Raw genomic sequence first — 144179 nt, forward strand, 5'->3', positions numbered from 1 at the left:
CGGTGTTTATTCTTAAATGGGTCGCGCGAGAAAGGAGAGAAGTGTCCTCCCTTGTAGTTACTGTACAGTACATATATGACAAGTCAATTTTAAGCAACAATACGAGCTCCAGTGGTGTAGACGTCATACAAGTTAAATTCTAGAGCTACACGTTTCAGCAGGATTTACACAATCTAGTTTACCTGAAGGCAAAATCAGCTCCATATTTCGCAAGGATACTAATACATTCAGAGTGTCCACACCAATGTAATGGAGTGTTATCATTCTTATCCCTAGCGCTAATATCAGCACCGTGCTCAATCAGCATACGGACAACATTCTCGTTCCCACGACAGGCCGCGACATGGAGGGCTGTCCTACCCGAGGAGTCTGCTTCGTTTATATCGTAACTTTCTGACTCTAACAGGTTTTTTGCCACCCCCACATTTTCATTTAGAACAGCTTCGAGTAAAGCATGACCACTTTCCATCATATCAAGAGAAATTAGATCCATATACACATCGATATTTACTGCTATGGATTGACCGCATCCCTTCGCGCAGAGACATTCCGACTATAGGTTTATACCAAAACCCATAACCGAGATGAAAAACGCGGAACGAATATATAAATAAATACAATATGCGAATTGTATGTATGTATGTATGTATGTATGTATGTATGTATACACTGCGTGGATCAATACAACTTTATACGGTAAATATTGAAAAAAAATAACACGTTTACAAAGTAGTTATGGAAGCCAATTTATATATGTATGATTTCATTAAAATAATTACTTTTATCTAAAGCCTTGAATATTGGAAGTCCAAATATGTTAGATATTTTTTTTAATTTCTTTAGCGCGAACTTAAGTTGGTTGTATTTGTGATTGCCTGAGAGTGATTGAAGACGTAAAGATCATAGATGCTAATATAAGTTATTTTCTGTTTTGACTGTACAGTGAAGGGAGAGAAGCAAACATTTAAACTGGTTCAGAAATTGAATCTTATGATGAGAATAGTTGTGTCTTGTTAATTGGAAGGAAGAATGCTGCACATTATTTATCCTTTAGTGAAAAGCGCACAAACATATAATATTTCATGCCAAGTGTACGTGACAAGTATACGATAGACGTTTTTAGTTGATGTGCATCCACATAAATCATTGTGTACAATAATAGCAGCAGAGAGGATGAACCCACCAATTTTTAGAAGGTCCTTTTTATTTAAAAAAGAAAACTAAGGCCTTCTACGAAACCAAAGGGGGGGGGGGGTCAACGACGTGAAACCGAAGCCTCTAACCAACCGAGAGTCACTCTTGACCGGGTTAGCTTTTATGTCGTCGTCGTTTTTTTTAAAAAGTATGCGCGCGTGTTTACTCACCGTGACGTTTTATTGAACTTGCACACCCGCTCTGCTGATGTAATTAAATCATTGTTATATCAATAATGTCACCAGCGTTAGAGTCTTGTACAGCTAGATTAGCTCGAGAGATTAGAAGCAATAAAGAAATTTTTGTCCAGTCCGTGATTCTGTCAGGCAAAAACTACAATAACGTCAAGAATCTCAGGTCGAATTTTCAGAAGGCACAGACCAATTATTTAGACCTGTTAAAAAAGTTACTGAAAGAGTTGCAGAGGCTACTGAAGGTCTTCTTCAATCAGTAAGACAAATTGCTGAGCAAACTGAAAAAATAGCAAAAAAACTAAACAAACAAAAAAAGAGTTTACGAGATCTTCCAACCAATAGATGCTGCTCAACCTCCTCTCATGGAGGAAGAAATACTTGAAGGTATTGACAAAGCTCGTACTGAAGTCGCCGACGTGAAAAAAGATTTTACGACTAAATCTGAAGTAAAAATAAATATTGAATTGATTGAAAAATTTAACGAAGGTGTTATTGAAAACCTTAAGGGATTTAATGAGAAATATTTATTTCGTGAGACACTGAATGGTATTTTTTTTATAGGCCCAAGTATACCTGATATTAGCGTAACTAACGATAATTTTATTAATGGACGTACCGTATATATTACAACAAAAAACAAGCCAGAGATGATGATCTTAGATATAGAGTGTTTGAGGAAAAAGTATTTTCTTTTAAAACTGTATGAGGCACTAAAAAAAAACAACAACAGCAAAAACCTTCCTATCAACTTTCTCCACCACAGCAACAACAACAACAAAAACCTTCATATCAACTTCCTCCACCATAGCAACAACAACAACAACGCAAATCACAATATCGTAAGAAAGACGAAGAGAGGATTTTTTTTTTTTTTTTTTTTTTTTTTGCTGCAGAACTTGACATACTTGCTGGTTTTGTTGGAAGTGAGTTTTCTACTCGAGGAAGTGACCTTGTTACTCCATGTCCCAATAACATTCTCGTTGACGTAGAACGACTAGAAATCCTTGGCGGGGGGTGGGGTGTACGCGCTGGAAATAATTCCCCAGAAATTATTAATGAAGCAGCTGATATTTGTCGAAGATTATTTACAGGTGGTATTATGGACATCGGTGTTTATCGAAAACTCATCGATGAAATCGTTGATGGTTATTACAGTGATTAGATAAATAAATAATAAATAAGATGATCGTACATGATACTCAGCGTGGATCTGTAATGGTCAGGGTGACGAATTCTCGATTACCTACGTATGAAGTGATTTACGGTGATGGGATCGGCGATGTTGTTCAGTGTCTATTCAGAAGGATAGCCCCAGAAGCAATACCGATTGCAAAACAACTATCAATGAAAGCTATTGACGTTGTTCGTGATATAGGTATTGGAGCTTTTGGTGATTTTGCCGGTAAAGCATTCTCAGCAACCAAGGGTAGACTAGCACAATTAATACGACGAAAACCACAGCCACCAGTGAAACTGGCCAGCACTGAAGTTATGCCTGCAAATATCAGTAAAGTAATAAATCAAGCCGCAAATCAAAAGCTAGCAGAGCTGGCTGGTGTGCCACCATCAGAAAAAGAGAAAGAAAAATATAGAACCGCAAGTCTGATAGCAGGAAGTGGTCTTCGTGTTAGACTATACCAATTCTAATAAAATGTTCAAACGTGTATCTGATGCAGCACTTGACATGGACGCACCAGTTCTCAAAGATGAGTCTGTGCGTGATTATCAGTATTATTCTTATGATGCACGTGTACCTAACGCACGTGGAAGAATCGAATTACACTTTCAGAATACGAGTAGATATTTTTTACCTGCTGAAGCATTTATCGAAGTATCAGGTAGACTTTTGAAAGCAGATAATACAGCGTACGGAATTGGTGACCGTGTGGGTTTTGTTACCAATGGCGTTATGGCGTTATTTAACAGTGCTATATACATGATTGACGGAACAAATATTGAAACATGTCTCAAAAATGTTGACGTTGCCACAACAATACATGGTCTTGCGCGATACAGCGATGATTATACAAAATCGGCCGGCAAACGTTACAAATGATCATCCAGAAAACAGAAACGTACATATTGGTTATGTGCGAAACGCAGCACGGGGTGCAGAAACACCTGCAGTAATATCAATGAATTAAAATTTCAACTTAGGATTTTCCTCACGCCGAGGAATGCTAGGTGATGATGAAGAGTTTTCGTTCGCAGTTCCACTGTCTCATATTGTTGGATTTTGCAGAAATGTTAGAAAGGTTGTATTTGGCATTAAACAAACCGTGGTACTTGTTAGAAAAGCCACTGACAATGATGCAATATGGCTTCTTTGAAATTAAAGGCGACGAGAATACTCCATTCTTAGGCCCTGAGTGGCCGAGTAGTCTAAAGCGCTCTCCGTTACGGATCACTGCCATCTCACCTCTGTCTGCGTGGGTTCGAGTCTCGGATTCGTCCAATGTGGGTATGTGAGAAAGCTTGCCAGTAGCTTCTCGTGGGTCGATGGTTCTTTCCGGGGTTTTCCCTGGTTCTTCCTCCACCATTATTACTAGCCTTCATGTATAGCCTATCCTGTGCTGAAAAATGGGTTATAATCCAGAACAACAACAACAACAACAATAATCCATTCCTTGACTAAAGTTTACTTGCGCAAAGCCTGAATACTGCAGGCTTATATTCAATATGATGCAGACGTAAATACTTTCAGCAGTGTATTTCATCTACTGTCATAACAGCTGCTCCTCGTGAAAACTTTGCTTGGGGCGCTCGCAGGTTACAATCACACAAACGCGCGTTTGAAAATTCCCAAGTGGAAAAAAGTCTTTGGGGATATTAGAAGGGATTTTTGGGATTTAGAACTGTGATAATCCTATTGTTCTTCTATTGCTATTGTGCCACTGCTTAAACATATATACAAAGGCAAGTCATTGTAGCTTTAAAAGGTTATGGATTGTTAAGCAAGTCATTGTAGTTCCAGAAGGTTGGCACCCACTCGACGGTAACCCATTTCAAAGCCCAGACCCCATTTACCTTGGGTCCAATTCAGCTTAATCCGCCACGTCAGTTTTGAGTTGTTCTCAAAGTAAAATGTCTTCTTGACCATATATAAAATGAAACTATTCGACTTTATCGAAAAATGGGAAAACAACCTCTAAAAGATATTTAACAAATCAATGTACAATACACGCAGAGAAAGTACATGTAACAGAAGTAATGCATAATCTGAAATTACATGTAGAAATTGAAATATGCGTGGCTAAAGAGTTATCGAAAACAACATGCATTATATACGGATTGGAACATATAATTATGCAGATGACATCAATGACGATTTTAAGGACAATGGTGCGTGAAATCATGCTACACCAAATAGTTCGAAACGTACATTCAGTATAATAAGATAACCTGAAAAATAGAATTATTGGCCCCGAATGTTTCATTCTTTAATGCCACCCTTGCTTCCCAGTAGAGCAAAACATATCTCCCTTAAAACCGAAACAAATATTTGCTTCCAAATTTCAAACTGTAACTATAACTCAACACCATGGAACCGTAGCTCACTTCAAACTTGGAAATGTATTTTAGCTGTGGCCATGGGCTAAACAAAACACACATGAACACACACTGGAGCTGATAATTGACGATAAGCAAATATTATTGTAGGTTTATCTGTGGGTCAATCCCCCAAGACTTCTCCAAGGACAGCTTTTAAGGTAAATTCTTGATAGAGAAATTACATAAAGACAAAACCAAAATATAAAATATTTAGTAAAACATAGACTTTACAATAGATCCAGAGGGCATGATTTACGAAAGGGAAATCCACGTGAGTTTTTTAAGTCCAAAACGTCCCAGATATTATTGGAATGATTGATGTGATTTTTATGAACATTTTTAAAATATCGCAACAGTGTTGACATAAATGTATGCTGGTCAGTTAGGACAGAGAATACATACAAACACTAGTCAGTTACTAAAATCAATCAAATACAAAGTGACTGGGAAAAATGTTAACAATAATATCTACTTAAAGCTCAGTGCAGGTATGTGTAAAATACGTAAATCCACTCTCAGGCAATTTCTCTTGTTCACTAGGGCTTCTTGAAAGTGACATCCTCTCTCTCCCTCTCTCTCTCTCTCTCCATTATTAATTTCTCTTTTTATTAATGATATGGAAACTACATTACTATGAAATATATATATGGGTATGATTGCAGAAGACATTTCTTTACATCTTTGATTGCTTGTTCTTTGCGGATATTACGGCGACTGCTTCAGAGACTCAAGGTGAACCGAAATCATCCATAGTTACACGCATGTTGTATTACATGGAATGCATTTGTAAATATTGATAAAAGAAAGGTTGTTGTTTCTGACAAACGAGTTGCCAGACTAGACATTTTTTTATAGAGTACGAAGAATTGTTGCTAGACATAATGGATGCGTGGATAACATGAATTATTTAGGACTTATTCTTCCAGCAGAGGTTCGTTTCAAAGTCACACACACACACACACACACACACACACACACACACACAGGTTTTGCTATACTTTTGAGTAATACTAACAATATACAATGTCCAGCGAACATAATGTCTAATTATTTATAAAAATATTGTAAGCGGTTATTCTAATGTAAAACTATCTACGAATAATTTCTTTGTGTATGTAGAGTGTGGATGATATCCACTTGAAGTAAAAAGATATGTGCGTATCACTGAATATTTGTTGAAGACAGAAAATTGTATTCTTCACAAAGTATATCATTTATTGCTTACCTGCGATGAAAATAATTATTTATACTTTGTTTTAATGTGAAAAAGATAACATTAATCTCAGCTAGATATATTCCATTTTAATCCTTTTTAATCAAAGACTAAATGACACGTTTTATTCTGGTAGTGGTTCTGCAGTTGCTTGAAACATGTCATATTTGTATATATTCAAAACCGCTTCTTTATCTTAGATTAATTGCTAATGCCAACGGCAGAAAACTTGTTGGATTTGAGGAATTCATTGAAATATTGAACTTGCAATATTTATATAAATTGACACAAAATAAAATGGATTCAGGGAAAGCGAGCTGAGGATAGTATCATTTTTATACAGAAAACAAGCACATGTAACATAAGATAATGGGATTTAAAACTTAGACTTAAATCAAAGAGTAGCTAAAACAGTAAAGCACCGGTGCTCCTATCACAACCAAAGACAACGCCTGAACATATAAAAACAAAGCCGTTTGAAACTTAATTGTAAGGCAGGTTTTTCAGCATTTTAGTTTCCAACCCAAGAACACACGAGACAAAGACTTTGAAAGCTTAAAATATATCTTTCTTTTTTTTTGGAGGGTGTTTTATCCGGTTGATCTTTACAGACCATTTGGAGAGGCCCTCCTGCCCTACTTGTAGGTGTTTGCTATATTGTATCAATTTTTACAACGGTAATGGTTTGCTGTATTTATTTGATTTATAGAATAAGATGATTTATTAAACTTGTAAGTGTTTGTTTTTGTTGTGTTTTCCATTATATATGATTTTTTTCCTTTTTTTCTTTTATTTTTTTGATTTTTTTTAAAATTGTCTTTTTTTTTCTTTTTTTTTGAATTGTCAATTTTTTTTTCTAATCTAGAAATTCATCTAATGCTAAGAAATATTCTTCTGCCTCTTCTTGATCTCTTTTTTGTCTTCTCAATTCTTTTCTTCTTATCCTATCTCTCTCCTTTCTTTGGTCTGGAGTTATCCTATCTCTCTCCTTTCTTTGGTCTGGAGTTATCCTATCTCTCTCCTTTCTTTGGTCTGGAGTTATCCTATCTCTCTCCTTTCTTTGGTCTGGAGTTTCTGCCGTTGATATTGACATGGGAGGCTTGGGTAACTGATTTCGTTGTGGTGTTGAGATAACTGGTGTTTTGGCTTGTAAAGTTTTTCCTTCTTGTTGCTGTTGGTACTGTTGATATTGTTGCTTGGTGTCCTGTTGACTTTGTTGTTGTTGTCCTATTTGTCTTAGATTTGTACCCATTTTCCTTTTTTTGCTCATCTTGTTGTTGGTTTGGTTGCTGTTGTTGTAGTTGTTTCTGTTTTGTATTAATTGCTATGTCTTTATCCTCTTTCTCTTGTCCTGCCGAGATTGTTTTTGTTGATCCATTTGTCGTTGTTGTTGCTGTTGTTATTGTTACTAGGGCCCGTGTTTTCTGATCAGCAATTGTTTTCTTTTGTATTTTATTTCTCTGCTGTTCTTGTTCTTGGTGTTCTTGTTTCTTCATTTGTCCACCATGTTGCTTTTGGTTTCCTTGTGGTTGTTGCTGTGCAAACCGTGATTGTTCCTTCTGCGGCTGCATGGTAGTTAATTTTCCTTGTTCTTGTTCTGGTTGTTGTTGTCTTCCAGATTGTTGTTGGTTTGCTTTATTTGATGTCTGTATTTCATTTGGGTCCTGTTTTGTTGTTGTTGTTGTTGATTTATCCTAGCTAGTGTTTGTCTGGCTATTATTTCCCCTTCTTGTGCTTCCTGGGTTATTCGGACATTTGTGAGGTGTGTGACCTGTCTGTTCGCATTTATTGCATTTCCGATGGTAGATACACCCTTTATACCATGTCTTTGCCAAAAAGCCGTGTAAAAAAGGGCTCGTTTTACCTCTGGTAGTTTGCTTCTTTCTACTTCCAAGATTCTCGTTCCATTGTTAATTGTCGTCATGGGGATGGTTTCTAGTCTTGACGATATTAATTTAATTTTCAGTTTCGACTCCAACTTCTCAACTGTAGCTTCCAATGGTATCTCTAGTGGTATATCTGAAATGTGTAGCTCTCGAGTTTGTTTTTTGATTTTGCGTAGGATTGGTGTGGGCTCTTTGATTATAGCTGTTACTCCCACAATATTGAAATCTCCATACGGTAGTATAGGCTGGGTTCCTTTTGGGCGTACGATATAGCCTTCGTCCCCTTTCCTGTTTATTGAGTAAACTCGTTGCAAACTTTCCGGAATCTGCACTTTAATTGCAACCATTACTGACGTTATCCCTGGAATCTTTTCTCTCGATATTTTGGTCATATCTATTACCTGTGCACCTTTCTTATATGTACATTCCAAGTAGGATTCTCCTTGTCTTTCTATCCGTCTTGTATGGAAGTATTTCTCCAGTTCTCTAACCGGCTTGTTTGCTCTGATAGTCGCCATTTTTTCTCGTGGATCCAGTGCTGCTAAAGCAGCGTGTTTAGTACTCATTCCTTGTAGTCTCTAGTTAGTTCATTTAGTAATAATCTGCTAGTTATCCGTTTGTAAGTTTCCTTATATTTGTAGCATAATTCTTTGGTGATTCTTAATCCATTTTATGTTTGCTCTGTAGGTGCCATTGCTACGAGTAAGGATTGCTCCCACTAACTTGCTTAGCGGCATTGTACTGTGCTGTGCTGTGCTGTACTGTACTTAAAATATATCGTGCTATGACATTTAAGTCATGTATCAGTCTCTGTCTTGGTATTGTATGTTACAATTGTAAATGCAACGATAGGTGCTCACTTCGTCCTCTCTACATTTACAAAACGGCTATCAGCACGAAAATTTGAAAATAAATCATTATTTACATCGCTGCAGTTGTTTCATATCATATTATAAATAAATGATGATTTCCTGTTACCAGTATAATAATATAGTGGGACATAATTAGGTGTAGGTAAAATTTTAGGTTTAAACATTAAATAATGTGTTTTATGTTTTACTGGATCAGGTAGAGTGTTCCGGATCTGGTAGAGTGTTCCGGATCTCAGGAGATTTCTAGTCTAGTATGTATTTGCCGGAAGAATTTTTTTTTCAAACTATTTTGTTTGTCCAACTAACGGACTTACAAAATCTTGGAGGTAAGTTGGAGAAGAATCATTTACGATTTTGTCAAATGTACATAGTTTATGAAATTTTCTTCCTTCCGATAATGAGATCCAATCGGTTTCTTGGTGAATATTGTTAATAGAAGCGCTACGGGAAAATCCAGTTAATTGTTCTCGCCTGAAGTTGTAGTCTTGCGAGTCTAAATAAATCATTTGCAGAGTAATTATTCCATATGATATCGATGGGCGAATATAGGATAGATGAATTCATTGTAACGTTTTCCGACCAAGACTATACTTAATGGACCTATTCATAGGTTTCGAAAAGCTACCAGAGTTAGTCAATGTCAGACCAAGGTGATAATGGCTATCAGAGTTAGTCAATGTCAGACCAAGGTGATAATTGCTACCAGAGTTAGTCAATGTCAGACCAAGGTGATAATAGCTACCAGAGTTAGTCGATGTCAGACCAAGGTGATAATGGCTACCAGAGTTAGTCAATGTCAGACCAAGGTGATAATGACGCTCAACAAAATGTTGAAGCTGACTTTGAAACCCATGCTCGGGAAAAAAAACTGGGTCTGGAGAAAAACATCGGTTTTTAAAGCAATACTTACTAGCCATTGTTCTATAGTTTTAATATCATACTTAAGCACATAATTGAATTCATTGGTATTAAATGAGGAATAAGGTAGTGAACTATCATCAGCAAAACGTCTTGTGACACTCATTAGACTATCAGCAATATCACTTATATATACATTCTTCCTGATGTTTACACTCTGTCTCTCTCGTATATGTTGTTCCTTTTCTTCTGTCATATATTCAATATCAGGGTCGGGGTCTATAGGAACTCTCTGGTGGTGTGTATCACCTTCCCATCAAATCTTTCCACAACATTTCACTTTCTCTAATCTATCCACTCCTAATTGCATATATTATTTCTACAAAATGAGCCACAGATGAAACAATCAAGAAGAGTCATCTAAAATGTCTGCCGTGGATATTATAAAAGCTACAAAGGCCACAGTGGAACAAGTGGCAGCGCCTAATTGATAAGGAGAAGCACCTGGTCCAGTTTGTAAGTTAGGCAAACTTACAAAAGTTTGAAAACAAGCAACTGCAGACACTCTCATGCGTTTGCCACAGACGATCAAGACAGTCAAAGAAGATGTTGATGATAGTGGAGAATCAGCAAAGGGTATCCGTGCATTTGATGTGTAGGTTAGACAGGCAGTTCCTAGGATACTAGACGTGCCACCCGAATAAAAGTCACAGATGTGAATACCGTCTCGATTCTTTAGCGAAACTCGACAGGCGATCTTTACAAATTCTGTACTCGTTGTATTCAACAGACCTTTCGACTGGAAAGAGCACATTTGAAAAATGCCATCAAAGACGCACAATAAATATATGGCGAGGGAATGTCCTAAGGTGGTATCCAAAGAGTTTATTGGAAAGAAACAAGTTCCGGCCAAACCTGTAGTGAGCAAACAATACAGGTCCGAGGTGCTCCGCGCAAAAATCTCATCAAATTCATCCCATGTTCAGCGTCACACCAAGTACAATGAATATCTCCAAGACCATGAGCGTGAATGCCACGAAATATCATCAAGTTACAGTTGTCACAGACCATTTTAGGAACATGTGCATATCGTTGATTCAAATGAATCTCATCGGTGTTTTTGTGTCGACCTCGTGAAATATTTGTGTAGTATTGACTTTATTATCAAGCGTTACATAATCATACACGACAGGATTGATTTTGTTTGCCTCCAGAGGGTCAATAGAAGATGCTTTGTCAATGATGGGAAAGAAATCGACGGAAGTTCCACTTCTCCTGGTAACACGACCGCTTCTCATAGATCTTTTATAACTTCGCGCTTTTTGACAATATTTTTAAACATCATTACACGGTTGATCATCAGCTGATGGTGCAATCACGTACAACCGCATAGGCGTTCAAGTTTGCGGCGGTGAAATCACGGCTGCATTAAACATTAACAAAGTTACCAGGGACACCATGGGATAAATTGGAATAAATACCATGGTGAATAATACATTCTAGTTACAATTCACGTGGGCCTAGTACGTGGCTAGATATTCGACTTGATTCTAGCACCTAACCAAAGCCTGGTGAGGAACATATCAACCGCGTCGATAATGCATGTAACAACATGACCTTGCTTTTAAAGTATCAAATGATATCCGTTCCCACCAAAGATCCGGCGTAGATCTCATCCGTGACTTGAATTTGATTACTCCAACAAAGGGGGAAAGAATCACAATATGGCCGCTAAAGAAGGTATGAAAGACAGGACTGCACTCGGTGGACAAGACACTATGGACAAATTTAATAGCACACTTATAGAACGGTATTAGGTCATCATTATCTGCAGGGTATTGTTGATGAGTGGTATCCGTAATGGGTTACATGACCTCTAGCTGTAGCAGCACTGACAAATGAAGCCACATCCACGACTGGATTTAAACCAGCCAATGCGATTTGACAAAAGACTGTCAACAGAGGCTCTACTCTGATCATAAAATGCTTTCAGAACTAGTACCGTTACAACCACTGATTATCACTGGCCGGATATAACGCCAATAAAAACTCCTATTCGAAACAGCGATTATCATTTTAAAAAAATGCGTTTATAACTGACATTGGTGCGACTCACGCTGGTATAGCTATGGAACTGGATCCATCAAACGGTTGATACGGTCAAAGATGTACATGTACCTCAAATTGGCCATATATTTCGAGAGTCCATCCCAATCCTGCACTGGTGTATTTTTGTAGCGTTTTGAGAATCTTTTCAATGCCTCTGCCAGTTTCATCCCTGATGGCGCTGTCGTTCTTGCGGTTCAAGATTACTCAGGCACCTTTCTGAATCCACGGTGTAGTAGTTTTAAATCCGTCGTTGTCTAGTGGGATAACCAGATACGCTAAAAACAATGTGAGCTTTAACATCAGTGTGATCAAAGTTTTTAACACCACACACATTCCAGAAATCGTATTTATTAATAGGCGCATAGCGTCTTTGCCTGGTTTGTAAGAGGATGGGATAATTGTCACGTGATTTTTAATTCACTTCTACGTTTTTGAAATTTGAACTCAGGTACATGTAATTGCTGTGTTTATGCATGAACATACTCATCCGCTTCAATAGCAATAGCAGATCCAAGAGGACGATGACGGTTTCCTTGTACCGACCTAATATCACAATGAGGTCAGATTTTGCTGCACCTCTTGGTATTCGGATAATATGTTAACGTGAAATCCTTTTAGTGATATTATCGTTGTTGTATTAGAAACTCCTGCTGTTGTTGGTGCAGGGGCAACCGGCGGAGGTGGTGGATTCAGTATAATGATGAGTCTCAGTAATTCAAGTATGTCATCCTTTCTCATACGACTTGATATATATTCCATGCTGCCTTGCGACCTGTTTCAGCTATGGTACGTTAGACATGATGATAGAAGGGCCTATAATTAAGAAATACGTCAATGACTTATTTTAATTGTTGTATTTTATTAACACCAGAAACTGAAATAACTTCAGTCATAGTTATTATTTATTTTGTTTCTGTTTTATTGTTTTTTGTAACTGTTTGTGCAGCTGCGTGTGTTGGTGCAGCCACATATGTTTATGGGGTCGGCTTTGTGTATTGGTTTGTTTTGCGCTGATAGTATTCACTAGCAGATCCACAGGCTCAGCAAAGTTGATTATATCACCTGACTTCAGTGCCACACTTAAGACATGGCCGGGCGCCCCGGTCCATGATTTATGACCATCGTATGTGTTTTACAGTATTCGTAATGACATGTTCTGCTGCAGAGTTCGTATTTTCCAAGGCACTTATTAGGTGACTATGACACAGTTCGTTATATACATACATGCAAGCGCTTATCTAATTGGTAAAAACACGGTTCAGGTGTGCCCGTCTACGCTTTGTCATCTCATTCTCTGCATTAGATTGAATACTGATTTTAAAGATCGGTGGATAGTGACTCGCAGAGTCCATTACGTGACTATGGTAACTCGAAATTTGAAATTAGGTTTGCTCAGATAAAGAACTCGTTATATTCAGTATCATAAGAATCAATTGCAAGCATGAATAAATTAAATTCCAGTGCCTCATTAGCCCAAATGAGCTCCAATGACCCATCAGGACAAAATATTCAGACATCCTGAGATAGACTACGCTATGTGCGTTGGAATTCGATGACATCGAATTTCTTAGGTAGCGTCTTAAAATTGCTGTCGTTTTTTGCGTTGCTGTCCTTCTACGTCGTTATAATAATTTCCTTATAACCTCTGAAGAGTAGCGAGTTCGGATGCCATACCAATATTATTTATTTAATTAGTCCGCTCTTGGATATCCTGATGATTACAGCTAGAAGAAGTCTCACTAATATCATCAACAAGTTCAGACTCATTGGGCGAAAGTAGTGAATGGGGCCACTATAGGGACAATGGGACTTACCATTAAAAACACCCCTGGGCCACTATAGGGACTATGTAAATTTAACATGGGGAAAATTGCTGGGCCACTATAGGGACAAAGGAATTTAACATGGGAATAGATTTTGGGCTTGCCTAGGGACAATGGGAATTTAACATGGGGAATAGAGTTTGGGCTTGTCTAGGGACAATGAGAATTTAACATGGGGAATAGAGTTTGGGCCTGTCTAGGGACCAGGGGAATTGAATATGGGGAATAGATCGTGGGCCTGTCTAGGGACAATGGGAAATTTAACATTACGAAAACCCCTGGGCCACTTTAGCGTCAATGGGAAATTAGCATGGGGAATAGAGTTTGGGTCTGTTGAGCGACAAAATGGAACAGGGTCGGGACCCTATTTTAATAAGGTCCCGACCTGAGGGGTCTATGGAAAGGGAACAGGGGAGAGGGATAGAACACACACACACACACACACACACACATTTTAAATAAAAAAGGGGTAGGCAATTGAAAGTCGATCTCTTTTCGAGAAATGTGGGTGGCCCTGAAAAGGGCCTTTGGTTTTCTTCTTCTAATTTCTTCTATTTCTCCACCAGCTTCTTATTTTCTGTCCTACACTTTTTCTCTTCTTTTCTTTCTTTTCTTCCTCCTTTTTCTTCTTTTTCTCATCTTTCTGCTTCTCCACCTCTTCTTTCTTCCTCTTCTCATTTTCTTCTTCTTTTTCAATTTTTTCGTTCCATTCTCTCATCCTTATCCTTTCCTCTTCATCCTCCTTCTCCTCCTTTATTTCTTTCATCAGAGCATTGATCATGTCCTTTACTTTTCTTAAATTGTTGATCTCCATCTTCACTCGATGGGGACTATAAGAATAGTGATCCTCGTTTAGCCTAACTAACATTTGCTCCATCATACCCAAATTGTCCAGGACGTCTTGCAATGTTTTCATTTTATCAAGTTGGTTTGAAGCCATCTTCTTTTTTATTCTCTGTAGAATGGTTTGAACGACGAATACTGTGGGTTCTTATACGAAAAGCGCGGACGTGATGGAAAACATCCCCCTAAAGCCCAAAAGTTATATTACCTAGATCATCACTTAAAACGTGCGGACGTGAAGGAAAATATCCCCTACTTTTCTCATTTCATATGATCTACTATCCACATAAGTGAAGCAGCTATTAACAAACCCCAAATCTACTATCCACGCACGCAAAGCATTATAATGAAACCCAATAATCTACTATCCACACAAACGTACGTGAGCGCTTACACACACACACACACACACATACACACACAAGGAAAAAAGAGTCAGTGTTTATATTCACACTACTCTACATACACACACTGGCAAATCGACTACTATTTCTTTTCTAAAGGTTTGGGTAGCCCTGAAAAGGGCTGTTTGTTTTTAACTCCAGATGCACCTATCTAATGCTGGCACCTTCCTGGCCTGGCACCACACAAACATCTTCTTCCCCAGTCTCTTTTCACTCTTTTTTGGGGGAGAGCAGAGGCGGGATAAGTGGCTTCAGAATCCCAATTTTCTGTTTCTTTGGATTCTGAAATTTCCTCTCTCCTTTTCCTCCTCTTCTTTTTTTCTTCTTTCCTCCTCCTCTTTCATCCTTCCCTCTTAGACAATGGCCTCCGCGGCCAGTTCATTTAGTATGCGCCTGGCATATTCCAGGTGCATCTGGAGTTCTAGAAGCTTTACAATTCTGGTGTTCATTCTCTTGATCAATCAACAAGGGTAGCTAGACTGCCGAGCGATTTTCAATTTATACTAAAAGCGCGGACGTGATGGAAAACATCCCCTAAAACAAAATTGATCTTACCTAGATCATGACCAAACAACGCGCGGACTTAAAAGAAACACTCACTGACTTTTTCTACTACCCATCACTATTCTAAAAAATTTTATTAAACAAATAATATACTATCCACATACGCAAAGCAATCCAATCAAACCCCAAATCTACTCTCCCCACACCTCAAACAGCAAAAAACATGATCTTAATCTACTATCCACACAAACGTACGTGAGCACTTACAAACACACAATCCTATACACAAACACATACACTCACACCACAAAAGAGTCAGTGTTTATATTCACAATATTCTACCTACACACATTGGCAAATCGATTACTATTTCTTTTCTAGAGTATTGGGTAGCCCTGAAAAGGGCTGTTTTTTTGTTTCCTATGGCAATCATTTAGTTTCTAAGAATGCGATGTCCTCTGACGATAGACTTTCTTGCGGTAGGTCTGCTTCTTCGGAAAGAGAAGAAGAATTCTTTGGTGTCGATACGACAATCGACAAAGCCTCTGTCAGGTTCAGGTTGCTGTTGTTGCTGCTGTTGCTGCTCTCTCTGCTGTTTCTGAAGTCTGTACTTCTCTGTCCATTCTTCTTTCTCCCTGTTCACTTCTGCTCTGAAGAGCTCTTCTATCAGGTCTTCAGTGACTTTTAACATTCTCACATTCTCTATCTCTTCTGGCTTCGGTATCAGACTGTGTCTGACCCTGTGCAAATTCACGTAGGCTTCGTTTAGCTTAGCTAGTTTGGAGCACATCTTCGTAGGAGGATGAGTCGACAATGAATGGTTAGACTGGAGGCTACCCCGGTTTTTAAAGTCAAAGCGCGGACGTGAAGGAAAACATCCCTCCACGGTTTTCGAGCCGGAACGTTCAATGAGTGCCATGAGAAGGATAGTAAGAAGTCAAAGAACATGAATCAAAATTCTTATAGCGAAACAAAAGACAAAGGCATTTTTTTCAAAACACAACATTTTTTTATTCAAAATCACTTAACACTAACAAACAACTCTAATATTTTTTAACAATAACTCAACAATATAACATCAAACATTTTTTCAATTAACACTCTACTTTAAACAGGGCTGACAACGTTGTGAATGAAATTGTGATTTCCACTGTTGGAAGTCATTAGGCCATTGATGGACACTACGTTTCCTAGCTTGAGACAAAAGATAAGCATAATGGTCACAAAACCATTAACCTACTTTCACATCATTTCTAGAAGAAGAACGAGGATCAAAATGAGTCACTAAATGTTCTAAGGAATAGCCCAGGCTGCGATGATGCAGAAAACACACACAATATTGTCCACACACCAAGGAATCTGTGCCTTGTAATTTCACATTATTGAATCGGGTGGTCTGAGCATTTCTTTTCATAAAGTCGATGATATCGTCTTCTAAAGGGGACATTCCGTACGAATCGAAATATTCCACACATCCTTCTTGAGGAAAGTAAACGGCTACCCAGTGGGTTCCTGGGAGATGACTGTCGTCCGTGTTGATCACATAAGCTAGATGGTCTTGAGGTTTGCGATGAGGGAGTTCATCTTTAGCACAGACGACAGGATTCCAAGAAGCCGTATACGAACTGTGGTTCAAAAGGTAATAAGTTCCCAGGTATCCATTGATTTGTGTGGTTTTCTTCTTCACAGGTAATGATAAGTGACCAATTCGATCCTGACTTTTTGCTTGAAAATGTCTGACAAGTAAAAGGCGTTTAGCTTCGTCTCCCCACTCTGATTCAGGAGAGCTTCGATACGATGGATCTCTTGAGTGGTTAATGGTGGACAAGAATGTTCACGCAAGTCTTTATACCGCTGATGCAACACGACTTCGTCCGAGATGAGACTCCAAGCTTCGTCCAGATACTCGTTCAATTTTTCTTCTTCACTCAGCATTAGGCTTTTATCGTGTTGAATTTGACTGGGATGATCGTTATGACATCAATAGCAATCTTTCTTGACCAATTCCGTCAGTTTTTCGACCAAGTGTTTGGCAAAACAGGAGATTAAATGGGCTTCTTGTTCTGGCCATCTTGACTTCATCATGATCACTTCTTCGTCTTTGTCTTGAGATTCTTCTTCCCCGGTCTCCTCACATTCCATCTTCAAAATTTCTCCACTAGGCAAAGAGGATAACAGTCTTCCATGGCTTCTAATAGTCTAGAATGACTCCTCTCAAACTGTTGATTTCTAGGGTATTGTCAAATTCTGCATACAGGAGGACGTTCACTGTGTGATCTGGAGGTGGATTTGCAAACTGAAGTTCCACACGAATCTGACCAGATTTTATAGGGTGGAGATGTCCCTTGTCGCTGCCTTGGTCTGGAGTGAAATCAAAACCCCACAAAGCATAGCCTCCTGCATAATCGTCGTACGAAATACCGTGACTGGTGCTGGTTCCTAACTGTCCGGTGGCTTCGTACAGGGACAAGTACGATCTCAAATAATTCTTCGCGACACCAAAGTTGGGCTCAAAGGGTCGGGTACACAAGGTCATGCCGTCGCGACTGACTTCGATCTTGGACACATTGTAATGTTGAAACTCAAAAGGATTTTGATCGTGGGTTCCGTTGAAGGCTGAATTCCTGATGATACCAACAATCAAACGTTTGGGTAACTGTCCTTGGAACAGATGATCTTCGATCATGGATCGCTGTCCAGCAGGAATAGTGAAAGTTTTCACTTCCACACGTCGGATCGGATACTTGGCGGTCGTTCTGCTCAACGTCTGACTGTTGTCGTTTCCCACTTTGGATAACACTTCCACGCGTCGTACGTAGAGTCTGGCTTCTTGGATTCTGCTTTTGTAATCGTCAGTATCAGCCATTAAATGGAAAGCGGTACTGCTACGATTCAGTCTCAGTATGGATAAGTATCCATGCTGCTCCTGACCAGTTTGTTATTCAAGTACAAGTCCACTTCGCTGAACAAGGAATGCATGAAATTGTTGACAGGAGCTACTCTAGCATCGCCTCCTGGATTGGTGTTGTCCGTTTTGATCACTTTGACTTTCAAGTACAGGTAACTGCTATTCAGATCGATGTAATCTTCGGGCTGTCCTTTGATTTCAAACTCGATAGGAGCGGAATCCGTCAAAGAAGAGACGGGATGAAATTCCACCCATTGGGATTCTTGCATCGTCATTATGGTGGGGGGCATGGCAAACAGATCCAGTTCCGACTTGGAACAAGCGCAAGACTCTCGGTGCATCATTTTTTTTTTTCTTTCTCAATAATCGAAAACGTCTAAGTCTCGAACGGTTCTTCTTTTCTTTGCCTTTCTAGCTTCAGACCTGTGAAGTCTGGTGAAAGGGTTTTTACTTCGTCGTCTCTTTCTGCCTTGTCCTTACTGAATGCCTGACTCGGTAGCGTGCAGGGCATTTATAGGTGTGTCTCGTCGGCCCAAAAGGTCTTTACCCGTTTGCAGCAAGACATTTTTGCCTGCCCTCATGAAGGCTTCTTTAGGATTTTGTTTGTCGATGATGACATTTTGGAGAAATTCTTTGCCTTGTGTCAGTGCCGCATCTTTCAAGGCGTGCAATCCGCGTGTCACCATCGGTTTCAACACCGGGGCCACCGAACGAATGGCCGATTTTAACATATCTCCTAAACCGTGTCCTCGCTGTCGAGCAACCCCTCGGTACACTGGATACATGACTTACGAGTCGTGAGAGAACCGTTTTCGAAAATGGAGTTTCACCGTGACTTTTCCTTTGGTGAATGAAATATTTTGTCCCAGATCTCCTTTTATAGCAATGTTGACCGTGTCTAAATACGACTTGCTGACAGGCAAATAGTGAGGATGTACAAATTCGCGGTGAACGTGGTAAGTGTTTCCACCTTCCTCCTCAGCGGCCGTAGCAGAATCCACTTTGAAAGGAATGACACGCAGTAACGGTACGGAGGTGTGTCCCACCACGTTATACTCCACCACATCGGAGTACACAAACATCAAATTCAGTCCTTGGTTCAGTTCTACCGGGGCACGAAATAACTTGCTCAAAGACTTGTTGTCGTAAACGATTGGTAATTCGTTTTTCTTGGGCATGGCGTTTCTCATGTCCATGTCTCCGCCCAACATGTCAAACAATTCAGGACAAAATAAAATGGACAGGATTTTACTCCCGTCAAATTTCATCAAGAAGCGACGAGCTGCTTTGTGGTATTCCATGGTGACACTTTTTTTGACACTTTCCAAAGCTTTCAGAAACACGACATTAAACCTGGAGGCTATGGTGCTCACCAAATGTTGACCACTAAAATAATAGCCTGGGGGAACGAACAAGTGTTAGGTGGTGTACTTTTGATTTTTTGTGCCAGGGGTTTTCTTGTCATATTTGCCATGGGTATCCAAGTACTGTTGCAATTGTTCGTCATGAACTTCCACATGAAAAAAAAGTTTGATTGGGAAGGACATTGAGGACTTGGGTCGGGTGAATGATTTCTACTAAAGCCACTTCCCAATGGGATTTGTGATCTAATGCGATGGTCTGAGGTAATTTGGCCGTGTAACAGCACAACGTGTTCTTGGGAAACACCTCCATGGAACTGTTACTGGGTAAGGTTAAGTGAAATTGGTTTTGGTGACTCATAATTCCAGAGTTCTGTGGCTGTCCGAGGGGTTACTGGACGTCAGAGGCGTGTCTCCGCCCAAAATAGGGTTGTTGTTGTTATTGGAGTGGTGACTGACACTGGCACTGGACACAAGGTTCCCCAGGTTCCCGTTGGAAGAGAATTTCAGGGAGGGATTGGGAAGCAGGTAACCGATGCAACTGCTCAATAAAATGGTCCACAATTGTTTGTCTCCTTGTTGAAAACTCAAATTGGCGATGGCTGCTCCGATGACACAATACACCACGAAGATTTGGCAGAAAAAGACGATTTGCGTTTTAGGTACACGTTCCCCACACCACACCCACAAGGGTTGCTTTTGTAAATCTTGCAGAGAAGAACCAGGTGAAGGAGTGGTTGACGTAGCTGCGTCTGTGTTAAAGGGCATGATGGTCACTTCTTTTTATAGTCGATGACTTGCGAAGCGTCGATCCAAGAATCAAAACTGGGTGGATATCCTTTCCAATGTACTTTGACTTCTTTGACACGTCGTTTGCCCACTTTACGGGTTCTGCGTTCGAGAATGCTTTCGATGTCGTACACGTCGTCTTCTTTTTTGGTGACACGTTGTAACTCAGGTAAGTAAAACGTTCCTTTGAGCACTTCTCCGTTCATGTCTTCCAATTTATAGACGGCAGGATGACGGCCATGCACTCGTTCAGTGACACGAAACAATTCGGTCGTCCAGTTAGGTAAGTAACCTTTGTCGAAAGTGCGTTTGGTTTTGCCAATGCGTACCCAATCTCCTACGGTCAACACTCCACTTTTCTCGGGGGCAGCCCTCGTCGGGGACGTACCAAACAGGCGCTCAAACACCAGCACTTCGTTCTCGGGAGTCACTTCTTGCGGGGCACGTCCGATGCTTCGATGGTAAGATTGGTTGTACGCTTGCACCAGGTGCGGTAAGATGTCGACGTACTTCAGAGTGTGGTGATGCGTAAAATATTTCCACATACGTTCTTTCAAAGTGTGTTGAAAACGTTCCACGATGCTGGCTTTGGTTTCGGGATTTTCGGTGGTAAAAAAATGAATGTCACGTTTCTTTAATTCTTTTTCGAAAGCTTGGTTCAAAATTCGTTCCCTTTGTCCGTTTGCCATCGAAGCGGGTGACGACCGCTTTGTTTCAACACTCGTTGCAGGGCTCGCACTAACTCGCTGCTCGATTTGGAAGTCAAGGGTACGACCCAGGCAAATTTGGAAAAGACGTCGATGACACAAAACAAATATTTGTAGCCACGATTGTAGCTGGCCAAATGAGAGACATCTGCTAAATCGGCTTGCCATTGATGATCGATGCCTTCCACTCGGGTGCGACTTCTGGCAAACTTGCGTCGAATAGGTTTGTGTAAAGTGTAGGTAGCTTCTTCTTGTAACCATCGTTGCACGTGAGGTAAACGGAGACTTGTCAGTTGCATTTTGGCAGCACGATACAATTTTTGAACTCCTGCGTAACCTGCAGGGTGCGAGGGTTCGTAGTAAATGCTGGCTAACACTTTTTCCATTTTGTGTTTGTGTGTTAATAAGGCACCCACTCTTGGAAGATGCTACTCTTTTTCTCTTGGGGTACTTTCTTGGATTGCAATGCTTTGTGTGTGCAACCAGCAATAGGTGTCGCAGAGGAGGATGTCGGAACAGGGGATATCGGTTCTTGTTTCACTTCTGTCTTCACTTCTATCTTCACTTTCTTTTTCTTTTGTGATGAAGAAGGGGTGGCCATCATCTTTTTAATCCATCCAATTCTGGAGGTAGGTGGTGTTGTTAACTTGCGTACTTTTTCTGGTGAAGTTTGAATCCCTTCCTCTTTTTCTCCTTTTTCTGTCTTGGTCACTGGTAGTGGTGGTACTGGTACTGGTGATGGTGCTGGACTTTTCATCAAGGTCTTAAAATCTTTCAGAGTGGGTAGAGCTGTTTCGTCTAAAGCTTTCTGGTGAAAGAGTTGTAGTCGTTGCAAGAGTTGACCGTACTTTTGCGATTTTTCTGTTTCGGACAAATCTTGGCGATCCATCAAGGACTGCAATTCGTGTTGTAACTGGGACATTTCGCTCAAATGGCGATTAGGAGGTAAATGCGGGGTGCGTTGTTCTTGCCACCGATGGTATTCCATCCATCGTTTGTAAGGCACTAAAGCTAGTTTTCGTCCTTTCATGGGGTTGTCAAAGGTCGATTCTGAGATCTTGGGACTTCCGAGGGCCTTTTTATCTTGCTCCCATCAGTCCTCCCAACATGGTTCCCAAGACTCCTTTCAGCAATGGGCCTAACAAGAGAGGTAAAATGCCTCCACGTTGGACCAACATCTTCTTCTTTTGACGAAGGCGGATTTTCTTTTGAACCATTTGGGGAGAACGTGACGATGTTTGCCTAAGCATTGTTTCTGGTGTTTGGACAAAGGGATCGTACCTTTCAAGACGTTCAAACAACATTCGCACACGGTATCGATGACCTCTTTGGAAGCTGATTGAATGAGTTTTTTTCGTATTGGTGGAGAAGCTTTGGACAGGACAGATAACATGTCCCCATGTTTGACTAAACGTGGTGGCAGTCCTTTCCTTTTCTTTCCTTGGGGTTGTTTAGAAGAGGGATGTTTTCTGGAGGGTGACATCTTCAGGAGCACCAAAACACTGATACCCCGACTTGGTCACACACCTTTTTTTATACTGGAACGCGTCGCCACTGATTGTCTTTACGTCGTATCAACTTCAGGACAGGCATGACACGTCGTGCAGGGGTACGCAACGGACTAAATCGAGCTAGTTCTTGCTTGGACAAATCCAGTAAACTTTGTAACATGCCCGATCTTTCTTGGACTTTGATTTTGGGAGAAGGTACTTTGTGAGCAGCGGCCACTGCCACTAAATTGGAGGGTCCTGCCACTGGGGAAGTTCTTGGGGTCATCAACGGAGAAGTTCTTGGTGTGATCAACGTCTCCAAGTACTCTTCAGTTCTTGGTGTCATCAACGGAGAAGTGGATGAACGTGAGGCTGCCGGAGACGGAGTCACCGCCGTGACAGGTCGTGGTTTGCGAGTGTAAAGGTTGCGTCCTGGCCAAAGTGCCTCTCTTGCGACTAGTATTCTTCTGTGGACTTTTCTTTTTCTGGGGACTTTTTCTCTGTTTCTTTTTCTGGGGGCTTCTTTTCTTTTTCCGGGGTGGTGTCTGGTAAGAGGAGGGTCCCGCCACTGGAGAAGTTCTCCTTGGGGACCTGGTCTTTTTCTTCTTCTTGGGGCTTCGTTTGACTTTTTTCTTGGGGAGAACTTTGGGGGCATTAGGATCCCATCTTAAGAGAAAGCGAATGATGACCCCTCCTAGAGATCACTCCCTCCAGGTTTCAAAATGATTTGTTTTTTGGTTTGAGTGTCGATGCGGGGATCGGCCAGTTGGGTCAAAGCGACTTTGTTTCGATCAAAAAAGCGTTTGGTTTGATGAGGAATCTGAATGATCCCTTGGAGTAATTGACGTGCCGTCACCGTGAACCATCGTAAGACTTCTTTGAGACTAGCTTCTAAGACACGAGCTCGTGTTTGTTGATTTTTTTCTCGACTGATGCAATACAAGGCACGAATCAATTTGACGGGAAGATGCGACTGAAGGGACGTGATGTTCAAAATGTGTGTGAGACAGACGAAAAGGGTCTGAGGTTTTTATAGACTTTTTTGTGGAATGAAGTTAAGTCGAGGACGGAGACGTGTACAGGACAGTCCCTCCGTCTTGGCACCAGTGGTGACACAAGTGGGTACGAAATCGCAAATCATCGGGGGTCGTAGGTTTCAAATCGACGAGTAAATAGGCGTGTGGCGTTTGAGTGGCATCGTCGTACGCCTGAGTCAGCCAAGGCGTTCCTAACTGTTTGGCTAAGACTTGCACTTGCGATTTATCTCGAGGGCTTTTAAACAAGACCACGTAATGCGCATTGAGACTGATGGTGCGATGGGCTTTACTTTGTTGAAACAAATTTTGGGTGATGTAAACGACACTGGCATTACGGTGATGCCCTTTGCGCGTGAACCACAGTTTAATTTCTTCTTCGTCTTCTCCTAACATGTCGTCGAAAATGACCAAATGGGTTTGACGGGAGTCAGAGACGATTCCGTCGTCTTCTTTAGGAATACCTTCCACAAACACGATGGAATCGCCTTGACTTTCTCGCAAGAGGCTGTACGCCGACTGCCACTCTTTGTAACACCACACGATGCGTTGAGGTGGACGATCGATCAAATGATGTTTATGTTCGATCAAGCGTTTGACGAATTCGGTTTTGCCTGAATCGCTAGGTCCAGCAATGAGCATGTTAAAGGGATGGCGAAGATACAAAGCCTCCCAACTGGCACGATCTAAGTGTTCGTCGATGACTTTGACAGTGGAGGAAGAGGGAGCAGAGACAGCAGAGGTAGTCATAGTGTGAGGAATGTTACTTGTGACACGAAAACAAACAAGACGAGAGTTTATATACTTTTTTCAGGACACGTTTATTGAATGTTTTAAACATGAATACGAAAGACAAAAATACATAAAAGCCAAAGGCTTAAGTACAACGATAAAAGGCACATGATAACCATCAACGCGGAATAAACACAATTGTCTGTACAACATGTTTTGGGTAATATTCTGACCAGTTCTATGGGGGGTAAGGTCACACAAGTGTCCTCCCGAAAGGGTCTTTCAGGGATGTGCACGACAGTCCTGTCCTGGGTGACGGGTTCTTCCGGTACTGTCACTAAAACAGGTTGAAAAGTCGCAAGGCTCACAATCGCATTCCACTTCAGAAGCCCCACACTTGAATTGTGCCTTTCTAAACTTGTTTTGTGTTTCTCTGAAAGTATTCATCTTGTTCGCTTGGTCTTGGTAGTCACAATGAACTATCGATCTTGCCTATGGTTCCTTTTTATATACAGACCAATACCGACGTGTCCATACGGTAAGGTCAAATGATTGGGAAGTCGCACTCGCTTCTGGTAGACTTTTTCCAAGGGTCCACTGACGATGTGGTGAGTGGGTAAACGTACAATCTTGTTCGGTTGATAGGTGGTCACTTTAAAGTATTCATCTTCTCCAGATTGCAAGGCTTCTTTCAATACCTCAAAGTTGACCACACGACTTGTACGATAGTTCAGAGTCAATCCTTTCACTTTACACGTGGTGTGCACTTCTCCTTGTGGGTCCCGGTATTCGTAGCCGTAATTTTTTGGACCGCCACTGACGAAACTTAGAATCTTGTCGTCGGGATGCTCGTCTGTCCAGGCTCCTAAACGGTCTCCTTCGATGTCAGGGTGCTGTTGACTCGGGTGATGGATGTAAATGCAACTGTCCGTGTCAAAGTACAGGACGCGTTCCCCTAACAGTTCTAAAGCTTCGTACAATTTTAAGCGAGCATGAGCTGTCACGTAAGCCGCAATGATGACATTTCCAAAGGGGTCGTCTTGTACAAAGCCCAGATCTTCTTCGTAATTGACCAAGATCAAATTCTCTCGAACGACGTCCACGTGTTTCATGAATTGGGTTTTGTCGTGAATCATCTGGAAATAGCGGGAAGGTTCTGTCAAATATTCCGTCTTGGGTAAACACGGTCGTTGTGCCATTTTACCCCACAAACAATTTAACATCACTATGGCAAACGATCGCCTGCCTTCGTTTTTCTCGATGTGATCTAAAGTAATGCCTTCTTGTTCCCAGTATTTCTCTTTCAATGTCTTTTGGTCTTCGGGAGTGTGACACCAGGAAGGATAGCCGCTGGCTTCTTGCTTCAGTTTCAAAAAGGCATCCACGTAGTCTGCGAAAATGCCTTTCTGCGTGGGGTCACCTTTGTGGTATTGTTGTGTCTTGGGAAAGTGACAAATTTCGTACACTTCTAACAGTTGGTATCCCATGTCCAGAGCTTTGAACAATTCTACGCTGACCCACGTCCCCGTCAAGGCGCGTTCTTCCTGGGTGTGCTGGTAAGGTTGATGTTGGTTGCTCGTTTCGGCACAAGTACGGCACAAAGGAAACATCAGTTTGCCTTGACAATGGTGAGGTAAGACGGGATGGTACAAGTCCGTGGGAGGCAAAACTTTGCACTTGATCAAGCCTTCGTATTGTCGAATGTTTTTCAGGTCGATGTGTTCCGTGAACAAATGCAGGTGCCCTGCAGGAAAGCGACAATATTTGCACACGTAGGGACACAGCGAACACACGTCCAAGTATTTGATCTCTTCTCCTTTCTCTTCGTCAGCTTGGTACATCAAACAGGTGGCGTTGGTCCTTCCTCCGTACAAACTATCCCTCGGGTTCAGCGGGTCCATGAACTGGTAACTTTCCACGAGGCGTTTAAATTCGGGATCGGTTTTCAAACGGTGATCGTACTCGTGTTCCCACATTTCCACCACTTGGTATCCTTCCTGTTCTAACTTTAGGCGTCGCTGACAAGTGGCCTGGTACAAGTCTTCCATGGTTCGTTGTAAATACTGATTTTTAGTGCCACGGTCAGGGTAACAGACGGGACATCCGTGAAATAAGCAACCGTTAAACTCGTACACGATCTTGGGGTTTTCTAAGTGCCAGCCATCGACCGAATGCGTTCCGATGGTCTTTTCGCCTCCTGCGTTGCGGGCATGCTGAATCCATTTGTCTTCCTTGTCGCACAAGTAACGTAACCAGCGTAGGGCTTTGACCGAGTATTGACGTTTGACATAGTTGGTCGTTTGAGGACTGATGACAGCCACGGTGTTTTCAGGCATGAATCGTTGCCGGTACACTAAGGAACACGCTTTGGCAATGGTGCAAGCTTCTTTCAAAGGATCGACCCCTCCGTGTTCCATGAACAGTAATCGAAATTTTCCACAGCAGCGTCGTAAAATGTCCACGTTGGAACGACAATACTTTAACATTTCTTCCTGAAAGTCGAAAGGATCCGAGGCGTGAGCCTGGTACCAAGCGTAGAAAGCTTCTCGTTGTTCGGTACGCACGTTGTCAGGGTCGTAATAGTGAGCCTCAGGTAAATGGTAGAAAGGCATGTTGATTGGCTTCCGTATTGAAAACGTGTGGAAAGTGCCCATTAGCCATTTCTGTCATTCCAAACGTTTTAGGCATTCGGCTCAAAGGCATGGCCAATTAACTCATCGAATCTTTAAACTGTACTTGTCCCACTTGCATGAAAATGATTTTGGCTCCGTTCAAAGTCTTTTTAGGACCCTCGGTGCCTTGTTCCGTACAGTATCTCAAAAGAAACTGTCCATCGTATCCGGAGAAATTGTGAGCCATCACTGTGGCATGACGATGACAATCTCCGTAACGTTCGATATCCTCTTTGCTCCACGTCTTGTCGATGGGGTCAAAGACCCATTGGGCAAAATCGGCTAGCGTGTTCGGTCCCCGAAAGATTTTTTTCTCGTCCTCCAGGAATCTTGCTGCAGTGAGGGCAATGACTGAAGATAGGTTCTTGAATGCACTTCTCGCACGCTCGATGAGCCACGCAGAAATTAGGAACCTGAATACCGGTCTCTTGCATACATTCGAAATCAAAAAAGATGAAATTGCCTTTCTTCTTGTGACCGTCCTCTTTCTCTGGTGGGTATTGGTATTTTTGCACGTAGCATTGGTGTTCCAAGTCCACGATGTGGTGACAAATGTGACATTTTTTCTTTCCTGAACATACGTATGCCTTGGCACTGTTGGTACGTATGCCTTGTCCACACGTAGGGCACAATCTCAGCAGTTGACAAGCGCATTTCTGCTGTGAACCTTGCGTCCTCAAATGTTGTTGGTAACAGGTAGGGCTGACAAACGTGCGCAGACAAGTTGAACAATGCGCTGGTCCTTCGTTCAGACAGGGTGGAGAGGCCAAACATCATGAGCATTTCGATCCGCAATGCTTGTATTGCTCTCGATTGTTATAGCCATAGTCACATTTCTCACAGTAATATCTGTATCCCAGGAATCCGGTGATACTGGTAATGGTGTCGAACTGGTCATCGTGATGATAGACGTGAATGTATTTTCCATCCTTAAAGTCTTTCCCTCGAAACAACAGAGGTCCGCGCACTTCTTGAGGGTGCACTTTCAAGGTGTATCGTGGAGCTAGGGCATCTTGCAATTTTTGCATTTCAGGAATGCCGCAGGGTGTGTCTTTGGACAGGCCGGCTTGTTGCAACAGGAGTCCTGCTTCATATCGTTGTTTGGCTCGGTTCGATTTTCGAATGTTCTCCCAGTCTCTTTTCCATTCTGCCGTGTCGTTCTTATTGGCATAGGTTCGTCCCACCACGATGGCCCTGGCTAAACACATCTGGTCTTGAGGGTTGTGAATTCGGACGAGACTCTTTTTGGTGCTGCGAAGCTCGTCCACCAATAACATCTTTTTGCGTCCAGTCCCTTGAGGAGGAGAGACGTGGGTCATGTCCAGTGTGGCTTTTCCATCGGTGATGTCAAACTGGTCATTGGATTGTTGTACGTGTTGAATTTTGTCCATGACTTTGGAAGGGGTCAATTCTGCAGGGCTGCTAAACTCGATCCAAACAGGGGATTTCAAACCGTCGTGTTGTATGGAGAGTCTCAAGCGATCGTCTTCTTTGGGTTGACATTGACGCTTGAGTGTGGTGAGCAAAGAATCCCACATCTCGGTGATAAACCCTTCTGCTTTCTCCAAGGGTGTGTGTCTTGTCCTTTCACTATTCATTTCACTCTCAAACCGAGCACAACGATGGAAGAGACTACCCAGATGGAACGTTTCGTCAGAGCTTTGCGAGGGGTCATTAGAAAATTCTCTTCAGACCAGCCTACGGACTACTCTCCTTCCTTTCGAGATAAAAGTCAGGATACTTGCTATATCTGTCAGAAGAAAGGGCATTGGTCTTCAGAATGTCCAGACCGTCAAAAAAGAAAAAAAAACAGGGGCTAAAAAAGACAAAAGTCAAGATACCTGTTATTATTGTAAAGAAAAAGGACATTGGTCTCCAGATTGCCCAAAAAAGAAACAAGAGGAGTCAGAAGAAAAGAAGGATTCTTCAGAAGAAGAGAGGGATTCTTCGAAAGAAGAGAGGGATTCTTCAGAGGAAGAAGAGGAAGAAAGAAGACAATTCTATTTAAAAGAGGCAAAGAAACAGGAGAAGAAAAGAAGAAGGGAAGAAAATGAGGAAAAAACGGTGAAGAAATTCAAAAAACAGAGAGACTAATCAAGGAGAAAGAAGAAGTCAATGAACTTTTAATTAAAGTGTTCTGTTGTGAATTGTGAATTGGATTGTAACTATGGAGAAAAGAATACATTAATGATATAAGGTAAGTGTCTTTGAGTTTTGATTTTAAAATAAGAAGCTACACTCACGCACTCATACACAGACACGTACTATAAGGGTAAAATGGGTGGGGTTTATTTTTGAGTTATTGGCAAATTGAAATTGTATTTCTTTTCGAGAAATGTGGGTGGCCCTGTAAAGGGCCTTTTTCTTTATGGTGTAGGAGTGAGTTTAACCAATCAACTTTAACTGCCTTAAGCCTTTACCACGGCCAAGGCCTACTTCTGATGATTGGGTTGAAATCACTAAGGGTGGTACGATAGGCTTAGTCACAGGGTTGGCGTGTTTAGCTCGGGAAGGTCGTATTCTCTTCGGTCTGATAAAGAAGTCTGATAAATTTGTTTCAGACTTCTTAACTCCACTAAAATGTCTAACAGTACCGTGACCGTTTGATTTTCACACCCTTGTTTCTTTGCTGCTTCTTCTTGTTGTTGTTTTTTTCTTACCTCTTCTTCTTGCTGTTGTTGCTGTAGGAGAAAAGCTTGTTCCGCTTCCTTTTGCTGTTGTATAAATTTCTCCAATTCTTCTTTCTGTCTCTGTCTAAAATTCTCCACGTGCGGTAATGAAGGAGACGAAGGTTCCGGAACAAATTCTTGCGAGGTAAGAAAATCCATAAAATCCCAATGTACCTCTTCTGAAAGTAAGTCCGGGTTCCCTTGTGTAGTCTCCACTGCTGGTGCACCCCAATGGATCGTTTTCTGAGTTTCCGTCATGTTGAATCACTGTCTCGCATCGACTGACTGCACACAGGCGGTAGCGAATCTATATAGACCACGTGACGTCACAGACTGTTCTCTTCGGATTGGATGCGAGCTGACTGAATTTTGTAACGCGTGTTTGGATTGGTCAACATTGATTTACCTGTTCTCGTCGCCTCAGCATGTGGACTGACGTTGAATCTTCCACCCTTGTGTCAACAATGATGTTCAGGACGGACATACCGATGTATGTCCGATCCGAATGGACAGTTGTCCATAGGACCGCCAGCAACCTATGGATACGTAGGATTTACGTGGAGAGGCAAGGATGCCTCAAAAGAGTCCTGATTTACGGTCCTACAGTGAGACGAAGCCTAAGGACAAGAAGAAGTCACAGATGCCCTTCATGTTAAGGGCATATATAAACCCAAAGGCCCTTTTCAGGGCCACCCACATTTCTCGAAAAGAGATCGACTTTCAATTGCCTACCCCGTTTTTATTTAATGTGTGTGTGTGTGTGTGTGTGTGTGTGTGTGTTCTATCCCTCTCCCCTGTTCCCTTTCCATAGACCCCTCAGGTCGGGACCTTATTAAAATAGGGTCCCGACCTTGTTCCATTTTGTCGCTCAACAGACCCAAACTCTATTCCCCTTGTTAATTTCCCATTGACGCTAAAGTGGCCCAGGGGTTTTCGTAATGTTAAATTTCCCATTGTCCCTAGACAGTCCCACGATCTATTCCCCATGTTCAATTCCCCTTGTCCCTAGACAATCCCAAACTCTATTCCCCTGTTCAATTCCCCTTGTCCCTAGAGTGGCACGACAATATCGCCCATGTTAAATTTACATAGTCCCTAGACAGGCCCAAACTCTATTCCCCATGTTAAATTCTCATTGTCCCTAGACAAGCCCAAACTCTATTCCCCATGTTAAATTCCCATTGTCCCTAGACAAGCCCAAAATCTATTTCCATGTTAAATTCCCTTGTCCCTATAGTGGCCCAGCAATTTTCCCCATGTTAAATTTACATAGTCCCTATAGTGGCCCAGGGGTGTTTCTAATGGTAAATCCCATTGTCCCTATAGTGGCCCCATTCACTACTGGCGAATTATTCCTCTTTGGCGGGCGTAATTTTTCATGCATAATAAACTGCAGATTCTTTAAAATTTATTTTCTTCATAGATCTTCCCAAGTTTATTTCGTTCCATTTCTAAGGTCACTCCCAAGTTAATCAACTTATCAGTGCGTTTCGATTATGTTTCTAAGAACGCATATGATATCTTTGGACCTATGTATAATGCATTCAGTCGATAAAGTGAACTCAGTTTATCCGTTACACCTCTGATACATTCCTTTAAAATATTTTGAGAATCAATCCGATTGTTTGCCACGTATTATACCATGGCTAGGTATTTAATAAAAGAAAACTCCTTCGTCCAATCAGTGATCGTTTAAATTATCGCTTTGAATTTATTGGCACGCAACTAAGTATATGCATGGACGAAGGAATGAGTAAGATGATCAGGTCGAAGAAGGAATGAGTAAGATTGACAAATTCAACTGAGATGGCGCTCTAAAGTTTCGTATTTTGCATAGAATTTATAAAGAAAAAGAATTTCTCCGGCTTTCCTTACTGGTTATACTGGCTATTTGAAAAGGACCTTGGACCTTGCATATCTTAGGTATAGTTCAAATAACCTTTAATTCCCTTTATTTTGGTGTATGATGGATGGGCGTAATATGGTTATAGAAAATACAGCTTGGCCTTACTCCAGATATGTACTTTTCAAAAACGTGCTAGCTCCATTTGGTCATTTTCACTTCCTGAACTTTAGAGGTAAATTGTATAAAAAAGAGCCGATAGCTTTTCTACATTTTATATATTTGGTAATTCATTCATTGCAATTTCAGAAGCTGGTATTGTTTGGTCTGACCAAATTCATTTTCCTTATTTTAACAGCTGCTATGGATAGTGTACGTTAGACTAGTTAAAACAAACTTCACCTTACATATGTCACTCTTTCAAAAGTTTATAATAAAGAGAACATATGTATTATTATAGTATGATTTAATTTTGATTGTGTGGCTGAAACTTTTAAGTCGTAAGCATAAAACAGTCTTATTTAACAATTCTCCTGTATTTCACCCTACAGAAAAGTATTTATTAGTGTCAGAGTCTCAAACAAGTCCAGCCCCCCCCCTCCCCCATGATAAAAAGTGAGTTATGCTGAAAGACAGGAACATAAAACTAGCCAGAATTATTCATGAGATGTCAACAATAAAGTTTTCAGTTTGAAAAGGGATGGAACAGATGAGGTTAACAAAGGTCGAAGGTCAAAGTGTAATCTGACATCAATATGGCGGCTACGGCAGCTACATTGAAAATCTTGTTAACGGTACTCGATAGATAAGTCAGACTGATATGTGGTTTTCGGCTGGAGATATCTTGTTAACAGTACTCGATAGACAAGTCATACTGATATGTGATTTTCAGCTGGAGACTGATATGTGATTTCAGCTGGAGATATCTTGTTGCCTATCTGACCTTAAATATCATCTTCATAACGGTCATTTTGAAAATCTTGTTATTGGAAGGCCATACTGACGTGTGGTTTTCACCAAAAAGACCACACTTGGTCCTGTATGAAAATGTTATTGATCTCACAGCCATTCGTGTCATCATTACTTCTGCTGAATGGATGGTCGTATTAAAATAGGACGTTCACCAAAAGATGTTTAATGATGTTTAGTTCGTGAGAAAAGAAAATGGTGCTGATGTTAATTCTGTATGGCTGTCACTACACTTATATTACAAAATATCAAAGAACATTTCAACCCTTAGCGGATTAAAAGAATGGGACTTTCTGGAAATTACTTTCTGCTACTAGAGTTCCAGTCTCATCGACTGACACTTGATTTCCTGTTTCCTTCCGTTTATGTCCGCAAATGTGCCTCATATAGTATGTGGTTTTGTTTGTTTGTTTTTTTCTTCTTCAGGCCTCCATTAACAGCGTCGAGAATCCTACAAAGGAAGTTCTGAAACACCAAGCTACAACAAGGATGAACTGGGCGTGGGATTTTTATCGGGCGCTTAAAAACAGGAACTATGTACAATATTGGGTCATTCTACGTTGTGTTATATTTATCCCAACCTCTGTATTCCGAGTTTGTTTTGTTACACGTTTATTCACATACGTTACCGTTACTCTGACAGCAAAAACAAGAGCTTAAAAAGGTGAAGTTAGCACAGTATTTTATGTTGTAATATTAACGTTCTTGTATATAAACAGCCGTATGTCTTTGTAATACACAAATATTGATATTTCTTTTCTAGCGATGGAAATACATGTCCTGCAATCTGTCATACTGGTCTCATATACCAAGATACCAAGACCATATATCCTATTGGTTTCGACATGCATTTTTCAACGGCATACATACGTTGCGTTGCAGTTGCAAAAATACGGATGGATGATACAAGAGTGAATCGCTTGCATACTTTATATTCAGAATGTATTTACAAATTTAAACATATTCATTGATTGAATGTTACGACATGGAAATAATACTAAAAATTATAGATAACTTTATTTTAATGCCACCTTACTAATTTCTTTCAAGATTTCCCATTAATCAGGATTGTATTCCTCACACAAAGAAGACAAAATTATGTGTCAATCTTTATGAACTTAAACAGCATACATAGATTGAAGAAGAAAAGGAAAGAACAATGTCTGACCAAAATTGTTGTATATTGCTAATTCTCACATTAACTACATGCCAAAGATATAGTCGTTGTATTCTAACCGTGAAGTGCATCACGTAAACACCCTAATGCTAAAAGACTGAAAAGAGAATATCTTACTTTTCAAATGGTTTTGAAAAGGAATGAATTGTATTTCAATATTTCTAGTTGTCAGAAAAGTGTATTTTTGCAGACATCGCATCAGACAATTAACTTGTTTATTTATTTATTTATTTATACACCTAACTGTGGACCGTTTACCCAGACTGCCACTGAATACTACGCAGATGAAACAGGGGCTATATTGTTGATTAATATAAGATACATAATTAGCTGTGGACGCTGTAGTCCCCGACTGCCGTCGCAAGGTATTCAGGCAACTCGTTATTAAAAGAAGAGGGGGAAAAAACCCAGCAACAAATATCAAACTTGGAGTCAGTTTTGCTGGCGCATTATGCGAGGTAAAATATATATCTTCGCCAATCGCAGTTGTGCGCAAATTGTAAATATGTAAATACGGTAATCACTTTTGAAATGGTTTTTTGCTTTCTCTGGCACCTATCTAAAGACTAATAAGTAACAGTGAGGAATAATCCTATAGCACCAGCAAAACAAAACTTTTTCAGATTAACTTTTTTTTTTAAATTAAAAAGACAATCCTGTTATGGAAAAGGGTGAACCAAGGGGAGTAAATCTTACTGGAATAGATTTATAAGGATTTTCTTATAAAACCAGTATGTTATAAGGGCAACACAAGAATGCATAGTCTAAGATAGCTGAGAAACACTCTCGCTCCAATAAAACAAAAACACGCAGTTCTTCATGTCGTCGCGGTGCATGATGGGTTAAAACTACGAAATTGACTTACTTGTCTCAATATGGTGCTGATAAATATTTGTGCGGGCAGCAGTCAGCAAAGCTATATAATATTAGAAAAACAAACAAACAAATTTAAATTATTTTGGAAATTTATAGAGTCTACTTAGTAATCTTTCAAGAATGGCACGAGTGAGATGATGTGACAGCCAGAAAGTCTTTGATTTACAACGTACAATATTCTAGATTAATAAGTAATAATTTGCAAGAACGACGCGATAATCATGATTGTCGCTCTTATTTCGCGATGGGAATGTATGTAAATAGATAAAATGAGTGTCTAAAACGTTATCTCAGTAAATCCGGAGTATATGAAGCAAAATTGATCTGGTGCATAAATAAATAAATAAATAAATAATAATAATAATAATAATAATAATGATAGTAATAATAATCATGATAATAATAATAATGATAATAATAAACTCAGTAATTTAGGCCACCGGCCCATATTACCAAACAAAAATACAATTAAATATTGTCTGTAATATGATATGGTGTATAGTAATTAAATGTGGTGTTCAATATGAGTATACATGCAATACTTTCCTATAAATAATCAGAGCATACAATTATAAAGATGATACTACCACTAAATATATCAATCATCATTCATATGAGTTATTAAAAATTGTCTAAGACGCAAAGTCGAATTGATGTAGTAAGAAATTAAGTATAATTAATATATTGCTATGACTCATTAGGGATACAAATTTTTCTACAGACGGATAGAGATAATAAAATTCATTAATGCATTTCTATCTTAAATGGTCACATGCTGGACAAAAACAAACATCTTCTACCAAATAAACATTATTTTCCCGACATAATTCACAGTACCTATTCTTTCTCTCAGTACCACTATGCATACCTGTCTCCAAATTCATGCTATCCACTGAGCTCCTAAATTTCATTAACACTGACTGTTTGGACAAGGCTATCTTCATTTCTCACATGTTGACTGAGTCTATGTGAACAATATAGAGGAAAATGTATAGATTCATCGCGAGTCCCTACTCCAAAAGGTGGTGATATATCAAAACATATCATATAAATAAATAAGTTATATTGGTCAAGAATAAGGCGACAGTTTTGATCGTTCCACACACACACACACACACACACCAACCTACCTACCTACCTACCTACGTGCGTGCGTGCGTGCATGCACACACACACACACACATATTCCTTTATGCATGAATGTCACAAAATTAATTTTAAAAAATTATTTCTATTTATGTCTGAATGTCACATCACCTCACTGCATCTAGACACCAAATAGGCATTTGGTTATAACGTCATGAGCAACACAAAACATTTTGTGAAAGGGACAGCAAAGACACAACTAACCTGACGCAATATAATTAACTCACTCAACTAGAGATATAGCATTATTATAGAACTAAACACCGCTCACATGGAGATATAGCATTATTATAGAATTAAACACCACTCAAATGGAGATATAGCATTATTATAGAATTGAACACCACTCAAATGGAGATATAGCATTATTATAGAATTGAACACCACTCAGATGGAGATATAGCATTATTATAGAACTAAACACCGCTCACATGGAGATATAGCATTATTATAGAATTGAACACCACTCAAATGGAGATATAGCATTATTATAGAATTGAACACCACTCAGATGGAGATATAGTATTATTATAGAACTAAACACCGCTCACATGGAGATATAGCATTATTATAGAATTGAACACCACTCAAATGGAGATATAGCGTTATTATAGAATTAAACACCACAAATACAAAGATCCTAGCATATATGATTTTTTAAAACCTCAATTGGGAATGACAAGCTTGCCGAACAATCTAGACAATTACAGTACCGATGAACCTTAAATTATATGCTGCTTCTGAAACTCTGCCATTAGTGACGAATGGCTAGAACCACAAAAAACAATACTAGACCACCATTTTTATCAACCTGATACAGAATCATATCCAAAGTCAAGTTCCAAAGGACGTGAAGATTATGACAGTAATGGGTCCAAAGTCAAGTTCAAAAGGATGTGAAGATTATGACAGCAATGGGTCGAAAGTCAAGTTCCAAAGGACGTGAAGATTATGACAGTAATAGTTCGAACGTCAAGTTCCAAAAGACATGAAGATTATGACAGTAATGGGTCGAAAGTCAAGTTCCAAAGGACGTGAAGATTATGACAGTAATGGGTCGAAAGTCAAGTTCCAAAGGACGTGAAGATTATGACAGTAATGGGTCGAACGTCAAGTTCCAAAGGACGTGAAGATTATGACAGTAATGGGTCGAACGTCAAGTTCCAAAGGACGTGAAGATTATGATAGTAATGGGTCGAAAGTCAAGTTCCAAAGGACGTGAAGATTATGACAGTAATCGGATTTTGACATTTAACTTAGCAAGCGCAGCTAAATTAAAGCTAATTTTTGGTTCATTTGTTAACAAAATATGGCTGTATTATTCCAGTATTGTACAAAATTCAAACATGCATAAAGTAAATTAATATGGCGTATATTTATAGCTTTACGTCTATTATTTGTCGGGGGGCCCCGAGTGGCCGAGTGGTCTAAAGCGCTGTCCGTCACGGATCACTGCCATCTCACCTCTATCTGCGTGGGTTCGAGTCTCGGGCTCGGCAAATATGGATATGTGAGAAAGCTTGCCGGTAGCTTCTCGTGGGTCGGTGGTTCTTTCCGGGGTTTTCCCGGTTCTTCCTCCACCATTAATACTGGCCGCCATGTATAGCCTATCTTGTGCTGAAAAATGGCGTTAAACCCTATAACAACAACAACAATTATTTGTCGGCTAAACGACCGTTGGTATAGATGTGAACTATTTGTGTTTTTACATGATAGTTGAAAAAGCTTAATGTGTTTGAAAACTAATGACTGGCAATCAATTGTGTCTTTGCTATGAAATGTATCAGTGGCCATGGCTTTAGTTAGCTGTGTTTTGCAAAAACGTTTTGGCTGGCATGTGGTTACAGTAATGTTGACATGTGGTATTTTGACCCAGTATTGAAAATTGTATTCACTGCCCGGGACGCTTGCGAAACACAACGAAACACAAAGTTATTTTTTTTGTGTTATATTGTTCAGAATTAAATTTGTTAAGTAGTAACTATTTTCTTATCCGAGTCAATAGGACCTAGACGTTTATCTCTGAACCTCAAGACCCCCATAGTTTGTTTTCCATTCCTCAAGTGCATACCATCCAACAAGTTTATCCCAGGCATGCACTGTCGAAATTAAGGTACTGCGCAGAATAATTTTCCACTTTGAACCAAAGCGAATGTTACCTTGGCGTTTTTTCTCTTTCTAACCCAAATTCAACAGGTTAGCTCTATACTCTAAATGCAAACCACACTCAATGTCTATTCAGAGTACAGAATCAAGACGTGAATAATTGTGCAGAAAACATAATGGAGAGTTTGATATATGTCACAAGGTATTGCACTCTGCATTTTAAAAAAAAGTACAAAATATGTTCTTCTCTAAGTGCATCAAAATATAATCGAGACAGAAAACGCTCACTTTCAGAAAATCAATTAATTTAAATTTGCAAGCTGTTCATCTTGTGCTATAAACTGTATTATCTGACAGAAATTGACCATTGGTCGTTTTTAATTCATTATTTTAAATTCTTTCCCACATGTTTTAATATAAAGCCGATGGAGTATCAAAATTGCTTCCATCTGAAAAGTCACAAAGTTTAAACTTTGCTTGATGACCATTTCCAGCCACGACAGCCACACATTTATGTCTGATGGATTCGACTAATCCATGATTTATCCTTTTGGATGGCATTCCGTTTATGTATACATGTTCAATTCTTTGGGTTAGGAGTAAATGTTTCAGTACACACACCGATATGTGGCTTCACAGATGACGTCGGGTGCGTTGTTGCCTACACGAACTGATCCCATACGTTTTACAACCGATCGTTAGGGTCACACAGTCCACCAAGGCCATTTCCTTCTTTTAGACATCTCTATACACTCTCGCAATTTGTTTCTTGAATGCGCTTAGTTTTTACCTGTTCTTTAGACCATTCAGAGTTTTCATCCGGTGTAGTTGTGGATGAAGGTACATGTGCTACATGTCGTTGTCGCCTTCGTGACTAAATTAGTTCCTCATCCGGTGAGGGTGCAGAAGATCCTAATTTGTGTTGTCGCTTTGGTCTAGGTTTGATTAGAGTGTTGTATTTGTTTTACAGCCCGCTGGCCAAGATGTTTATATTTTTCTTTAAACATTGTTTTATTTCTTGCTACTTTTGTATTTGTACTGATATCCCCTGTTAGTATCATTCTGGTGAACTAAATGTGGGTCTAGACTGTTGCGCTACCCAACTATTAAATTCTTCTTGATATTCTCTCTCTCTCTCTCTCTCTTTTGCATATGTTGCTCTACCTCTATTATTTATCAAATATCCGAGTCATGGTCTTTAGGAGCTTCTCGCTGTTGTGGTGTGTCCCACCTTCCCATATCTTTAGGAGCTTCTCGCTGTTGTGGTGTGTCGCACCTTCCCATATCTTTTAGAGCTTTTCGCTGTTGTTATGTGTCCCACCTTCCCATATCTTTTAGAGCTTTTCGCTGTTGTCATGTGTCCCACCTTCCCATATCTTTAGGAGCTTCTCGCTGTTGTGGTGTGTCCACCTTCCCATATCTTTAAGAGCTTTTCGCTGTTGTTATGTGTCCCACCTTCCCATATCTTTAGGAGCTTATCGCTGTTGTGGTGTGTCCCACCTTCCCATATCTTTAAGAGCTTTTCGCTGTTGTGGTGTGTCCCACCTTCACATATCTTTAGGAGCTTCTAGCTGTTGTGGTGTTTCCCACCTTCCCATATCTTTAGGAGCTTTTCGCTGTTGTGGTGTGTCGAAACTTCCCATACAATCTTTCCATAACATTTCATCTTCCTTAATCTATCCATTCCTAAATGCATATCTCATTTCTTCAAAATGAGCATAGATCAAGCAATGAAGAAGACTGATATAAAATGTCTGCCGTGGACATTAAAAGAAACTATAACGGTCAAAGTGGAACAAGTGGCAGTTCTTAATGGATCAGAGGAAGAACCTGGTCCAGTTGCTAAGACAGTCAAACTTACCAAGGCTATTACAAAAGACCATAAATAGTAACTGCAGACACGTTCATGCGTTTGCCACAGACAGTCGAAGAATATGTTGGTGATACTGGAGAAGCCGATGGTCTCCAGCCGTGCCACCCGAGTACAAGTTATTTAATGACTAACTCGTCGGTCGGTCGTTACATATCCTGTATTCGACCGGCTCAATTCTTCTTTTAATGATAACTCGCCAATTGATCTTTACATATCCTGTATTCGTTGCTCTTAACAGATCTCTCGACTGGAAAGAGCACATTATAAAAATGCCATCACGATAAATACATGGACAGGGGATGGCCTAAGATGGCATTCAGATAATTTTTGGAAAGAAAAAAGTTCCGGTCAAATCAATGGTGAGAAAACAATACAGGTCCGATGTGATCCGCGCAACATCTCACGAAATTCATCCCACGTGTGTTCAGCGTCACGCCAAGTACAATGAATATTTTCATGACCATGCGCGTGAATGACTCGAAATATCATCAAAATGTTTCAGTTGTCATAGATTACTTTAGAAACATGTGCGTATCGTTGATTAAAATAAATCTCATTTGTGTTTTTGTTTCGACCTCGTGAAATATTTATGTAGGATCGTACACGAGATCGATTTTACTTGCTTCCAGAGCGTCAGTGATAAATGCTTCGTCGGTGGTGGGATGAAATCGACGAACATTTTAGGTGTTGCGTAAGCAGATAATAATAATAATAATAATAATAATAATAATAATGAGAACTCTGCATTGCGCCTAATCTTTAGAAGCTCTAAGCGCTTTACAACATTAGACAACACCTGTAAGATAAAAAACATATAATGATATGATTACAAAAAACAAACACTATAAAATTAGAAAACATAAAAAACATGCTGAAAATAGTTAAGGTAGGAAACATTATTAGGTCTTTAAGTTTGTTCTTTCAGTCGAAATAAGTTTGTTTTTAGAGCACTCTTGAATGGTGTCACTGTGTCTTTGTGTCTAAGTTCAGTGGGCAATTCATTCCACGTTGCTGGGCCCTGGTATGCAAAAGAACGTTGTCCATATGACTTTGTTTTCATAGTGGGAATAATGAGCATACGATTGTCAGAAGATAATACCGATTGTTTGGTGTTGCTGATATTTATTGTTTGAGTAAGTATCTTGCTGGTGTGTACACATCGGTGAGGTCGGATAGGTAATTAAACGTAGCACAGTGAACAAATTTTGTGTTTGATTCTGGATCAAATGTATAACCAGTGTATGGTACAGAGCAGCGGGGAGGTGTGCTCTCATCGTGGTACTCTAAGTATGATCCGAGCAGATGTGTTTTGAACTTTTTGAAGTTTCTGGAGTAGATATTGAGATGAACCAGACGTAACTGAGTTACAATAGTCCAGTCTTGAAAGTACTAATGAATACACACGCTTTTTAGTGGCAAAGATATTTGCGACTGGAGCTGATGCGTCTCAGCTCAAGATATGCAGCCTTGCATATGTTCATGACATGTTGGTGCAATGTGAGAGTACTGTCCTGAGTAACACCTAGGTTTCTTACCGATTGTTTGTGTTGCTGATATTTATTGTTTGAGATAAAATATGTGAATGAGAAAGTCTTTGTGTTGTGATCAGAATGGCCTCAGTTTTATCATCATTCATCTGCAGCTTGTTACATGTCATCCATGATTTCACATCAATGCACCTTTCTACACATTGGATGGTAGCATCAACTTCAGCTAGATGGCTAGATTTTTATATTTGGGTGTCATCAGCGTACAATTGGTGAGACACTGGATGATGATATATGACACTTGAGAGCGGCTGAGTGTATAGAATGAAGAGAACAGATGCAACAACAGACCCCTGTGGAACACCACAACATAGATCAACTGGGCTGGAATGTATTCCATTTGCAGACACATTTAATATACATTTAAAGGGTAACTTTTCAAATCGCTGATTTTTCTCAAATCGTTATTTTTGCAAAATGGATTGCGAATTTCCAATCTCGTGATCTCCTTGAATGAGACAATATTATAATACGATCATGTCTTCATACTGTGTCGTGACAAAACGCATGCTTCAATATCCAACTCGAGTTCAGACACGTAATGGACGAGCAATGTTTGCTGGAACTTGTGTTCGATGTTGAGCAAAAAATTTCACGTAGATCAGGAATACCCCATAGGCGCTCAAATTTGTAAGGGTGATATCGCGGCTGCATTGATTGTTGTTTTTTTTTAGGGTTTAACGCCATTTTTCAGCACAAGATAGGCTATACATGGCGGTCAGTATTAATGGTGGAGGAAGAACCCGGGAAAAGCCCGGAAAGAACCACCGACCCACGAGAAGCTACCGGCAAGCTTTCTCACATATCCACATTGGCTGAGCCCGAGACTCGAACCTATGCAGACAGAGGTGAGATGCATTGGTCATTAACAAAGTTACCAGTGAAACTATGGAGTAAATATAATGATGAAAAACAACTTTTTGATACAATTACTGTGGGCCTGGTATATGGCTATATTTACGACATGATTCTAACATCCAACCAATGACTTGTGAGACACCTATCAGCCGCGTTGATAATGAATGTCGCCGCCATGATCATGCTTTAAAAGTATCAAATGATATCCGCTCACGCCAACGAGACGGGTGGATATCGTTTATGATTTGAGTTCGATTAATCCAACACTGGGGGAAAAATGATAATGTTGATGTTGTGGGGTTTAACGCCATTTTTCAGCACACGATAGGCTATACATGGCGGCCAGTATTAATGGTGGAGGAAGAACCCGGGAAAACACCGGGAAGAACCACCGACCCACGAGAAGCTACTGGCAAGCTTTCTCACATACCCACATTGGCCGAATCCTAGACTCGAACTCACGCAGACAGAGGTGAGATGGCAGTGATCCGTAACGGAGAGCGCTTTAGACCACTCGGCCACTCGGGGCCCCCGGGGGGAAAAAAAAGATCGGATCTGTCTCATGGACAAAAGTCCACTCATTAAAGGTAAATTATATCGATACAAACAAACAAGGAATGGACACAAAGGTCGGACATTATCCAAATTATATTACAGTCCACATGGATATTGGAGAGGCGAAGCTACCGTGGAACAGCTAAACAGAAAAGGTAACTCATGAGATTACTCGAACATGCTTGGCCAAACAAACGCTGCGTCAAATTTACCTGCCAGTACCAAAACAAGTTCGATGTCTAAACAGGGGTTCATCTTGATGATTTCTTGTTCCCCCCCCCCACATAATCGTGATAAAAAGAAGCTTCATCGTTGACGTCAAAAGATTATGCAAGTGTCTTGGATGCTGTCGAACGCATTTAAGTAAACAGAGAACTCCCATTGCCACGATTGTTACAAAAGGATCCTGGTAAAGAAGTTCTCTTATATGTCGCTGCGTTGTTAACCAAATACCGAGTGTGAGTACACGTCGGATAGATCAATGTACATCGTAACCAAGAAACTATGGCACAATTTAATTGCACACTTGCAGAATGGTTATTTGGTCATCAGTATGCGCAGGAATTTTTGATAAGCAGTCTCAGGAATGGGTACGAAAACAATGAAGTCACTTCCATAACTGGCTTAACATCAGCCAATGCGAATCGACTAAAGACTGTCAATAGAAGTCCCGCCTCCAATCAGAAATTGCTTTTACAGCAATTGCTTTTACAGCAAGTACCGTTACAACCACTGATTATCACTGGCCGAACATAACGCCAGTAAAATATCCTATTCAAAACTTCAGCGTCAAAATTTGTTTACGTTTATAACTGACCTTGGTGGGACCCATGCTAATGCTGCTATTAACTTGATCCTGCACTGGTGTATTTGTGCAACGTTTCGAGAATCTTTTGAATGCCTCTGTCAATTTCATGCACGATGACGCCGTCGTTCTTGAAGCTATAGGAGATGCAAGACGACGACGACGGTGTTCTCCATACCCACTTAATATCACACGGATATCAGCTTTTCTTGCACCGCTTGGTATTCGGATAGTATGCTCAAGTGAAATCCTTTTCGATGTTGTACTGTTGTTTTATTAGAAACTCTTGCTGTTGATGCTGCAGTTGCAATGGCAACCGGTGGTGATTAGGATCAGAAACTGAAATCACTTCAATCTCTTCTTTCATTTATTTACTGAGACCCAAGTCACATACAATTTGTTTGCGGTAACCATAAACTACTGAGACCTAAATCACACACAATTTGTTTGCAGTAACCATAAACTACTGAGACCTAAATCACACACAATTTGTTTGCAGTAACCATAAATTACTGAGACCTAAATCACACACAAATTGTTTGCAATAACCATACATTACTCAGACCCAATCACACACAAATTGTTTTTAAAAAATCCATTTAAAATGTTATGTACAACTAGCCAGTATCCGTAACATTGTAGCATACAATATTTTTGAAATTTTACGAAATTATCCAGTAAGAATCCACGAGCAAACCATACTAGCTATAATCATGATGAAAAGTCTTGAAGAAAACCTACCAGCCTTTCTATGCATTGAGGTACATTTCCAAAATAAATCTTTTCGTAAGAAAGCTATGCAAACTGTGTCGACTATTATCGCTAAAAATCATCACAGAGATCATAGCCCATATAACAATACAGACACAACAGTACAAGCAAAATGTTTCGATTGTAAATCCAGTGACAAATGGTTTATTCTTTTGTATGGAACAAAGAAGGCTTTTAAGAATGTACAGCGGTTCTGTTTGCTAAACAAAATAAGCCACTGTGTTTGAAAATCAGCCCTAAGTGTAAATGCTGTTCAACCATTTAAAATGACGTGTCACCAAATGCAAAAGAAAAATAGCGAGATTGCCTCGAGTCAAATATAAGTACTTTTCTTTTTATTTCATTAACCCTTTTATAAAGACTTTTACTTACTTCAAATTACAACCCAGACATATAATGAACTAATTTAGCTAGTCATTACATCAAACAAAGAAATAAGTCCGAGTGTTTGGAACTTTTTTGTTACACTTTTAAACACGGGTCCACCAAGCTGGTCGGCGTAAGAATTCTATTCAAAAGAGTAAATTACCAGATAGTGGATGCGTTTGAGTCGATTGTGAAGAGTAGCACTATACAGATACAGCAAAGCGTGACGCGAACCACACATTATAATGAACAGTAAGACCAATTTAACATTCACTTGTCTCTTTCAATGCCTCGTCTGCTTTCTTCAGTTTAAATCACTGTATTCAGAAACTGTTATTGGCGAGGAGGCAGATGATTTCGATTTCGACGGCCTCCCCGGGGCTCGCCATCAGTTTGAGGTGAAGGTGGGAGCTGGGAGAGAAGAATGTTTCTACCAAAAGGCACGGAAGGGCGCAAACCTGGAAGTGACCTACAAGGTACTGTCAAGTCTTTTTGATATATATATATATATATATATATATATATATATATATATATATATATAATTTCTAATATTGTTTGAATCCTCAACTTCAATAATAATGACAACAGTTTGAAATTTATTTGTGTACATATCACTGAAATCGTGTTATAACCAATGTTTTATATTGTACAATTAATATTTGCCTAGAGGAATGGTACTGCGCCAGTTCTCGTAGTTGTATAAATGCCATCAATTTAGAACTCTTACAATGGTTATAAACTTTGTAGACTACTTATATCTAACACAAAGATTCGTTACATCTTTGCTACGTTTTTACTATAGCGTGGCAGCCATTTTATGTGTATGTAAGGTGTCGACAAGGTGAGTGACCGTATCTACATAGCGATGCTTATGTAGCGCTTAACTGAACTACGCCACAATGCACTGCACAAATCACTATATAATTGTATGCATATGTTTCAAGCCATTCGTTGGTACCCTATCTAAATTGTCGAGTCTATATCATATGATCATAGCTACTAAAATATGCTAATCGTATAGTGGAGTTCTTAATAGCGAACAAAACATCGAGGATCCCGTCTGATGCAAGTGGTGCATCATGGGAAAGGGTACGTAGGTTGGCTACGACGGAGTACGCTAGTTTTCCGCCGTCTCACGAAAACTAAAAATGTGACACAGTTATCAGCAAAAACAAGACAGAAATGTAAACAACCAAAATTTACTCTCGTAAATCAATATGAACCAATTGCCCGTTTATGGATTACTTAAACTTTTATGCATCTAAGCCATTTTTATATGACTCAGAAGCATTATACATTTTTGAGTCAACTGCACAGCATTTTGAAAAATGTATTCTTTAAATTCCTACATACATAACCAAAGACATTTAGTTTATTTACCTGTAATTATTTGTACACATATTAAGGTATGAAATCTGTTATAAAAGAGAAAATGCAATACAGGCAAATATCCCGAAAAAAACGAGTTTTTCTGTTACCCCAAAGAAGAATGTCGTCTTCTGTTGATATTTTGGCCCAACGATAATTACTTGTGCAAAGACTTCGCTAGAGATGATGCCAACAATGGCACCCACCGTACAGTCACGACAGGATGGAAGATGGTGGATAAGCAATTAAACCACAAACAAAACAACAACAACAAAAACAGACACGAAAACCCTAAACATTCATAAGCCTCAATTCTCGCAAATTGTATTCGTCACCATAGACACAATGAAAAGGTGTCGTTAGTCCAAAGACGATACGACGAGCGCCTAAGGCATTTATTAAGTGTATGGTGTTCATGCGCCTCCTGCACTGATCGATCATTACTCACTCACGGGCTCACTCATGACAAACACGCCCATGGGTTACATACTCCCTCCCTAAATGTAAATGTCTCCTGATATTTAACAAATTTGTGCCTGCAGCACAAAAAAATATTTAAAAAATTACAAATGTACAGAAACAAATAACCAATCAGTGGTACTATATATACATCGTGTGTTCCGAAATAAGTAAAAACATTAATGCATGACTGTTATTCACATATATCAACATGCAGGAAAAGAAAAAATAAACAGAACTACAGAGCTTAATAAGTTAAATTGCCCATTAAAAAATTGAATATTTACAACCACTGAAATTTAAACTTCAATTACTTACATAATGTTGTCAAACTGCCTCCTATATTGATAGGTTTGTGTTAGATTGACAATAAATGGGATATTCAGAATCACCCATACCTGCTAAATAAAAAGCAAAGAGAACTCCCGAAAGATACGGATGGATCTCATTATCTCACACGCAGTAAATCGTCTGCAAATTCAGCCCCTGGCCTATCCTGTCAGGTGGTTTTCGGTCTCTGGTAGAACTCCTTACCGGTTGCTGACGTAATTCTTGCCGTGAGACCTGTGGTGCTGGTGGTCTCTTAACTAATCTCATGTATTGACGTTCTGGGTCTCCCTTTAATTTTGCTCTCATGCTAGGTACTTGAGGAAGTAGAACAATGAGTTGTTGGTTCATTTAAACTACTTTCATATTGCCTAGACACACCATTATGAAAGGTTACGCTTTCAAGAGGCTGGCTAATATGGGGGTCGATCAAACAGCGATGTCTACTATCCGAGGCAGTCCGTGTGGAGTGGTCACGGGATCGAACAATCTTCCTCCCGACCCAACCGGGTTGTCTGTGTGGTATAACATACATGTCGCTATCTGAATCAGAACTCAGAGATTCAGAGCTGGACTCTGAAGGGGTTACGTTTTGTACACTCGGGTTCTTCCGAACCTAGTTCATGGGAGCTGGATCGCAAAGAATATAGTTAAAGGGCAAAAGCATATTACGATGCAATGTACGTACAGATTTCGGACCTGCTAATATTCTCACCTTGTACACTAGCATATCTTAATGGGGGATCGATAACACCTGATATACATCCTCGGTCCACTTGTCGGCTAATTTTTGTTTCCACTCTAATCCAACATTGCGCACTAGGACTCGGTCCCCATCTTCAAGTTTGGACTCTCGGACCTTCTTATCGTACTGGACGTTGTTCTTGGCATGACTATTGCTCGAATCCTGGCCGCGGCTGTGTACGCGAATTGGAGGCGGTCTTTCGGGTTTTCCGCGTAAGTGTTAGGCTCTGCATCAGCATCGCCACAACCTGGTGCGGTACCCAGATAAGCGTCAACCGAAGGCCGGGGGTGCCTCCCAAGCATAAGAAAATGAGTTGAAAATCCAGTGGAATCATTCTTAGTAGCATTATATGCATGGACAATTGGAGCAGTGTACAATTTCCAATCTTGTCTTTGTTCTTCCTCCAATGTCCCTAGCATTTTAATGCGTTCTATTTATACGTTTACAGGCACAATTTCCCTATGGATGAAATGGGAAGGAGCGAGACTTCTGTATGTTCGCTATTTTGCATAACTCTTTTATAACCCTTCCCTCGAAATTACGTCCCTGATCACTGTGAAGCCTTTCCGGACAACTGTAATAAGGAGGAAAAAAAGTGCTCATACAGGGCTTTAGCGGTAGTCTGAGCCATTTGGTTGCGGAAAGGAACGGCCTGATCATACCTGGTGCAATGATCAGTTATCACCAAGATACTCTCAAACTCCCCCTTATACCGCTCTAGTGACAAAACGTCCATGCAGATGAGCTCCTTAGGGCGAGTGGTCTGAATTGGGGTTAATTCAGTCATTGCCCTAACAGGGGTCTTTCTGCGTATACACCGTTCACAAGACTCCACCTTGCGATTCACGCCCTTCTCCTGACCACTGTCCAGGCCATGCAAACCTTTTCCTAGCTAACCAGAGTGTTTTCTTCTTGCCCTGATGATCCAGATCGTTATGGATACCTTTCAGGGCCAGGTTTCGGTATGACTCTTGGATCACAAGCTGTCTGACTGATTGACCATCAAGAGAAGTGCTTTTGTAGAGCTGCAACCCAGCTATGCCCTGTAGCGTCAAGCTTTGCCGTCGAAAGGACGCATGTCAGTGGTTTGCTGTCTGTGACCATCTCGAACGAATAACCTACAAGATAGTCATGAAATTTATCAGTCACGGTCCATTTTAACGCCAAAAACTTGAGGTTATGGACTGGGTCTCAATCCGCGACTCGCGTAAGCAAAGACTCTTTTTACACCATCTTGCTCTTGATATAGGAATATGCCTAAACCAGAGTGAGTGAGTAAGTGATCGATCAGTGCCAGAGGCGCATGAAGGGGACGATAACGTCGAGCGCCATGCATTTAATAAATTCCCTAGGCGCTCGTCGTATCGTCTCTGGATTAACGACACCTTTTTCATTGCGTCTACGCCTATTAGTCGTGAATACAGTTCACGAGAATCATGGTGTCTGAATGTGTAGGGTCTTCGTGTCTGGTCGTTTTTGTATTATCTTGTTGCTATATATTGAAATACCGGCGTGAGGGTTGTGTATCGTATTTGTCTTGTTTGTAGTATTGTATATTTAAGTATTTGTTCTGTTTCTTTGTAGGCTTTTTTCCTGTTTTTCTTTTATCTTGTATCGTTGAAACTGTTGACACCAAAAACTAAACCCCACGACCCGAGGGTGTCGTGTTCGTTTCTTCTGTACAACGCCTGGCTTACGTATATTTTTAGGAAAGACGCATGAAACTAATTGAAAGTAGAGCACTGTTATGTTTCTTTTAATATAATTGCTCCAGTTGGAGAAAGAATAATTAGTACAAGACTTCCAACCTGATGGAGTCCCAGTCTTAATTTTATCACTCAGAGACAGATGTTGAAGAAGTGGAAGAAGATGGACGAAGAAGACCAGCTCTGTCTGCCAAGAAAAGAAAAAACACAACATAATATGAATGTTTCTCGAAATAGCCTAAGCTTAGGGCGATCATTCAATGATGGAGAGTACTTTAAGATGAAAATATAGTAAAGAAAGTACTCTTAACATTACGATACTAGTTATGAAAACTTAGGAATCAGACGTACTCTTAACATTACGATACTAGTTATGAAAACTTAGGAATCAGACGTACTCTTAACATTACGATACTAGTTATGAAAACTTAGGAATCAGACGTACTCTTAACATTACGATACTAGTTATGAAAACTTAGGAATCAGACGTACTCTTAACATTACGATACTAGTTATGAAAACTTAGGAATCAGACGTACTCTTAACATTACGATACTAGTTATGAAAACTTAGGAATCAGACGTACTCTTAACATTACGATACTAGTTATGAAAACTTAGGAATCAGACGTACTCTTAACATTACGATACTAGTTATGAAAACTTAGGAATCAGACGTACTCTTAACATTACGATACTAGTTATGAAAACTTAGGAATCAGACGTACTCTTAACATTACGATACTAGTTATGAAAACTTAGGAATCAGACGTACTCTTAACATTACGATACTAGTTATGAAAACTTAGGAATCAGACGTACTCTTAACATTACGATACTAGTTATGAAAACTTAGGAATCAGACGTACTCTTAACATTACGATACTAGTTATGAAAACTTAGGAATCAGACGTACTCTTAACATTACGATACTAGTTATGAAAACTTAGGAATCAGACGTACTCTTAACATTACGATACTAGTTATGAAAACTTAGGAATCAGACGTACTCTTAACATTACGATACTAGTTATGAAAACTTAGGAATCAGACGTACTCTTAACATTACGATACTAGTTATGAAAACTTAGGAATCAGACGTACTCTTAACATTACGATACTAGTTATGAAAACTTAGGAATCAGACGTACTCTTAACATTACGATACTAGTTATGAAAACTTAGGAATCAGACGTACTCTTAACATTACGATACTAGTTATGAAAACTTAGGAATCAGACGTACTCTTAACATTACGATACTAGTTATGAAAACTTAGGAATCAGACGTACTCTTAACATTACGATACTAGTTATGAAAACTTAGGAATCAGACGTACTCTTAACATTACGATACTAGTTATGAAAACTTAGGAATCAGACGTACTCTTAACATTACGATACTAGTTATGAAAACTTAGGAATCAGACGTACTCTTAACATTACGATACTAGTTATGAAAACTTAGGAATCAGACGTACTCTTAACATTACGATACTAGTTATGAAAACTTAGGAATCAGACGTACTCTTAACATTACGATACTAGTTATGAAAACTTAGGAATCAGACGTACTCTTAACATTACGATACTAGTTATGAAAACTTAGGAATCAGACGTACTCTTAACATTACGATACTAGTTATGAAAACTTAGGAATCAGACGTACTCTTAACATTACGATACTAGTTATGAAAACTTAGGAATCAGACGTACTCTTAACATTACGATACTAGTTATGAAAACTTAGGAATCAGACGTACTCTTAACATTACGATACTAGTTATGAAAACTTAGGAATCAGACGTACTCTTAACATTACGATACTAGTTATGAAAACTTAGGAATCAGACGTACTCTTAACATTACGATACTAGTTATGAAAACTTAGGAATCAGACGTACTCTTAACATTACGATACTAGTTATGAAAACTTAGGAATCAGACGTACTCTTAACATTACGATACTAGTTATGAAAACTTAGGAATCAGACGTACTCTTAACATTACGATACTAGTTATGAAAACTTAGGAATCAGACGTACTCTTAACATTACGATACTAGTTATGAAAACTTAGGAATCAGACGTACTCTTAACATTACGATACTAGTTATGAAAACTTAGGAATCAGACGTACTCTTAACATTACGATACTAGTTATGAAAACTTAGGAATCAGACGTACTCTTAACATTACGATACTAGTTATGAAAACTTAGGAATCAGACGTACTCTTAACATTACGATACTAGTTATGAAAACTTAGGAATCAGACGAGTAAAGAAGACTCATACGCCTCATACGGGTTGTGTTCGTATTTTTCAAAATAGAAAAAACTGCGAATCTTAGTCCAGACTGTACAAGTCGTCAGATACGGACAACAAGTCTAACACTGCACATTAACTACATTCTTACCGTCACTGTCACATAGCCAGTCGACCCATACATCATAACACTCATTTAATTATTTGTTTTTGTTTTTAAATTAAGTTTAATACAAATAACATAGCACACTTTGTCGCACCTCAAACATTTCTACATCGAAAATTCGGATGGTTTCTTCCCAATTATGAATCCATATTTCTATCAGTTACACAACTCAGCATTTGTAGCAGATGCGTTTATATTATGTACTCACATTGTGTCTTCCACGTTTCCTTCGGATCTAATGTACATTACATTAATTTTTCAATCTATAAACGTAACAATGGGTGTTACTAAATTTGAATTACTACTTTTAATATTATAGGTACTACGAGGTGGTGACAGAAATCTCAATGTTTTCCTCAAAGATCCTAACCAGACAATCATAGATTCAAAAGAAAATGCACCATATGGGGATTTCGAGATATTAGTGGCAGAAACAGGTAAGTTAAACTCGATCCCAACATATACATTATGTACAGGTATAGCTATTTCTTACTAATCTGTAGCTTACCTGTATACGTGTTTGCTGATAGAGACAAACATATTTAAAAGCTGTTCGGCGAGCAGACAATGCAGATATGAAGGTAGACAGGTAAACATAAGGGCTTAAAGAGGCATACGGATGGAGAGACAGGTGGCTTATGCATCAATTGACATACGGAAAGTTCTCTTTAACCTAACATGCACAATAATGTCATAAGCACATCAATACACGCTAACCCTGTTTCTGCTTGGCTAAGCTCTCCATCGTTTTATTCTCCTTGTATTTGCATGTCTAGCTAGCTTGTTACTGTATTAGCACATCATCCCGTTTGCTTGTACCCACCCACTGATATTAAAACGAAAAGCATCAAGAATATAGAACATGCAAAAATCTTAGTCATTTCAGTCATTGATTTATAATTTCTAACCTAATTGTTGCCAAGGAGTCCCTAACACTGTTGACTTTTTGGCCCCTCAAAGCAAACGGAAACTCCCAAAGTAAACTAGCAGACGGCACGTTCACTGTCCTTTTCTCGTGTCGTCTGCGTCCACTATTTGCAATATTAAAATATTTCTTAAGCAAACTGGACAAATAAAAAGTAAGAACCTTTATATACAAGCGTTCAAAGGAGAAGTAAGTCCAATCTATAAGGAGTTATTGGGATTATCAAAGATGATCAACTACATCACATATGTTGCTTGAAAGGGTAGACTCGCCGATGCAAATATGGCGATCGTTGTATGAAAGGAACTGCCTTTGATTCGAAACGCCAACAAGTTGACAGTGTTTGAGAGTGCCAGTTCGTCAGGTTAGATATTATACATCAACGAATGACATGACCAAATGTTGTGCATTCTTTATATCACTGAAGTCTTTTCGTTTTTAAATTCGATAGGAGGTTAGAAAGAAAAGGGATGATGCAAGAATATTATAGCTGGCTGTCTGACTAGTTACATAGATAGGTAGATACGTAGATGAATATATGTATACTGACAAACATGCATATTTATAGATAGAAAAATATGTAAATATGAACATAAACAATTGTTTCTGGTATGGAGGGGATGGCGGGAAGAACTATAAATAAATTAAACAGTCACTTCGGTTTCCTATTAGTTGACTGGCTTGTTGCTAGATTCATTTAGTTTGATTGTGTTACATATACTTTTCTTTCTCTAGGTGACTATTCAGTATGCATAGACAACACGTTAAGCCGCTTTTCCCCCATATTAGTGTATATCTACTTGGTGACGTATGTCATGTCTGAATGGGAAAAATACGCCGATGAGCTAGATGAAGTTCACTTGATGGTGTCAAACTTCACGGTACGTATTATAATTTCGTCAGTGACTTATGGGTTCATTTTATCTATCAGCTGTCATGGATGGATATATAACATAAAGCTGTTCTTCCTTGGGAATAATATGTGAATTTTATTACGGCTTTTGTCACCTCTCCCAAAGTCCATTAACTCTAACCGACTTAGTGTAATGCTATTCAGAAATAAAATATAAAATATCAGACAATCTGTGGTTAAAATTAAAGGCTAGATCATCGTCACGATCCAGCCAAAAACACACATAAACTATATATACTTGTTCAATAAATCAGGCCCTATACCTGTACTGAGGCCAATGGATGAAGACATACAATTATGTCGGGTATTTCTGCGCACCAAGGTTTTCATTTCCAATATTGAAGCAAAACGCATACCAAATTGGACCGATTGACGGAAATAAAATACAGCAATGCATACCATTTGAAAAGAGGCAATTGTCGCCTGAATATTCTGTTCAAAATAATATTAATTTTGGACACATGGGATACCACCCCCGTGTTTTCGTGACTCGCAATATGTCGACCTATTCTGCACACAGCTTGAAAAGATGTAATGTTTATCTATCGGGCTACAGAAACGAAATAGTTTACTTTTGACTGTTTCTGTCAGCATTTCAGTCGAATAATTAGGTCAGGTTTATAGCTAGTGTTACAAACAATAAATGGCACGATATATTAAGCAAACTAAATCAATCTTGTTAAAAATTAGTAAAGTCCAACATTTTATATAAAAAGGAGCTATTATGTGGAAGAAAAACAACAATGAATAGGATGTAATATGTTGACATATTGTTTATTGGGAAAATTACTAGAGAATGTAGAAACAGACTATACGCTTTGGAATTTCTTGATAATCCCGTTGTAGCGGTAAGTTGACACGTTGGGTAGCAGACGTTTTAGTACGTGTGGGACAACTTCTTGCAAAATTGGAAACTTAAATTAAGAAGCAGAATTGTTTTAAGGTATACATTTCCATCTTTTATATAATATATGTATTTGTATGATTCTAAAAGATACACAGTAATAAGGGTTTTCTGGGTTACAGGTTTAAGAAAGTCATGGAGTGGGTTTTCATGTTGACATTTAGAAATCACATTTTCATACGTATCTCGAATCGAAATGTGGGATATTTGCGTGCACTTATGAACACCACTTTTCTTAATTAAAGTACGATCGTTCTTTCTTGATACAAAAATGGATTTTTGACTTAAAAGTGCACGTGATCAAATGTTTACAGAAACAACGTATCGTTGCGCATAAATACCCGACGCGCAGAATTGACCGTCATGGTGGTACATGTTCGAATCATATCAGTGAACATTTTAGACACTTAGCGGTATTTATCGCTGCTCATAAGTTATGGACCGTTGAAAGGTCCACTTGGCGATATGTACATAATATTTTCAGATCAAATCCAGTGTCTGATTACTTGTAAATTCACATGGAATAACACAAACCTACATGCAGTGGCCATTTCAAACTGCATGACCACAGCTGCCTTTTCCGTCAGATACGTCAGCCAATCAGATGAAAGTTTCACTCATTTGCTCATTTGAAAATTTCCATGGCTTTGGTCACGTGACTCGACTAGATAGTTCATGGATTTTCACCCACTTCAACACCACAACGTGAATAAATATTATCCGCCATTTTCGTGTTTGTTTTTGCTCGAATATGCATTAAATAAACTGAAGGAGAAATCCACTATAACCGTTAATTCTTAATATTCTAAGCTGCTATGCATACATTCTGCCTTTCGAAGTACATGTACCAGTCAAACGACAAATTCCACGAACGTATATTGTTTATTACCTTCTTAGTTATGATGTTTCCTCAGCAATAATTGTAATTGCTTTAGTTTGTAAATGTAGCGAAAATGTCCATTGGTCAGGACGTAATAAGTGACCAGGCCTAGCTGCTTTTATTTTGTGTAAACTGTACTGAGAACTACATTTTACTAACTTATGTAAATACAGTCACGTGCAAAGTAAAGTAAACACTAAAACATAAGCATTCAGGATTAATATATATATATATATATATATATATATATATATATATATATATATATATATATATATATATATATATATGGGGTGGTTATATTTTATTTTGAAAATGGAATTTGATTTTGACAGACTCAAATAGCAAATCTTTGTATTTTTTGGAAAATAAATAATTATTTTTGACCTGACTTTGAAACAAAACTGGGACACCTCCAGATCTACCAGAAAGAACAATGGGGCTACAAAGCTATTTAACTGCGCCTCGTTGCAAATGAATTTAATGCTATAGGTTAATGGAACTAGTAACTGCGAGGAGGGAGTTCAAAGACTGACATTATAACAATTGGACCCATAGTCCAACAATATAAGACACCGACCCTATAGTTACGATGTGGGGGTGTTTTTGAGATTCCGCACCTTTCTCATCGTAGCTAGCAGGGTCGATGTCTTATATTGTTTGACCCTTATCACTATAACCATTTACCAAGATGTCTTATATTGTTTGACCCCTATCACTATAACCATTTACCAATAGCCCTAATTTAATTTGTTAGTTGCCCCTGTAGGTAGTCCAACCTGTTCATGAAAACAGATTTGAATACAGGAAAATCGGCTACGCAGGGTTTTGGACAATAATGAATCAGCCAAGTAACATTGAACTTATAAAAACATCAAATCCAAGAATCATTTGTATGTCTCAAAAAGCCCATCTCATCCTTTTCTTTGACTATTGAACTTCTACTTAGAACCCGTATGACACTTTAGATAAACCATTAATATCATGCAGTGGTTAGCTGAAAATACATATAAAACCGTGTACTATGCATGGCACGGGTATATACGATAAAATGTAATTACGTTATATATGATAAGCTATAAAGATTACATTATCGGCACAATAATTGCAAAACAATGCACAAGTTCAGAAGTGAACCCAACCGTGCCCGACAAGAATCCTAAAGTACTCAACGTTTCTTAAAAATGCAACTTTATATAGCGCTAATATAATTCTCTTGCTAAGTCACAAACAAGAATAGAAAATATTTGCATGATACTAGGGAAGCCGAAGCTACATAGAAAATATACAAAAAATCAACGTGGTAGTACAATAGTTGCAATTTATACACAAGAAATTAATACCTCACTTACCTCTTCAGCTGAAGATGTGCATGTCCTTAAAGTAGACCGCTCACTGACAAGATGTTCCGTAATGCAATACATGTCTGTGCACTGGAAGTATTCGGTTCTTCCTATTGAAAGCACTTTGCATGTATGGCATAGGATGAACAGAACTCACTATTTCGAAATCTTTATAGAATATACATAAATCATGCTCAGGTATAGTTGTACACAAAAAACGAAACCCGAGTATATGTATTTAATAAATAAAAGAATTTATACAATTCCGTGACAGTTATAATAAGAAAAATGGCTACAATTGGTCCATTATAGTTTTTAAGGGTTCGGAAAAATATCGGTCCGCTTTTGGCTGAATTTTGTCACGGACTTGATCTTCTATCAATTAGCTTTAAAAATTAGATATATAAGGAAGATATATTGTACCTTGGTTTACATTGTACTGGGACTTGTTCCCGACGCTGCGTCCTAAATGTATTCATGCAGCCTACCCCAAAACAAAGGTATTCCATGATTTATCTCGGTTAGTGCTCCAAAAAGTACGATCATTGTGGTTTAATAGAAGGTTTGTCGTAAAGTATTGATAACAATCTAAACCTAATCGTGAACACTCTTTAAGATGCAATGGATGATAAAATGGCAAGGTCGCACTATGTTACGCGTAAGATTGCCCTATGTTACGGGTAAGCCCGCACTATGTTTTATCTCTCTACATTAACACTTTGTTGGCAAATTCATTATGGAGGTCAGTTGGTAAATGACAAGTTCTTTTGGTTTGTAGGAAATGTTTCAGTACACGCAGGCGCATTTATGCACACATATGGTGAGGTGTGTGTGTGTGTGTGTGTGTGTGTGTGTGTGTGTGATTTGGATTTTTAACGTAACTTTAACAATTTGTCAGTCATATCGTTACGATGTCTGCATTGTGTCAGTTTATAGTGATGTCTAGCTAGGGGCATCATGCCGCAGACATGTAGCATGATGTCCCACCCAATCCTGTATCCTGACACCAGGCAGACCAGTCCTAACACTAACCTATTAATGCTGAGCACCTAGAGAGGCAGCTGTTAGTACCATTTTTGTAAGTCCTTGGTATGACTCGGCCGGGGATTGAACCCACGACCTTCCGCATCCGAGGCGGACGCTCTATCCAATAGGCAACCGGTGTGGTATGGTGGGGTATAATGGTATGGTATCCACAAATTTATCTGAAGGCTTACGGAATGTTACAAAGACTTAACGTAGCCTAAAACTAACCTCTTAATGATGAGCGCCTAGCAAGGCAGCTCTTAGTACCACTTTTAAAAATAAGCCTTTGGTATGACTTGGCTGGGGTTCGAACCCACTACCTGCCACATCTGAGGCGGACACTCAGACCCCATAGGCCACCTGAGCGGTCTATATTGTTCCCTATTTGACTTTAAATAACACCGTCATAATGGTCATTTTGAAAATCTTGTTATTGGACAGCCATACTGATGTTATTGATCTGACAACCAGTCTTACTATCAAAACTCCTGCTCATTGGATTGTCGTATTAACATAGGATGTTCATCAACACTTGTTCAGTGATGTTTTAGCTCGCAAGAAATCAAAATGGTGAAGATGTTAATTTAACACGGCTGCCACTGCACTAACATCTAAGTTGTTGTCATCACAAAAAATATAAAAGAAGACTTAAACACTTAGCAGTTTAAAAGAAGAATAGGTCTTGAATTCTTGGACATTACTTTCTGCTATTAGAGCGCCAGTCCCATCGATAGACACTTGCTTTACTGTTTACTTCCGTCACTAATGGCCAATGTGCCTGTTATATTCTGGGTTTTTTTCTTCTTCAGGTCGCCATTAACAGCGTCGAGGATTCTATAAAGGAAGTTCGGAAATACCAAACTAATAAAAAGATGAATTGGACGTGGGATTTGTATATGGCGTTTCAAAACAGGAACTACGTACAATATTGGGCAATTCTACATTGCGCTCTATTTATCATAACGTCTGTCTTCCAGGTTTATTTTGTTAGACGTTTATTCAGATACGTTGCCGTTACTCCGACGGCGAAACCAAGGGCTTAAAAAGTAAAGATAGCACAGGATTTTATGTTGTAATATTAACGTTATTGTATTTAACCAAGCTTACGTCTTTGTAATACACAGGCACTGATGTTTCTTTTCTAGGGATGAAATGAAATGTCCAGCAAGCTATCATACTGGTTTCATATAGTCAGATGCAAAGAACATATCCTATTGGTTTCCACATGCATTCATATAGTAAGATACCAAGAACATATCCTATTGGTTTCCACATGCATTCATATAGTAAGATACCAAGAACATATCCTATTAGTTTCTACATGCATTCATATAGTAAGATACCAAGAACATATCCTATTGGTTTCAACATGCATTCATATAGTAAGATACCAAGAACATATCCTATTAGTTTCCACGTGCATTCATATAGCAAGATATCAAGAACATATCCTATTAGTTTCCACATGATTCATATAGTAAAATACCAAGAACATATTCTATTAGTTTCCACGTGCATTCATATAGTAAGATACCAAGAACATATCCTATTAGTTTCCACGTGCATTTTTCAGCGTTATACAGATGTTGCGTCGCAGATGTAAAAGTACGGAAGGATAATACAAGAGTGAATCGCATGTATAATTTCTGTTCAGAATGTATTTACAAATTTAAACATATTCATTGATTGAATGTTGAGATATGGAATCATTAATAAAATTATAGATAACTCTATTTTTATGCCACTTCACCAGTTTCTTTCAGGATTTCCTTGAAATCAGGATTGTATTACTTAAAGGCCTATAAAAAGAAGATCAAATGCTGTGTCAATCTTTATGAACTTAAAAAGCACACGTAGCCTGAAGAAAAAAGGAAAGAATAGCGTCTGACCAAAATTGTTGTATATCACTAATTCTCACATTAACTACCTGCCAACTATACAGTCTTTTGTATTTTAACCGTAAAGTACACCATGTAAACGGGGGCCCCGAGTGGCCGAGTGGTCTAAAGCGCTCACCGTTACGGATCACTGCCATCTCACCTCTGTCTGCGTGGGTTCGAGTCCAAGGCTCGGCTAGCGTGGGTACGTGGGAAAGCGTGCCAGTAGCTTCTCGTGGGTCGGTGGTTCTTTCCTGGGTTTTCCAGGGTTCTTCCTCCACCAGTTATACTTGCCGCCATGTATAGCCTATCTTGTGCTGAAAAATGGCGTTAAACCCTAGAACAACAAGAAAACCATGTAAACACCCTAATGCCAAAGACAGAAAAGACATCTTTCTTTCCAAATGGTTTTAAAAGGAAACGAATTGTATTGCAATATTTCTAGTAGTTAGAAAAAGCGTAATTTGTGCAGGCATCGCATCAGACAATGAACTTGTTTATTTATATACACTCTACACACAGCTGTGGTCCCAGACTTCCATCGCATAGTACGCAGATCAATCCGGGTCCTCATTGTTGATTAATGTATGATAGATACTCAGCTGTGGACGCTGTAGTCCCCCACTGCCGTCGCAAAGTATTCAAACAACTCATTATTAAAAGAAGAGGGGGAAAAAACAGCAACAAATATCAAGCTTGAGTCAGTTTTGTTGGCGCATTATGCGAGGACAAATATATCTCTTCGCCAATCGCAGTTGTGCGCACATTATAAACTGGTAAATCTGATAATCACTTTTGAAGACACTTATGATTTTTGTTATGTGTGTGATTTGGATTTTTAACGTAGCTTTAACAATTGTTCAGTCATATCGCCACGATGTCTGCAATGTGGCAGTTTATAGTGACGTCTAGCACTGGGGCATCATGCCGCAGACATGTAGCATGATGTCCCACCCAGTCACATTATTCTGACACCGGGCCGACCAGTCCTAACACTAACCTCTTAATGCTGAACGCCAAGCGAGGCAGCTGTTAGTACCATTTTTGTAAGTCTTTGGTATGACTCGGCCGGGGATCGAACCCACGACCTCCCGGATCTGAGCCGGACGCTCTAACCACTAGGCCGAAGGAGCGGTGATTTTTCTGGCACCATTCTAAAGACTGTGTAATAAATAACAGTGGTTGACTTTGAAATTTAATTTCAAAGTAAAGAAATGAAATAATTATTTAAAAAATATTTTTTTAAAAAGGAGGAATAATCCTGTAGCAGCAGTAAAACAAAACCTTTCCATATTAATCAGTTTTAAACTGAAAATACAATCCTGTTATGTAGAAGAGTACCCAAGGGGAGTAAATCTTACTGGAATTGATTTGAAAAGATTTCCTTATAAAAACCAATATGGCATAAGGACATCACTGCAAGGAGATATGCATAGTCTAAGCTAGCTGAGAAGCACTTTCCCTCCAAAAGAACAAATACATGCAGTATTCTTCATGCCGCGGTGCATGATGGGTTAAAGGTACGAAATTGACTTACTTTTTTCAATATGGCGCTGATAAATCTTTGTGCGGGCAGCAGTCAGCAAAGCTATATAATATTAGAAAAACAAACAAACAAATTTAAATTATTTTGGAAAATATAGAGTCTACTTAGAGTCTATCACAATCTTTCAAGTCTGGCACGAGTGAGATGATGCGACAGTCAGAAAGTCTTTCATTTATAAACTTGGAGAAGTATGCAAGGGAAATGCAAATGAATCGATAACACGTCTCGTAACTTTTTCTCATGCATTCAGTCTGAAGTATACGAAACAATAATATATATTTTATGAACAGTAACATGTACATATACATGCTTAATTAATAAGTAAAACTATGCAAGAACAACACGATAATCATGATTGTCGCTCTTGGGAATGCATGTGAATAGGCCTACATAATGTCTAAATCTTTATCTCGGATAGTAAATCAAGGGTATCTTAAGCAAAATAATGGATTTAGTGTATAGTAAATCAATAAATAAATAAATAAATAATAATAATAATAATAATAATAATAATAATAATATTAATAATAAGTATGGTAATGAGCTGGACCAACACAAAATTAAATTCATCTTCTACCAAATAAACATTATTTTTCTAGCGTAATTCACTGTACCTATTCTTTCTCTCACTACTACTATGCCTACCAGGCAGCCTATGTGCTGAGTACCTAAACTGAGCAGGTAACTTCTGCAAAAATATGATAATCCACATAACAGTTATTTTTTGTTGTTGTTGTTGTTCTAATTCAGTTTCGTACATGATACAATACACGCCATTTATGTGAATTGCTAATACCAGATAGGAATGCCGTATTCTCAGGGGCGGATTAAGGCTCACTGGTGCCCTACGCACTGACAAATCTTGGTGGCCCCCTCCTTTCCACGTACACCTGGGAAGATAACCCTAGGGTGAAACATGATCAAGAAACAGAACATTATGATCCATTTGTACTAGTTTTATCAATTTTTTTACAAATCTTCATTCGTTTTTTTTTTCTTTTCACCCTTTTCTCAACTTTGTGGTGCCCCCTTTGGCCCTGGTGCCCTAAGCACGTGCTTAGTCTGCTTAATGGTTAATACGCCCCTGCGTATTCTTAATTCATTGCGAAAATAGTGATACAAATTGTTCTTCGTCTTCAACATCTAGATTTAACCAGACGTACCCAAGCCGAAGCGAAATAACATGTATTAAACATTGCTGGCCCAATTGACATGACTAGTTTCATCATATATTTTCTACATTAAATAGCATTGGTGTGGGTAACGAATTAAAGGCATTCATACAACCTTCAGCCAGTATTTAATACATCGCAAAATGTATGTGGTACAAAGAGGGTATCTTCCGCACTCCCCTAGCAATATCGCATAATTGGTAGTTTTAGGAACAACTAAATCCTGCTTGCAAAAGTTATATTGCACAATTTCAATATCTCTACTAAATTCATACACCCAAATTTCTGACCCATGGCATGCAATTGATTTTACTACAGAATCGACAAAATTAAAATCATCCTCTTCATTAAAACAGCCAAATCGTTTCGGATAGTTCAAAATCCTTGAAGTTGCGTTATTCGCTTGAACCGTTAGATTCTGCTTTGCTCTTGTCCAAACCAACTTTGGGGTGAAAAAAGACCCACATACTTGTAGAAAAACTCACACTAAGTACGTCTTTCTTTGAAAACTAAACTTCCGTTTGCATTGAAAGAGTCCACATTTCCAGAAACAATACTTACGTTTTATTGAGATTCACTACTTTTATCACAGAAACGTTCAATATTATGTATTTGGTTCTGAAGGAGCTTTACTGTATCTGCGCAATTAGCAACACCCATTAGCGCAAAGTAATGCAAACAATAGCATCAATATCTTCTGAGATAAATACACCTCTATTGCATTCGAGCTTCAGCTGCGTAATCAAATCTTTAATAAAAAAACTATATATAAAAAAATTGGGCTCGAATCACAAACGTACGTTGTACCTTGTACATTCGAAGTACGTAGTTCAGCTCTACGTTTTGGGACACATGTTTTAAGTCAGCATTCGAATATATAATAATACTAATAATCATGAGGACTTCGTATAGCGCCTAATCTTTAGAAGCTCTAAGCGCTTTACAACATTAGACAACATATATAACATAAAAACATATATAATGATATGATTACAAAAACAAACACCATGAAATTAGAAAACATAAAAAACATGCTGAAAATAGATAAGGTAGGAAACATTATTAGGTCTTTAAGTTTGTTCTTGCAGTCGAAATAAGTGAGTTTTGAGAGCCCTCTTGAATGTGATCAGCGTGTCTCTGTGTCTAAGTTCAGTGGGCAATTCATTCCACGTTGCTGGGCCCTAGTATGCCAAAGAACGTTGTCCATATTACTTTGTTTTAATGGTGGGAATAATGAGTATACGATTGTCAGAAGAGGGATGTAAATATCTTGCAGGTGTGTACACATGGGTTAGGTCGGATAGGTATGTTGGACTAGAGTCCAACAGTGAAACGTAGCACAGAGAACAAATTTTGTGTTTGATTTTGGATCGAATGGATAGCCAGTGTATGGTACAGAGCAGCGGGGAGGTGTGCTCTGATCGTGGTACTCTAAGTATGATCCGAGCAGATGTGTTGTGAACTTTTTGAAGTTTCTGGAGCAGATATTGAGATGAACCAGACATAACTGAGTTACAATAGTCCAGTCCTGAAAGTACTAATGAACGCACAAGTGTTTTAGTGGCATCAGCTGAAAGATATTTGCGAATAGAGCTGATGCTTCTCAGCTCAAGATATGCAACCTTGCATATGTTCATGACATGTTGGTGCAATGTGAGAGTACTGTCCAGAGTAACACCTAGGTTTCGTACTGACTGTGTGAATTGAATGTTGGTGTTGCTGATATTTATTGTTTGAGGTAAAGGATGTGAATTCATAAAGTATTTGTGTTGTGATCAGAATGGCATCAGTTTTATCATCATTCATCTGCAGCTTGTTACATGTCATCCATGATTTCACATCAGACATGCACCTGTCTACACCTTGGATGGTAGCATCAACTTCAGTTAGGTGGCTCGATTTGTATATTTGGGTGTTATCAGCGTATAATTGGTGAGACACTGGATGATGATCTATGACACTTGAGAGCGACTGAGTGTACAGAATGAAGAGAACAGGTCCAAGAACAGACCACTGTGGAACACCACAACATAGTAGATTAACTGGGCTGGAGTGTATTCCATTTGCAGAAAAAATTTGTGTCCTGTTGATCAAGTATGACTTGATTCACAGTAAGGCTGTATCATGAATGCCAAATACACGTGGAGACGGTGAAGTAATATATCGTGGTCTGTTGTGTCAAATGCTGCAGACAAATCAAGGATGGTGAGGACTGTGATCTTTCCGCTATCCAAAGCAGAGAGAATGTCATTAATTACTTTTAGAATAGTAGTTTCACTACTGTGGCAAGGGCGATATGCAGACTGTACATTGCTACAAAGACTGTTTGAATTCAGATGAGATACAAACTGGGATAAAACAACCTTTTTAAGATTTTTGATATTAATGGGATATTAGAAACTGTGCGGTAGTTCTTTAAATCGCTATGTTCTAGTGTTGGTTTCGTCAGCAGAGGCTTTACAATGGCAGTTTTAAAAAATGATTGAAATTCCACAGATGAGAGAGAGGTATTAATGACATCAGTTAGTGAAGGCAATACTCAAGCAGCAGTGCTGTTGGAATTGGATCAAGTTCACATGACTTTGGTGCACTCTTCATCAGGATTGTACGTACGAAATCCATATAGACAGGTTCAAATGCTGCTAATGGTTGCCGCTGAAAATTTTGTTTCCCAACTGTATGGTGGCGACGATTCAATGGAAATTGTGATGTCAAGCTTATCTCTAATGGTTTGTATTTTGTCGCGGAAGAAATTTGCAAACATGTCAGGAAGGTCGACAGGAGAGAAGATAGTTGGAAGTGGTGTAGATTTGTTCCTTGACATTAGCTTGTTAGTAATCTCGAAGAGCTCTTTTCAGCAGGAACTTTCCATGATCTTAGTGCTGTAGTGGGCTGATTTCGCTGCGTGGATTATATTTGTGACTTTCTTTTTAGTGGCTTCATAGATTTGCTTATGACTAGGGAGTCTGGTGGAAAGCCAACGCCTCTCAGCTTTACGGCGGTCTTTTTTAGCAGTGCGAAGCTGGTCCTTAACACTGCCATACCATGGAGAACACTTTTGAATTGATACTCTGCACATAAACTGGTCTCCAAACTGACAGAAGTTTATCCAACCACTGCATGTTTACGCGGTAAATATGTGATGTAATTCCAGTTCAAAATGAAATTTGTTTACATATTCTGTAGTCTGCTGTTCTAAGTCAGATACTGCAAATTTCCGGTCACAAATATATTACAGTAAATATGGGAATTTCTGCATCCAGAAAACCTTCTTTCACATGAAAGTTGCAACAATGTAATGTTTAGTTGTGAAAGTGACCGGTTAAGTTACGTAATTATGAATCGTCTACTGCATTCTAGCGGGTACTGCATAAATCAATGCGACATCACTGGACATTCTGTGTTGAAAATGATTTTGCCTGTGTAAAATGTTCTGTTTATTCCGAAGGACGCTTGTTCTTTGACTTATAGTTTGTAAGAAAAGTATAATCTTCTTTTAAACGTTAATACTAGTTCAATTTTGTTTGAGACTCTTTTTTATGCACAACAAAATGAAAGGTGTAACGTTTGTCAGAATGAAGACATTTATTCGATCTTCTTTTTATCTGAATACTTTTCACTGAAATAAGAACAATGCGATCAAATGAATCTTAAATGGGTAATGATTTAATATTAAATTTATGAAACTCGTTGAATAAATTCAATATTAAATCATTACCCACTTGAGACCCTCTATATACGTCTCAAGGATTCGACCAATCTCGTGTTTTCTCGATGTGGATGGTACTCAATTTCTGGACACGTTAAAACTATGGAAGCTTATTCAGACGATTTTGATTACGCCTGATAGGTTTGTCCCTTAACGAGTTTGTTTTAATACTCTGGAGGAGTCGACAATATCAGTAAGAATAAAACTTTAACCAAGGGTCCAGGTGAAAATCCTATGAGACGAGATGCTTTAAGCTCGTTATTTTTTGGTACGATCTAATTTCCTTGCCACATCTTTCAATGCCTCCATACATTAAGCCCCCATTCCTCTCAGTCTACTTCACGAACAAGCATTGACAAAATTTGTCATGAGGAATAAGAGAAATAGGAGGATCCGATTGGACGTTAGCTATGTATAATGAGGTACATATTAAACCGATTATATCAACAATTTACACTAATCCCTTAGCCACCGCACCTCCAGCTCTGCTTGAAACACGTAATCATTAAAACATGTCTTTGACAGTTCTCAGTGACATATCTTTTTCACAGTTTAGAAGAACCTCCATCCGATTTCGAGAAATTGGGTTCTAAATATATTGCAGTGATACAAATTCTCGTAAGAAGATTACTAATCAGATCACATAAAATTTTCTCCTCAAAGGATTTTGACATGGATCCTTCTTTGTGATTTATTCAGAAAGGTTAAATTTAAAAAATTGTCTTGAACCCTTTATTAGAGATTTGTAGACTTTCATTTGTTCCAGCAGTAGAGAATATTTAAAAGAAATGTGAGAGATCGGAGGCTGAACAGATAGTAGTTTTGAAAATATAGTCTCGTCTATGTGCAAACCGTAATATCCAATTTTCAAACCATTTTGATTTGGAGCATTGTCTGATATATTGCATGTTGCATACGTTTTGGACTCCTTGAAGAGGGAATGACTAGATTCGCATTGACGAATCGGGGAAAAGGAGGGACAGCTTGGCTTGTTTAAGTATTGGTTGTAGAAAGATGACCGATGATGGCAATGAATGCCCTGTTAAAGATATTTATTTTAACCCCATCTGGAGATGCCAGAACAGTTTTGTAACAACTTTAGGCAACATTAGTTGAGAGGGTTGCAGCAAACATGCAGGATAAACAGAATTATTATATAGGACATATCGGTAGATGCGTAGTATTTCCACAAATGAATTAGTCAATCGTCTGCTGTCAATATCGCGTCCTTGACCCTTTATTTGACCTCCCAGAGTTTGGAGCATGCTTCAACCACTAGAATACGTTTTGTTGAAATACGTCAAGAGAAATCAGCATAATACGGAGGCTGGGATAACCAATTAATTGCATAAGTAGGCTTATCCGAATCTCTGGTCTACAAATCTTCATTTCATCCCTTTTGTGGCCATTCGTATCTAGGGCTCAACTCAGAACGCTTGGATAAGTTGAGACCAAATGAGTCCGACCGAATCGATAACATTCGATTGCAATTATATCAGATGCGTCCGACCGAATCGATAACATTCGATTGCACTTATATATGCCTGCTATATGAAGCTAATAAACAGAGAACACTGATTCTATCGCGACTTTAAACTACTTGAGCTGATGCTTAAGTTGTTTTGATTTGATCTTTCATTTGAAAGTTTTCAGCTCAGTACCTGATTCAACAGCAGAGAGGTAAAGAACAAATTTGAGCAATCGGAGGCTGAATCGATATTAGTTCTAAAAGTCCAGTAGGAGGATTATCTATCCTTTCTATGCATAAATCTTAATCCTAACACACTTGTCCTGAAAGTATTAGTTTGAACACCCGTTTCAGATTGTGTATATATGGTTCCGTCTTTGACCTTAGAAGAAGGACTGATGAAATTCGAATCGGAGAAACTGTCTTTTTACCAATATACATTTCTACTTACATGATTACACTGCATCAGAGGTATGGATACTACGGACAAATTTATATATATATATATATATATATATATATATATATATATATATATATATATATATATATATATATATATATATTATTTATTTTAATTTGTTGTAGTAAAAGTTGTAAAAGTTATCTGCCCATCAAGGTTGCACCATGATAAGAATGATATCCCTTTGACAGGGGATAAACGCCAAATTCCTTCCATGCTTCCTTTACTATTGGGACTGATATGTTCGCTCTGCCAGAGTTTTGTTAACCGTGGTAGGCTGGGACGCTGTACCTTGTATTATGATCGAGTAAGTAACATCAGAGACAGATATTTTAGTCCAAACAATTGTTTTATGCCTTGGGAGAATATATGCGGTGGGCAAATTAACATTCCTTACCCGGAGAAGGCCCTATCGCCTATCTCCTAATGTACGTGAAGCAGCGCCAAAATCATGTCAGAGATATAGACTCGAGTGAGCAACTCAGTAGGCATCTTTGCTACCCAAGGTTCCGATAACTCTATCTACACCTTGGCATATCGAGCAGATATTTCTGAGAAATCTGTGAATTTCATTGGATGCAGAGGCAAGCCACCGCATCCAATCAAAATTAAGTAGTTCAAATTTGAGCACTTTATCAACGTGATCAAGACACAACTTGAATGGACTGATAAACAAGCAATTTTCTAGTGCCGATCCGTGTTTGCACAAATACCTTTCACTCAAATACACTTGTAATGGCTTCCCTCTGGTACATAGTTATAATTTCGATAATAAACTTGCAAAGTATCCTTTATAGGTCAATTGCCACCACCGTTTGCGGCCAATGTACAATGCACCACGTTATTAGTTAGTAATTTCAAAGCGACGGAAGAAAATGTTACGTTCAATATCATATAAAAACTGTAAAAAGGTTTTGTTTTTTTCCAAATGACGTGCTCACAGGGAACCCCGTGCGTAAGTCTAGGGGTCCCCGCGCAAACCATCCAAATTGGGCCCCGCTTTTGCTAAGGCCGGTACTGACCCCCAACATCGATAATATAAAGATACATAAAAATATGCACAGTGTATTTTAACATTTGTATATGAACTATCAGAAAGTCACCCATTTTTAGCTTTTCATCTTTGGTACTCCCATTGTAATGCAAATATGAAATATTTACAATTCCCATACAATATCATTAGAATAAGACGAGATTTTTTCAATCGATCCTATTTAGAGTGTTAGTTTTTAAATTAGCACCTCGACTATGGGACAAGGATCAGCAGAAGAAGAAATAAATTTATTTGAAAGCAACATACATATGTACAACGAACTGTGTCCAAAGTTTGCTAAGATTTTCGTTTCAGTGAATGTAATTTTAGATGATACAACACCTATCCTGTGTGGCATTGTCACCATTTGCAGTAATTTTCCTCTTCACTCTATTATAATATACACAAGGTAAAAGAGCTTGCAGAAACAATACGGCTCTTTTGAAGAGGGTGTCACTCATAACGGTGTAGATATGGCTACATCTGGGGAATATGGCAAGCGAAGGTAGTGGATTCTGTAACGATACAAGCCTCTTTGAGATTCCAACGAACGCACTTTATTTAAATTATATATATATATATATATATATATATATATATATATATATATATATATATAATTTCTTCATTTTTAGAATATAGTCCAGATAGTTAAATCTCGAATAACTTCAAGATAGCCAAAGAGTATAAAATTCAATAGTGACATTCATTTTGAAGAAATGTATTTGCTAAATTTAAAATAGAATACTAATTTGGAATAGGTTACTAAACATTATTATTTATTACTTAAAGAGTATTTAATTTCCACATTAAATCTAAACATGTAGTTGGTAGCAGATTCGTCTTTTCCAATAATAATTACCATAAATACAAATGCATATAAATTCTTTGAAACAATTGAACATTCCAATACATTATATTAAAGAATAGTAAAGAAATATTAAAATAATCAAATGTTGCAACGTACCGATCTTAGATTAACATCTTAACATTAAACATCCTTATACTATATAAAAATTGTACACAGATGATATCTTACCTGTAACGATACAAGCCCCTTTGTGTTTGCGACGAACGGACTAATTCGTCAACAAATCTCCTCGCCTTTATACAGTTGCTTAGAACTCAGTCAAATACGGCCATAAGTCTATTTCTTGGGCTACGCCAAAATCTCAAAGTAAGGCTTCATCGTCTATTACAGACTATCGCCTGGGTCTATGACCGTCATTAGACAGACAATTGTGCCACATTAGCTCATTTACCAGCTTAGAAGGAATCTTTGGAATTTGTTAGTTCAGCTACCTACACAACTTACCGAATGTAGTTTTTTGCTTTCTTATGATACAGTGGAATTGTATAGTGCAAGAGAGTTTTGCCTTTATGCTCATAAGGGCGCATTCTTTATTAAATAGTATATAATTGTAATACCAAAGTAAATGAATTTAATCTCAATATGTTTTAGTAGAAAATTACTTTCAATATAATTTAATCAAAAATTACTTTTGATACAATTTAGAGAAAATTTCAATCTTGTTACTTTTACTAAAATATTCTGTCCTAATATATACATGTTTTAAGCTCATTGAAAATAATGTAATCGTATGATAAAAGTTGTTTCTGAATGAAATGGAAAGTTTACATTTTCAGTTAGCAGTCGCGATATATATATATATATATATATATATATATATATATATATATATATATATATATATATATATATATATATGGTCAGGTGACTCATAAATATTAAATTTTGAAGTATGGGTAAGACTCGTCTTAAATTGTTGACTACGTGGAATGGAATCTGTTCGGTTTGGTGCATGAACTGAATTTTAATTAGGACTCGCGCGGTTAATTGTTAGAGTAGACGAGTATAATGTTAACGCGAGGTTAATAGCGGTAAAATGTCAAGAGATGAGACTAACAGATGAGACTAACCATGGGAATTTTTTAGAAGTCGAGGGTCATTTTAAACAGGTGTAATAAATTTATATTTTCAAGAATCGTTATTAATAAATGCGGACTAAAGAGGGTTATTCTGAATTCGATGGGAGTGATTAAAGGTTTTGGCGGTTAAAAGAGTTATCTTGATTGGCTAAACTAAACGATGATGATGATGATGATGATGAAGATGATGATGTGTGTGTGTGTATGTTTTCCCAGACAGAATTCAGTGTTATAAAACAATCCAATCGCCTTATTAGGCAGTCCATGTTTTTCTGCCTATGAGAAAAGTCGAGTGGGGCCTCCGATATCAGTAGATAGTACTCTTTTCGCTATATAAGTCACCCAAGTTACAAGAGGGTCTGCAACTTTGAGAGACCCGGATCACGAGAAGAAACACAGGGAATTATCTGATGATAAGCGAGCGAGGGCTCCGGAAGGCAAGGAAATTAGATCCATACCTGTATTGCACAGTGGGGACGCAGCACGGTCTACAACTAAGAAGTTGGTAACTCAAATTGGCGATGTGGAGAGAGAGAGAGAGAGAGAGAGAGAGAGAGAGAGAGAGAGAAGGCGTTGTAAGTAAATACGGAAACGCCGACCTATCACCAGCAGTGATTTGGAAAGACCGGAAGCACCAGGTGATGTTGTTATGCCGGCAATCTGAATTCGATCAGTTACTCGATTATATTATGAAAATTGATCTATCGGCAAAGCAGAACGGCTAAGTGAATTTCGCATAATTTTGTAACTCTGTTTCTGAGAAAAAGCAAATCATTCACATGTAACGTTCGAATGAGTTTTATTTATGTAATTAATTAAATTGTTGTATTGTACATACGGGCACTCGCGTTGTTCTATTCTATATCTTGCTCAGATCTCCATCCATGAATTTTATATTTTATGTTATTATTTACTCGATCCGGGCCAAATACACTATGGTCGATCATCTCCTTGATAACGATAACTAAAGATCCATAAGGAGGGGGAGGTCTCACACCATCCCACCTCTTTACATTTAAATTAACGTCGGTTATAATAAACCGTTTACATAATATGGTGCAGATACTAAGTTATTTATTTTGCGATAAGTTTCTCTTATAATATAAATCTGTATAGTTAAATTGTCACGCCTTATACTTACAGTCCTTCTTTATAACTTATCTCCTTTTCTGCAAGTTTCTCACGTACCTTTATCAATTTTTGTCATTCATCTAACGATATTTATTTCGGTTTTTCTACCTCTACAGTTAACAGATTGCATTTTAACTTCTTTTAGTCTATAACCTTTCTATAGTTCTTATTTTATATTGCGATTTGTATTTTTTTATATCGGATATATTTTCTAATAATCAAATGAACCCATCCTGTCTCCTGTTGTTATCAACGATAGCCTTAGATACGTAATCATCAATATTATTTAACATCTGATTGCAGATTATATCATCATGTTTATATAAAAATATTTTATTTGCAAATAAATGTTTTTTTTCCCACAGTGAATATGCGACGATATCTGTCATTGTAGTAATAATACTGGCAAAAGGAAATGAACAACACTGAATCTAACTATTTATGCCTTCTGCGGAAATACGTATAATACCCGAAAGTGTTCGGATCCCTGTCGCTACTCAATAAAAAATTGTGTATACTAATTTGTAATTTTACTAGCTCCTCCAAGTATTCAATATCTAGGAACAAAACAGTTGTAAGCTATTTAATAATTCGCAAATCGAAGATAATACCTTTGCAAATAATGTTCTAGCATAAATATTAGTTGGCAGTGTAGAATATAACAATGAAACAGTTAATATAAGAGAAATAAACAACTTAAGCTCTGTGTGTGTGTGTGTGTGTGTGTGTGTGTGTGTGTGTGTGTGTGTGTGATTTGGATTTTTAACTTGTTAGTCATATCGCTACTATGTCTGCAGTGTGACAGTTTATAGTGATGCCTAGCACTGGGGCATCATGCCGCAGACATGTAGCATGATGTCCCACACAGTCACATTATCCTGAGACCAGGTCGACCAGTCCTAACACTAACCTCTTAATGCTGAGCGCCAAGTGAGATAGCTGTTTGTACCATATTTATAAGTCTTTCGTATGACTCGGCTAGGGATTGAACCCACGACCTCATGCATCCGAGGCATGCGAGGCGGACGCTCTAACCATTAGGCAACTGGAGCGCTGAAATACGCTTTGTAATGATAATGGGATTTATTATTGTTAAGGATGTGTTAGGTTCTACAGTACATGCTACATAATCTACCTTCTGGAAGATTCCTCTGTCCGCTTACCTTAGTACATCTGACGCAACGATTTTAATATTTTTTTTATATTTCTGTCTATGGCGAAAAGCTATGCATATTTATTAGCTAAAAATATTAATTTATTTTAGAAATATAAGTTTGACTGTGCCTTTATCACACATTGCCTAGATTGTTTGAATTCTTGTTTGTTATTTTTCTGGGGGTGGGAGAGGTGGTTTATTGCCTCTCTAGTACCTGAAAAGTAAACAAAATTAACACAGAGTGTATTAAATATGACTAATGTTTAAGACAAATATAACATCATGACAGATACCAAACAATATTTAAATTAGCAATGGGTAAAATGTTATTTACATTAAGAGAGACAAAAGCTACAGATGAAATACAAAGTTGAAAATGATAGGTGTCCAATCATGTAAATTCTTCCTTAAACAGCTAAATTAAAAACAAAATTTAAAAATATGTCATTGAAAGTAGGCATTATATTAATCATGTGATTTTTTATGTACATCATTTTACTTTACTGATCATTAAAGAAAATGTTCTAGTCAAGCGACAGATAAACGAAAGTAAGGGAAAACTGGTCAGAAATGCTAAGATGCCGTGCAAAACAAAAATACCCACAAGAACAGCAGAAAGTGGGACAATTCAAGATGCCCAATGTCGTCCTTAAGGAGTTTGTATTTCTTTCCTGTTTAAAGTCGTCAGTTTTTTAGGAATGAAATTCTTGCTATGTTGTCTTCGACGAATCCTAATTCTTTTTCAGGTATTGCTTTATCCGTATCTTTGCTATTTAAATAACAGAAACATAACTAAGGGGGGTGGGGACGATTTTCATTGTTTCAATGGCAAATCCTTAGTATGATTATGTAGTATATACACGTCGAATATAGGTACAAGATACTACAATATTGCTAGTGATTTTGCAGAGCAAAGTAGTAGTCGTTTGGATGATGCCACACCAACTGGAGATTATAGACTTTCATACCCTGAAATTCAAACCTAAACATTAAATGAATCAAATTCAGACCCTATCTCAAGTAAATGGGCCAGACACAAAGTACACCATCAGGCCGGTCTGGAATGAGTTGTTGATTACAAGAGCAGGAAAAAACAAAGGTTGTTGATTACAATAGTCTGGGCAAAACAAAAATTGTTGATTACAATAGTCTGGGCAAAACAAAAGTTGTTGATTACAATAGCCTGTGTAAAACAAAGGTTGTTGATTACAATAGCCTGGGTAAAACAAAGAGTTGTTGCTTACAATAGCATGGGTAAAACAAATGTTGTTGATTACAATAGTCTGGGCAAAACAAAAGTTGTTGATTACAATAGCCTGTTTGAAACAAAGGGAGCTTTATTTTATTACAATAGCTTGGGTAAAACAAAAGTTGCTGATTACAATATCCTGTGCAAAGTAAAAGGAGTTGTTGATTGCAATGGCCTGGGTAAAACAAAAGTTGTTGTTGATTGCAATTCTTATGTTACGTGTTTAAGCTCGAATAAACAGTAACACAAGATAGAGTGAAAATAACAAGCTTTGAAAAATTTAACAAATAATTTATTTCCTTGGAAAAATACTGTAAAATGAAAAAAATTAATAAGAGCTTACGGTTTCAAGAATCAAATAAAAAATAATCAAAGAATAATCCACAAATAAAATTTAGAAATCCTAATAATAAAATGTTCTAATGAATTCAAGTTCGAGTCTCGACGAAGAATCCAAGGTGGAAGGTGAGGACGTATGCTGTATCCTGTTCAATGTTGTTGTCTACAGTTCTTTGTAGAAACACAAGAAATAATCATCCGGTTTTAGAAATCCAAATAAAATGTTTTAAGAAATGCCTTTGTTCAAGAATTCTGTGTGAGCACAAATATATTTCCAGAGAAACGAATTAATCTTTTAGAATCCAAAAAATCTGAAGAAAACTTAACATATAACTCGAAAACTGGCTACAACAGAAGGAAGCGACTTGACAGCAAGCGTTTTTTTAAACCAGACTGTTAGATATATCTCTAAGCATTAGTGTGTAAACTGAGTAATACGCAATTTTGGAAATCATAATTGCGAAACAGAGGACCACGTGATCATGTTTATATATACAAAATTATGTAGCCTCTGTATGACGTTGATAAAAAAAAATCATTTTACTCCGAGAAAAAAAGTTGTTTACTTCGCTAAAACTATTTAAAAGTCTAGGGTCACGTATTCAATACAGCCTCAATCTCATCATAATTATTCTCATAATAAAAATAAATTAAAAATCACTTGTTCACGTGGCTGTTACTAATTTTTCATTAAGGTCGGGAACCAGGTCAGCCTTAGGTATTTACTATAAAAAAAACAGTCAAAATCAAACTCTTTTCTGGAAAGGTATCGAGTTCCTAGTAAACAGAACTTCATTATTTTGACATATAATGAAATTAAAACAAAAATTACAAATCATTAAATTAGATATAAACTAAATCAAATAAACATAACACAGTAGCCTGGATAAAACAAAGAGTAGTTGATTACAATAGCCTGGGTAAACCAAAGTTTTTGATTACAATAGCCTGGGTCAAACAAAAGGACTTATTAATTATATAGCCTGGTTTTTAAAAAAAGGACAAACTAATCAATGGCTCTGTCTTCATGATGAAGAACTGCAACTAAAACCGACGATGGATCAAGAGGTAGGAGAAGACTCGAAAAGTATCAATGGAAATCAAAAAAGATGCAAATAGTATCAATGAAAATCAAAGGAGATGCGAATATTATCAATGAAACTCAAAGATGATGCTAATAGTATCAATGGAAATCAAAAAAGATGCAAATAGTATCAATGAAAATCAAAGGAGATGCGAATATTATCAATGAAACTCAAAGATGATGCGAATAGTATCAATGAAAATCAAAGATGATGCGAATAGTATCAATGAAAATCAAAGATGATGCGAATATTATCAATGAAACTCAAAGGAGATGCGAATATTATCAATGATATTGAAAGATGATGCGAATAGTATCACTGAAAATAAAAAAAGATGCGAATAGTGTCACTGAAAATCAAAAAAGATGCGAATAGTCTCAATGAAAATCAAAGAAGACGCGAATAGTATCAACGAAAATCAAAGATGATGCGAATAGTATCAATGAAAATCAAAGATGATGCGAATAGTATCAATGATATTGAAAGATGATGCGAATAGTATCACTGAAAATAAAAAAAGATGCGAATAGTGTCACTGAAAATCAAAAAAGATGCGAATAGTCTCAATGAAAATCAAAGAAGACGCGAATAGTATCAATGAAAATCAAAGATGATGCGAATAGTATCAATGAAAATCAAAGATGATGCGAACAGTATCAATGAAAATCAAAAATGAATGCGAACAGTATCAATGAAAATCAAAGATGATGCGAATAGTATCAATACAAATCAAGGATGATGCGAACAGTATCAATGAAAATCAAAGATGATGCGAATAGTATCAATACAAATCAAGGATGATGCGAACAGTATCAATGAAAATCAAAAATGATGCGAACAGTATCAATGAAAATCAAAGATGATGCGAATAGTATCAATGAAAATCAAAGTTGATGCGAATAGTATCAATACAAATCAAAGATGATGCAAATAGTATCAATACAAATTAAAGATGATAAAAGAAGACAGTTTCCATATGCAGATAAACAGCATTCGCAAACACAAGAGGCAACAATATATCGAGGTTATTTGAGTGCTTTGTTACTTTTTCAATAAAAAATACAACATTTTTGCAAGCCGGTGCTGAAATGAAAGATCAACAACAAATTAATAAGTTGAAAATGGATAGTCACAAAGAAACAGACCCAAACAAAATTACTGTAATTGAAAAACGGTTGGAAATTGTTGAAAGCAGAAGCTTTTAGTTGTTTGGCATGTGATACAGTTAGAAGGAACGTTTCAGACCATTTTTAAGGACTCATGAAAAAAGTTGAATAAAAGTTAACCCCCGTGATAAAGACAAAGAATTGTACAAAGAGAATAAAGATTTTCAGTTTTTGATAGCTACAGCGATAGAAAGCTAATATATCACAAATAGTTTCAGCAAAGTTGGTAAAATATGCTGTCATTGGTATTCCGACTCCTTCGATTATATGCAAATGATTTCATTTTGCAAATATATGGCTTGAAAATACTAAGCTAATTTCTTGTTTGAATTAACAAGAAAAATATCATCAGTGATACCTGATAGTATGATAATTAAGTTATCGAATAATTCTTGCCATCTCTTTTAATTTTCCTAGCTTATCACGTGATATTGCGTGTTTTGGTACTAAGACGGTTACTATGTCCATTGCTCGTGAAACAAAGCAACAAATATGTTTGACCGAGGTTCGTCACAGTAGGCAAGGTCTTTTCTTTTTGAAAGATCACGTGCAATTTTTGTATTTTTAAAACTTTTTTAAAACGTAAACTAAAGCATTGTTTGCACATATTTTTGTGAATACAAATAATCGCTTTATTGAGTGCTGAATAATGTTTTAAATTATATTTAATGATGATCGTGGTTTCCGCATTTAAAGAGTATCAGTCTGAGTGAGAGACAATGTGCGCTAGTGGCACAGATGTGACTATATAAACATCATTATCTTCTTTATTCTCCATATATTTTTATCAATTAGTCTACCTAAAACAAAACACTCATCCTTATTTCTCCCAGTACCCTCATCGTTATCCATATTTTCATCTGTATGAGACATTAACAAGGGACGAAAATAGTCCTGTCAGTCATTTTTGTCACGTTAGATTCTCTTACGTTTACTTGGTTGTCATAATGACCTTTAACTCTTGCTTGTAATTTGAAGATCATTTCCTAATTGCAACGGTTTATATCTCATTGTTTTTTCCTATAAGGGCTTTTCAACTGACAAAATCTTTTAATGTGACGTATGTATCTGGAGCTTCCTTGCAAGCCTATGACTTCTTAAAGGCTGAAATTTCTCCTGTTTACCAGTATCACGGTCTTGATTCCAATATGAGGGTTGTGACCTCTACAGTCGAATCGGGAACTTCGTTGGCTGCATTTTAGCACAAATTACCTTATACAACGATAAAGGCTTTTATTCACATAGGTTGGTGTTTAAATGAAGTAAATTTATTATGTCTTGAACATATTTGCTCAAAAGGTTGGGGAAAAAATATTCCCAAGTAGTGTCTCTCAATCAAAAAATTTGCCGAACCTCATCTTCGCCAACGTCATCAAGGTCGTCGGAAATGCTACTATCAGTAACGTTTTCATTATATACATCATCTCATTCATTCTCATCTCTTTTACTTAAATTATTTAACTTATCAACAATTTTCATGCTACAATAAATAGATCGGAAAATGAGATTTGCCTGTGTCATCAGTAACAAGTGTGATATAATGGGAAACAACTCTGTGGAGACTACAACATAAACCAGTATGTTGCCACTATTATTATTTGTTGTTGACTTAATGATGTTGTCATTGGTTTAACGCCATTTTTCTGTATATGGTAGGCTATACTTGGCATTCCGTATATATTTGGCAGAAGAAGAACATGAGAAAACCCCCGAAGAACCACCGACCCACGGGAAGTTAGGGGCCATCCATAAATGACGTCACGGGAATTTGGCCGATTTTTGACCCCTACCGCCCCCGTCACACATTTTTTAAACAAATTCCTTCCCCTCGTCACACATCGTCACAAATGTGTGACCCCCCACCCCTTGGTGCGTGACGTCATTTATGGACGGTCCCTTATTGGCATGCTGTCGCTCATACCCGCGTTGATCAAGTCCGAGACTGAAACCCAACCAGGCAGAGGCGAGATTTTAGTGATCTGTACAGGCGAGCGCATTTAACCACTCGGCCACCCGGGACCTCTGCCATTATTTGCAAAGCATGTTACATTCCCTTCCTTATCCTTGAACCGCTACCATTACGTGCATCTGTTTTAAACATTTTGCACGTTTTACAAAAGCCAAATCAAAATTGTTCTTTTCTACAGACTTTGGTATTAGTTGGAAAAGAAACAATTACCGCCATCATATACTGACACCTGCAATTAATTATTCTTTTAAATACCATGAGGTATACAGTCAAGTCGATCTTTGACACACACACACACACACACACACAGATATATATATATATATATATATATATATATATATATATATATATATATATATATATATTAAAGAAATATGCAACGCAACACATTCATGCATATTTTTGATATTATAGTTTGTTCTACAATTTCAAGACATCAGTGGCGTATTAAGGGTGACTATGATAGCCCAAAGGGGTTTTGGCGCCCTAAGATCTCTGGTTCCTGAGGCAACCACCCCATACACCATCTGCTAGTAAACTACTACTTTACAAAACTCTTTCACACGCCTCGAGTTCATAGAGATTTTTTCTTTCTGAAATGAATACACACTTGTCACTGTGGACTATGTCAGGTGGCCGGAGTGCTGCCTGAAGAATTTGAAGGAATGTAGAACAGTCCCCCAATTAAAAAAAAAAAAAAAAAAGAAACAACAAATTGCTGAAAATTTCCGGTCGTCCCCCTCCCCACCCTTCCCCCCTTCCCGCGCCCTTTCCATCTTCGCTTCACGTAGCCCTGAGATCATTTGATATCCGGTGTGCTAGTTCAACGCCGGAATGTTTATTTTCATGGCAATGACAGTGACAGACGACGGCTCGTACCACTATTAAAGAGATCTTCCCCATGAGAACAATAGAATCTCCGTGTCGATTCACGCACTATACACAGATAACAAGGTTTGACGTAGAGACGATACTGTAATCAACAATATGGTAAAATTAACCGTCAGCTGTGTTTTTAAATGTCTCGTCTGCTTTCTTCAGTTTGAGTCATTTTATTCCGAAACGGTTCTTGGTGAGGAGACAGATGAATTCGATTTTGATGGCCTTCCAGGGGTTCAACAGGAGTTTAAGCTGGAGGTGGGGGCTGGGAGAGAGGAATGTTTGTACCAAAAGATACGGGATGGTGCTAACCTACATGTGTCGTACGAGGTACTGTAAAGACTGTCTTAGTGTAAACATAAGTATGTATGTATGTATGTATGTGTGTGTGTGTGTGTGTGTGTGTGCACGCATGTATGCTTGTATGTATGTATGTATGCATGCTTGTATGTATGTATGTATGTATGTATGTATGCACGCATGCATGCTTGTATGTATGTTTGTATGTATGTATGTATGTATGTATGTATGTATGTATGTATGTGTCAGATATATTATTTAGGGGGAGAGTTAACAAATAAGCAAGGACTTTTGGGGTCAAATACAGAGGCAGAGGCCCGGCAGAGTAACCCCCTAGGAACTCCTGCGTTTTAAATATTTCCAAGGCATAATTTTAACAATCTACTGAATTGTACAAAAAAGCAACTAGATCTAGGAAATGTTTCTGTTGTTTCAAGTTAATTTTGGGGGATGGGGTGGGACTGGGTTGAAATGCTGGTTTGCCCCCCCCCTTTATATATATATATATATATATATATATATATATATATATGAAATGGATGGTGAGTGTTCCTATGTACACGTAAACCCATGTACGTACATGTAGGTAAATACACTTGCATGGTTGCCTGCGATCCTGGCACATCCAGGATATTACACCTGTCACTTTAAACGTTCACCTCCAATGATGCTGCGATAACGTGATGTCCATATCAGACTGAAATCCAGTTTAGAAACAAAAAAGTAAACATTCAGTGCAACATTTATATAAATGGTTGTGTATTCGTGAAGAGAAAATCATTATTATTTTGATAATTTTATATTCTCAACTTCAGTAATTTATAAATACAGACAAAAAATACCGCTGTGTTGAAAGTTTTGCAAGTGTACGTATTGAAATCCTGCTTTGGCAAGCGTTTTATGTTCTTTGACTTGTACATTTCATATCTAAATTTGCCTCGAGTAACGATAGCAAAACTCTGGAAAAGCTTGACCCTCCCCCAGTACATGTGGGTACTTTTATGTACACACCCCACGGCCTTTATTTAATCCACGCAGAAATGGTCAAGGATAATAATATTAAAGTGTTTAAGGAAACAGATAACCCACCGACGTTAAACGTCTGGCTACATCGATGAAGTAACTTTAAAAAAGTTTGTCTATTGTCTTCCAAAATTCAAGCGCCGACTGAACCCAGTCGAACAGGTTACGTATTAGACAAATTGTTATCGAGGTTGCACACCCACCAACCCCGTTTCCTATGCGTACGTACATTATCAGTAAACCCCACCCCCATACGCAAGCGTATGCAATTGGGTTAAACCCCCAAACTAAATGGACGACCCCGTACATGTTTCGCAGGCATGCGAAATCTTCAGCCGTGGACCGCGTCTGGCCGGCCATCAAATTTAATCTGCTTATTAACATCATATGGGTGTAGCTTTAAAATCTCTTATCAGGTCGGCGACCAGGAGGAAGTTGCACATGGCTGATTAGCTACGATGTCGTAACCTCAACGTGATCTTATACCTTGCAGTGGAACAAATAAAACTGTTGTCAAAGACAAAAAAATGACTTGTTTAAATCTTGCAGCTAATAGAGTTATGTTGTCAATTAGTCCGATAAATCAACCCCACAAATCTGTGTTGATACGGTGGACGATGTTGTGGATATGATGTCACCTGTTCATTAAAATGTGCAATTTTGCTGCATGCAAATCATTCCGGATGAATCCCGCGCACATTTTAGACACATACCGGTAAGTGGTAACAGCCATATCAAGCGCGAAATTCAAAACGGCCGCAGGACAGATGGTTGTGCTATTCCAGGTGGATTTACAAGTCACCAAACATATGATTTGCTCAGGAAATATAATCTACGTGTCACCAAAAGAACCCTTCAGCCGACGGTAGCTGCACAGCTACGAGAAATACCGGTAAGTGTATAACATGTACACCGATGTGTGCAGACTAATTTTGAATGCAGATAATTGCAGCTTTTAATGAATAGGTGATATCAGCCCCTCACCCGAAAATCAATATCATCACGGGTGAAGGGCTGATTTATCGGTCTAGTTGTGAATCAATCCGGCTGCTACGTTTATACATTATTCGCACCAAGTCCACGAAGCAGGGGTCCTAATATTAGTACTAATGGCTGCGGTTTGGAGAACATGATTCTTGAAGACTCAGAATGGTTGTAACGATGTTTAATTTTTTTTAGGAAACCAGCTGATATGTAAATAGATGTCCGCATCATTAAGTGCTGGATCATATTGTTATACTACATCAACAAGTAGATCTCTACCTTTTCATTATGTTATTACTGGTACCAGTAATGTAAGAAAATAAAGCGGATATCTACTTTTTGATCTGATTGTTAATGACTAAAAAGTTATTCGTCAAAAGGTATACCAGTCATAAGGCTTACTGATTGCGAAAGCAAGAATTATTAAAACTTTAAGAAAGATACTGTTGATAGCAGGCTTTGGAGAAATCTGGTAATTCTTTAAGTACAGTCCAGAGATCTTCCATTTTATCACTTTTTAAACCAAAGACTTAAAGAAATATTTGGTTCTTACTGGAGTTAAGCAGTGCTTAAAACAAACTTCATAGATGTATAAAGATATATCAGATATGTTCGAAACATTGTCCTATCGTAGAATAATTGATATTGCCTGCCAAAGAAAGGCTTTAAGTAAATTAAGGGTTCCATCATACACGTTAAACATCGAGACCGGTAATCCAGTACGAAACGAACGACACGAGTGGGAATGTGAACTTCGTGTAAATAATCATGAAAAGGATGAATATTATTGTCTTAATGTGACCTCTATACCACTCACATCTTCGCTAGCCAAGGTCTCATTATGTTTATCATATCCACACCTTGGCGGATCGAGCAGTTACCTCTATTAGTATGTAATGCCAACTAACCAACAGCGTGGTTTAGGCAATTGCCTTTAAAAGCATACTTTGTAAGTTTAACATAAGAAGTATGACTACGTACCAGTGAGAAGCCATTACATGTGTATTTGAGTGAAAGGAGTTTGTACAAACACGGACCGGCAGTGACAGATTGCTTATTTATGAATCGATTCAAGTTGTGCCCCCCCCCCCATCTCGATCATTAAATTCGAACAACTTAATTTTGATTGGATAACGTAGCTTGCCGCCGCATCCAATGAAATTCACAGATCCAAAGCATGAATCTCATCTATCCGCCAAAGTGTAGATAGGGTTGACATATCGGAACCTTGGCTAGCGAAGATATACATCTCACTTAGAAAATAATATATTAATCCATATTATTCGGATACACCAAGCGTGTGTAAATGCAGCAGTTACTTCAAATGAAGATTTTATAATTTTAAAATGCCAAGGAAGATATTTATATAATGATTTCCAACTGGATCTCTCTCTATCTCTCTCTCTCTCTCTCTCATGGTTTATACCCACAAAGGTTTCTTTCGCCATTACTCAGTCATTGATTCACCCATTTGTGTATTAAGAAATGTCGTTGAGGAATGATATGGACTTTTGCCAGTTACATCGGAGATGTCTTAATGAAGCCTTGGTATCGCCACATTACTGCTCGAGAGCAAAGTAAAGCCAGCTCTTCTGCCTTGTTCCAAATACCAGGCTAGATCTGAAAAGAGATAACATAAGTTTTCCTAATCTTGCCCGTCACTTATCTGTCAGTAATAGATGTGACAAGGAACTAGATATAGAGATGGCAAATGATATTTTGTTTTCAAGAACGAGGAACACTTTAAACTTCACATTGTGACACTCAGAAATTTGAAGCTATGGACATCTGCGAAAGTATTTATTCATGCCCAAAATATGAGATTTTCATAAGTATGTTTATGATAGCATGTTCAGATATTTACAGGCGAAATAACTAACAAGGTATACCAGCTATCATTAAGTTCAAGGCCATGGAGAGAGGGGCAGGTTTGATTATTTGCGCAACAATTAGTACACAACAATATACACGGAAATTTAGTGGTAAAGTACTAAATAAAGATATTACCGTAAGTAAGCCAACTCGAAATAGCATTTCTTGATGTGCCAGGTACATACAATTAATTATATGCATGACAGATCAAATATAGGTAAAATGAAATCCTATATCATAAACTATATATGAATTATTATCCTAAACTTTCTAAACAGCGATAGTTATTTGCTAATGAAGGACATGTAACCACACTCTTAATAGAAACAATCGCACAAAGTTAATTCAGGTGAGATCTCCTTGAGCATTTCTGACATATTTTGAAGAGTGTCAGCAAACAATTACCTTGCAATATCAGTTTATGTTTCAATGCCACACCGCCAGGCAACGTCTTCAGCAAAATTAACAAAATAAATGAATGCATTTTGTGGAAGACTCGTTTCATTTTCTTGTTGTCATTCAGGTTTATAGACACTGGGACAGCGCATTTTTTAAAAATCCATTTGATATAATCTCTTGACAGTTTAAAATAGTCTAGTTGAGACACGGTATGTTGGCTGTACTACAGTCATTATCTCCTTCATCACATTAAGTACCACGTAACTGCCTTTAAAAACAATGATTATAGGCCATGAAAGCAGGTATGTGTGACTCGTACGTATATCACACCACCACAGGCATGACATTAACTGCTGGGACCCATAATAAATGGTGTAAATGACATGCAGGCACAGTATAAAACAAAACTATGTCTTCGTATGTATTGAATAAAGGCCTCGTTTTGAATTTTAAAGCTATTTTCTCAGAAAGAATCTGAAGTTTCTCCATCATTGGAAATTGTATGTGGTATAATAATGCATACATGCAAATAATAATGAGCACCAGCCACACATACTATAAATGCAAAAATTTTAATACTAAAACAACATTTTAATTTAGATGTTAAAGAAGTATATATTTTTGTTGTTTTATCTTTTGAGTCAGCATATATAAAAATGTCTCGATCTCATATCCTTATTTTTAATAATAAATAAGCCATTCCAAATTAAAATTTGAAGGCTGACACTGATGGGACTCTTGTCACTATTTTCCCTATATAGTCTCTGCTTTTGTTAGTCAGTAATGGACTTTCCTGTGCGTCCAAATGCTAACAAAACATACGTTTACGTTTATCTTGAAAGATAGACGCACGGTCAGGTTGTTGCGATAGGTTACCCCCGCATATTGTAAACAAATCAACATCTCATGGATCACCAATTTCACTTCAGCGTAGACATCAACGGAGTTTATGCTACGGAGTTTTGTAGTTGCTAAACGGTGAAAATAATTAAGAAAAGCGGCAAAATAACTCCTGTTTAAAGCATTTATCGGTATTAAAAAAATGGGACAGGATTCGAGAATGTTCGAATTTGTTTGTCAGCATTTTAAGTATAAATTGGCTGGTAACTTAGACGTCAATAACACTTTATTAAGGTACAATAGCACGTGACGTTTTAGGTCACTTGGATGCTGTTGATCATTGTTGTAAATCAGTAACCTAACAAGGTGAGAAAAGTTCTACGATCAACACAAAAAAATTTATTCAGGTTTTAAATTATATAAACACGACTTTATTGCATAAGCAATTTTTTTAAAAAAAATCCGTAAAATAGAACAGATGTTTAATATTCAGCAGTCGCATCGGAATGTACCTTGGGTCTAATTCAAAGATATCATTTTTGCTCATGTTTGGACCCCTAAATACTCTGTTTAGATCTAAATGATCTTTTTAAACAATTGTGAGGTGTAGCGAAGAATTATTTAGCTTTTAATTAACGGACCAATATGGCTTAATTGAATAGAACGTAAAGAAATAATACAATAGAACAATTGGCATGTTAACAGTTGTACAAGGTAAGCGGTTTAAATTTTTTATTTAAAAAAATGTTTATGATCACTGGTAAATCATCGGTATGGTCCTTAAAATTAAAATTACCTTGTCCTGACTGAATATTATTTTCTTAAACTTTTAAATATTACCAAATATGAATTGACGTCACGAAAGAGGGATGCGTGCATTAACAGAGAGCAGTGTGGTCTAAAGCGCTCACCGTTACGGATCACTGCCATCTCACCTCTGTCAGCGTAGGTTCGAGTGTCTGGTTCGGCCAATGTGGGTATGTGAGAAAGCTTGCCATTAGCTTCTCGTGGGTCGGTGGTTGTTTCCGGGGTTTCCCCGGGTTCTTCCTCCAACATTTATACTGGCCGTCATGTATAGCCTATCATGTGCTGAAAAATGGCGTTAAACCCTTTATAACAACAACATAAGCGTGAGGCATGACCTTTACTGTTGAATAAATGCATATAACAGCAATTGGTACAAATCTGACAGTTGCAGCAAGACAGCGGTTCAAGTTATTGGTATATACGAATCTGCTAGTATTAGACGCGATTACCAATACAACATAAGCGTGAGGCATGGTCTTTACTGTGGAACAATCTGATAATTTGTGAAGCTGTCTGACTCGCTTTGCACTATTGTGATTTTGAGCTAGATCTAGCGTACAATAATTAGAAATTCACCTATTCGTGGTTAGTCGTCCATTAGTTGTTCAGGGTTTAAGGCAAACAAGTGTTTGTTACAGGTAGGAAACAATAATAGTTTAAGCGTCTGATACAAACTACATCGACTGGATCAGGAAAAAAAAAGAATAGTTCTTTCCAGTCAGCTAATGTTTATCATTGTATCTGAAATAGTAACTTAGCTCGGCGACAGGTCTGGATAAAGGTACTAAAAAATATCATAAAATACGTACCTCTTCAAGCAGCGCGCATATCTTCAGGGAATTTTTGTTCATATTTCTTCCTTTTCCATGTTCTTTTGACTAGATCTCCATGCCAACATAATGTCCTTTACTGGGAATAAGTGATATGCAGATTTAACGAAATTATTATTTCTGATGCACTAATTGCAGTCAATCAGCTGAAACAATGTGTGTGTGTGAGGGGTGGGTGGGGGAGATGAATGTATTTTGGTAATTAGAAGGAACATACCGTATACAGGATTGTTCCAGATTAAGTACAAGTTTAATGGGGGCCCCGAGAGGCCGAGTGGTCTAAAGCGCTCTCCGTTACGGATCACTGCCATCTCACCTCTGTCTGCGTGGGTTCGAGTCTAGGATTCGGCTAACGTGGGTATATGAGAAAGCTCGCCAGTAGTTTCTCGTGGGTCGGTGGTTCTTCCCGGGGTTTTCCCGGGTTCTTCCTCCACCATTAATACTGGCCGCCATGCATAGCCTATCGTGTGCTGAAATATGGCGTTAAACCCCACAACAACAACAACAGGTTTAATGAATATAATGTGGGTATTAAAGCTAGACGAAACGAATATCGACAAAATGCCATCTGTGTTTAGAAATGACTTGAATTGTTGTGTTAGATTATAAATATGTATTAGTGTAATTGAACACAGTCGAAGAATGTTGGTGCCCGTATAATAGTAAATAAAACAATCAATAAATAAGTAAAACAAAATCACAAGGTTTTGGTTTTTATTCTTGAAAAAACTATGATTATTATATACATGTGAGATATTAGTATTAGGCAGATGACGTGCACCTGATAGTTCCCAAAACAAACGTCACTTCACTGAGATATCTAATTTCATGCAAAACTGACATACACTATGTCAGTGCAGCAAATGTTCCACTTCGCCCGGGGCTCTTCAACGACATACGTTTGTTATGTCCCGTTATGTCTGTAACATAACTAACGCTGTCTGGGAAATAACACGTTTGACTCGTCTTCCCAAAATCGGGATATTTTCAGACATTTTAAAACCACATTATTTGAAACCAAAGTCAAAATTTATGTACGCTTTACTGATTATCAGCTCGAAATCCATTTTGATTCCAGGTTACTTTTCCAAATGCGTTTTCCCATTTGAGCCAATTAAAAATGTTAATAGCAATGAGTGGATTAGAATATGTACATCAAGTGTGTGTGTGTGTGTGTGTGTGTGTGAGAGAGAGAGAGAGAGAGAGAGAGAGAGAGAGAGATATTTGGATTTTTAACGTAGCTTTAACAATTTTCAGTCATATCGCTACGATGTCTGTAGTGTGGCAGTTTTTAGTGATGTCTAGCACTGGGGCATCATGCCGCAGACATGTGGCATGATGTCCCACCCAGTCACATTATCCTGACACCAGGCCGACCAGTCCTAACACTAACCTGTTAATGCTGAGCGCCAAGCGAGGCAGCTGTTAGTACCATTTTTGTAAGTCTTTGGTATGACTCGGCCGGGGATCGAACCCACGACCTCCCGCATCCGAGGCGGACGTCCTAACCACTAGGCCACCGGAGCGGTCTATGTACATCAAACGCACTTAGACAAGCTTTAGTCGTGTAATGAAAATGCTGACAAAATAGGCTATGTGTTAAAATGAAAAACTGATATTCATTTTTCAAGAGGAGAAAATTATTTTGTCATTTGAATAAGATGAATTTTATATCAAATGAGCGAGTCATTAACATAATTTGTTTTACAATATTAATTTAACTAATGCTGAATTTTCATATATTAACTAACAATATCCCAGACATTATACGATTAAGACAATTTATACTTACAGCCTAACACATTCTTATTAGATAACAACGGTTAAATACAAAATTTCAATTTGTTACAAGGTGGGTTGCTAATTTATATGTTATTGTCGGTAGTTTTTGTGTTACTCATTTGAGAGAGAGAGAGAGAGAGAGAGAGAGAGAGAGAGATCCATTGAGCTGTTCTTCTTCTTCGGTTGTAAGATTTGTAGTTTCGTTGTTTCCGAATGGATTGATCACCCATCCATATTCCTCGCTTGCATGTGGTGGGATCTAATGCTGCAGTGCCGATTGTAGGTCTCTCGGTGTGTCCAGAATTTCGGGGATGATTTTCTTGTTTGAATGAGATTCGTTGACAGTAGGAAGGCAGTCGAGGACTCCCTTCGAGACCTTATTTTGCTACAGCGACAACTTTTCATCAAATGACTTCAGTTTTGATGTTGCAGTTATGATGTTTTCCGATGGTCCTTGAAGACTTAAATTCAGCGAATTTAATTTGTTGAATAAATCGGAGAGAAACTGAACCTTCAGCCACCAGATTTCATCATGAAGAGAAAATCCAAAGTCTGTTTTATCAACCTCCAAGAACGAAATCACTTCAATCTTGCGATGGACGAGACGCTTTAACAATATTCCCCATTGAAAACCAACGAACGTCGGTATGGTACAGCAGGCATTTGTAGTCTGAATCCATCGCTTCACAGAGTTGAGAGAAAAGTCGAGATTGAAGCAGTCGAGATTTGATGAAGTTTACAACTTGAATAACTTGGTTCAGAACTTATATATGTTACTTTTTAACTTTTGCGACATTGATTTACCATTTAATTTTTCGATATGTTAAAAGTTTCAAAACGCTAGCAATTTTAAATATTTTTTAAAAACTCACACGGCACACCTGCAAATCTCTCGCGGCACACAGTTTGAGAATCACTGATTTAAGAATATTCTGTATACTACCGATGCTAATAATGAATGCGCGTTAAAACCTGTATGGCGACTTTAAGGATGCTTTCATTGCTGCACATCTCTGGCACATAAATGTGCGCAGGAGCAGTGGAACAGTTTGTAAACCAAATGAAAAAGAAGTCAAAAACTGCCACGCCTAAGGCCAGTCTAAGCCTAGCATTAGATCCAGCTACTTCGATGCTAACCACGTCATGTCAGGAACTTCCGTCAACTGTGGTGATAATAAATAGTGACGTTCATTCAGAGGTGGAAGAGGCATCTTCTGCTGATTTAACGGCAAGAGAGACGGATGCCGAGATACAAACGACAGCAGTAGCATGTCTAGTGAAGAAAAAACCCAACGCTATACACCAGCGTAAGAGGCAGCAAGCAATGAGTTAGAATCTGTCATCGCACAAATGGCTAGTCTTCTACAGGTAACAAAACACTGGACTGTGGATGGCTGTTATGAAAACAAAGTCTGATGAACTCGGCATCAAAAATGTGCAGCTGGAGAAAAAGTTAAAACGTTTGGCAGCTGAACGAGCACGCAAACAGAACTCCAGGCTTGACTTCAAGAGAAACCTGACTGAAGTTACGGACGAACATCCATTCATTGGCCAGCGACTCAAAAAGTTATGTCGGCAGAAAGTAGGAAGGCCCCGCTTAGAAGATGACCAACCCACAATTGCTAAAGGCAATCGGGGACATTGTATCCAGTGGAGTAGCTGAAAAACGTTGGAAGACTTGCTCGAAGCCCTCGTCCAATATGGCTTCTGCATCAGGCGAGCTGGAACATACCTACGTCTACTTCCACGTAATTTGGAGGTGATTGAAGGTAAGAGTCATGTGACCACAGTGCCTGTCAAGCTGCTTTAGGCAGCAAATAGTGAAAGGCGCAATCACGTGGATGCGCATTTTTTCAGCAGCTACAATCTGCTACTGGACAGATCTGGCTATCGCTATGGGAGAACACTGTTTTTTCTTCTTCTTGAGCCAAGACAAGGCACGTGTCGCACTAGGATTACCGGCAGCAAATAAGCAGGCGCCCATCCTGATGCACATGGAGTATCGTGTGCAGCTGCCAGATCACGACTGAGTTATTGCTGAATGCCATAAACTGATCCCATCAGTCTATGCTGCATGTGCTATAAAACAAGGGGCTGTATCGTAATTAGGGCCGACTGCTATCTTCATTCGCAGTGGTAAGCATGACAGTAGCACAGCAATGACACACGCTGTTGATTTTGAAGAACTCAAACAACTTCCTGCTTTTCAGCCTGTTATGTGTATTAATGGATCAGTGAAGCCGATTGTGGTCATAACAGCAGATGGCGGTCCGGATGAGAACCCTCGATTTACAAAAACACTAGCTGCAGCCTTCCATTATTACAACCTGGATGCGATTTTCCTTGCATGCCATGCGCCAGGGCACTCTGCCTACAAATGTCTCCTCTGTCACACGACCTATCATGATTGATCCTGCCTCACAATCATTATGGATCTCATTTGGACAGCAATGGCATGACGTTGTGCTGTAGAGTTGGAAAGGGCCAATTTCCAGGAGGCCGGTGAAGAGGTGGCAGAAATATGGAGCTCAACGGTTATTGATGGATTTGATGTGGTAGCATCGCTTGTATCATGTAATGCAGGAAAACCTGACATCAGTCCACCGTCAGATGAGTGGTCAAGTCGATACATTCTACAGTCGAAGTTCTTTTACATATGCAGCCTTCACACGAATTCCTGAGGATGCCATTTAATTTCTACTGTCCGTCGGTGACTGCTGATCTTGAGAAGCGCGTTTGTAATCAGTGTGGCCTGTACTTTCCATCTCAGGCTGCGAATCGTAATCATGCTACTATTCACAGGCATGCATCAGTGAGCACAAAAGCTGAAGTGGCAGAGGTCGGCGCTGTGGAGCCTGGATCTGTTAACGCTATTCTGTCAACTGCATCATCAACTTCCGCAACTGAAAGCAGTGATGATGGTCTGCCAGTTGTTTACAACTTATTTGAATGGCTACAGTCTGCGTTTGGTGAAAGTGGAGTAAGACATCGACAGTCTATTGAATTTAGCTTTCTGTGAGATGACAACGTCAGTTCTATGTCCTGAATAAAGTTTTTGTTTTTTTTTTAAATGAAAGTACTTTTTTTCCTTTGTTTTGAGCTACATATTGTATTGAGATAAGTGAGCACTGTATTTTGAGAGCACCAGCTTTTACACTGCCAGACCATAAATCAGTGTATAATGCTAGATGGGGACGTCCGCAGCCGGGGTGTGTGTGGAGTGTAAACCACATGCCGACAAAAGCGGACATGGGGCGGGGGGTAGGAAAACAGGTATTATCAGCGGACGTCTGTATGGACAACGCCTAACCAAGCGTAAAACGGTGCGCAATTCTGAACTATCCGGAACTGGAAATTTCTTATGGAGCTAAGGGAGGTAATTTTAAGCGCTACAATCAGTAACTCCGTTGCCACCGTGAAACCGCCTATAAACTGCCACACTGCAGACAACGTAGCGATATGACTGAAACATTGTTAATCTACGTTAAAAATCCAAATCACACACACACACACACACACAGGTTTAAGTACATGGAGATGACAATTAATTAGTTTACGCTTAACTATATGTACTTATTGAAAGATGTTGGAAAGATAAATTGCAATATGTAGAACAGAAGGTTTTTTGTGTCTTTACTTTCAAGACGGATGACGTTTTCTTCACAAACACTAATGACATTTTGGTCCGACAATCGTTACCTGTGCAGAGAACAGCACTGGAAAGATGTGTGCAATCAGTCAAGACACGCCAAACTATTATTATTGTTTGAAATAGAAACAATGGGGAATCCAAGGCTAGATTGGGCCAAATGGCCAATACTAATGACATTTCTAACACTGCTTTTCTTCGTGCAACTGTCACACAGCCATTCGACACCGAATGCAAAGTAACCAGCTATTTGTTTTATTAAGTTTTATAGAAAGATTGTTACGTGCTTTGTCGCATCCCAGATATTTGTACATGGAAAATTGGGATCTTTTCTTCCAGATTTTGAATCCATATTCTATTTTTGTGCATACCTTGTACGTACATTTTTATCTCTCATGTTCCCATCCTATCTAATAACCATGTGACTAATTATTCATGCTAAACAGGTATATAAAAAAGTTCTAACTTAAATTTTGATACTATTTAAAACCTTCCAGGTCCTACGGGGTGGTGACAGAAACGTAAATGTTTTCCTCAAAGGTCCTAACCATGTGATCATCGATTCGAGAATAAACAATCCAGATGGAGCTTTTGAGAGGGCAGCAGCAGAAACAGGTAAGTGTTTTTCCTCACACCACCACTCCAAAAAAGAAAATATATATTGTTATAACTAGTATTACCATTCCAAAGTTAAACGTCTATACGTGCGTACTGTTAGAAACACAGACAAGTATTTAAAAGCTGTTTGACGGTCAGATGTACGATAAGAAAATAGACAGACAGGAAAGCACACGGTTCGGCTGAGGTGTATCGATCAAGAGAGATTGGGCAGAGAATTAACTGACCGACTAAATCATGTGATTAAGAGATTAAGAAAACATACAGATTAATGTCATAAGCAGTTCATAATTTATGCATGCGTACCTGGTTCTTCTTGGTTAATTAATTGTTCTCTTTACTCGCATTCCATTTCGAGCTAGCTAACGAGCAGGTGACTAGATTGGTTGACTTGCAGGTAACGTAGACGAGCAAGTGTACATAATACAAATTGTTTCTTTCATGCTTTCAACCAAGGGGATGATGGGATGAGCTGTCAGTAATACTCTGTAAACACAAATACTTCGCTTTCTTAAGCGTTAATTGACACGTAGTTGTAATCATTTAGCGCTCGTTTTACATACAATTTTCTTTTCTCCAGGTGACTATTCAGTTTGTATAGACAACACGTTAAGCCGCTTCTCCTCCAAGTTAGTCTATTTTTACATGGTGACATATGTCACGTCTGAATGGGAACAATACATCAAGGAGCTAGATGACGTTCACGTGGCTGTATCTAACTTTACGGTACGTATTATAATTTCGTCAGTTAAGTAAACGTCAAGTATAGACTATTGGTGTCTTATAGACTATTGGTGTCGCAGTTGGAAACTGTCATTTTTTTTAGGGCCGTTTATCTCTACCCAACTCTTCCAAGGTTCTACTCATTTCTTCCCAATGTTATTCTCAAATAAAGCATGAAAACAGTGGAGAATCGGAGGTGGAAATGAAAAGCCACTTCTTCTTTTCCAAACAGCCATACCATTCCCCTACTCGGAGTTCAAATGTGTACTGACAAACTCGTTGGTAGCGACTTAAATCTGATTAAAACCAGATCTCCACTGTTATACATGAAGCTCTGACAGCGACCACTTTGGGGTCATGTTCTGGTAACCTATGTTATTACCATAATTGCCAGTTTTATCAACCACTCAGATGAAGTCTTATATGTTCGCGTTTGGAGACTGAGCAGCGTGGATGAAGAGCGTGAAAGTGTACCGAACGATTTGATTCATTGTAAGATTTCTGAAAGCAGCATTTCCATTGGCTAATTCAAAGGTCACCAGAACATGACCCTTTAGCGGTCATCGTCAGCTCTTTACTTAGGACAGCGGACATCAAATTGGTAGCCGCTTCCGTGTATGACACATAGTGATTAAAAAATACCTAGTAAGCATTTTGTTAAGAATGTGATGTTTTGGATAAATCGATATAACTAAATTTAATCATAAGAAAATTTTTATACTCATTTTAATTTACCATTGAAACAGAAATATAAAGTTAAAGAAATAGTGTGAAACTTGTATGGCAGTCAGGTGACATATGACCTTATTATATAACACATTTGCATATAGCAGTATTTTTTTTAAATATTTGTAAATATCATGTTATTATCTGTTATTGTACAAATGTGTAAGCATTGTCTTCGTTTGTAATGAGAAATGATGATTCAAATTTGAGTGTAGGTCCAAAAACTGAACAGTAACGATGGTGTGTGTGTGTGTGTGTGTGTGTGTGTGTGTGTGTGTGATTTAGATTTTTAACGTAGCTTTAACATTTTTTCAGTCATATCGCTACGATGTCTGCAGTGTGGCAGTTTATTGTGATGTCTAGCACTGGGGCGTCATGCCGCAGATATGTAGCATGACACCAGGCCGACTAGTCCAAACACTAACCTCTTAATGCTGAACGCCTAGCGAGGCAGGTGTTAGTACCATTTTTGTAAGTCTTTGGTACGACTCGGCTGCGGCTGGGGATCGAACCGACCCTCCCGCATCCGAGGCGGACGCTCTAACCATTAGGCCACCGGAGCGGTTAGTAACGATGGTCGTGCACTTTCTAGCGACTGTTTTGATTTGGCGGGTTACTGATAGATTTCGATGTATAGGAACAGTAGATATGTTGAATCCAAAATGAGTTTTATTGCTGACTTGTTTAAGTATCGAAGTGTGCTGATAATTTGCATTTTTGAAGTGTGCTGTTTCTTTCGATCCATGCTTACTGTAGCATCCTCTCACAATGATTATATTGAACAAGCTTTTATGACGTGGGATGTATTCAAACACTGAAATGTGTAGCATGATTTTGTCGTCGGCTGTATTCAAACACAGGAATATTTTGTCTCGTCGGCTGTATTCAGACAAAAATGTGTAGCATGATTTTTTGTCTTAAGCTGTATTTAGACAGAAATGTGTAGCAAGATTTTGTGTCGTCTGTATTCAAACACAGAAATATGTAGCATGATTTTGTGTCGTCGGCTGTATTGAGACAAAAAATGTGTAGCATGAGTTTTTGTCGTCGGCTGTATTCAAGCACAGAGATGTGTAGCATGATTTTGTGTTGTCTGCTGTATTCAAACAAAAATGTGTAGCAAGATTTTGTGTCGTCAACAGTATTCAGACCAGAAACTGCGTATGCCTGCCTACTCAGCGCATTAAATTTTTTTACTTACATTTAATTATTGATTCAGAGAAGGAAATATAAGATAAGAGAAAAAAAATCAGTTTCAAATGTTTTACTTAAACGGTTTTGTAAAGAGTTTGAACTCTTCGGTTTTGGTGGTCTTCCTTCTAAACTCTAGCCTCTTGTACCGGCCTGGGTCGGCTGTCTCGGTGTGTACTGGAAAAGGCACGCAGCTTCCATTTCCTCAGCATGGCATAGCCAGTAGTGTGTTTAAAATTCCATTTAAACCAACCAGCCAACAAACTCTCGTGTGCAGGAACATGTTTTGATTATAGCGAACGGTATGTGATACCCTAGATAAATATCATGCAAGTGAAAAATCCACGAATTAACGACATTCTTATATTAAGGAAGGTTGGTATACATTCACACGAGAGATGGCGAACCTCTCTCAAGTTATGCCTCATCAACATGCATGGAAAAGAGAATGCTTTTAGTTCGCTTGTCAATGATCATTAAATGGTACTTGTAGTCTGGAACGTTTCTTTTTGAGACGCATGTTCAAACTGGATAGAATAATCCACACTGACTTGACAAATTTAGGGCTTAGAAATAATAAAACTGCCTGATGTAAGCGAGATTCGAGTTTAACAGGCCCTTTTTAGGAATCGTGAAAGCTCCCAGTCGTACACTTTTAAGGGATTGAAGTCACTAGTAACGGCATTTAGTAGTTGTTAAAAAATTTACGACACGTCCTACCCATGAAATGCGTCTTACACAAGAATGAGAGCTTCATTCTCGCCATTGAAGATTACTTTTATAATTAATTTTAGGGTTTTAGTCAATACCCTATTTAACAAGTCTACTGGAACAAAGTAGTTGCATCCATCATGAATTTTCTTTTAAATCTGCATTCAGAATTAAACGAATTACGAGATTGTCATGTTAGTTCTATGATATCGACGTAAAGCGACTTCAGATCGGTAGAAATAGTGTGTACATATTGAGGAATTTCACACTTTGCTCTACTACTTTCTTTTTATCTCCAAAGTATAACATTTTAAAAATTATATTGCTTTTTTAACAATTGTGTGTCTAAGACTGCTTCTAAGAGTCACTTCTTATACACTGGAGTCACTGCAACTAGAATTGTGTGATAAAGGCAAGTAGGAGATCTCACACTTCCTGTTCGGAAGCCATCGGGACACGTATGCTGGAAACTGACCGGGAGTGTATTATTAAGAATGTTGTGCTGTTAATACGAAGTTGGGGTATGTGTAGAGACAAGCTTAATGGACTTAGATTGCAATTATTTTTCCTATATAGTCCCTACAGTTGTCAGTACTGAATTTTTCATTGTCTCCAAGTCCTAATAACTCACATATTAATCTCAAATACCTTCAAAGATGAACTCACGGTGAAGTTCTTGTCATAGAATAACCAGCGTTTTTTTTTTTGGATATGCTGAACCGTAACAAGGCTAAGTTTAGTGGGTCACAGATTTTACTTCTGGACCAGCAACAATGCCTCATTATTCACTTTGCACTATCGCCAAAATATACACAGACAATCACACAGTAATCCGGATGATCTAAGGAATAGACGGTTTCCTTTACATGAATACCAAGATTACCTAAGTCTAACTTGTATTATCACCCAAAGAAATGCTCAAATATATACTGGGACTACCTTCGTGGATGCTGACCCAGAAGTAATAATTGCGACCCAGTTCAGTGGACTCGAGTTGGGGGGTGTGGATTTAGTAGCTGTAGAAACAGATATGAAACACGTACGTAAGCCTTTACGCACGGACGTACAAATGCATAGTCAGGCAGGGTATGTTCCCCTGTTTTATCAGAGATCACGATGAAAGTCGCATTCGACATTAAGTTAATTACGTTACTGACTGATAGACTTGTTCAAATGAAGCCCTCAGAATGCACTAGCTGCCATAAGCGAGCAAGGAGATACTATTTGATTGCTTGTATTGTCATCAAAATATTCATTAAGTTTACTTTTTCCATCTGAGAAATTGTGCCGTTACTTAATATGATATTTTTATTTCAGACGTCCATTAACAGTGTCGAGTTTTCAATAAACGAAATTCTGAAACACCAAGCTGGAACCCGAATGTTGTTGATAAAAGACTGGTATCTGATTACAGGAAACAACAGTTACATACAATATTGGTCCATTCTGCATTGTGCTATATTCATCACGACGTCAGTTTTTCAGGTTTATTTCGTTAGACGTTTATTTAGATCCACTAACGTTACTCCGACAGCAAAACCAAGGGCTTGAATGCAATGTAAGCGGAATAAATTCATTTATAATATTAATGTTGTTCTTGTATTTACCCGAGCCTAATTCTTTCTGATATTTTTGAGGGTTGGTGGGAGTTGGGGGGGTGGGGGTAAAAGCTAACGTCCAACAAGCAAGCAAACCTACTGACCTCTTTATGTGAAGTATATATGCACTGTTGGCTTCTTCAGAATGAAGTTGACTCCATTTGCGGATGTTACCGCAATATACGTTTTATCCGAATCGTACGGATTTTCCCGCAATATACCGAGTTGACGTTATGGTTGCGTATATACAAACGACTCACGCACATGTGCGGATTCTTTTATGGTCAAAATTTATATTGTTATACCCAAGAATTTGTTGCTAATTCTTGCATCGACTGCATAATTTCTTGTCAGACTGCCTCTTAAGATTGAAGAATATGAAGAAGTTTTGAGAATACATTTTAGAAAAATTACCACGCAAAAGTACCATTGTTACCAGTTTCCCTCAAGATATTAAGTCCTAATTGCAGCCTACAAGTCCGGATAAAAGTAGGGATCTAAAAAGCAGAAAACCTAAGTAGATCTAAATGTGCTTAAAACAACATGTATACAAAAATAACGGTGTTTGACCCATAATAGTTACATTTGTTTACTAATTGGCAGAAAATAACTAATAGCCACAATGCAGGTATATATTCCATGTAAATTGAATTGGAAAGGAAAGGCTGTACTCCTTCGGATCCGTTCGTGTATGGTCAAGAACTATATCATAGAAAGGAAGTGGAACCAAACGTTTACATAAAATCAGCAAATAAAGTACTTCTCTAAGTTACAAGTTGGTAATTTAAGAGTAACTTAGACTGTTGTGAATTAAATTCCAGATAATTCTAAATATATAGTCACAAGTCCAAAAGTAAAGAAAGTTCCGAATGAATTCGAATTGATCAAAATGAAATCCAATAGTTTTGATGTTCCACAATGATACAACCTTGAAATATTTGAATGACTTCTCATTAATCCTATTGTTGTGTTTTAGTCCAAAATCTCAATAAGTACTTTGTATTTTCAATGAATTAAATTAAAATAATTACTCTCAAATTATCTCTTAACACAAACTATCGTTATTTTTACGATCTGGCACGAGTGAGATGACGAGACAGTGAAAACGTTGCGTACATGTCTGACTTTGGAGAAATATGCAAAAGGAATGTTATTGAATGGGTAAAAAGAGTGTCTCAAAATGTATTCTAAACATTAACTATTGGGTATTGGCATGAAAAATACTGTTATGATCCGACGCTACTTTATATATCTGTATAGCACGTAAGTAATATTGTGTAGGAATAATGTGATAGTCTGGTTTTTCCCTATAACAGTTGTGATGTCTGTATGTGTTAGGGTCGCCCACTTGATATGTGGCGCATTGATTTGGTTATCGCTATCTGGAATATGCTCGACCTCAGTGTTGTTGCTCGGATTGAGTAAAAATAATAAAATGTGAAATTATGGGATGGGATAACAGATCTGATCAGAGATATAGAATAGAACAACACGAACCTTCGCATATAAGATGTAACAATTAATCAGTTACGTAAACAGAATAAAATTGAACACGACTTTTAAATGTAACTATTTTTCGTAAAAATAGAATTTTAAAAAAATTTAAGAAATAAAATTAGCAGTTCTGTTACACAAATAAACCAAATTTCATCACAGAATCAAGTGAATGACAGAATTCATTTCATCCGCATGTCTGCATAACCTGGTCGCTTCCGGTCCTTTCAGAGTCAAAGTTTATCATTTATCAAAGAACAATTGTATGACATTCTTAGAATACATGAGTCATATAACACTGAAGACAAATGATGGCAAACAACTGACTTCGGAACTCATGGGAAAATTTGACATATGACTTTACAACGAATACATGCAATCAATAATTACATACGTATATCAGTGAACAGATTGTATGCGATTGACTCAACCCTTAAGCTTTCTGAGACTCACTCACTTTTCTGTGAAACCGAATATATCTATTTTAGGCATAATTTCTCTTTCCAAGTTCCTCAACTTCGAGACACCCGTCCTTTGCACAATTTATAACAGGAAAACACTTTCTACTCGGAGTCGAGACATCCCCATCCGCAGGAAAAACTTGGACAGACTAATTCGCGACGGAGATTACTTAAAACATTGAATTTAATCAGGGATGTACGTATTCCTCGTTTGGCGTAGCTAATCAGAATTAACTTTATCTAACCACCAAATATCTAACACGCCCTTAGAACTTACACTAATTCTCTCTAGTCCAACTGTATTAATTATTTCTGGGGAAAAAACTCATTTTACGACACTTATTCGAAATACACAAGCTGTCTCTGTATTGTCTCTACGCTGTCACTTCCCGCTACTTAATAACATATTTTTCTGACTTTTATCCAAACGGATTCTAATTAAAAATCAATCTTGCCCCCAACAAGGAAGGTTAAATCATTGCAGCCTAACGATTTGTTGTGGGTTAGTCCATACGTCAAAGCCAAGTGTTACTTGTCACGCTGACAGCGACAAGATTGACTCGTGTATGTGTTGCAATAACATTTTTCTGAAAAATTCACTTCGTTACAGTATGAATAAATAACTAGTTGCTTCCTTTTAGGGGAAAATGTTGTTATAAATATAAACTATTATGAAGACTCGAATTATTGATCTGCAGCACAATCGACTTGTACAAGTAAAAATGACAACGATTTCAAAGTTATGCAATAAACACTCCAAAGGGTAGTTTGCTTTAGTGCTACATCAAACACAATCATTAGGCATTAATAATAATACTTATAATAATAATAATAATAATAATAATAATGAGGACTTTGTATAGCGCCTAATCTTTAGAAGCTCTAAGCGCTTTACAACATTAGACAACACCAATAAAAAAAAAAAAAACATAATGATATTACAAAAACAAACACCATGAAATAAGAAAACATTGAAAAACTTGCTGAGAATATTTAAGGTACGAAACATTATTAGGTCTTTACGTTTGTTCTTGCAGTCGAAATAAGTGAGTTTTGAGAGCCTTCTTGAATGTGATCACTGTGCCTTTGTGTCTAAGTTCAGTGGGCAATTCATTCCACGTTGTTGGGCCCTGGTATGCAAAAGAACGCTGTCCATATGACTTTGTTTTCACAGTGGGAATAATGAGTATACAATTGTCAGAAGAGGAGCGTAAGTATTTTGCTGCTGTGTACACGTGGGTGAGGTCGGATAGGTACAGAGGCGTAGCTATGATATTTTGCGCCCGGGGACAAACTATAAAATTGGCGCCCCAGCCCCCTCCCCGTTTAATCACATTTTTGAATATTACCCTTGTTTACTTATTATAATGTAACGTTGTAAGCCTCATTTTGGCGCCCCTGTACCTTGGCGCCCGGGGATATATGTACCCCCCTGCCCCCCCCCCCCCCAGCTACGCCTCTGGATAGGTATGTTGGACTAGAGTCCGACAGTGCAACGTAGCACAGAGTACACATTTTGTGTTTGATTTTGGATCGAATGGATAGCCACTGTATGGTACAGAGCAGCGGGGAGGTGTGCTCTGATCGTGGTACTCTAAGTATGATCCGAGCAGCTGTGTTTTGAACTTTTTGAAGTTTCTGGAGCAGATATTAAGATGAACCAGACAGAATTGAGTTACAATAGTCCAGTCTTGAAAGTACTAATGAACACACAAGTGTTTTAGTGGCATCAACTGAAAGATATTTGCGAATTGAGCTGATGCGTCTCAGCTCAAGATATGCAGCCTTGCATATGTTCATGACATGTTGGTGCAATGTGAGAGTACTGTCCAGAGTAACGCCTGAGTTTCGTACTGATTGTGTGAATTTAATGTTGGTGCTGCTGATATTTATTGTTTGAGGTAAAGGATGAGAAATTCTTTGTGTTGTGATCAGAATGACCTCAGTGTTATCATCATTCATCTGCAGCTTGTATTACTAGCAGCACAAAGGAAAGGGATACAGATACATAGCAGTTCCGACTCAGTATAATATTCTCACACCAACAACACTCAAATATCGATACGGCACCAGCGTTAAAGAACGAGACTTCAAACACTGAGATCCTTCTTTATGTTTCATAATTCAGTATTGATTAGGAATGACACATCGTTTCCACCGTAGAATCTCGACATTGTATTGAGTGCAGTGTGTTGCAATCATGTAATTGCTACTTTTCAGTATATACTGTTAGTGACCATCTTGATCAGCTGCAAACGTGTTTATAGTGGTCTAGTATGGAATCATATCGTCAGTAAAGTAACAAAGGATTTGAAGATTATAATATCATTTTCAGAACTAAAGTTGAAAGATTTAAGCAACTTTGGTTAATGTGTCAAAAAGATGTGGTGGCATGTGTTTAATAGTGTGTGAATTCGAGACAAAAGTATGTGACTCGGTGTGACGCAGATTTCCAGTTTTTACATGTATTTATTCTTATGGCTGTACTACCATGTTTGCTTTCTTATTATAGCTGCAAAAAACGATTGTGCTTGTAAACTAAAAGCAGGCAGTAATTCTTAGCCATAAACAAGGTCAGTTGTAGTGGATTATAAATGACATTATTTTGCAGAATCTGTTTTGCTTCTGTGCATCACACTGACCTCAACCATTGACATATCGTCCCAGTAAAAAGAAAGTTTACTTCTTGGCAGAAACGCAATCAATCCACAAAGTGTTTTAGGTATACTGAAGTCATCAAGTAGTGACCGTTTTCTAAACTAGTCAGTTTGACGTTGAGTTTTGACCGTTTGATAACATGATCCATAGCTTTGTTTCTTACCACAAGCGCAAGACATCAGTAGGGTGTATTCCAGGCATGCGTTCTAGATGTTGTGATACTGTGCATTGAGCTTATTACTCCAGTTTCATTAAGTTTATTCCTTAACCTAAATACAAGCCATGATACATAGTCTAGTCAGAGGACTTGCTGATATAGATCTAACTACATTATATACTCAGCATTTGTGTCAAAAAAAGACGTACAGTCTATTTTCTTTTTGTGCCTTAAACTTTAATACATATACTAAAACAAAAGAGAAACTCGTTTTCAGAATATAATTTTTTTTCTTGCGAACTATCATACTTAAGCTTTATAAATTTATTTCGTGACAAAACTTGACAGTTATGCAAGGAAGCTTTTCATTTCTTAATTCGTTCGCACATGGATTTGTTCAGTGCCGATGACTTAGCAAAGTTGCTTCCACTTGAAAAGTCAAAGGTTAAATCTTGCATAGCCACTTTTTGTTGTCACAAGTACCACACATCTCAGTCTCATGAACTCGACCAATCCCATAATTTCATGCTGTTGATCGTATTCCGTTCCTGGATAAATTGAAAATCTGTAAGGTTCCTCAATGATTGTGATATCGCTTGATGCGTCTCCAGATCGTTCTAAATATTTATTCAGATTGATGTCTTGGTTTTAGCTGGTCAAGCATTAAGTTGACGTTGTAAGTAGTGAAAAATGGAGTTTTTAATGCTGGACGTTTCGTGCATGACCGTAGCTCGAGTTTATCAGCAGTTTCTTTTTAAAATGTTACGCATGCGCTCATGTATGAGCAAATGATATGATTCATAATTCTATTACTTTTTTTACTTCATATCCAATCTTTCTTTGATCGTAACTACATTCGCTAGTAGTGAAGGGGGATAATATAGCGACAATGGGAATTAGCATTACAGGACCCCTTGGGAACATATAGCGACAATGGAAATTTAACATGGAGAAAAATCGTGGGAACATATAGCGACAAGGGAAATTTAACATGGAGAAAAATCGTGGGAACATATAGCGACAAGGGAAATGAACATGGAGAAAAATCGTGGGAACATATAGCGACAAGGGGATTTGAACATGGAGAAAAATCGTGGGAACATATAGCGACAAAGGAAATTAACATGGGATTTTTTTTTTTTTTTAAAAAATAAAAAATAAAAAAGGGGTAGGCACTGGAAAGGCTATCTCTTTTCGAGAAATATGGGGGCCCTGAAAAGGGCCTTTGGGTTTTCTTCTTCTTCTTCTTCTTCTTCTGCTTCTAATTTCTTCTTTTCCTCCACCAACTTCTTATTTTATCTCCAACACTCTTTCTCTTCTTTTCTTTCTTTTTTTTTCTCCTCCTCTTCTTCTTTCTTCTCTTCTTCTTTCTTCCTCTTCTCATTTTCTTCTTCTTTTTCAATTTTTTCGTTCCATGTTCTTATTCTTATCTTTTCCTCTTCATCCTCCTTCTCCTCCTTTATTTCCTTCATCACACCACTGATCATGTCCTTTGCTTTTCTTAAGTTGTTAATTTCCATTTTTACTCTATGCGGACTATAAGAATAGTGGTCTTCAACGAGTCGTACGAGCATTTGTTCTATCATGCCCAAATTGTCAAGGACGTCTTGCAATGATTGAAATTTATCCAGGTGGTTTGAAGCCATCTTCTATGTAGAATGGTTTGAACGACGAATACTGTGGGTTCTTATACTGAAAGCGCGTACGTGAAGGAAAACATCCCCCTAAAAACATAAAATGGATCTTACCTAGATCATGACCAAACAACGCGCGGACGTGAAGGAAAACATCCCCCTACTTTTTCATTTCATATAATATAACCCAAACTATACTCTCCACATTTGCTAAGAAACAATAAAGAAACCCATAATCTACTATTCGCACAAACATACCTTTACTCTTACAAACACAAACACACCAACACATACCCTCACACGATCTTAAAAAAGAGTTAGTGTTTATTTTCACACTACTCTACCTTCACACATTGGCAAATTAATAGTTATTTCTTTTCTAGAGTATTGGATAGCCCTGAAAAGGGCTGTTTTTTTTTTAACTCCAGATGCAACTATCTAATGATTACACCTTCCTGGCCTGGCGCCACACACGCATCTTCTTCCCCAGTCTCCTTTCACCTTTCTTCTGGGGAGCGAAGAGGGAGGATGATTCGCTTCATCACCCCAATCCTCTGTCTCGGGAATATTGAACGACATCCTCTCTTTTCTTTTCTTTTCCTCCTCTTCCCTCTGTCTTCTCTCCTCCTCTTCCTTCTTTATTCTTTCTTCTTCTATTATAGCCTCCGCAGCCAGTTCATTGACCAGGCGCCTTACATATTCCAGATGTATCTGGAGTTCAAGAAGTTTGCTTATTCTGCTACTATTCATTCTTGTGTTGATCAATCAACAAGGGTAGCTAGACTGTCCAGCGAGTTTCAATTTATAGTGAAAGCGCGGACGTGAAGGAAAACATCCCCTAAAAACATAAAATTGATCTTACCTAGATCATGACCAAAAACAACAACAACGCGCGGACCTAAAAGAAACACTCACTCACTTTTTATGCTACCCATCACTATTTTAAAATTTTTTCATAAATCACTTCAATAGACTATCCACATACGCAAAACCAATCCAATCTAACCCCAAATATACACCTCAAACACCAAAAAAGACATCATTTTAATGTACTATCCACACCAACTGACGTGAGCAGTTACAAACACACAAACACACAAACACATACCCTCACATTTTTTATAAAAGAGTTAGTGTTTATTTTCACACTACTCTACCTACACACATTGGCAAATTAATAGTTATTTCTTTTCTAGAGTATTGGGTAGCCCTGAAAAGGGCTGTTTTTTTGTTTGCTATGGCATTCTTTTTTAGTTTCTAAGAATGCGATGTCCTCTGAGGATAGACTTTCTGGCGATAGGTCTGCTTCTTCGGAAAGAGAAGAAGAACTCTTTGGTGTCGATACGACAATCGACAAAGCCTCTGTCAGCTTCAGGTTGCTGCTGTTGTTGTTGTTGTTGCTGCTGTTGCTGCTGTCTCTGAAGTCTGTACTTCTCTGTCCATTCTTCTTTCTCCCTGTTCATTTCTTCTCTGAAGAGCTCTTCTATCAGGTCTTCAGTGATTTTTAACATTCTCACATTCTCTATTTCTTCTGGCTTCGGTATCAGACTGTGTCTGACCCTATGCAAATTCACGTAGGCTTCGTTGAGCTTAGCTAGTTTGGAACACATCTTCTTAGGAGGATGAGTCGACAATGGATGGTTAGACTGGGAACAAACCGGTTCTTAAAGTCAAAGCGCGGACGTGAAGGAAAACATCCCCACACGGTTTTTGAGTCGCAACGTTTAGTGAGTGTCATGAGAGGGATAGTAAGAAATGAAAGAGCATCAATCCAACATTCTTATAGCTAAACAAAAGACAAAGGCATTTTTTTCTAAACACAACATTTTTTATTCAAAAATCACTTAACACTAAACAACAACATTTCTAACATTTTTAACAATAATCCAACACTATAACATCAAACAATCTTTTTCTAATCACAAACATTTTTTTCTTCAAATACTAACTACTTTGAACAGGGCTGACAACGTTGTGAATGAAATTGTGATTTCCACTGTTGGAAATCATTAGGCCATTGATGGACACTACGTTTCCTAGCTTGAGACAAAAGATAAGCATAATGGTCACAAAACCATCGGTCTACTTTCACATCATTTCTAGCAGAAGAACGAGGATCGAAATGAGTCACTAAATGTTCTAAGGAATAGCCCAGGCTGCGATGATGCAGAAAATACACACAATATTGTCCACACACCAAGGAATCTGTGCCTTGTAATTTCACATTTTTGAATCGGGTGGTTTGAGCATTTCTTCTCATAAAGTCAATGATATCGTCTTCCAAAGGGGGCAATCCGTACGAATCGAAATATTCCACACATCCTTCTTGAGGAAAGTAAACGGCTACCCAGTGGGTTCCTGGGAGATGACTGTCGTCCGTGTTGATCACGTAAGCTTGATGGTCTTGAGGTTTGCGATGAGGGAGTTCATCTTTAGCACAGACGACAGGATTCCAAGAAGCCGTATACGAACTGTGGTTCAAAAGGTAATAAAGTTCCCAGGTATCCATTGTTTTGTGGTTTTCTTCTTCACAGGTAATAATAAGTCGTCAATTCGATCCTGACTTTTTGCTTGAAAATGTCTGACGAATAAACGGTTATTCGTTCTGTTTCCTCACTCTGATTCAGGAGAGCTTCGATACGATGGATCTCTTGAGTGGTTAATGGTGGACAAGAATGTTCACGCAAGTCTTTATACCACTGGTGCAACACGTCTTTGTTTGAGATGAGACTCCAAGCTTCGTCCAGATACTCGTCCAATTTTTCTTCTTGGCTCAACATCAGGCATTTATCGTGTTGAATTTGACTGGGATGATCGTTTTGACATCCATAGCAATTTTTCTTGATCAATTCCGTCATTTTGTCGACCAAGTGTTTGGCAAAACAGGAGACTAAATGGGCTTCTTGTTCTGGCCATCTCGACTTCATCATGATCACTTCTTCTTTTTCCACGGTCTCCTCACATTCCATCTCCAAAGTTTCTCCACTAGGTAAAGAGGGACAACAGTCTTCCATGGTTTCTAGTAATCTAGGATGACTTCTCTCAAACTGTTGATTTCTATGGTATTATCGAATTCTGCATACAGGATGACGTTCACTGTCTCTTTCAGTGGTTCTGCAAACTGAAGTTCCACACGAATCTGGCCTGATTTTATAGGGTGGAAATGTCCCTGGTCGCTGCCTTGGTCTGGAGTGAAATCGAAAGCCCACAAAGCATAGCCTCCTGCGTAATCCTCGTACGTAATACCGTGACTGGTGTTGGTTCCTAACTGTCCGGTGGCTTCGTACAGGGACAAGTACGATCTCAAGTAATTCTTCTCTTTAAAGTCAGGTTCGAAAGGTCGGGTACACAAGGTTTTGCCATCGCGACTGACTTCGATTTTCTTCACGTTAAAGTGTTGAAAGTTGAAAGGATTTTGAGCGAAGGCTCCGTTGAAGGCTGAATTCGAGACTATACCAAGGATCAAACGTTTGGGTAGCTGTCCTTGGAACAGATGATCTTCGATCATGGAATGATGTCCAACGGGAATGGTGAACGTTTTCACTTCCACGCGTCGTTATGGGATACTTGGCGGTCGTTCTGCTCAACGTTTGACTGATGTCGTTACCTACTTTGGGTAACACTTCCACGCGTCGTACGTAGAGTTTGGCCTCTTTGCTTTTGCTTTTAGGAGCCTTAGCATCCTCAGCCAACAAATGGAAAGCGGTACTGCTACGATTCAGTCTCAAGCGGACATTGACTCCGTTCAGCAAATATTTCTCTTGCAACCACATGTCCAAATGCAAACAATCCATCAGTTCTAAACTCTTCTTATCTAAGATTTTGAGTTCTCTTTGCTCAAAGCCGCTATTGGTTCCATCTACAAGGTCGAACTTGCCCGCTTCGTCAGGTTCCCACAGCACACAAGCATTGAGATGGGTATCCTTGGCATCTATTCCGTACGTCAAGAGATTTTCCAGGTAGGCACGGTAAGGGTAAGTATCCATGCTGCTGCTGACCAGTTTGTTATTCAAGTACAAGTCCACTCCACTAAACAAGGAATGCATGAAATTGTTGACGGGAGCTATATTCTCAGTGTCATCTACTGCACCATCATCCTTATCTAGAACTTTGACTTTCAAGTACAAGTAACTGCTATTCAGATCGATGTAATCTTCGGGCTGTCCTTTGATTTCAAACTCGATGGGAGCTGAGGCTGTCAATGAGGAGACGGGATGAAATTCCACCCATTGAGATTCTTGCATCGTCATCATGGTGGGGGGCATGGCAAACAGATCCAGTTCCGTCTTGGAACAAGCGCAAGACTCTCGGTGCATCATTTTTTCTCTGTGTCTCAATAATCGAAAACGTCTAAGTCTCGAACGGTTCTTCTTTTCTTAGCCTTTCTCGCTTGAAGTCTGGTGAAAGGGTGTTTTCTTCGTCGTCTCTTTCTGCCTTGTCCTTGCTGAATGCCTGACTCGGTAGCGTGCAGAACATTTATAGGTGTGTCTCGTCGGCCCAAAATGTCTTTGCCCGTTTGCAGCAAGACATTTTTGCCAGCCCTCATGAAGGCTTCTTTAGGGTTTTGTTTGTCGATGATGACATTTTGGAGAAATTCTTTGCCTTGCGTCAGTGCCGCATCTTTCAAGGCGTGCAATCCGCCTGTCACCATCGGTTTCAAGACTGGGGCCACCGAACGAAAGGCCGATTTTAACATGTCTCCTAAGCCGTGTCCTCGCTGTCGTGCAACCCCTCGGTACACTGGATACATGACTTACTTACGAGTCGTGAGAAAACCGTTTTCGAAAATGGAGTTTCACCGTGACTTTTCCTTTGGTGAATGGAATATTTTGTCCTAAATCTCCTTTTATAGTAATGTTGACCGTGTCCAAATACGACTTGCTGACAGGTAAATAGTGAGGATGGACAAATTCGCGGTGGACGTGGTAAGTGTTTCCACCTTCCTCGTCAGCGTTTGCGGCAGAATCCACTTTGAAAGGAATGACACGCAGTAACGGCACAGAGGTGTGTCCCACCACGTTATACTCCACCACATCGGAGTACACGAACATCAAATTTAGTCCTTGGTTCAGTTCTACCGGGGTACGAAAATACTTGGCAAAAGTATCGTTGTCAGAAATGACTAGTAATTCGCCTTTTTGTTGTTCTACTTTCTTCCTCAGCTCCATGTCACCGCCCAACATGTCAAACAATTCAGGACAAAATAAGAAAGACATGATTTTGGGCCCCTCAGGAAATTTTATCAGGAAGCGACGAGCTGTTTTGTGGTACTCCAGGGTGACACTTTTTTTGACATGCTCTAAAGCTTTCAGAAACACACCATTAAACCTGGTGGCTATGGTGTTGACCAAATGTTGACCACTAAAATAATAGCCTGGGGGAATGAACAAGTGATAGGTGGTCCACTTTAGATTTGGTGTACGGGTTTTCTTGTCATATTTGCTATGGGTATCCAAGTACTGTTGCATTTGTTCGTCATGAACTTCCACATCAAATTTATTTTGATTGGGAAGGACATTGAGGACTTGGGTCGGGTGAATCATTTCCACTAAAGCCACTTCCCAATGGGCTTCGTGATCTAAGGGGATGGCTTGAGGTAATTTGGCCGTGTAACAGCACAACGTGTTATTGGGAAACACCTCCATGGAACTGTCACTGGGTAAGGTCAAGTAAAATTGGTTTTCGTGACTCATAATTCTAGAGTTCTGTGACTGTCCGAGGGGATATTACTGGACGTCAGAGGCGTGTCTCCACCCAAAATGGGGTTCTGGTTGTGGTTGTGACTGACACTGGCACTGGACACAAGGTTCCCGGGGTTCCCGTTTGAGGAGAATTTCAGGGAGGGATTGGGAAGCAGGTAACCGATGCAACTGCTCAATAAAATGGTCCACAATTGTTTGTCTCCTTGTTGCAAACTCAAATTGGCGATGGCTGCCCCGATGACACAATACACCACAAAGATTTGGCAGAAAAAGACGATTTGCGTTTTAGGCACACGTTCTCCACACCACACCCCCAAGGGTTGTTTTTGTAAATCTTGCACAGAAGAACTAGGGGAAGAAGGAGTGGTCGACGTAGCTGCGTCTGATGTGTGAAAGGGCATGATGGTCACTTCTTCTTTTTATAGTCGATGACTTGCGAAGCGTCGATCCAAGAATCGAAACTGGGTGGATATCCTTTCCAACGTACTTTGACTTCTTTGACACGTCGTTTGCCCACTTTACGGGTTCTGCGTTCGAGAATGCTTTCGATGTCGTACACGTCGTCTTCTTTTTTGGTCACACGTTGTAACTCGGGCAAATAAAACGTTCCTTTGAGCACTTCTCCGTTCATGTCTTCCAATTTATAGACGGCAGGATGACGGCCATGCACTCGTCCAGTGACGCGAAACAATTCGGTCGTCCAGTTAGGTAAGTAACCTTTGTCGAAAGTGCGTTTGGTTTTGCCAATGCGCACCCAATCTCCTACGGTCAACTCTCCACTTTTCTTGGGGACAGCCCTCGTCGGGGACGTACCAAACAGGCGCTCAAACACCAGCACTTCGTTGTCGGGAGTGACGTCTTGCGGGGCACGTCCGATGCTTCGATGGTAAGATTGGTTGTACGCTTGCACCAGGTGCGGTAAGATGTCGATGTACTTCAGAGTGTGGTGATGCGTAAAATATTTCCACATGCGTTCTTTCAAAGTGCGTTGAAAACGTTCCACGATGCTGGCTTTGGTTTCGGGATTCTCGGTGGTAAAAAAATGAATGTCACGTTTCTTTAATTCTTTTTGGAAAGCTTGGTTCAGAAATTCGGTGCCTTTGTCCGTTTGCCATCGAAGAGGGTGACGACCGCTTTGTTTCAACACTCGTTGCAGGGCTCGCACTAACTCACTGCTCGATTTGGAAGTCAAGGGCACGACCCAGGCAAATTTGGAAAAGACGTCGATGACACAAAACAAATATTTGTAGCCGCGATTGTAGCTGGCCAAATGAGAGACATCGGCTAAATCGGCTTGCCATTGATGATCGATGCCTTCCACTCGGGTGCGACTTCTGGCAAACTTACGTCGAATGGGTTTGTGTAAAGTGTAGGTAGCTTGTTCTTGTAACCATCGTTGCACTTGAGGTAAACGGAGACTTTTCAGTCGAGTTTTGGCAGCACGATACAATTTTTGAACTCCTGCGTAACCTGCAGGATGTGATGGATCGTAGTAAATGCTGGCTAAGACTTTTTCCATTTTTTTTGTGTTTGTGTGTTAATAAGGCACCCACTCTTGGAAGAGGCTACTCTTTTTCTCTTGGGGTATTTTCTTGGATTGCAAGGCTTTGCGTGTGCGACCGGCAATAGGTGTCGAAGAGGAGGATGCCTGAGCAGGGGATATCGGTTCTTGTTTCACTTCTGTCTTCACTTTCTTTTTCTCTTGTGATGAAGAAGGGGTGGCCATCATCTTTTTAATCCATCCAATTCTGGAGGTAGGTGGTGTTTTTAACTTGCGTACTTTTTCTGGTGGAGTTTGAAACCCTTCTTCTTCTTGTTCTTTTCCTTTTTCTTTCTTGACCACTGGTACCGGTACTGGTACTGGTACTGGTGATGGTGCTGGACTTTTCATCAAGGTCTTAAAATCTTTCAAAGTGGGTAGAGCTGTTTCGTCTAAAGCTTTCTGGTGAAAGAGTTGCAGTCGTTGCAAGAGTTGACCGTACTTTTGCGATTTTTCTGTTTCGGACAAATCTTTGCGATCCATCAAGGATTGCAATTCGTGTTGTAACTGGGACATCTCGCTCAAATTGGGATTGGGAGGTAAATGCGGGGTGCGTTGTTCTTGCCACCGATGGTATTCCATCCATCGTTTGTAAGGCACTAAAGCTAGTTTTCGTCCTTCCATGGGGTTGTCAGGGGTGAATTCTGAGATCTTGGGACTTTCGAGGGCCTTTTTATCTTGCTCCCACTAGTCCTCCCAACATGGTTCCCAAGACTCCTTTCAGTATGGGGCCTAACAAGAGGGGCAAAATGCCTCCACGTTGCACTAACATCTTCTTTTTTTGACGAATGGGAATTTTCTTTCGAACCATTCGGCGAAGAACGTGACGATGTTTGCTTAAGCATTGTTTCTGGTGTTTGGACAAAGGGATCGTGCCTTTCAAAACGTTCAAACAACATTCGCACACGGTATCGATGACCTCTTTGGAGGCTGTTTGAATGAGTTTTTTTCGTAGGGGTGGAGAAGCTTTGGACAGGACAGATAACATATCCCCATGTTTGGCTAAACGTGGTGGCAGTCCTTTCCTTTTCTTTCCTTGGGGTTTTCTGGAGGGTGACATCTTTGAGTCTTCAGGAGCACCAAAAAAACACTGATACCCTACTTGGTCACAGGCCTTTTTTATACTGGAACGCGTCGCCACCGATTGTCTTTACGTCGTATCAACTTCATGACAGGCATGACACGTCGTGCAGGGGTACGCAACGGACTAAATCGAGCCAGTTCTTGCTTGGACAAATCCAGTAAACTTTGTAACATGCCCGATCTTTCATGGACTTTGATTTTGGGAGAAGGTACTTTTTGAGCAGCAGCCACTGCCACTAAATTGGAGGGTCCTGCCACTGGGGAAGTTCTTCTTGGGGTCATCAACGGAGAAGTTCTTGGTGTGATCAACGTCTCCATGTACTCTTCAGTTCCTGGTGACATCAACGGAGAAGTGGATAAACGTGAGGCTGCCGGAGACGCAGTCACCGCTGTGGCAGGCCGTGGTTTGCGAGTGTAAGGTTGCGTCCTGGCCGAAGTGCCTCTCTTGCGACTAGTTTTCTTCTGTGGACTTTTCTTTTTCTGGGGACTTTTTCTCTGTTTCTTTTTCTGGGGGCTTCTTCTCTTTTTCCGGGGTGGTGTCTGGTAAGAGGAGGGTCCTGCCACTGGAGAAGTTATTCTTCTTGGGGACCTGGTCTTTTTCTTTTTCTTCTTGGGGCTTCGTTGGACTTTTGTCTTGGGGATAACTTTGGGGGCATTAGGATCCCATCTTAAGAGTGAGCGAATGATGACCCCTCCTAAAGTACCGCTCCCTCCAGGTTTCAAAATGATTTGTTTTTTGGTTTGAGTGTCGATGCGGGGATCGGCCAGTTGGTCCAAAGCGACTTTGTTTCGATCGAAAAAGCGTTTGGTTTGATGAGGAATCTGAATGATTCCTTGGAGTAATTGACGTGCTGTCACCGTGAACCATCGTAAGACTTCTTTGAGACTAGCTTCTAAGACACGAGCTCGTGTTTGTGGATCTTTTTCTCGACTGATACCATACAAGGCACGAATCAATTTGACGGGAAGATGCGACTGAAGGGACGTCATGTTTGCACTGTGAGTGAGACAGACGAAAAAGGGTCTGAGGTTTTTATAGATTTTTTTTATGGGGAGTGACATGAAGTCGAGGACGGAGACGTGTACAGGACAGGCCCTCCGTCTTGGCACCAGTGGTGAAACAAGTGGGTACGAAATCGCAAATCCTCGGGGGTCGTAGGTTTCAAATCGACGAGTAAATAGGCGTGTGGCGTTTGAGTGGCATCGTCGTACGCCTGAGTCAGCCATGGCGTTCCTAACTGTTTGGCTAAGACTTGCACTTGCGATTTATCTCGAGGGCTTTTAAACAAGACCACGTAATGCGCATTGAGACTGATGGTGCGATGGGCTTTACTTTGTTGAAACAAATTTTGGGTGATGTAAACGACACTGGCATTACGGTGATGCCCTTTGCGCGTGAACCACAGTTTAATTTCTTCTTCGTTTTCTCCTAACATGTCGTCGAAAATGACCAAATGGGTTTGACGGGAGTCAGAGACGATGCCGTCGTCTTCTTTAGGAATGCCTTCCACAAACACGATGGAATCACTTTGACTTTCTCGCAAGAGGCTGTACGCCGATTGCCACTCTTTGTAACACCACACGATCCGTTGAGGGGGCCGATCGATCAAATGATGTTTATGTTCGATCAAACGTTTGACGAATTCGGTTTTGCCAGAACCGCTAGGTCCAGCAATGAGCATGTTAAAGGGATGGCGAAGATACAAAGCCTCCCAACTGGCACGATCTAAGTGTTCGTCGATGACTTTGACAGTAGAGGAAGAGGGAGCAGAGACAGTAGAGGCAGCCATGGTGTGAGAAATGTCACTTGTGACACGAAAAACAAACAAGACAAGAGTTTATATACTTTTTTCAGAACACGTTTATTGAATGTTTTTTTTCAAACATGAATACGAAAGACAAAAATACATAAAAGCCAAAGGCTTAAGTACAAGGATAAAAGGCACATGATAACTATGAACGTGGAATAAACACAAGTGTCTGTACAACAACCACATGTTTTGGGTAATGTTCTAACCAGTTCTATAGTAGGGGGTAAGGTCACACAAGTGTCCTCCCGAAAGGGTCTTTCAGGTCTGTCCACGACAGTCCTGTCCTGGGTGACGGGTTCTTCTGGCACAGTCACTAACACGGGTTGAAAAGTAACTTTTTTCCTTGAACAACTCTCGTGCATACTGGGCCACTTCTTGGGTCCAAGCCTCAAAACCCCATTCTTTCCAGGCACAGACATCTGTCCAATGGGGATGTAAGTCACAAGCTACACACACATCGTCATACACGTCTTGGGTAGCTAAAAGTTGACGAATCTTTTTTTCCTGTTGAGGTCGAGAAGTATCCAGATGAAACCGCAAGGCTTTGAGCAAAAGGAGTTTTTCGTGACCATTTAAGGCCATTGAGGTGGTAAGTACTGATCGTAAAGAGTCCACAAAGAATCGGCTGGTAAACGAAATCCCCAAAAACAAGTCACTAAGACACACACCACTTGTCGTCCCAAATTGAACGGATACAGTTCTTGTAATAATTGATGGTAATGATCCACGGTTTGAATATGGTCATTGAGTTCCTTCCACGGAATCTGTTGAATGATATGTGACATAATCCGTGGCATGGCAACTTGATTTTATAGTGTCTTTGTTTCGGAAGCAATAAAGGTAATTTCTAACCAAACACGTTCGTTCTCCAGTAGGGAATTTAAATGTTACATACTGTAACTGAAACGTCAGAGTTTGTCTAGATGTTTCGTCTTTTTCTAAGCAGATTCCATGTAACAAATGTTGGTAATCCTTTAACTCGTCTTCCTCAATACGTTGCAGTAAGTGAATCTCCAAGTAACCAAAATTACGAACGTCTGGCCCATCATCATTCATATACTGAAAGTATTCAACAAGGTCTGACCAGTGAAAAAATTTCTGACGAATCAGTCCTCTTATACCATTCAGGTACCAGTGGTTAAAGATCTGGTGACGTAACGGATGCAATTGTTCTTTACGTTTCACTTGTATTTTCACCAACTCTCGATAAACCCTTTCTCTCAACTCCTCAGGCAAGCCCAAAATGTTCTCTTGTAAAGTATCCATAAGTATATACACTGTTTTTGGAATCGCTGGGTGGTGGCCAATAGCCTCGTTTAACTTTGTGCCTAATGTAATATCCACTCATAATCAGTCTTCTTGTACTTTGGAACATAGCATAATTTAAAAACGGACGAATCACTTTGAGTTTGCGTTTCACTTGTATTTTGATCAGTTCTCGGTAAATGCGTTCTCTCAACTCCACAGGCAAAGCACGAATGTTCTCTAGCAAAGTATCCATGAATAGGTCATACTAAATCCTCTTTGGTCTGACATAAGAAATGTACTCTTTGCACAAACATGGTTTTACTTCAGTGTCGAATTTAAATCGTTGAGTCACTAATCTACACATTACAATTCGTTCAGAAGTTTCCTCTTTCACCAAGTTGACATTGTGTTCAAGATGTTGGTAATTCGTTAACTCTTCCTCTGGAATTCGATGCAGTACGTTTACAATGATGTAACTACAATCGTCCATACCAAACCAATCCTTTTTAAAACTAGAGGATCGTTGATCAATGTCTGTCCGATGGAACACTTTCAATTGAATCAATCCTTGAATAGCCTTCAGGTACCAGTGGTTCAAACACCGGTGACGTAACGGATGCAATTGTTCTTTACGTTTCACTTGTATTTTGACCAGCTCTCGATAAATGCGTTCTCTCAACTCCACAGGCAAAGCACGAATGTTCTCTTGTAAAGTATCCATGAACAGATTATTATGGTAAGAAGTTACTTCAATGTCTCGGTCCCACTAAGGGTAAGTAATGACAATTCGGTGACCATCGAGCATGTTCTACGTAGGCCGAATCTTGCGGTTCCCAGTGGTGAAGTGACACACCGCAACTGAAGCACTTCACTTTATCTCCTTCGCCCAAGTAGAAAAATCCGGCTCTGGCTAATTCTTCGGGGGTCGGTCCTCCCAGATACTTAGGCCATTTTCCTTTGAACGATTGAAGACGATTTTCAAAGTCGCAGTATTCCGACAAACGCACAGGAAACGAATATTCGTTTTTCACAGGTTCGTTTCGATGAGGGTTGGGTGACAGGAACAGGAGTTTGCTCAGGGCTGGATGACATCCGTAGGGGGGTAGACGTGAAGGTGAACATTCCCCTTTAAACCCGGTAAAATGTCTAAGAGGACGAGCAGCATCGCTTTCGCATCCCACAGGTTTGACACGCACAGCATCACTTTCCATGATAGGGGTAGGGGCACTAAAGTTCCCATGATGCTTTACGGCATCGCTCAGGTCACAAGGTACAGCATCGGTCCCATCGCAAGGCTCACAATCGCACTCGTCTGCAAACTCCGTTACGCAATTACAATGGTAACCACATGGACAATCGCAGTTTCCTTCCGGACATTTTCCGTCGCAATGTCTGGGTCTTATCCATCCAATATTAGTCACACTAGAGGAAGATACAACTTTTTTACAATCCCCAAACTGGAACGATGTCTCTTTCAAAGTATTCATCTTGTTCGCTCGGTCTTGGTAGTCACAATGAACTATCGATCTTGCCTAGGGTTCCTTTTTTATATACAGACCAATACCGACGTGACCGTACGGCAACGTAAAGTGATTGGGAAGTCGCACTCGCTTCTGGTACACGATTTGATAGACTTTTTCCAAGGGTCGACTGACGATGTGGTGAGTGGGTAAACGTACAATTTTGTTAGGTTGGTAGGTGGTCACTTTAAAGTTTCCATCCTCTCCCGATTGCAAGGCTTCTTTCAATACCCCAAAGTTGACCACTCGACTGGTACGATAATTCAGAGTCAGTCCTTTCACTTTGCACGTCGTGTGCACTTCTCCTTGTTTGTCCCGGTATTCATAGCCGTAATTTTTGGGACCGCCACTGACGAAACTTAGAATCTTGTCGTCGGGATGCTCGTCTGTCCAGGCTCCTAAACGGTCTCCTTCGATGTCAGGGTGATGTTGAATCGGGTGATGGATGTAAATGCAACTGTCCGTGTCAAAGTACAGGACGCGTTCCCCTAACAGTTCTAAAGCTTCGTACAATTTTAAGCGAGCATGGGCTGTCACGTAAGCCGCAATGATGACATTTCCAAAAGGGTCGTCTTGTACAAAGTCCAGATCTTCTTCGTAATTGACCAAGATCAAATTCTCTCGAACGACGTCCACGTGTTTCATGTATTTGGTTTTGTCGTGAATCATCTGGAAGTAGCGGGAAGGTTCTGTCAAATATTCCGTCTTGGGTAAACACGGTCGTTGTGCCATTTTACCCCACAAGCAATTTAACATCACTTTGGCAAACGATCGCCTGCCTTCGTTTTTCTCGATGTGGTCTAAAGTGATGCCTTCTTGTTCATAGTATTTCTCTTTGAATTGTATTTGGTCTTCGGGAGTGTGACACCAGGAAGGATAGCCGCTGGCTTCTTGCTTCAGTTTCAAAAAGGCATCCACGTAGTCTGCGAAAATGCTTTTCTGCGTGGGGTCACCCTTGTGGTATTGTTGTGTCTTGGGAAAGTGACAAATTTCGTACACTTCTAACAGTTGGTATCCCATGTCCAAAGCTTTGAACAATTCTACGCTGACCCAGGTTCCCGTCAAGGCCCGTTCTTCCTGGGTGTGCTGACAAGGCTGATCTTGGTTGCACGTTTCGGCACAAGTACGGCACAAGGGAAACATCAGTTTGCCTTGACAATGGTGAGGTAAGACGGGATGGTATAGGTTCGTGGGAGGCAAAACTTTGCACTTGATCAAGCCTTCGTATTGTCGAATGTTGACCAGGTCGATGTGTTCCGTCAGCAATTGCGGGTGCCCTGTAGGAAAGTGACAATATTTGCACACGTAGGGATACAGCGAACACACATCCAAGTATTTGATTTCTTCTCCTTTCTCTTCGTCGGCTTGGTACAGCAAACAGGTGGCATTGGTCCTTCCTCCGTACAAACTATCCCTCGGGTTCAGCGGGTCCATGAACTGGTAACTTTCCACGAGGCGTTTAAACTCGGGATCGGTTTTCATACGGTGATCGTACTCGTGTTCCCACATTTCCACCACTTGGTATCCTTGCTGTTCTAACTTTAGGCGTCGCTGACAAGTGTCCTGGTACAAGTCTTCCATGGTTCGTTGCAAAAACTGATTTTTAGTGCCACGGTCAGGGTAACAAACAGGACATCCGTGAAATAAGCAACCGTTAAACTCGTACACGATCTTGGGGTTTTCTAAGTCCTAGCCATCGACCGAATACGTTCCGATGGTCTTTTCGCCCCCTCCGTTGCGGGCATGCTGAATCCACTTGTCTTCCTTGTCGCACAAGTAATGTAACCAGCGTAGGGCTTTGACCGAGTATTGACGTTTGACAAAGTGGGTCGTTTGAGGACTGATGACAGCCACGGTGTTTTCAGGCATGAATCGTTGTCGATACACTAAGGAACACGCTTTGGCAATGGTGCAAGCTTCTTTCAAAGGATCGACCCCTCCGTGTTCCATGAACAGTTCTCGAAATTTTCCACAGCAACGTCGTAAAATGTCCACGTCGGAACGACAATACTTTAGCATTTCTTCCTGAAAGTCGAAAGGGTCCGAGGCGTGAGCCTGGTACCAAGCGTAGAAAGCTTCTCGTTGTTCGGTACGCATGTTGTCGGGGTCGTAATAGTGAGCCTCAGGTAAATGGGGTAGAACGGCGTGTTGATTGGCTTCCGTATTGAAAAAGTGTGGAAAGTACCCTTTAGCCATTTCTGTCATTCCAAACGTTTTAGGCATTCGACTCAAAGGCATGGCCAAATAGCTCATCGAATCTTTAAACTGTACTTTTCCCACTTGCATGAAAATGATTTTGGCTCCGTTCAAAGTCACTTTAGGACGCTCGGTGCATTGTTCCGTATAGTACCTCAAAAGAAACTGTCCATCGTATCCGGAGAAATTGTGAGCCATCACCGTGGCATGACGATGACAATCTCCGTAAAGTTCGATGTCCTCTTGGCTCCACGTCTTGTCGACAGGGTCTAAGACCCATTGGGCAAAATCGGCTAGCGTGTTCGGTCCCCGAAAGATTTTTTCACGCCCTCCAGGAATCTTGCTACAGTGAGGGCAATGACTGAAGATAGGTTCTTGAATGCACTTCTCGCACGCTCGATGAGCCACGCAGAAATTAGGAATGTGAATGCCGGTCTCTTGCATGCATTCGAAATCGAAAAAGATGAAATTGCCTTTCTTCTTGTGACCATCCTCTTTCTCTGGTGGGGGCTGGTATTTTTGCACGTAACATTGGTGTTCCAAGTCCACGATGTGGTGACAAATGTGACATTTTTTCTTTCCTGAACATACGTGTGCCTTGGTATTATTGGTACGTATGACTTGTTCACACGTAGGGCACAATCTCAGAAGTTGACAAGCACATTTCTTCTGTGAACCTTGCGTTTTCAGATGTTGTTGGTAACAGGTAGGGCTAACAAACGTGCGCAGACAAGTTGAACAAGGCACTGGTTCTTCGCTCAGACAGGGTGAAGAGGCCAAACATCCTGAGCATTTCGATCCACAATGCTTGTGTTGCTCTCGATTATTATAACCATGGTCACATTTCTCACAGTAATAACCGTATCCCAGGAATCCGGTGATAGTGGTAATGGTATCGAAATGGTCATCGTGATAATAGACATGAATGTATTTTCCGTCCTTAAAGTCTTGCCCTCGAAACAACAAAGACCCGCGCACTTCTTGAGGGTGCACTTTCAAGGTGTAACGTGGAGCTAGGGCATCTTGCAATTTTTGCATCTCAGGAATGCCACAGGGTGTGTATTTGGTCAGGCCAGCTTGTCGTAACAGGAGTTCTGCTTCGTTTCGTTGTTTGGCTCGATCGGATCGTTGAATAGTTTTCCAGGCTCTTTTCCATTGTACCGTGTCGTTCTTGTTGGCATAGGTTCGTCCCACCACGATGGCACGGGCTAAACACATCTGGTCATGAGGATTGTGAATTTGGACAAGGCTACGCTTAATGCTGCGAAGGTCGTTCACCAATAACATCTTTTTGCGTCCGGTCCCTTGAGGAGGAGAGACGTGGGTCATGTCCAATGTGGCTTTTCCATCGGTGATGTCAAACTGGTCATTAGATTGTTGCACGTGTTGAATCTTGTCCATGACTTTGGAAGCGGTCAATTCTGCAGGGGTGCTAAACTCGATCCAAACAGGGGATTTCAAACCGTCGTGTTGTATGGAAAGTCTCAAGCGATCGTCTTCTTTGGGTTGACATTGTTGCTTGAGTGCAGTGAGCAAAGAATCCCACACCTCAGTGATGAACACTTCTGCTTTCTCTAACGGCACTTCAGCCTTGAAATCTTTAAACTTCACCGTGTATTTGTAAGCCGTGGTTCTAAATTTTCTAGAGGAGCGCTTTTCCGTCTCTCGAATGGAATAGTATTTTTCAGGGTTGACTAAGGGTGGTGAACTTGTTTTAGAGGGTTCTGATTCTGGTTCACTCATGTCCTCTTCAAAATCACTGGCATGAATTTGTGCCAAGATTTCAGCTCTGGTACGAGGCGATAGATCACGTTTCTGCCTCTTACTTTCTTCTTCTTTCTTCTCAAATGAATTAGATCGTTTCATCTTGAAAGCAAAAAGTCAAATGACTCAAGTTCAAACACCATGAGCTACTTTATAGTCATAGCAGACCAGCGTATATAAAAGGGTGTGTGTCTTGTCCTTTCACTATTCATTTCACTCTCAAGCCGAGCACAACGATGGAAGAGACTAACCAGATGGAACGTTTCGTCAGAGCTTTGCGAGGGGTCATTAGAAAATTCTCTTCAGACCAGCCGACGGACTACTCTCCTTCCTTTCGAGATAAAAGTCAAGATACTTGCTATATCTGTCAGAAGAAAGGGCATTGGTCTTCAGAGTGTCCAGACCGTCAAAAAAGAACAAAAACAGGACTAAAAAAGACAAAAGTCAAGATACCTGTTATTATTGTCAAGAAAAAGGACATTGGTCTCCAGATTGCCCAAAAAAGAAACAAGAGGAGTCAGAAGAAAAGAGGGATTCTTCAGAAGAAGAGAGGGATTCTTCGGAAGAAGAGAGGGATTCTTCGGAAGAAGAGAGGGATTCTTCAGAGGAAGAAGAGGAAGAAAGAAGACAATTCTATTTACAAGAGGCAAAGAAACAGGAGAAGAAGAAAAGAAGAAGGGAAGAAAATGAGGAAAAGACGGTGAAGAAATTTAAAAAACAGAGAGACTGAACAAGGAGAAAGAAGAAGTCAATGAACTTTTTATTAAAGTGTTGTGTTGTGAATTGTGAATTGGATTGTAAACAATGGAGAAAAGAATAAATGAATGATATAAGGTAAGTGTCTTTGAGTTTTGATTTTAAAATAAGAACGTACACTCACGCACTCATACACAGAGACGTACTATAAGGGTAAAATGGGTGGGGTTTATTTTTGAGTTATTGGCAAATTGAAATTGTATTTCTTTTCGAGAAATGTGGGTGGCCCTGAAAAGGGCCTTTTTTCTTTATGGCGTAGGGGTGAGTTTAAGCAATCAACTTTAACTGCCTTATGCCTTTGCCACGGCCAAGGCCTACTTCTGGACTGCGTAATGTTGATGATGATGATAATGATTGGGTTGAAATCACTAAGGGTGGTACGGTAGGCTTAATCACAGGGTTGACGTGTTTAGCTCGGGAAGGTCGTATTCTCTTCGGTCGTAATAAAGAAGTCTGATACATTTGTTTCAGACTTCTTAACTCCGCTAAAATGTCCAACAGTACCGTGACCGTTTGATTTTCACCCTCTTGTTTCTTTGCTGCTACTTCTTCTTGCTGTTGTTGCTGTTGTTTTTTTCTTACCTCTTCTTCTTGCTGCTGTTGCTGTAGGAGAAAAGCTTGTTCCGCTTCCTTTTGTCGTTGTATAAATTTCTCCAATTCTTCTTTCTGTCTCTGTCTAAAATTCTCCACTTGCGGTAATGAAGAAGGTAACGAAGGTTCCGGAACAAATTCTTGCGAAGAGAGAAAATCCACAAAATCCCAATTCACCTCTTCTGAAAGTAAGTCCGGGTTCCCTTGGGCGGTCTCCCCTGCTGGTGCACCCCATTGGATCGTTTTCTGAGTTTCCGTCATGTTGAATCACTGTCGCATAGATTGACTGCACACAAGCGCTAGCGAATCTATATAGACCAACAGACGTCACAGACTGCTCTCTTCGGATTGGATGTGGGCTGACTGAATTTTGTAACGCGTGTTCGGATTGGTGAATGAACTCAATCCGTTTCAATCCTACCTCTGCCTATAAATAAGCGCAGTTCACTGCATTGATTCACCTGTTCTCGGAGCCTCAAGATGTGGACCGACGTTCAATCTTCAACCCTTGTGTCAACAATGATGTTCAGGACGGACATGCTCATGTATGTCCGGTCCAAGTGGACTGTTGTTGATAGGACAGATACTAGTCTATGGATGAGGAGAGTTTATATAGAAAGACAAGGATGTCTCAAGAGGGTACTTGTGTATGGACCGGCAGTTAGAAGGAGTTTAAGAAGAAGAAGAAGATGTGACAGATGCCATCTATGTTAATATTAATATAAACCCAAAGGCCCTTTTCAGGGCCAGCCATATTTCTCGAAAAGAGATAGCCTTTCCATTGCCTACCCCTTTTTTATTTTTTTATTTTTTTAAAAAAAAAAAATCCCATGTTAATTTCCTTTGTCGCTATATGTTCCCACGATTTTTCTCCATGTTCAAATCCCCTTGTCGCTCAACAGTCCCACGATTTTTCTCCATGTTCATTTCCCTTGTCGCTATATGTTCCCACGATTTTTCTCCATGTTAAATTTCCCTTGTCGCTATATGTTCCCACGATTTTTCTCCATGTTAAATTTCCATTGTCGCTATATGTTCCCAAGGGGTCCTGTAATGCTAATTCCCATTGTCGCTATATTATCCCCCTTCACTACTTTCGCTTATAATTCCAATTTTTACAAATGAAACGGATTTTCAGCAATACGATTGGCTGTATACGGTCACGTCATACTGATTTGGAATTTGTACACATCGATAAATTCTGGGACTACTTTCGGTTTTTTGTACTGTTTGAATTATAAACAAACATTGCATACACGTTATTGTGAAACGATTGTTTCATCTTTTAAAATTTTTGTTCAGCAAATAAATATAAATTATACCTTTTTTATACTTTTTCAAATATTCTTTGATTGAAATGCATATTTTACAATTTGGCGTTCGTCTGCTACATAGTCGCGCAAACTGACAGATTACGGTGATTTTTCACTGTAACTTTTTGCGGATTTTTTTTTTAACAATTAGATGACAAGGAGTTAAAAGAAACTATCATCGATTGAAGCAGATGAAGGCGGATTTGACGATAATGCAATGGATGTTACAAACACTGAAAATGAAACACAACAACAGCGATTGATGAATCCCTCACTTGGCACCCCATGACCTCAGTCACCCTTGCCATACACAACAAAAAACAATAATAGCGTGGGAACTGGGCCAGTCAAGTTTGAGGCCGCTGAATGATATAGACCAAAATTCAAGACATTATCTGAGGAGGACATAAAAACTATTGAACAAATCAGTACTCAGAGGCTACTGAACGAAACACAAACTGGGGCCTTGGCGTTTTCAGTGGTATTTTGAACAAAAAAATTTAAGCGTGTGTGGGTGTTCGTGACATTTTGAATATGACCACTTGCACAAAAATAAAATTAAATATTTATGAGACCATTATTCAAAGGCTGAATAAAGTTTTTAAAACTACCATCTCCACCAATGTGACGTTACATCATTGAAAAATGTATATAATAATCCATAAAGGTGATTGTTTTGCTAATTTATTTTGAATGTGTAATCATTCCTTCCAGCACTCAGCTATGCAACCAAACAAAACATATGGCCGATTTTTGAAAGCAACTCTGCATTTAACAACTGCACATTTAATTTCACATTAGATAACCGAAAGAGTCTTGTTAAGTATTAACGCTGATAGAAGAGATATAAAATGTTATTCCTGTATAGGACATGCTAAAATTAAAAAAGAATGTTATTTTTTTTATATGAAAAGAAATGTGCTGACACCACAGGTAGCCATTGCCTAAGGTGTAAAGTATGAAGTAGCCGAATAAATGTAACTGTGACAGTATTTACATTTCATTTGACATTAGATCAATGAACGGGTCTTCACAAGTATTAACGTTGTTGAGAATAATATAACATATTATTCCTGTATCCAATTTATTTAATTGTTACCTTTATGTTAGTAAGGGATATCATCATCTTTTTCGTATTTCCATGTTGTTCATTGATAAAATCCATTTTGATTTAAAGTTTGATTAGAAATGTAATCTAACACACTTATTCATTCTGTATCAGCTGTTATTATGTTAGGTCATGGTCATCTGACGTAGCAGATGGGGCTGACTAAAATTGAACAAGAATGCTGTAAATGAACTAAATGTGTTGCAACCATCGTTAGCCATTGCCTATGATGTGAAGTGTTAAGTTTCTAAATAAACGTAACTGTGACAGTAGTCATTATGTTCGTGTGATTCTGTACAGGTTGTGTATTATGGGGCGAATGAAAGGAAAGTACGCGCTACTTAAATCGGAATGCATTGTTGATGGAATAAGTTGATTTGACGAAAGAAAGGACAAAATTTGAATCATAAGGATTAAATGATCATGGTTGGTAATTTATCGATATGTAACAAATATAACATAAAGTCCTTCAGACTTTATTTGTGAGCGATTAGGTAAAAATTACACATCGATAAATACCCAACCACGATCATTTAATCCTATAGTGAATTAAATTTTTCTGTCACTTGTCCAACAATCTTTTAACCTGAAAGTACTGCTGGTCCCGTCCATAACCAACTGGTCATCATGCAAGACCATAACCATCTGGTCATCATGCAAGACCATAACCATCTGGTCATCATGCAAGACCATAACCAACTGGTCATCATGCAAGACCATAACCATATGGTCATCATGCAAGACCATAACCATCTGGTCATCATGCAAGACCATAACCAATTGGTCATCATGCAAGACCATAACCATCTGGTCATCATGCAAGACCATAACCAACTGGTCATCATGCAAGACCATAACCAACTGGTCATCATGCAAGACCATAACCAATTGGTAATCATGCAAGACCATAACCATCTGGTCATCATGCAAGACCATAACCAACTGGTCATCATGCAAGACCATAACCATCTGGTCATCATGCAAGACCATAGCTGGTCCTGCATTTCATCATGCAAGAGCGCAATGACTCAATGATAAATGCATGTAGACTTTCTTATTAACCATTTGTAACGTTATGTATGCAATGAAGCGTGTGAAAACAGAGGGGGAAAAATACCATAAATGTATCTATATGATAGGCCATATTTAGTACATTGTATTAAATTCAGCATACCATGGCTACTGTTTACTGATAGGACAATGATGCTTCCTGTCCAGTTGATCCAGGTCCTTATACAAGTCGTATGAAGGCTAGGCATCATAATATGTGGCTGCCACTGATGACCAGTCTGAATCATAGTAAGAATAATCCCAATCCATTGCCATGGCATCAATGACATTATCAGAATGGCATCAATGAATGTATCAAAATGACATCAATGAGAGTATCAGAAAGGCATCAATGACAGTATTAGAATTGCAACAATTACAGTATTGGAATGGCATCAACGACAGTATTAGAATGGCATAAGTGACAGTATCACAATAGCATCATTGACAGTATCAGAATGGCATCAGTGACGGTATCAGAATGGCATCAATGATGGTATCAGAATGGCATCAATGACAGTATCAAAATGGCATCTATATCAGAATGGCATCAATAACGGTATCATAATGGCATCAATGACGGTAACAGAATTGCATCAATGACGGTATCAGAATGGTATCAATGACAGTATCAGAATGACATAAATGACATTATCAGAATGTCGTCATTGAAATTATTGGAATGGCATCAATGACAATATTGGAATTGCATCAATGACATTATTAGAATGTCATCCATGATAGTATCAGAATGGCATCAATGATGGTATCGGAATGGCATCAATGACGGTATCAGAATGGCATCAATTACAGTATCAGAATACCTTCAATGACAGAATCACAATGGCATCAATGCATCAATGCCAGTATTAGAATTGCATCAATGCCAGTATTGGACTGGCATCAATGCCAGTAATGGACTGGCATCAATGGCAGTATTGTAATGTCATCAATGACAGTATTAGAATCGCATCAATGACGGTATGAGCATGGCATCAATGACGGTATCAGAATGGCATCAATGACATAATCAAAATGTCATCAATGACGGTATCATAATATCATCAAGGACATAATCAGAATGGCATCAATGACAGTATTGTAATGTCATCAATGACAGTATTGTAATGTCATCAATGACAGTATTGTAATGGCATCAATGACAGTATTGGAATGGCATCAATGACATTATTAGAATGGCATCAGTGACAGTATCAGAATGGCATCAATGACGGTATCAGAATAGCATCGATGACGTTAAAATAATGGCATCAATTACTGTATCAGAATGGCATCAATGTCAGTATCATAATGTCATCAATGACAGTATTGAATGGCATCAATAACAGTATCAGAACTCGACACAACCTCCAAATAAGAGGCTATGGTATCCCTAGTACCATGAAATTAGGTATGCGGAAAGGTGAGATCCGGCGGTGGATGTCGAGAACTGGATCAAAGGTATATGTGCTAAAGCTATGGAGGAGTGACTCCTAGCAACTTTTCCAAAGTAACATTGGACTCTGTGTCCAGTACAGGTCTATTGTTTTGTAGTCACGTGATCCCTTTTTGCATGCACTTTTGCGTATTTATGCAAAGTGAAAACCCCAAATATTGCGTATCTGTTCTTCGTTTAGCTAGCATTTTGAGGTGAGAAAAGGAAAGTTGACATGTGTAAATGTCGTCTTAATCTACAATGTACGCGACAAGATGCGTTTTATGCAACAGCAACCTTTTTATAGACATGTTTCAAAGTTTTAACTGATGCCTCTTGCCTGAAATTAACTTTAGAATTAAGTGAGTCATTATTGTCATCCAAACCGGAAGCAAGATACATAATGGCATATGGTTTCTTACGACGCAAGCAGAAAAGTCGGTCAAGTTTCAGACCAAAATTGACAGACAACATTACTGCATCAAAATTGTTCAGTTGCTAAATATGTTGCTTCGATAGAAATAATCGCCTACTTAATTATCATAGACTTTTAGGCTGCTTCTTTGGCGAGTGTTATGAATTATTTAATGTGTATAACTAAGAAAAGAAAATGTTATCACATGCTTTAATATTTTGATTCTCCTCAATTATGTGTGTATGGAGAAGTAAATGAAACTGATGCAAGCTCTAATTTACCATAGACTACGTTTGGTCCATATGTAGTTAATGTACCATCGACTACGATTGGCCCATATGTCCTTCTGTTCACATTCTTTATACTCATTTGTAATTTGCCTGAATATCACTTAGTTTCTGTGTTTTACGGTATTTTAAAAAATGTTTTTATATTGAAGTTGTGTGACATTGTGCCATTGTTGACGAGAAAACCTAAACAAATTGTGGAAATATTGCATTTTGTACGTTTCTTGTGATCAGGTTTAAGTATCCATTTGCTTTTATAATCACTGCTTTGTTCATATTAGTTTTTAAATTTTAGCACTACTAAATCAATAAACATATTTTCTGTACAAAAATATGCTATATAATGTCAGATTGTGAAAGTTGATTTAAAACTGTTTGGATGAGTTTGGGTATAATTTTTCCATAATTTTTTACTTGTAATACACGTTTCTAAATCATATGCAAAATAAAACGTGGTGATAATAAAACAATCTAACGCTATACACATGTACACAATATTTTGGGTATCTAAGTTTGGATATAAACATGTACACAAATAGTTTGGGTATCTCAGTTTGGATATACACATGTACACAATAGTTTGGGTATCTCAGTTTGGATATACACATGTACACAATAGTTTGGGTATCTCAATTTGGATATATATACACATGTACACAAAAATAGTTTGGGTATCTTAGTTTGGATATACACATGTACACTATTTTGGGTATCTTAGTTTGGATACAAACATGTACACAATATTTTGGATATCTTAGTTTGGATTTGTCTCAGAAGGCGGATTATTTTCACCAACATTTTCTTTTGTGACATGTTTATTGTTATAGGTATTTTTAAACAGATGCATTTAGACTACTATTGTTTATAGGTATTTTTAAACAAATGCATTTAGACGACTATTGTAAGTAATATATTTGTAATTGGATAAATTTAATATATCATTTTACCTGGCTGAGTAGATAACAAGGAAAGTATGATGTCATTTCTAAAGTCATTTTTCCTTTGGAATAAGTGTAATCGAAGAAAATACAGACGTGTAATTTAATAAAAAGCAAACTACACGGTTTGAATTATACAAATATTATTTTAATATGTGCCTGCACATAACAATTTGGAATATGACATAAATGTTTTGAGATTTTTAATCTAACACCATCACACTAAGCTCACTTTAATTTTTTTATACCTTAAAGCGTCGTTTAGCTTCAGGACCAGTGAAAACTCCACACGTCATCGTGTGTTGGGCAGGTATGTATAAAGCTAGATAACGCTATAACGCTATCTAGTTTTTTAATATATATATATATATATATATATATATGGGTGTGTATGTGTGTGTGTGTGTGTGTGCGTGTAATTGTAAACAGCTCCATTGACATTTCTGAAAGTACTTTAAAACGCGGCGGTAGGCTAGCATTGGAAGCACTCAGCAACGTGGCCAAAGCATTGTTAGCTAGTGGATGGGCATATATGATATGTACATGTCAGTGATAAAAGAAAATGATATACATCTGGTATTTTCCCATAACACCTGTCACTTATGGAATCAAATTTCATACGAGTGTTGTCTGAATTGACATACTTTATGTATGAAACAGATATTCCACTTCACACGTGAGAACCAGCATTTAATTTTCCAATCGGGGACAATTTTCTTCTCTTTTTAAAAATAATAATATAAATTTCATAGCAGAAGGGGAATTCCTTAGAATCGAAAATGCTATTAACTTGCATATGTTTAACAATTTATTAGAACACCAATATTGTGCGATATACCAGCTTATAAAAACTGCCCGATTTAGAACATTTCAACAAGTCTTTTCATCAATCAAGACACGAAATCGACCAGTACGTGACAGTGTGACTTTGGATATTATGTTATTTTGAGTATTTCTTTATTTTACTCTTCATGACGTTTAGTAGCTCAGTTTTTGGACTCGAAATCAAAGGACTCTGATTTGATACCCTTCCAAGTCTGCAGTACGCGTCTGCTACATCGTGTCCTTGAGGGAGGGACTTTTAGCACCTCGTTCGTTGGAATAACATATTTAATATTTCTTAGGTGTCGTTAAAACCTCAAACCAACCATATTTTACAGACAGACCGAGAGAACATGACTGATGGAAAATGTATAATGAACGAAAATACCTTACTGTACGCGATTTCACAGAGAGAATAAAAATCGCTAAACAAAACAAAGATAAATTTGAAATATCCATGATTCATTTTTAAGCAATGGATTGTTCAGGTATCACTGGCGGGTTTCGTGTATTTTATTTGGATGATACTGTGTTTAAAGAGATAATGTTACATTTTTGTTAACTTTCAGGTTCTCTCCAGCCGCAGTACGTGTATCAATTTCCAATAAATCCTGTCTGTTGCAGAAAAAATACATATATCAAGTTAAAAGCTGGTGGTGTTTTAATTCGTAAGAATTACAAATGAAAATTAATTTAAATTGAAGACCCTTCCAATTGGCATATTTGGGGGAACAAAAAAAAAAAACGCGAATGGCATGGATTAAACAAATGAATTAAAAATTTGGTATGTTTACAAGTTCTGCCAATTCACAATCGGGATTACACTTACATATTTGAGATGATATATGAAACAAAACACGACAAGATATTTAATAGGAGAGAGAGACAGATATATAATGACAAAAATTATTATGACTGCTTCCTGAATGAAATGAAAGGGAGTTAAATGCAAAGGGACAGACGCTTATTTGGTACAAACCCGCCCCCCCCCCCCCAATCTTTTTAACAATTATTTACGAGAACTACGGATATACTGTCATTTTTCGTGCACTCAAACATTTCGTACTAGACCAATCCATAATGAATCATAAATCAGTGTTCGTCCTCTAAATGTTGGTACAGGGAACTGCTTCCTGATTAATGTCTTTTCAGATGCTTTATACAAGACCATTCATTTTTGTAACTTTAAATATTCGTGCACCAACTAAAGTACTTAACAAAAACAAAAATTGTTTTAAAAAAATGAGATGTTCCCCTCAAAACGGATGTCACCTACTTTATGAACTTTGTCATCACATTTTGGTCCAACAATGACGATACTGCTGCTGCTACTACTACTACTACCATCAGCACCAAAAACACTACTACCACCACCACCACTATTACTACTATTATTGATACTAATGAATTTATTTAGATAGGATAACACATTTGGTCATGAAAAACCCATCTGCCACGTGTTCTTCAAATTTCGTAACGAGTTGTATATAAAAATTGAATTTTTGTTTTCAATGACACACACTAAAGTATACTCGCACACGTACTCAAGCAGATTGAAAATGAATTAAAATGTGTAACTATACTGGTCAACAGATCCGTATATGAACAATATAATATACACAGGTATACACATTTCAACAGATCCATATGTGAACAATATAATATACACAGGTATACACATTTCAACAGATCCATATGTGAACAATATGATATACACAGGTATGCACATTTCAACAGATCCATATATGAACAATATAATATACACAGGTATACACATTTCAACAGATCCATATGTGAACAATATGATATACACAGGTATACACATTTCAACAGATCCATATGTAAACAATATGATATACACAGGTATGCACATTTCAACATAGCCATATGTGAACAGTATAATATACACAGGTATACACATTTCAGTATATCGTATATACATACATCGTATCAAACAGGCACATTTTATTTCTGGACGCAATTATAAAGTTCTCTATTGGAAGCCTTTGATATGTTATTCCGGCTGGTCAAGACATTTTTTCTTTAATAATGTTTTAAACCAAGCAATGGAATTTAAATTAGCTCTCCTCAGGGTGAGGAATTCCAAAAAAGTAGGCGCTGATACAAAATGAGCTTTTGTAATGGTTGGTTTTCGACCACTGAATTTGGAGGATCGTTGTTAGCTGTTGATGGGAGATTACGCTGAGCATTTGATCATTTTACTCATTTAAGTAAGAGATTGAATCTGGAGAAAACTCGTTTAAAGACTTAATGCCATGACTTTTTAAAAATAAGGAATAATTTTTTTGTATCCGTAGTTATTGTCGAGATGAAAACAAAATATTCGAGGGGTCATAATACAAAGTTTCAGAAGTATTCGGGCGGATCTTTTCTGGAGATTTTCAATTCTAGATAGATTGTAATTGTATGTGTTTTCACATAAGGTACAGACTGAATCATCAATGTTAGTATATATCCCGAGAAAAAAAAGTTCAAGTGACGGGAGTTATAAATTTCGACAGTAGTTTTAACAGAGTTATTCTTTTGACTACTATTGCATATTCATGACCGATATGTGTATTCGTGTATTCCAGCTAAGAAGTTGATTAATGAAGATACAAAGAATTTTGTATGTTTGATGCTAGACACGTTACAGCTTGTTTAAGCTGGAAGTAAATCCATGTTAGTCCATAGGCACTGTATTGTTCCAATTGTCAAGCATTTCATTTTAGAGATATGCGTTCCGTTTTACTGACACCAAACTGATATCGTTTGGACTCAAGAGATTCACCAGATAAATAAAATGTGAAGTCAACAGCGAAGAGATTTATGTTACAGTGCACTGGATACGTGGCTAAGTCATCGACAAACAGTGGAAATAGAAGAGACCATAATATAAATCCTTGAGGAACACCACTTAAAATATGAATTGATTCGGAAGTGTGAAATACGACGTGAACCAAGCAACTGACAACTTGTCGGCTGAAAGAATTTATTATGCATATAATTGTCAACCAAATCCAATGGGTTTTATTATTTTTTTCTTCTTTCTTTCTTAAATCAATGAAGATTGCTCCATTAAGTTCGCCTGATTTGATTGCTAGCAGCCTCTGGTGTATAAGTTCTGTCAATGCAGTTTGTCATGAATAATTCTGATGAAAACCTGCCATTAATTGAGGAGTTGGTACTTGTTAAAATATCGCAAAATATGCTTACTGACATGTTTTTCAATAATTTTTAAAATACCGATAGAACAGTTATGGGTCATTATTTTTCATTGCCTTTATAACTTGCGAATATAATGATTCCGGAAGTTTACAGGAAGTGATACTAAAAGTAATGAATTCTTTTAAAGACTTGAGATTGATAAAAACTACGTTTGGAGAGAATTCCACCCGTAACCGCTTAATTATTTGTTAGCGTATATTTTTTCGATAATATCAATAGTTTATGTTGTAATTAGGGGATACTGAAGCCAACAAGATCGGGTACCCTTTCGTTCACGAGGGCAGTGCGTTTGTCTTTGTTAGTCTCTGTAAAATTAGATATGTCAGGTATTTGGGACATATTAGTCAAACGGAGGCTCATTTGTTTTGCAATGTCAATCTCATCAGGCAAACAAATGTCATTCACTATAATTTCACATGGAGTTAGAGGTACAGGTTTCGTTGAAGTTGGTTCTCACCAGTGATTCAAGATGGATCTGTTATGAGAGTTTAAACCAGTCTGAAAAATAAGCGCTTGCGTTCTACAACAAATGATTTGAATTTGTTCCGCCATAAACGATCATTTTTGTATTTTTAAAAAATATATATATATTTAAGATAGTAGTTTCGTTGATGATGCGCCTTGGCGATTTCATTTGTATACCATTCTTGTTGCTTAGATTGTTTAATTCTATGGATTTGTATGTGAGCGTGTTTATTTGGGAAAGTACTTGCGCGCGCGCGCGTGTGTGTGTTGTTTGGATTTTTAACGTAGCTTTAAATTTTCAGTCGTTTCGCTGCGATGTCTGCAGTGTGACGTTTTATAGTGATGTCTAGCACTTGGACATCATGCCACAGGCATGTAGCATCATGTCCCACCCAAACATTATCATTACACCAAGCCGACCAGTCCTAACACTAACCTCATAATGCTGGACATCTAGCAAGGCAGCTGCTATTATATTTTTAAAAATCTTTGGTATGAATGGGCTGGTCTTAAAACCCGCGACCTCAGGCATATGAGACGGCGTTTTAACCACTCGGCCACCGGTGCGGTAAATTTAGGATAGTAAGAAAACAGTAGTTCCAGAAAGAAAATTCATAATCTGGGTCTGTATTGGAGAAAGCTACTGAGCTAATAGTTTACGATAGTTCAGAGAGGATTTCACTTTCATCTAATTTTTCAAAGCATCAATATTACATGTAGGAGTGTAAATTGTTTTTCTTTGCGCTCTGTTGCTTACGAGTTGCAATTTTGAATTAGTAAGCACTAACATGGAAACGGGGTACGTTTATCTCGTAGAGATTGTAAGGATGGGTAGTGTAGATGTGGTTGACTGGATACAAATACAGGCTGTTTGCACTTGTCTGAATATCGATTACCTCTATAATGTCGTGTACTTGTATTATATGTAGCCATTTAGCGCTAGTATCGAAGAGGAAATCAATATTAAAGTCTCCCATGATAATTACTTCATCATTGAAAGATAAAGCAACCTCTATTTCGAATTCAGATTGCCTAGTCCATGATGAGAGATAGTTTGGAGATCGGTAAGCAGAGACGATATGCAAAACCATACAGGAAAGGTGTACATAGTCAGTGAAGACGCATGACACTAATTATAAATCGACGGCATTTTATCTGAGACCACATTATTATTGTTTCAAGATAATTGTAACACTTTTTTTAAATTAAAAAAAAAAAACACTTTGTATGGCACACACAACTAAACGAAATCTCGGTCCGAACATAAACACTCAAAGGTAGAGGTTGATGAAAACCAAGAAATTATGGACTAAGATGATGTTATTGTATGGGTTTAACGCCATTTTTCAGCACACGATACATGGCGGCCAGTATTAATGGTGGAGCAAGAACCCGGGAAAACCCCAAAAAGAACCACCGACCCACGAGAAGCTACTGTGAGGCTTTCTCACATACCCACATTGGCTGAATCTGAGACTCGAATCCACACAGACAGAGGTGAGATGGCATTGATCCGTAACGGAGGGCGCTTTAGACCACTCGGCCACTCGGGGCTTTAGACCACTCGGCCCCCACTCGGGGCCCCCGGGACTAAGATGAAGGTTAAGTCGTAATTGAAGATCCCAATATATCAAAGCAGGTCCTCTTAACACTGAAGTGTTCGAGATCGAACCTGAGTCATCAGACGATTGCAGTATCATCACGTCACATCATGTCAGGTTAAGTTCCTATTATTCTAAATGGGATCAAGAGTGAACCCATGTCCAGACTGTACCAACTGTGAGACAAAGTAGTTTTTTACCGCCATTCTGTAGTCGATTACACAGCAACCAACTTGAAGTGGAGTATTATATGTCTATGAATTGTACTACATTGTGAGTTTTTGCCGTAGATAGGTGAATCCTTTTATCATTCATGTTTCTTCCATGTTTCCATTGTATCAAATTGTGAGACTACAAGACTTGTTACTTACTTTTTGTTGCACTCACAATTTTTTTATATTTCGGGGCTTACGGAAACGTAGATGTTTTCCTCAAACGCCTTAACAGCACACTTGCAGCTTAACATTAAACTACCCATACAGGTTGAGAGAACAAGTATAAACAAGTCAAACTCTATCTACCCCATCCCCGAATAAATTATGTATAGTTAGAACTATTTCACATCTATATTATCTGTACAGTATTACGACTATATGGTCTTCAAGCAAGTAAGAGACAAGAGTGAGAAGCAACAAGCTTTGTAAAATTAGCAAATAAACTTTAGTGGAAATCCAAATTAAATCAATGCTGGAAGTGATTATGTGTATGTGGTGGCACATGTAGTGATGATGTGTCAACAGTAATTTGCTGGGTCACACAAATACACTCCGTGAATAAATATTTATTTGAAATTTCACGATAATTCAGGTCTCTATTTCCAAGAACGTAATTTTTAGCACATTGAGAAGAATCATTTGAATTACTCAATTTCGATAAATAAATTCAGGTCCAAATGAACTAATGCACACAACAATAATACAAATGATTCTACCTCAAGATCTTATAGCACGAATAAATAATTTTTCCAGCAACAAGATTATATAGTCCTCGACTTGTCCTCAGGTCACAGTTAGCAGTATCTACAAAAAACTATTACCTAATGACAAATTTAAATCTGGCAGGTTCCGGATGTTTACAGGGTAAAATCCTATTTATAATTAGAAACCTATTACTAAAATTATGATACAGTATATGTATATGTGCGTGTGTATGTGTGTGTGATTTGGTTTTCAATGTAGCTTTAACAATTTTAGTCATATCGCGATGATGTCTGCAGTGTGGCAGTTTATAATGATGTCTAGCACGGGGCATCATGCACCAGACACGTAGCATCATGTCCCACTCAGTCAAATTATCCTGACACCAGGCCGACCAGTCCTAACAGTAACCTCTTAATGCTGAGCATCAAGCAAGGCATTTTCATAAGTCCTTGATATGACTTGACCGAGGTTCGAACCCGCGACCTCCCGGTACGCTCTATCCACTTAGGCCACCGGACCTACGTATGATAAATAGAACCAAACTAATGCATGACATCCAAGCAAACCTAACAACCTGCTTACCTCCTACAGCAGAACAACTCGATGACTGCCTGCGTTCACTGCCTGACAAACATGCTCCAGAAAACAAGCGCAGAGTATCAACTCAAAAGTATTCTCCGTGGTATAGCCGTGTTGGGGACCAGCTTCGCACTGCTAAAAGAGACCGCCGTAAAACTGAGAGGCTTTGGCTTTCCACTAGACTCTCTACTCATAAGTAAATCTATGTAGCCGCTAAGAACGTCACACACATAGTCCACGCAGCGAGGTCAGCCCACTATAGTACTAAGATAATGGAAAGTTCCAGCTCTTCGAGATTACTAACAAGCTAATGTCAAGGAACACATGTACACCACTTCCAACCACCTTCTCTCCAGTCGACCTTCCGGATCTGTTTGTAAATTTCTTTTGTGACAAAGTAAAAACCGTCAGAGATAAGCTTGACAACACAATTTCAATTCACTCGTCGTCACCATACAGTTGGGATACAGACTTTCAACGGCATCCTTTTGAACCTGTCTCTATGGATTAAGTACGTACAATCGTGATGAAGAGTGCACCAAAGTCCTATGAACGTGACCCAATTCCAACATCATTGCTGCTTGAGTGCTTGGATCCAATATTGCCTTCACTAACTGATGTTATTAACATATCTCTCCCATCCGGGGAATTCTTATCATTTTTCAAAACTGTCATTGTAAAGCCTCAGCTGAACAAACCAACACTCGACCATAACGATTTAAAGAACTACCGCCCAGTTTCTAATCTCCCATTCATATAAACAATCTTAGAAAAGGTTGTTCTATCCCATCTTGTGTCTCATCTGAATTCAAAGTCTTTTTAGCAATGTACAATCTGCATATCGCCCTTGCCATATTCCTGAAACTGCTCTTCTGAAAGTAATTAATGACCTTCTCTCTGCTTTGGATAGCGGAAAGATTACAGTCCTCACACTCCTTGATTTGTCTGCAGCATTTGACACAATATACCATGATATATTACTTCACCGTCTCCAGCATGTATTTGACATTCATGATACAGCCTTACTGTGGTTCAAGTCCTACTTGGTCAACAGGACACAAATTGCGTCTGCAAATGGAATACACTCCGGCCTAGTTGATCTATGTTGTGGTTCTCCACAGGGGCCTGTTCTTGGACCTGTTATCTTCATTCTGTATGTTATGTTATGCGTTGTATCATAACTTTCTTCTCATCTCTGTCTATGAGAAGGGATTACTCATAAGTTAAGGGATGTCTTTGCCCATGGTTAGAGAGAAAGAGAGAGAGAGAGTGAGAGATAGAAAAAATTGATGCTACCATCCAAGGTGTAGAGAGGTGCATTTCTGATGTGAAATCATGGATGACATGGATGACATGAAACAAGCTGCAGATGAATGATGATAAGACAGGCCATTCTGATCACAACACAAAGACTGAACTATTGTAACTCAGAAGAGGGGCGTAAGTATCTTGCTGGTGTGTACACATGGGTGAAATCGGATAGGTATGTTGGACTAGAGTCCGACAGTGAAAGGTAGTACAGAGAACAAATTTTGTGTTTGATTCTGGATCGAGTGGATAGCCAGTGTAGGGTACAGAGCAGCGGGGAGGTGTGCTCTGATCGTGGTACTCTAAGTATGATCCGAGCAGCTGTGTTTTGAAGTTTCTGGAGTAGATATTGATATGAACCAGACATAATTGAGTTACAATAGTCCAGTCTTGAAAGTACTAATGAACACACAAGTGTTTTAGTGGCATCAACTGAAAGATATTTGCAAATGGAGCTGATGTGTCTCGTCTCAAGATATGCAGCCTTGCATATGTTCATGACAAGTTAGTGCAATGTGAGAGTACTGTCCAGAGTAACACCTAGGTTTCATACTGATTGTGTGAATTGAATGTTGGTGTTGCTGATATTTATTGTTTGAGGTAAAGGATGTGAATGAGAAAGTCTTTGTGTGTCGTTTTGTAGCAAGAAAAGCGTGTCGTTGTGTCGAGTATATTATTTCGACATCTAAATGACACAACCACTACAAAATGGATGGAAATTTGAGATTTCAAAATGATGCATGAAATTGAATAGGAAATTCAATGATGACAATACTAAATTTTCAATGGAGAGCAGACGGCTGTGTTAATAACGAACAGTGACAGTGACAGTGTCGTCAGCTAAGTCCCTCTGTGGGAACTATTATCTGATATAACGAGGAAATAAACGTTGAAACAAATTCAAGAAACATTATAGTAGTCATTATGGGTACTAAAATTTAATGTGTCGGTAGTAACTAGTCTGCTTGCTATTAATGCTTGAAATTAACAGTTGAGATTACTAGAGACCTTGTTCTGGTTGCTTGGTCTTGGGACCTTTACTGGAGTCCAGTAGAACCACAACTCCCGAAACGGCGGATCTCACCCCTATTTATTGGTTTTGGGAACACACTCGGGAAATTCATGACAAAGTTTCAACGAATATGACTAAATATGGAAGAATTCGGAAGGATTAACCTGAACGCCTCCTAGTGGAAAGCCGAGCACCCAATATACACGGTAGTAAAAGTGGCGCCCGAGTTCAAACGACAAAAATAGCAATTATTTCACAATAAATTATACAAAGATTCAACATTGATGATGAACAGTTTCATCACGCTGATGACGAAAACTTATGAACTTACACGAGCATTAATTAATCCTGGAGAAAAATCACAGGCACTTGATTATGTGCAAACTAATGTGTACACTCACCATATATGTTATATGGTGAGAGTACGCATTAGTTTTCCCAGAATCAAGTGCCTGTGAGAAAAATGGATACAATTGCCTATTTCTCTCTCAGAATAGAAAAGTGAAAACAGTTTACAATTATATCATGTACACACTGGGCTTCAAAAATCTTTACCCAGATGATGAATATTTAAACAAATCATTTGTATATGATTAATATATTGTATCAAATTACTTTTCTTGTGTACAATGGTCATAAATCAAAAACTGTTACTACAGTTACCATTATTTGCATTGGAAACAGAAGTACAAGTTTCCGACATGAAGGGAATGTAAACAATAAATGGAATTTATAAATTATCTCAAACATTAATTATATTTGCAAATGCACTTTATACGAATATTGGTTGACAGGTAGTCAGGATTGTTTCAATATTACTGTGATTCAACAAAAGACTGTTGGCAGGCACATCAACACTTCCAGCGTTGGATTTTATTCAGAACTTTAATCATTACGATATGTGCTAGAAATCTTGTATTCTTTGGGGTTTAAGTCGTTGTACCATCAGTTATTTATTTTTTTACATGTTCACTTTGTGTTCCATCGAAATAAATTATTATTTTAATTTTACAAAGCTTGTTACTTCCCACCTTTTCTATTACTCATTTTCAGACCATAGAGTCGTGATAAGTAACAAACTTTGAGTAAAATGCCTTCTCAAATATTTAATCTGACCTTTTGATCATTGGGACACGTGCTACTCTTCAAGCATTGTTCATAAATAGATCACCTCATCATGTTCAAACCGCAACGATTTAAGGGGATTTATTTCTGCATTACGTAGTTTTCAGTTCTTGGTCTTTTAAATAAAAGATTTAAAAAGAAAATTTGAAAAAAATATTAAAAGTTGTGTCTTCACAAACGTATTAGACTATGTGCCGGACTTACCTGTGTACGTCAAAGATTACTGGCATTACAAATCAAAGTTACATTCAACGTTGTGTAGATAAGTATGTATGTAGTAGTTCGGACATGAACTTCAATTTTTGGACAATGGTATTATTATTTAATACGAAAAATGAAGCCAGTGATAAGAATTTTTCTTTAATTTATTCACTAATCCTAAGGCATAATTTTTAAATCAACGTAATAGTATATATACAACTATCTATACGACTGACTGGAATTCTCCAGAAATCTATTTTCAAGATTCTATATGACAATGCATGACGCAGAAAATGAGACAGGTGTCTGCTGTGATATAAAATTACATGCTGTGTGCTTTATTTCCCCCTCTATGGCCCCTGGCATGTCAGTGAAATATGTTAATAACGTTTAAATTGCAGTAATAATGGCAGATGTCACGTGCAGTAGTTCGAGCTAAATAGCACCTCACTGGAAACATCAGTATTGTGCGTACGGTGATAACACACTTAACATTTCATGTGTACAGGATACGAAAAACAAAAATCAATCAACGTTCTCGTTAAATTTCTCGTCCCTTTACTTAAATTTAAATCACTCTATTCAGAAACTGTTCTCGGTGGCAATACATACATACATACATACATAAGCAGCAGAGGGGGCGAATCGGACATTTTGTCCAATCGTTATTTTGCTTAATTATTACTTTCTGCACTCAACGGATCCGGTGTAGTCAGCGCTGGTAAAAAAAAAACGACGTCGGTCCATCTTACACGATGGTGACGTCATTTGGTTTAATTAATACCTTCTGCGCGTCGATCCCAGCGTCGTCAGCGTCCGGTAAGCACATCGACGACCGCGTCGATGTCATCGCCCCCTCTGCTGCTAAGTGGTTATTTACAATGAAAATTATTTACAACTAACCGAATATTTGGTCAAGTCCGATACGATATCGTGTCCGAGGATCATGTAAATTTATCGTTACGAATCCATGTGGGGTCGACTGAGCATGACTAAAAAAGTTTCGAAAAACATTAAAGTCCATGTCACCGTCGCACCATGTCTGCCAAATATTTCGTAGCGTGTGTGTATCAACGCCGTTGAACACAGCAAGAATATTACAGTTGTCTCTAATTACTTTTGGAATCTGAGTGTATCGTTGAGTGACATATATCACGTCAGTGTTTTTATGCCTGCCTCTGGAAAATATCCTAGCTGGGTTTTTTTGATTGTCTAACATAACATCATCGTACACGACTAGATTGTTAATGTCGCCATCAATATCATCAATACCCGGTGCATCATTGATATCCGTAATAAACTCAATAACATTTTTTTTAGCGATCGCTGATGCATTCTCGTTGAAATCTTTCAACACCTCGTAGCATCGTTGATCATCTACGCTAGGAGCAACCAAATACAACTTATCCCACTTCATCCATCTCATTATTAAATTGAGTAACAATTGCGTCTTGCCGGATCCAGATGGTCCGATGATAATCATCCGGATCGAGTTTGGTAACGCTGCAACATGCTTAACTGGTTCTCTTGTTTTAGTCGCCGAAAAATCAATTATATTCATATCTCTATACATAAATTATGGATCTATATTGTGTGAAGTGTAGAGTACGTACTGGCACAAATGATATGACAACCGTTACGACAAGAAATAACAGATCGGCCCTTACTGGCAAGTGTGTACAATGCGGTACAAAGAAATTTAGATTTATTTCTATTAGACCCGGAGATGTTTTAAAAAAAAGCGAGGAGGTGACATCGCAGCCAAATTGGCAAAACTCCCCGGAACACCGTGGGCAAAGTATCCAGGAGAAAAACACCTCCCAGGATATAACTACTGTGGCCCCGGAACACGATTAGACATTAGACTCGATGATCAAAATCAGCCCAAACCCGGTGAGTATCCAATAAACGCTATCGATAAGGCGTGTCATGCTCATGATGTTGCTTACAAAAGTAGCGATCTGCAACAGCGTCATATCGCGGACGTAAAATTAATTCACGCGTTAAATGCTATTCCTGATAAATCCGTCAAAGAAAAATTGGCCTCATGGTTGGTAAAATCGGCTATGAAAGGTAAATTAATGATTGGTGCTGGTAATTAATAACAACATGGAATCCATCTATTATTCTCCGAGAGGATACTGGAAGGGGAAGGCCGCAATTGGTAAGCTTGCAAGCGCTGCAAAAGTAACAAAGGCCACTGCGGCTAATTGGTTATCCAAACAGGCTATATGGCAAATATATCTACCACCGCCTAAACAAATCAACTTCTCGCGCTTTGATGTCAGCGTACCTAATGAGGTTCATCAGGCTGATATACTATTTTTGCCGCATGACAACGGTTACAAATACGCGCTAACCGTAGTTGATGTTGCGAGTCGATACAAACAAGCGGAGCCGTTAAAAACAAAGTCAGCAACTGAAGTAGCCGCTGCGTTTGAAAGAATTTATCAAAGAGGTTCTCTGCGCTGGCCAAATCTATTACAAGTTGATCCCGGTAGTGAATTTCGCGGCGCTGTTTTATCAACGCTGAAACATCATAGCGTCGCGGTACGACGAGGTCATACTGCGCTACATCGTGATCAGGCAATTGTTGAACGATTCAATCGGACTCTCGCTGAACGGTTATTTGGATATCAATACGCGAAGGAATTTATCCAAGAAAAACGATCTCGTGAATGGGTCAAAAGGTTGCCAGGCGTAATTGCAGCGTTAAATAACGAGATTACCCGAGCAATCAACATGAAGCCCAGCGACGCGATTAAATACGAGTATATACCCGGAAAATCAAAAATAAATAGCGTTTCCAAGCCGATTCTCGGCAATGTTACCGTGAGATATCTATATGAACCAGGAGAGCTTGAAGGCGGTAAAAAAAGAGCTACTGATCCTATTTGGAGTGTTACCACACATAACATATCAACGATAACACGATCAACTGGTAGACCACCGATCTACAGACTGGATTCAACTGCTCCTCAGCGCGGATTTACACGCGAGCAACTACAAGTGATACCTAACGATACTCAATTACCCCCACGTGGTCTTAACTAGCGCCGTTGCGTCTATTGCACTCAAGACAGGTCAACCTCACATTGTTTTTGACATGACCGATACTGTTATCGATCCTATCCACGGTAAATTGGCGAGTGTCTTTATCCGAATAACGCCAACTCATTATACAATTGCAACTTGCGCAGTGATTATTCTGTTGTTGTCGTAGCGAGATTATTAATTCGGCATCAATATCAAAACGCCGCTGTTTTTTTTTATCCTGTTGGCGGTAACCCGAGAGTTTTCTATCAATGACGCTTGCATCGATGGTGACCTTGTCGCCGGCTTCGTCACCGGCTCCGTCAATAACAATTCTTCGAAGCTGATTTATCCTTCGTACTCTGGACACTGCAAGATAGACTAGATTTGACCATTCGATGCGATTATCAACTATCCAAACAATTGTGTCCGTGATGGTTAGTCCCTGCGAGGAATGTATTGTTGTTGCGTATCCTAGCGTCCACGGGGATTTATCAGCACGTAGCGCGTCCTCGACGACACCGATATCAACGAGCACGATATCATTCAGCACGAGAATTTGTTTTTTTGTCCCCGACGCTGTCGGGGCTGGAATTTCAACTTCAATGTTCTGCCGCCGTGTGTCCGCGGGTCTATAACATAACGGCACTGGGCGCGTTGGAAACTTTTCCTTATGCAACGTAAACAACTTCCGCTGAAGTGTGTCTCTGACTATCTTTCTACTCGCTACAATCAAATCGTT

At 38.8% G+C, this 144179-nt stretch overlaps 3 protein-coding genes and 2 long non-coding RNA genes across 5 annotated transcripts in view; 4 read left to right on the forward strand and 1 right to left on the reverse strand.

Annotated features, from left to right (window-relative positions):
• Window positions 1–541, reverse strand: part of LOC149781789 (ankyrin repeat domain-containing protein 46-like) — a 12953-nt gene extending 12412 nt beyond the window's left edge. The window contains exon 1 of the mRNA XM_089935947.1: window positions 183–541. Coding sequence (XP_089792073.1) covers window positions 183–493 — 311 coding nt within the window. The 5' untranslated portion in view covers window positions 494–541. The remainder of the gene's footprint in view (window positions 1–182) is intronic.
• Window positions 542–9163: 8622 nt separating this feature from the next.
• Window positions 9164–33651, forward strand: LOC149781790 (uncharacterized). Its single transcript, XR_016414528.1, has 2 exons — window positions 9164–9237; window positions 33053–33651. It is a non-coding gene; the product is annotated as an uncharacterized LOC149781790 (long non-coding RNA).
• Window positions 33652–44928: 11277 nt separating this feature from the next.
• LOC149781791 (uncharacterized) lies at window positions 44929–52725 on the forward strand. The gene is made up of 3 exons (XM_089935012.1): window positions 44929–45182; window positions 52063–52180; window positions 52667–52725. Exons 1-3 carry the CDS (start codon window positions 44952–44954, stop codon window positions 52723–52725), a joined length of 408 nt encoding a protein of 135 aa, XP_089791138.1. The 5' UTR covers window positions 44929–44951.
• A 687-nt stretch (window positions 52726–53412) lies between these two features.
• On the forward strand, window positions 53413–59467 carry LOC149781792 (uncharacterized). Its single transcript, XR_016414529.1, has 2 exons — window positions 53413–53549; window positions 58544–59467. It is a non-coding gene; the product is annotated as an uncharacterized LOC149781792 (long non-coding RNA).
• Window positions 59468–79951: 20484 nt separating this feature from the next.
• On the forward strand, window positions 79952–97969 carry LOC149781793 (transmembrane emp24 domain-containing protein 1-like). Its single transcript, XM_089935948.1, has 4 exons — window positions 79952–80259; window positions 92913–93030; window positions 93614–93759; window positions 97702–97969. Exons 1-4 carry the CDS (start codon window positions 80038–80040, stop codon window positions 97933–97935), a joined length of 720 nt encoding a protein of 239 aa, XP_089792074.1. The 5' UTR covers window positions 79952–80037; the 3' UTR covers window positions 97936–97969.
• Window positions 97970–144179: the final 46210 nt, after the last annotated feature.

The sequence above is a fragment of the Sinohyriopsis cumingii genome, chromosome 15 (assembly GCF_028554795.1).
Source record: "Sinohyriopsis cumingii isolate HCF-2022 chromosome 15, ASM2855479v2, whole genome shotgun sequence".
NCBI classification, from domain to species: Eukaryota; Metazoa; Mollusca; class Bivalvia; order Unionida; family Unionidae; genus Sinohyriopsis; species Sinohyriopsis cumingii.

Bases quoted from the DNA above. Each gene is read 5' to 3' on its own strand.
- LOC149781791 (XM_089935012.1), top strand. From the start codon at position 44,952: ATGAACAGTAAGACCAATTTAACATTCACTTGTCTCTTTCAATGCCTC. The intron at 45,183-52,062 runs GTACTGTCAAGT...TTAATATTATAG, and splicing joins ACCTGGAAGTGACCTACAAG to GTACTACGAGGTGGTGACAG. The intron at 52,181-52,666 runs GTAAGTTAAACT...ATTGTTGCCAAG, and splicing joins GATATTAGTGGCAGAAACAG to GAGTCCCTAACACTGTTGAC.
- LOC149781793 (XM_089935948.1), top strand. From the start codon at position 80,038: ATGGTAAAATTAACCGTCAGCTGTGTTTTTAAATGTCTCGTCTGCTTT. The intron at 80,260-92,912 runs GTACTGTAAAGA...AAAACCTTCCAG, and splicing joins ACCTACATGTGTCGTACGAG to GTCCTACGGGGTGGTGACAG. The intron at 93,031-93,613 runs GTAAGTGTTTTT...TCTTTTCTCCAG, and splicing joins GAGGGCAGCAGCAGAAACAG to GTGACTATTCAGTTTGTATA.